We start from the raw sequence: 118,993 nt of genomic DNA, 5'->3' as shown, positions 1-118,993 counted from the left end.
CTGAGATTGCCCAGACCCTCTTTGTGTCAAACCACAACAAACCTTCAGTCCCATTATGTCCCAAATATTTAATCTTTGTCTCCATTATTTGCACTTCTTTTTTTTTTCAGATACTTAAAAGATGTTTTAGCCAAGAAATTCAGCCTTTTCACAGAGGCTTTGTCTAGCACTTTTTCTTGTCCTCCTCATTGGAGCCATCCGATTCCCTGACTGGCAGGATAGGAGTGCTGTAGGGAGACATCCCTGGCTCCAAAAGCCCTGCCTTTAGCAAGGACTCCATACCAGGCTGTGAGCCCTTCCTTCCCTCCCCTGGAACAGGGTGTTGCTTTTAGACACCACTTGTCCTGGTTGCTTCCGAGTAACTTGGAGAGGCTCCACATCAAATTTTCCTTTTGGGGCTGCCCACGCCTCTGAGTTCACTGAGCAGAGGCCTTGCCAGACATTTGACACAAAGGTACAGCAGCAATAGCCTCTGTACCACCTTTTACAATATTCCAATGCCACCATCAAATTCCTTCCTGGTTCATAAAAATGACAGTAGGAAGAAAAATAAAAAAGTTCATTTCAAACATATCCTCCACAGATCCTAATAGTGATTGAACAAATGATACCAGTTCAACTTTCCCATTTATTCCCTTAATAATTGAAACATTCCTTTACAATTTTCCCCCCTTAGGTGTAAAATTCCGAGTGGATGGAGAGGCCCCTGTGCCCATCAGGAGAGGCCTCCTCTGGATGCAGACCCAGCCTGAATGTTCTCCAGGGCTCCAGTGTGGTGGGTCCCCGGTGGGATGGGAGCTCAGAGAGCCCTGCCAATCCATGTCCATGCAGGGCTGGACTTGCTCCTGCTGAGGGTGCTGCTGTCTGTGCTTGCAGTGTCCTTGTGGGCTGCAGCTGGAGCCCTGACTCCTTCCCAGGGGCTGTTTGGGTGGGCTCTGCCCTGGCCAGGAGGGCAATGCCTCTGCCAGGTGCTTGTGGCCAACCCCGTCATGCCCTGGGTGCTGGGGCCCCCTTGGGCCCTGGGGTTGATCCCTCAGGGGCTGTGGGAACTCTGCCGTGGCCTTTGCCTTCAGCTTGGCCTTTTGCTCATCCCTTCTTGCCTTCAGCTGCTGTGCCTTTGTGCCCAAGTGCTGCAGGGCCTTCTTGTGCCACTCCTGCAGCCCCGGTCACTGCCTGTGGGTGCTCATCCTCTGAGAGCTGCTGAGCTTTCTGCAAAACCTTTCCTTTCTGCAGGGACCCAAAGCAAATCCTGAACAGCAAATCCTGCTCCTTCCATGTGCACTCTGCATTTCCCAGCTGTTCCTTTGTTTTCCCCGTTGTGCTCAGGGTCCCTGCCCAGCCCGTGTGGCAGAGCCGGTGCCTGTCCTGCCGCAGTGTCCAAAGGCGGCCCCCCCGGCGGGCAGGGCCGGCAGCTCCCCGGGGCCGGGCAGCGGCCGGGGCGTCCCGCAGCCTCCTGGGGGCCGGGGGCCACTGCCGGCCCTGCCCGGGGCTGGTGGGGTCAGGCAGCGCCCGGCGCTGAGCCCCGGCTGCCCCACAGCCCCGGCCCGGCCCCGCAGCTCCCCACAGGCCCCAGCCCGTGCTCCCGGTGCCGCACCTCTGCGCCCGGTGCTGCCGCTGCCACCGCAGAGAAACCCCTGCCATCCTGACCTCCTGCTTTTCCTCTCCTGGAAACCAGGGATGGAAAGGAGCCGGCAGTGGGTGCTGGGGCTGGGGGCAGGAGGAGAAGGGAAGGAGAAGCAGGCTTGAGGAACAAAATGGTCAAGTGATGCAGGTGGCGGGAGAAGATGGGATTGTGCAGGAGAAGGAGGAAGAGCAGTGTGAGGAAGAGTAGAGACACAAGAGGAGGAGGAGAAGGAGCAGAAAGAGGAAGCAGTACAAGTTTCCACCACTCATTATAGTTGCAGCCTCCCCCCAGCCCCAGGAGCGCTGCTCCCTCCACATGTAGCAGGTGACCGTGGAGGGGGATTCACGATTTTCACGGGGTGAATCTTGGTGTTTCTGAGATTTCTTGAGCTAAATGTTGGTGCTTTGGTTTTATTTGGCAGCTGAATATTTATCTTTTGGAGGAGGGTTTTGCTGGCTTTTGGTGTTTGGGGTGTTTTTGTTTTGTGTCTTGAAAGTTTACGGGATTTTTGGGCTGAATCTTGGTGTTTTGGAGGTTCTTACAGACACAAGATTCCCGATGACTTCCTGAGATGAACTTGGGCAAGGAGGAACCTCCAGTCCAAGGTGCTCTTCTCTTGTTTTTTCCCTCAAACCAGGATTTTTCATTTCCAGGGCGTGGCTGGATGGAGGAGGAGGGAAAGCCCCGGAGATGCTGCAGGAGGAGGAGCTGCAAACCCAGCCCAGGGAGCTGTGGGGAGGAAAGAGCCCCCCTGAGCCAGGAAGGCAGGCAGAGATCCAGGCGGAGCTCGGAGCTGGTGGAGAAGCCTCATGGCAGGGAGAAGCCCCACAAGTGCTTGGAATGTGGGAAGGGTTTCAGCCGGAGCTACCACCTGATCCGGCACGAGAGGATCCACACTGGGGAGAGACCCTACGAGTGTGGGGAGTGTGGGAAGAGGTTTCGGACCAGCTCCAATCTCCTCAGACATGAGCGGAGTCACTCAGGGGAGAGGCCCTTCCGCTGCCCCGACTGCGGGAAGGGCTTCAAGCACAACTCCAGCCTCACTGAGCACCGGCGCATCCACACTGGGGAGAGGCCCTACGAGTGTGGGAAGTGTGGGAAGAGCTTCATAGACAGGTCTTGCCTGATCAAGCACCAGGTGGTCCACACTGGGGAACGGCCCTATGAGTGCTTGGAATGTGGGAAGAGCTTTGGGTGGATCACCGCCCTGAGAAAACACCAGCGCATCCACACTGCGGAGAGGCCCTACGAGTGTCCCCAGTGTGGGAAGAGGTTTCAGACCAGCTCCAGTGTCCTCCTACATGAGCGGATTCACACAGAGAGGCCCTACCGCTGCCCCGACTGCGGGAAGGGCTTCAAGCACAACTCCCACCTCACTGAGCACCGGCGCATCCACACTGGAGAGAGGCCCTACGAGTGTGGGAAGTGTGGGAAGAGCTTCACACAGAGATCAACCTTGACCAAACACCAACGGACGCCCCACTAAGGGAAGCCCTGTGAGTGCCCCGAGTGAGGGAAGAAGTTTGGCGTGAGGGAAGAGAGTGAGGGAAGAGCTTGGTGTGCTGCTGCAGCTCCATCCCCCATGGGAGGATCCGGGCTGGATGATCCCCAGTGACCCCCGTGGGGCAGAGCCCTGGTGCCCCCGTATGGGGAATAAAACAGAGAGTAAAGCAATGGAGCTGATAAAGGGGCCCGACATCTGAGGCCTGACTGAGCAGAAACTGTGGGAGACACAGACACAGTTTGTCTCCCTGGGCAAGAAGAAGGGACAGTGGGGGGTGACAGGGGTGTGACAGAGGGGATGAGGGGGTGACAAAGGGACAGAGAGGACAACAGAGCCCTCCAGGGAGGGGACAAAGGGGACCCTGGGAGGACACAGGGGCCACCGCTGGAGGCCACAAGTGCCACCAGGTCCCTGACACCTCCCTTGTCCCCTCCCCAGGTGTCCCCGTACCAGCTGGAGTCACTGGTGAATGTGGTGGCTACCCTGAGTGAGGTAGCAGCCACCGTGACCAGGTTACAGAGGGACGAGCAGCAGCTCATGTCCCCAGAGTCCCTGCACGGGAACCTGAGGAACTTCACCTGGAGTCTTGGTGAGACCCTGGAGCAGGGCGATGTCACCTCCCTGGGCCACCGTGGTGTCCCCTCCCTGGGCCGGGCCCTGGCCGTGCTTGGGGCCACCCCAGGGGCCACCTGGGCCGATGTGAGAGCTGCGGGCTGGGCCTGGCAGGAGTTGGTGGTCAGGCTCGAGGACAGCCGGGCCCTGCTGGCCTGGGATGCCACCGAGCTCCACGACGCCCGCTGGGACGCGGCCATCGCTGCCATCCGGGCCGGGGATTCCTGGCACAATAAAATCTCAGAGTGTGCATGGACAAGTCCAAGGCAGTGTGAGCTTTCTGCCAGGATTTGGGAATCCTTTACGAATCCAATTCTCACATCCCTGGGCCCCCCCGGTCCCAGCGCTGTTCCCGGGGGTCCCGCGGCTCTGGGGGTTCAAAGGGGAGGGGGCGGAACCCCCGTGATGGGTGGGGGGCACAAAGGGGGGTCCGGGCCCGGTGCTCGGGAGGTCGGGGGCACTGAAGGGGTGCGGGTGCGGTTTTTGGGGGGTCCCGGTGCTCGGTGAGGGGGGGTCAGTGCTCAGCAGCGGGGGCTGTCCAGGGACCCCCCCGGCCCCCCCAAATCCCAGCCGGGTGTGAAAAACAAAGTTCACTAAGGGATTACTAAACAAAGTTAATCAGGGATAAAAAAGGGTTTTGGGGCTCGGCCAAAGAACTCCCCCTCAACTTGACCCTTCGTTCTCCGGATCCGGTTCCACTGCAAGGCCACGAACACACTCCTGAGTTTTGACATTATTCAAACACTCCCGGGAGGTTTGGGTGTCCCAGGAACTCGTGTTTGGGTCTCACCTCTGACTTGTCTGCAGAACATTCTGTAGATTAAGTCGATATATTTGATTTCTTCTCATGGTTCCACCCTGTTGTTTCAGGCCCCCTGATAAATTCATAAATTCTTCTGAGCTTTGTGTCACTGGTATCACCTGGTGAGGCTGGTCCGCAGATGTGGGAAACAACTGAATTGTTTTACACCTGAGTCAGTCACACAAAAGTATTTTAACACTGCATAGTCTCTATTTCAGTATTTGTTATTAATCTATTTAATGTTTATCTATTTTTAATTTATTAAGGCCTATGATACAATATCTGTTTATTACTCAAGCAGTAAATTTATTATACACTGCACACATAAACTGATCGATTTTATTTTACCAGCGAACAGCTGCAAGGAATTATCAGTAATCAATATCAATACCAAGTACCACAGCAAAATCCTCCTGCTCAATAACAACGTGCAGAAGGCAATACAGAATTTCAAAAGCTGATTATTCTATTGTCATTTATAACCCGGCTCTGCTGCAAGGCACCGAGGGGCTCATTCAGCCCCTGACCCACCGCCACCCCCATCAGTGTCCCCAGAGCGTCCTCAGAATGTCCCCAAGTGTCCCCAGTGACGTCACCCCAGGAATTCCCATCAGCATTTGGGACAATTGCAATGAAAATTCCCAGAAAATTCCCCGAATTCGTCTCAAATCCCGCGTGGGGAGGGGAGAGGGGAGAAGTGACAGCAGCGATGTCCCTGATGTCACCGTCCCCGACGATGTCACAGCGGTGACATCGCTGTCCCTGCAGCAGCCTCGGGATGTCCTCTGTGAAAAATGCGTATTTTATGGTTGGCTTTTGCAAGTATTAAATTGAATAGGATTTGCATTATATTACATTGATTAGTAGTGCTGTATTAACAATTTAATGGTAGGGTAAATGCAGATTTGTGGTTAAAACGGAGCTTTTGTGGTTAAAACAGAAACTCTGTGTGTGGGAAGAAAGGAATGAGGTACTTGCACCGGGACAGCAGCCGCAGGACACCGAAATCTTGCAGAGAAAAAGAATTTACAGCTTATTGTAAATGCAGGCGAGCCGGGGGGAAGAAATGACGATGCCTGACTCCAGCTCAGAAGGATGAATGGTTTCTTTATTAGAACTATACTAATATACATTAATATACTGTTTAAAGGAGACACTAAAACTACAAACCTGCTTTTTCTATTAATACTCTATTTAAAGGAGATACTAAAACTACAAACCCGCTTTTTTTATTAATATACTGTTTAAAGGAGATACTAAAATTACAAACCTGCTTTTTCTAACTCCCAAATCGAACTCCTCACAACTCGTGACCCTCTCTGAGATTCCAGCCCCAGGTGGGTTGGATTGGCCCCAGGCTCAAACGATCCTCACCAGAACCCAACCCAGCAACCACCCCACAACAATTTGGGTAACAAATCGTTAAACGATTCTCCAAACACGTTCCACATGCTAAAACAAGGAGCAGAAACAGAAATTGTTTTCTCTCTCGTTTCCCTCTGTGCTCCTCTGTGGAAAATGCTGGGAGGCAGAGCAATGTGCTGCCACAAGCGCTCCCTGATTAAAGGAAATTCACTCTCCGTGCCCCGCTCAGCCCTGCGGGCGCCGCGGGATTGAGCAGAGGCTGCCACTGCTCCGGGCTCTGTGGCTGGACAGGATTGATGCATCATGCATGAGATCGATGAATATGCAACAGGCTGCTGCTTTTAGGTTATTCCTTGTTCAAGGCGTGGCTTTGGCAGCTCAGTGCCCGAACCATCCGGACGTCCGTAATCCCTCGCTTTTTATTGTCTTGTCACTGTCCTGACCTCATTGTCCACATTGTTATTGCTCTGATTTTATCGCTGGTTTTTAGTAACTGTTTTATTACTAATAAACTTTTACAATTTTAAAAACCAACTGACCGGCGTTTTCCACAGTGCCCAAAACCATCCGGATGTCCGAAATTCTTCAATTTTATTGTCTTGTCATCATCCTGACCCTCATTGTCCAGATTCTTATTGCTCCGATTTCATAGCTATTTTTATAACTATTTTATTACTAATTAACTTTTAGAATCAGTAATTTTTTAACATTTTAAAAACCAGTGAGTGGCGTTTTTCACAGTGCCCAAGAACTTCTGGATGTCCCAAATTTTTCATTTTTTATCGTCTCGTGGTGTTCTGATCCTCATTGTCCACGTTTTTATTGCTCCGATTTTATCGTTATTATAATTATTAAGATATTAATAATTACCTTGTGTAATTATTAATTTATTAGTAATAAGGTTGTGTAATTAGTAATTAATTACTAATAACTTGTGTAATCAGTGATTGGTTTGTGATTTTACAGACCCGCGATCGGCACTTTCAGAGCTCGCAGCGAGCGGGAAACGTTACACGGGAACGAGCTTTGGATCGATTCCTGTGTGATACTGATCAATAATCAATAATCAATAACTAATGCTGGATCGATTCCTGTGCGACACTGATCAATAATAAATAATTAATAACTAATGCTGGATCGATTCCTGTGTGATATTGATTAATTAATAATAAATAATAATGAAGAGTGGATACAAGTTTCTGTAATATCAAGTAATTAATAATTAATAATATTTGTTAACAAAGTTTAATTCCTTTGTAATATTGAATCATATTAATTAATAATATATTTTGGATTATTTTATTTGTAACATTGATTAATAATTAATAGTTAATTAATATTAGATTGGTTTCTTTGTAATAATAATAATAATAATAAATAATTAATAATATAATATTGATTTCCTTGTAATATTGATTAATAGTCAATAGTGAATAATATATAATTAATTTATCTGTAATAAAGTTTATTAATAAAGATAAACAATAATAAATACTGGATAGATTTTTTTGTCATATTGATTAATTAATCCTTAATAATTAATAATAGATCAATTTTTAGTGTTGATTAATTAATAATCAATAATTGATATTGGGTCTATTTCTTTGTAATGCTGGTAATAATAAATAATAATGAATATTGGATTTATTTCTCTGTAATATAGATTAATTAATTATCAATTATTAATTGATATTGAATAAGTGTCTTTGTAATGGTTATTAATTAATAATCAATAATCTGTAACTAATATTGGATTGATTTCTTTGTATTATTGTGAAAAATGCATATTGAATGATGCGCTGCTATTGATTATTGATAACTCCCTGCTATGGATTATTGATAATCTGCTATTGATGATTGATATATCACTGCTATTGATTATTGATAACTCCTTGCTATTGATTATTGATAACTCAGTGCTATTGATTATTCATAAGTCCCTGCTATTGATAATTGATAATTCACTGCTATTGATTATTAATAACTCAGTGCTATTGAATTGGATGTGGGGGGATGAAGGGACAATGAGGGGGAAATCTCCTTTTTTTCCCTGTTTTGTTCCTTTTTTTCTCCTTTTTTTCCTTTCCCCCCCCTTTTTTTTCCCTTTTTATTTTTTTTCCTTTTTTTCATCCTTTTTTCCCCTTTTCCCCTCCTGTTTTTTCTTTTTTTTCCCTTTTTTTCTCCTTTCTTTTGATTTTTCCTCCTTCTTTCGCCCCTCTCTCTCCCGTGACAAAAGCGAAGATTTGATGAAAAATCGATAAAATGGGAAACGGAACTTTTCTGAAATTGTTTTTTTTTAAAAAAATCCAGTGAACAGTTGGAGCTGGGTAATTGGTTCTTTAATGACTTTAAATTCGTGCTTTGGGTTTTTTAATCAACGCTTTAAAAAAGAACCTTAAAATCCAAACCGGAACAAACTCCTCCAGTGCCACCAACCCCACCGGTGTCCCCAATGTCCCCAAATGTCCCCAAACCTCCCCAAATGTCCCCAAACTCCCCCAATGTCCCCAAATGTCCACAAACCTCCCCAAATGTCCCCAAAATCCCCAACATCCAAAAATCTCCCCAAATATCCCCGAACCTCCCCAAATGTCTCCAAACTCCCTAACATCCCAAAATCTCCCCAAATGTCCGCAGATGTCCCCAAATGTCCCTGATCCCCACTCAGGATGCATTGGTTTGGGGGGGATGTCACCCCCCTCGTTTATTCTGGAAATATTTGGGACATTTTGGGGACAATGGGGGGACTTTGGGACACTGGGGATATTTGGGGACATTAGGGAAGTTTGGGGAGCTTGGGGACATTTGTGGTTGGGGACATTTTTGGGGAGGGTTGGGGACATTTTTGGGGGTTTGGGGACATCGGAGCTGTCACATGAAAAGCCCCCCTGGAGTGAGAGAGAACAGGAGGGGACACATTGGGACATTGGGCACACCTGGGACATGGGGACACGGAGATGAAGGGGGACACTGGGGACATTGGGGACACCGGTGTCACCTCCCCACTAAGGGTCACAGGTACAGGCTGAGCCCCCCGATGACGAAGGCCACCAGGGCCATCCCCACCATGTCCTCCACGCTGGGCCCGGTGGCACCTGTGGGGACATTGGGGACGCGTCACCGACACCCCTGGGTGGCACCGACACCCCTGGGTGGCACCGAGCCCGTCCTGGTGGCACCGGCCACCCCCCGATGTCCCCAGCTCTGCTCCTGATGTCCCTTAGCAGATCCCAGTCCTGTCCCAAGTGTCCCCAACCCCATCCCCAGTGTCCCCAACTGCATCCCAGCTGTCCCCAGCCCTGTCCCCAGTGTCCCCAGGCATCCCTGGTGTCCCAAGACCCTCCAAACCCCGTTCCTGATGTCCCCAGCTGTCCCCAACCCCATTCCTGATGTCCCCAACTCCGTCCTGGTGTCCCCAACTCTATACTCAATGTCCCCAACCCCATCCCAGGTGTCCCCAGCTCCATTCCTGGTGTCGAAGACTCTCCAAAACCTGCTCCCGGTGTCCCCAGTGTCCCTGTTTCCCTGTTTCCCCAACCCCATCCCAGGTATCCCCAACCCCATCCCTAATGTTCTCAAGTGTCCCAAACTCTGTTCCCAATGTCCCCAGCTGTGCCCAAACCCCATCCCTGATGTCTCCAGGTGTCTCCAAACCTAGCAGATCTCCACGTCCAGCGGGAAGAAGCCGACGGCGTCGCAGCGCAGCTTGGCCGGGAGCCCCGGGGACAGCCGGGATGGCAGCAGGGACACCCGGGGAGGGGCTGGGAGATGGGACAGTGAGCTGGGGATACCGGGAGGGACTGGGAGGGAACTGGGAGGGAACTGGGACATACTGGGAGGGACTGGGGCATACTGGGAGCCCCGGCCCCGCCCATTCCCGGCACTGACCAATCAGGCGCAGCCGCAGCACCTGCTGCACCTGCCCTGGGCGCGCTCACGGAGCAGACGAAGGCGCCGTCGTCCGACCCCGAGAGCGGCGGCAGCTGCAGCGACACCTCCCTGGCGCCCCCCGGCGGCTGGGAGGACCGAGGAAACGTTGGGCCTCAGTGGCGCCCCCCGGCGGCTGGGAGGACCGTGGCTGTTCTGTGCCCAAAAACCCCCAGAACCCCCCCAAAAAAACCCTAAAAATGCTCCAAAAAACCCACAAAAATCACCTGCTAAACCCTCCCAAAACACTCAAAAAAAGCCTAAAAAAATCACCCCCAAAACTCCCCCAAAACCACCCACTGAACCCCCCAAACACCTCCCAAAAAAGCCACAAAAATGCTCCCAAAGCCTTCCAAATAACTGTTCAATGCCCACAGCGCCCCCTCGTGGCCAGGAGGACCACGGCTGTCCATTGGCGCCTCCCAGTGGCCCGGAGGACTGAGGCCGCCCACTCCCAGCAGCGCCCCCTGGAGGCCGGGAGGACCTGACCACCCCCCCCCCACTCGGTGGCGCCCCCCGCTGTCCCCACAGGGCTCTGCAGCCCCTCCCCTCCCCTCCCCTGCGCGGTGCCGGGGGGGCTCCCGTGGCCCCCCAGGAACAGCAGCACCCCCGGCGCGGCCTCGAAGGCCAGCAGGCGCCGCGTGGCGCCGTGGCGGTGCCGCAGCCGCTGCAGCGTGAAGGGCCCGGCCGGAGTCGCGAAGGCGCAGTGCAGCCGCCCCGGCGCCCCCAGCAGCGCCCGTGTCTGCGGCGTCCGCGTGGACACCAACAGGGACACTGCAGGGTGGGACAGGGCGTCATGGGTGTGGGGACATCAGGTACACTGGGGACATCGGGGATGTGGGGGGACGTCAGAGACATTGCGGGGCACGACAGGGCGTCATGGGGTGTGGAGACACTGGGGACATCAGGGGGACATTGGGGACAATGGGGATGTGGGGTGTCCTGGCTTGTAAGATCAGCATGTATTCTATTGCCATCTGTTGGAGGTTGGGCACTTTTCTTATCTCTTCCAAGAACAATGTCTCCCTCCGGGGAGAGATCTTCTGTTCATGGACCATTGAATGACTCACTGCATGACTGGTAAAGTTACATCATCCCATGGTGAGATGCTCCACCCAGAGGGAGGAGCCAAGCACCCCTACCTGCATAAAATCTGCACTTTTTGAGACACTGGCAGCCCTTTCACTGGATTCCCAGAGGAGCAGCTTCTTCTCTGCTGGTGTCCCAGAGGAAGACCAAGCCCAACTACTATTTTTCGTCCAGCGGGGGATGGCGTGAGGTGGGTCCTGTCTGCTGGGGATGGTGGGATCAGAGCTCTGGGGAGATGGCAGCGAGCACAGGAGCGTCCTGCTCTGGGCAGCTGCTGAGGGCTGGAGGTGCCGTGGCTGGCTGCAGGCTGGGCACATGTCCTGCCCTCCTGCTCTGCTCCCAAAGGCAGCAGTGATGGGCAGCTCTGGGCACAGCCCTGGCACGGCCAGCATGGCCTGGGCACCGCGGGCGGCTGGGACAAGGGGACAGGAGCCTTCAGCTGACGGGGCTTTCTGGTTTCTCTCCTTGCAGCCGGGCTCTGCGGGTGCTGAGGCTGCTCTGGGCTCTGCCAGGGCCCTGCTGGAGCTCAGCACCGGGCTGCAATCAGCCAAAGGAGAAATGGGGTGCCCTGCAGCACAGACTGGCTTGAGCATTTCAGCAACACAGCTCAAGTCTGCAGAGTGTACACCTCCAAAAGAAAACATGCCATCACCCAAAAATAAAATTGTTCAATAACTTCTGAAATGAAATCAATCTGGGATGACCCCAAAATGACTTTTTGCAGCTTTCTCAAACAGCAGCTCAGCCCTTCTCTGAACTGTTCTCTCCCCCACCTGCCTTTTACTTCCCAACTGCTCCCTCTTTTCCCCCAGTGAGTTCCCAGCCCATTCCAGTCTCCATCACACTGTTGCCTTCCTTGGTGCCCCTCACCATGAGGAAGGCTGAGCCCCAGGCTTAGGGACTCATCCTGTCACTGGCTGAGGAGCAGCAATGTCTCAGAGGTCTGGTGGGATTTTAGTGTCATTCAGAGCTGCTCTCCAGCCCCCAGCTCTCCTCACTGCTGAGTTCCCACTCCCTTTTCCTCGTCCTTGCAGCAGGATGAGCTCTGTGAATCCCCTGGAGCCTCCCCACTCTTCCCAGCCCACGCACCCACCTCAGCTAGGTTGAAGCTGCAGCTTCTGTGTCCCCTCTGGCACACCAGTGCAGTCTCCTGTGCAGGGAGCCCCAGCCCCAGAGCACAGCACTCAGCAGTGCAGTCGGGGCTGGAGCAGCTGCCCTGCAGCCCTGCCTTGGCTCTTTGTGGCAGGGAATGCTCCCTGTTTGCAGCTGTCCCTGCAGGATGGCCCCAGGGCAGAGCCCAGCCGGGCTCCCACTGCAGCCCCTGAAGCTTGGGGCAGACAGTGGTCCCAGAGCTGAGGTTCACAGGGAGCTCCCGGAGCTGTGCCTCGCACTCTGTTGCCGTGTCCCCGTGCAGGCTGGCTTGTACGGGGTGAATGTACCAGCCCTGCTTTGACTGACAGGGGCCGGGCCCATCACATCTCTCCCAAGGCTGCAGGCATTGCCCAGGCCAGAATCTGAAGGGGCACAGAGATCAGAGCAGTGAAATCATCCAGACTGGGTTTTGAAAGGCTTTAGAAGGAAGGGCTTGAGAATAAACGTGCTCTGTTTGCCTCACGAACATCGGGGTGAGTGGTCTCTTTGGCTCCAACCCACTTTCCTCCCTGAGCCAACGTTACCCACTCCCTCACACATCCCCCCCGTGCCTTCCCACTGCCTTGTCCTGTCAGGGCTCCCGCAGCCCCTCATCCCTTTGTGGCCCCGTCCCCTCAGGGTCTCCCCAGCCCGGCCAGCCTGCCCGGCAGCAGCGCCGCAGCCCCACAGGAGCTCCAGAGGAGCCCCACCAAGAGGCACCTGGGAGCCCTCAGCAATCCAGCCAGCAGCACACGGGCAGGAGGACACGGATGGCGCTTCCTGGCTGGGACAGGGCTTGTGGCCATCTCCAGGCACCGCTCTCACAGAGATCCCCACACCTCCAGCCCCTGCCCATCTGCTCTGTGGGCAGCACAAAGGCTTCAGCAGAGCCACCAAAGGCCAAGGGGCTTCTGGCCATTTTCCCTGCAACCCTGCAAGCCTGGGCAGCTTGCTGAGCCCAGGAACCCTTTTCTCCCTCTTCCCCTAGGCCCTGCAGAGCCTGGGCAGCCAAAGAAAGATCCTGGGAGTCTGTCTATTACAACACATCCTATATTTATATGCTAAAGAAAAACAAAAAGAAAGAAAAGAACAATCTTAAAGAAACTAAACATTCCTGCTGGCTCAGGTGGCCCCAGCAGACAGAGCCTCTGGGATCAGCTCTCTGCAGAGCTCCAGCAGCGCAGCCAGCCGAGCTCCGACAGACGAGGCCGTCTCCTCCATGCCCTGCAGAGCCGATCCTGCAGGTTGTCAAAGATGGAATAAGGAGCTCTCTCTGCTTCCTGGAGGATGTACAATGTTTGAAATGCCAGGCTTGCGACGGTGACACTGGTGTCATTTTCCAAGCCTTCAAGGGCTGAAAGAGAGAGGAACAGAGCCATGGTCAGTTCCCACATCTGAGGGGACCCGAGGGGACTCTGTGCCAGGGCCATCCCAGCCGGCTCTGGCCATGGCCAGCAGGGAGCAGGGACCAGCTGGATCAGCCCGAAGCTGCTGGCCACGAATCCCCCAGGTGCCCTGAAAGCTCTGTGTGCTCTGCCCACGCCGGCCCTGGTCCGCACAGGGAGCAGAGCCCTCCGCAGCCGGGGCAGGGCTCGCAGCTCCCCCGGCAGCCCCCGCTGGCAGCCCCCTGCCCTCACTCACCCTCAGAGAGGAGCTGCAGCTCTTCCATCCTCCCCCTCAGGTGCCGCCCGGCCGTCCCTGGGAACACAGAGCCTGTCAGGCCCAGGGCACAGCTCCCTGCCAGCGGCGCCGCCAGCCCTGTGCCCACTCGCCCTCCTGGCCCGGCTCGTGGCTCACCCATGAACCTGACGGCCGCCTCTCGCAGGGGCTCCTGTGGGCTCTGCAGGTAGGGCAGGGCCCGGCGCAGGTGCTCGGCCACGCTGCTGCTGTCCTCTGCCAGCTGGAGAGAGCGGCAGGAGGGAAGGGTTGGCCCCGCAGACCCCCGGGCCGGGGCTCCATGGGCACCCGGCTGGGGCCGCAGGAGCCTGGAGCAGAGCCCGCGCGGCCTCGGGCTGCAGCAGCGGGCAGGGGCACAGCTGCCAGCCCGCACACCGAGCACCGCGCTCAGGGGCTGCTCCAGGCTGGGGCTGCGGCTTCCCGGCCCTCCTTACCAGGCACTCGGGGAACTGCCACAGCTTCTGGTTCTGAACCAGCTGTACAAGATCCCTCCTCCTGAGGAACTCGGCCGCACAGAGCAGCGTTTCCTGAGAAGCCTGGAGAGCAGCAGAGACGCGGAGATGGCCCCACAGCCCAGGGCGCAGGACCCCGTCCCTGTGCCAAGGCCAGCAGGAGCTGCAGCCTGCGAGGTGCCAGGGCAGGGCCAGCCCAGCCCCTGCCAGGGGCCAGCGGCAGCTGCCGAGTCCTCACCTCTGCCACTCGCTGGTTCTCATCGTGGCAGTGCAAGGAGAGGGGCAGCAGGCTCTGGCGCATGTGTGCCTTCAGGACCTTTCTCTCCTCTTCCGGAAAAAAATCCAGCATCTCCCGGAAGATAAAGAGGGAGCACAACTGCACCTGGCTGTCCTCCTGTATAAAAGGAAGGAAGAAAGGCCTCAGCGTCAGCTGCTTCAGGCCCACCTGGGCACAGCCTGTGAGTGCACAGGGCACAAAGTGTGCGGGCAGCACCCGCTGGCCGTGGCTGGAGGCGCAGAGCCTTACGTTGTCAAAGAGTGGCAGGAGCGCCTCAGCCAGCTGCAGGGCGAGGGTGCTGGTTATTGGGGCACCATTGCACAGGAACAAACCCCTGAGGAGAACCGTGGTCATCCTGAGCATGGCGCTGTCATCTTCCTGCAGGAGCTCCACGAGCCTTTCATGCAGGCTCCACATCCTTATGGCCATCTACTTGTGGAACACAAGTGTGTGAAACACCATCCTGCTGCCACAGGGCCCAGGGGCCCAAGGCCTGTGCCAAAGCCCTGGGGCAGCTGCAGCAGGAGGCAGGAGAGCTGGCAGCAGCTGCCCCAGTGCCCCAAGGCCAGCCAAGCCCCAGGGACTGCCTTCCCCAGCCCCACGCTGGCAGCACGGCTTCAGCCCCTGCGCTCTTCTCACCGAGACACTGGTGGTGCCGAGCGCCACGAGGCCTCGGAGTGCCAAGCGACGCCTCCCCCTGCACTCGCTCTGCAGGTGCTTGGACAGGAACTGCAGGACGCTGTCACGGCACTCGCTCACGTTCAGGCGCTCCAGGATCTGAAAGGCACAGGCCGGTGACGGGGGAGCGGCCGGCGGGAGCCCAGAACCTCCCAGGGCTGGGCCCAGGCAGCAGCACAGGGCGCGGGCTCCGTCCCAGGCACTGCGGCCAAGAGAGGGCAGAGAGCCGGGAGGCAGCTCAGCGAGGCAGCGCCGGCCTTCAGGCTCACCTCCACCAGGAACGCCAGGGCAGCCAAATCCCGGCACGGCGTGTCCTTGCTGAGCAGCCCGAGCAGGTGGAATGCAATCCTGGAACACGCGGCTTCGGATGCGCGGTGCATTTCTCTGACAGGAGGAAACAGGAGCCAAAGCCCTGAGCCAGCGGGGCAAACCTCTCCCAGGACTGCCTCACAGAGGTCTGGCCTTTCTCCACCACCCTGCAAGGGGCAGCTCAGCCCTCTGGGAGGTTGCTGCTCTTGGGCACGCTCCTCTCCCAGCCTTTTGCAGCCTCCTTGGCCGTCCCTTGGTGACAAGGCCTTCTGGCCCACGGCCACAGGGACTGTGTGGGGCACCTCGGGCACAGGGCACACATGCCGGGGACAGCTGGGGAGCAGGGGGTCTCACCTGGCCAGCACACCCACAGCACAGTGGTGGGTGTCAGCACAGAGCAGTGTGTCCCAGCCATGCTTGTCTTCCACGGCCACCACCACATCCTCATAGTGAAGTTGGCAGAGCAGGGCCTTGAGGGTCTGCTCTGCAAAGCTGTGCACAGAGCAAAGCTGAGGTTACACTGGGAGCACTGGCCCCTGCCCTGGGCACATGGCAGGGACAGGAGGACTGGCATGGAGCACCTGCTGGAGCTGGTGGCAAGGCCGTGTTGCTGCTGGCATCCCTTCCAGAAGGTATCGACCTCCTCTGGCACATCCAGAGTGCTGAAGAGCACTTGGAAGAGCAGATGCACAAAGAGGCCGGGGAAATGCACGGTGACTACATGTGGCACACAGGGCAGCTGGAGGATCTTCCACATCACCACGGTTGCCTGCAAAGGACAGAGCAGCCCGAGACAGCGCTCAGTGCCGAGGTGTCCGTGTGGCAGGGCCCGAGCACGGGAGGGAGATGCCCAGAGAGACGCAGGGGGAGCACCGGGCCTGGTGACCCTGGAGCTGCCCCGAGGCCAGGTTTCAGCCCAGCGCCTGAGGCAGGGAGACGCCGTGGGGGAGGGAGGATGGAGAGCTGCTGGAGAGGTGGCCTTGGGGCCAGCAAAGGCAGAAACTCACAGCCAGGGCAAGGACAGCCGTGTGGTCCCCATCGGAGGTGCATGTGCTGTGCTCTGGCCAGCTCCCCAGCACATCGAGGAGCACGAGCATGGCCGGCTCTGCAGTCCTCAGCGAGCACATGATGTTCTTCCACATGGCCAGAGCAGCTCTGTGGGGTCAGAGCTCTGTCTCAGAGGAGTCTGGGACACAGCAGCGTGGCCTGGGCGGCAGCGGGGAGCTGAGCTGCTCTGCCAGCCCTGCCTCTGCCCACTGCCCCTCACCAGCAACATGCAGGCAGCCCAGCCCTGTGGGCACTGGCCCCTGAGGGGCAGGGGGGAAGCATGGCAGCACGCTGGGGGGCTGGCAGGGGCCAGGGCTGGCAAAGGGAGCAGCCAGAGGGCCCTGGAATTCTCTGTTTGTCAGACACCTGGCACAGGCTGCACAGGGGGAAGGGCTGCTGAGCCCTGAGCCCTCCGGGCAGGTGGGCCCCGTACCTGTCACACAGTGGGGCCACACGCAGGAGAGCCATCACCACGTCAGAGGGCTGTGCCTCTGTCAGATCCAGAAGGGGCCTGTACAGATTGTACTCAGGAAACTCATTGGCCATGAGCCACTGGTGGATGAACCTCACCATGGCGGGCACCTGGAGAAGGAAGGGGAGACTTGGAAAGCTGCAGGAGGAAGGAATGTGCCCAGCTGCCCCAGAGAAGTGCTTCCCTTGCCACCACACTGCCATGGCCTCAAAGGCTCCCAGGGAGCAGCAGGCATGGCTTGGGAGGCCAAGCAATTGCTGGGAGGAGAAAAGCCAGGCCACAGGCTGCTCACTTGCTCTGGGCTGGAAGGACCCTCCTCCACAAGCATATCCAGCAGGGCAGCGCTGCTCTTGGTTTTGAAGATGGGAGAGTAGACTCTGAACACGGTGCCCATGGCGCTGGTCTCTTCCTCCCGAATCCTCTTCATGAATTTGCAAACCATCTGCAGCAGAAGGGCAAGAAGCCCGGGATGCTGCATGGAGTGCTCCGAGCACAGCGCTGGGCTGAGCAGTGCCAGCAGGCCCAGCCCAGGTGGGGATGGCTGCAGGTACCTGCGCTGTTCTGCGGAAGCGGCCACGGCTGCGTTCCTGCTCTCGTGTGCGCTGCACGGCTGCACCTGGCAAAGAGCGAGCGCAGCCCGAGCTGAGGGGCTGCGGGAGAGGCCGGAGAACACAGCCCAGCCCTGCACAGCCCAGGCAGGGACAGCCCCGCGACGGCCCAGGGCACGGAGCACGGCTGTGGGGTGTCTGCCCGGCCCCTATTCCATCCTGTCCATGGGCATGGCCCCAGGGGATGGGATGGGATGGGATGGGATGGGATGGGATGGGATGGGATGGGATGGGATGGGATGGGATGGGATGGGATGGGATGGGATGGGGCCAAGCTGGCTGCAGGCACCAGACCTGCAGCCCAGCTCTGCCACTCACCCTTCTGCAGTGGCTGGAACTGCTCCAGCTCTTCAGGCTGCTGTGCTGGGGCAGCTCCAGGGCCTTCTTTCTCCTCCTTCCCCCAGGCCAGCTTGGGCACGCTCGCAGGTCTGTGCTCTACGTCACTGCCTGGATTCATGGCTACTTGCAGAAGGTGAAAAGGAAAAGGTTCGAGTCAGCAAGTGCTGCAGTCGTGCCTTGAGGGCACCTGCAAGAGTGAAGTCTTGGCAAGGCTACAGGACAGCAAGTCCTGCACTTTGCTCTTGGGGGCTCCAGCCACAAGGACAGGAGACTCCTGTCAAGTATGGTGCAAAGCAAATGCCATGGTCTGCCCTCGAGGGCAGCTGCGGAAGAGATGCCTCAGGAAGGCCAGGGGTCACCAAGTGCTCTGGTCTGGCCACGAGCTCACCTGCAGGAGTAATACCTCGGGAAAGCTCCGGGTCAGCAAGGAACAAGTGGCTGTGCGAGGGCTCCTCACAGCACCGCTCTCTCCCGTCCTGTCTCGTCGTGTGCACCAAGCACTCTGGCGTGGCCTTGTCACTGCCAACACCTCTGCCAGAGTGTGTCACAAAGGGCCCTTGGAATCCCTGTCCCGTTCCATTCCACGGTGACCATGCTGCACCGTGTCACCAAGGGCCCTTGGATCCCCTGTCCCGTTCCATTCCACGGTGACCATGCTGCACCGTGTCACCAAGGGCCCTTGGATCCCCTGTCCCATTCCATTCCACGGTGACCATGCTGCACCGTGTCACCAAGGGCCCTTGCATGCACTGCCACCTGCCCTGGGGCCACCCCCAGCCCCCCAGAGTGGCCCAGGTTGGAAGGAATGCCTTGCCCCAGGTGTGTCAGACAGCCCAACAGGATCTTTGGGAAGGGCTCAGCCCATCAGCAAACGCTGCCCTGCTCTGCGGGCTCAGAGCAGCAGGAGCCCCCGCAGCTGCCGACGCAGCCACGGTGGGAAGGGCACGGGGCCTCCACAGAAGCTGGCACGGCCTCCTCGGGACACGTCCCACATGGTGGCCATCCTGAGCACGGCCCTGGGACACAGACCAGGAACGTGTGGGCCAGGGCAGGAATGCTGCTCTGAGCCCTGGGGCCCGGGCAGCGCTGACAGCAGCAGGTGAGGCACAGTCCCCGCCCAAGCAGAGTTCCCCCTGTCAATCATGGTAACACCTCACCCTTCTTTTCTGTATAAAATTCTGTGTATTGTTCTCTGTCACCCATCTGCAAGGGCCCTTTGCAAACATGGTGACAGAGGACAGCGTGCATCGAATTTACACTGGAGCTGCAGCATTCCCCTCCAGGAACTGTTAGGGGAGAACTCAGGCCACAGGCATAATGCTTCTTGGTTACAAATTGACCTTATCTCTAAGAGCAGAAAGCTATTTAACCCTGAGCCCATTTAACCCTTAGAGAAAAACCCAGTTTTAAAAAACAACCTTTCAGCACTTGATCCCTTGGAGAAAAACCGAATTCCCAGAAAACAGTCTGTAAACAGAAAACCTGTTTGTAAACATGAGAAATAATTTGTAAACAAATCAAGTCCTTATATGAACTGTCCATGAGGCAGGTGATAATTTGTAATGCTGTTTGTGGTTTCCAGTGTCCATATTTTAGGCAGCTGTATTGTACTGTTGTAGGATTTATTGTAAAACATGAGAACAGACTCAGAGGGGAGGAGGGTGTACCCTCAATCCAACCCCTTTCCCCTTTTTTCTTTGTATAAGAAATAATAATAGGAACAGAACATGGATTTTGAATACTACTAACTTATGCAAACTTTCATACACGTTTACTGATAATATTTTTCTTTACCAGCCAGGTTCAGGGTGAAGAACTTGATTGGGAGATGTTTTGATCAGGGCAAGGAACTTGGTTGGGAGACATTTTCTGTATTTATATTTTATCTAGTGCAAACCATATACTTTTTTCCCTTTGTTAGAAATTTTGTTATTGACTTTAATACCTGACTTTTAACTTTTGAAATTATGACAAGTGGCAGAATTTCAGTGAAAAAACTTTGCAACTGCAATTTGCTTATGATAAATCCATGTTCTATGTGTACCTCAGTGGATATTCTTTGAATCATACCAGTTTATCTTGAAGCAATGCAAGAATAATTACTAGAATATTAAGAAAAGACATGTTAATACACATACTAGGACTTCTTTAAGACAATGATTTACTAAAATATGAATATAAATCTAATATCGATCTCCACCTGAGACAGACAAAAACTCTCTAAGATTTTAAAGTTAGAAAGTGTATGTTTATTGAGACAGCCGGGCAGTACGTGGGATAATTCCCTAATGCACACTGCAAAAATCACAGGTATTACAAAGCTTTTTTATTTACAGAAGTCTTGAATACACAAAATATGAATGCATATTCATATCCCTGTCACTTCCTCTGCTCCACTTCATATGCTAATTGGCAAAAAGGCAATTAAGCATGTGTGGTTCTGTTCCCTGAAATGACTCGGGGGTCCATTTTGGGGAAGGTTCTCCAAAATGAAGAAGTAAAATAAGTCTTCCTCGTTCTGACCTTTCTGCCTTTCCCATGCACACGTGACAAATGAATCCTTGCCGTTTCCCTGTGCTTAATGAATCCCTAAAGTATGGGAAGTCTGCAACTGTTTTTGTGTCCCTGAAATCTGTTGATCACATCCTGTTTCTCATGATAAGCACAGCTACCCAAACATAAAGCTGGCAAGCAATGAGTTAATAGATCCTGGATATCTTATCTAAGATCCAGCTACTGTTAACTATGAACAAAGCCGATTTATCTACTTCTGCTAAGTCAGCAACATCCAATTTAACTATCATCTTAACTTTCCTAAAATTCTTAATTCTTCAAAATTAATGTCTCACCGGGAATGGGGACAGGGAATGGGAATGGGGACAGGGAATGGGAATGGGGACAGGGACAGGGAATACAGTACAGGCATCAAGAAAGGGGTCTGGATTGGGATGGGAGCAGGACGGGAATGGGACAGGGGGGACACAGGAACAGGCAGGGGCCAGGGGAGTATGGAAGGGGAGTAAGGAATGGGGCAGCCGCTGCAAGGGGACGAGGCATTGGGATGGGGCACATGGGGACAGTTGCAGGGCAGGGGGTCCTTGACCAGCTGCCCAGAACCTCCACCAGGGTCTCCCAGGGCAACTGGAGCCGCTCAGCCTGGGGTGCCCAAAGCCCTGAGCAACCCCCAGGTCCCTCCCAGGAACCCTCAAGTCCCTCAAACCCAGCATCCCCCACATCCCCTGCAAGACCCCCCCCTCCATGTCCCCATCCTTGTCTTAGCTCAACATCTTTATTTTTACCTGCTTTTAAGAGTTTTGAAAGGGCAAAGAGAAATGAAAAGAAAATCCAGGCCACGGGGAGCCAGGAGGATGTGGAGCCCCCCAGCCGGGTGTCTTCCCAACATGGATCAGCAGCACCACGGGTCACCGGGGCTCTGCACACCGGGGCTCACTGGGGATCATCCAGGAACGATCCTCCTGTGGGGGATGGAGCTGGAGCAGCGCACGGAGCTCTTCCCACACTGGGGCACTCGCAGGGCTGCCCTTTGTGGTGCCTCTGCTGGTTTGGGGTCAAGGCTGAGCTGTGTGATGAGCTCTTCCCGCACCTGAGACACTCGTAGGGCATGAGACATCCCCAGGAACAGAGCTGGGATGTGCCCTGGTGCTTGGGACATCACCAGGAGCGGGGCTGGGATGTGCCCTGGTGCCTGGGACATCATCAGGAACGGGGCTGGGATGTGCCCGGGTGCCTGGGACATCACCAGGAGCGGGGCTGGGATGTGCCCTGGTGCCTGGGACATGACAAGGGGCGGTGCTGGCTGGGGTTTGTTTGGTGCCTGTGCAATCCCAAGGGCAGTGTCACAGCGGGGCAGCTCTCAGTGTCCCCAGCAGGTCACAGTGTCCAGGGCAGCCCGTGCCAGTGGTCACTGCGCACACGGGGCAGGCTGGGCTGGACAGGGGACGGGGCAGAAACGCTGCCCTGGGACTGGGGTCTCCCCCTGCCTCTGGGGCCCAGCCCCTGCTGGGAGCGCCTTGGGCAGGGCACGGGGCTGCTGCCGGGCCAGGGGGACAGGCCGTGCCCCCTATCCCCTGCTGCTGGGCCAGGGGGACAGGCCGTGCCCCCTGTCCCCTGCTGCTGGGCCAGGGGTGTTATGGACAAATTCAATTGGGGAGGCTAATTATAGATAAATCAATTAACAAGAATTTATTAAGCAAGCGGTATTAAGCAAAAGAACAGTGCTGGGTGGCCAGGGAGCCTCTGCTCTGCCACGGCGCACCTTCCCCCTTTGACCTTTTTGTTTTTATAGTCCCTTTTTTATTTCCAGTTGACGTATTTTCTCTCGATGCACTCTGCGCCGATGCAATTGGTTCCTGGGGGGGTCTTTTTTTCTGCCCTTGGTGGTCATAGGAATGAAGGCTCCTCATCTTCCTTGCAGATTGTCCTTGGCCTAAAAGTTATCTTGTATATAATTAGTTACAGAGTCTTCTATGCTAGTTGAATTCCCGATTCAGTTCAAATTCTTATCTCCTTTATCGCTCGTTTTGATGAACAAAGACCTTTTTATTTATTACAGTACCCCCTTTTTCTCTTTACCAATTTGTTCATTAAAATGCTTTAACTCTTGGTAGATTAAGACCAGGGTTTCATCTACTTCTAAGTCCCTGGGCAGTGTTTCCTACCTATCTCTAATAAGCATTAGATGAGCTGCCTCTAGTCTTCCTTTTACAATGTCTATGATTTTATTAAAAATGTAAGGTTTGAAAGTTAAACTTTGTAACAACAATATTACAGGACCTGCAATCCCCCTTATACAGAATTTCTCCTTGGGTGCCATACCCCGGAGTTTTGCACCCCTCAGGGTACCATGAGGTCTTTAAAAATTTATCTGGATGGGTGACAGCCAAGGCGGTTGCTATGGTTTCACAGCCCCAATACTCACACAGATATTCCCCAGGATAATGACAATATCCCCTCCCAGGATTGGAACCAGGACACCAATAGGTAGCCTGGAGTTCAGGTTTACTCCATCCCCACATAGAGTTTACCAAGTCTTTGTTAGTAACAAAAAAATGGGAGCTACAGTGGTGGCATTATGCTTAACAACTTTCCCTTGGTCTGTTTTGGTCAGAGTCCAATTAAATGGCTGGTGTGCATAGTCCCCTTGACCAGGCCAGGTACAACATATAACTAATATGCACAGGATTTGCCAGCAAGGGTGGAGTCCAAACCGCCCCAGGGTTTGATTATCATTATCTCCCCATTCCCAGTGTTTGTTTTGACATGTTATTGCCGGGCTCACCTTTACCCTTGGGAGATCAGTATCCTTGAGGCAGTTCTTGAAATACTTTGAATTGTCCCAGTCTGAGGGCTCTTTCCTCCACCGCTTCTCATCCCTCTGCCTCGCTCGCCAACTCGGTTACTCCGGGCCGCGAGGCGCACCATCTTCTCGGAGCAAGGATATTCTTCAGGAGGACCCAAACTCTGTTTTTGTTGCCTCTTTTTGAATGATTCCCAGCTTTTATCCTTCACTTGTGGTGAGTCACACTGAATCCCAGGTAAAGTTTTCCGGCAATTCCCTTTGATAATTTGAACAATTAGGGGAATTGGTTCATTGGAATGGAAACAGCAATTTTCAGGCCTAGCCCCCTTAGTAAACACCTCCCACCACTCTTGGGATTCCCTTGGTAGGGTCCCATTCTCTTCTCCAATCCTTAGGACTGACTCTGTCAGTTCTCTTTCTAACTGATAACACCTTTACAAATACCCCTAGGAGGAGTGCCTCTGTAACTATGGACCCACCACCGTTCCTGGCAAATTTTACAAATATAGCATACAAAAGGGTAACAATCACAATCCTTATTTGTACAATATACTCTAAAATCATTAGTTATAGGATATCCATAGTCCAATATCTCACTCTACCAGCTGGTTCGTACAATTCTTACTGAGTCCATTCAGTCCATTTAAATGTGACCTTAAGGTCCCCGGGCTGGCTGGTTATTCTCCAGGGCTCTTGGGCAGCAGCAGGAATCGCTCCCTTTATTCGGCTCGCATGGGTCCATCCCTTCTCGGCGGTTCTGACTGCAGTTTCTGTAGTGAGTAAAACAACATAGGGGGCTTCCCAGTTTGGGGGTAGTGAGGTTTCTTTCTAGGTTTTTTATTAACACCTTATCACCTGGATTTATAATATGGATTGCTAGGTCTAAAGGAGGTTGTTGCACTAGTAACTCGGCTCTTCTAAGCCCTTCCCGAGCCTTCACAAGTTGCATGACATATTGGCTAATTCACAAATTGTATGACATATTGGCTAATTTGTTGATTACTTATTTCAGGGTGATCTATAGGAGAATCCATGTCATAAGGCATCCCATAAAGCATTTCAAATGGAGAAATTCAAATATCGGTTCTGTGCTGAGTTCTTATATTTAACAAGGATAAAGGTAAACATTTTTACCCAAGATAACTGTGTTTTATACATCAATTTAGTTAGTTGCTTCTTAATTTTCCCATCTACCCTTTCCACTTTACCCAAGCTTTGTGGATGCCAGGGTGTATGATATTGCCACTTTGTTCCTAGAGCTGTAACTACTTCTTTAATTGTTTTAGAGGCAAAGTGTGGCCCTCTGTCTGAGTCTATTACTTCTGCTAGTCTGTAATGGGGGATTATCTCTTCTAATAGTATTTTTACTACTGTTTGTGTAGTTACCTTGGAGGTAGGGAATGTCTCTACAAAGTGAGTCAAGTGATCTATTATCACCAATAAGTGTTTATACCTTCCTACTTTAGGCAAATCAGTAAAATCTATTTGAATGTGGGAAAACGGTCTATGTGCCAATTCCCGCGCCCCCCATTTCCCACACCACTCAGGATTTCTCACACCTGGGTCTACTCCTGGGTCAGGGGTCTCTTCAGCCCCTCTAGAAATCTCAGCCCTCATTCTAGAGAGACTGCAGACTGTAGAGAGAAAGCTTACCAGATTAAACACCAGGAAGATGGTCTCTTTAACAGTCAGGGGAAATGGAACATTCTCTAATAGGGGGCTGAGAGATTCAGAGGAGAAGAAGGAAAGCAACGGCTGAAAAGCCTCATCCCCTGCTTCCCCTCTAACAAACTGGCTGCACAACCATGACCATGAGCCATGCATTCCTGGAACAGACTTCAGCACCTTCATAAACCCCTGAAAGCCATTACACCCAAGCCCAACCTGATGGATATTCTGGTCAGTGCCCTTCTACTGCAAAAGCTACGTATTAGGGACAATACCAGAGCTATTCCTGGATAAGAAAATAAACCTAGGGACCATAGAGGGATTAAGATCTCAAAAAACCCTAGGGACCAGAAACACATACAGGCCTCCACTCTAAAAGACACTATGAATTCAAACAACATAGCCAGTAACTGCTCCATACTAACAGAAAGTAATTGGAACCAAAATATGATTAGAACGGGGTTTGTTTTTTCACTCTCTCCAGCCATGAGATGGGCAGCAAAATATTTGTCCTAGTTTAGGGCAAATTTGGGAGAAAAACCTCTGGAAGGAGCCCCCAGAAAACAAATCCCCACGGCCCCTCCCCACCCACCTGATTCAGGAAGAATTTTGTCTGAGAGAAGTGGAAAAGAACCTGTTTACTTAACAAACAAAACCCTTCCCAGCACCAAAAAAATGAACAACACCAGATGTCAACAAAACTCCTTTACCACTCTGAAGAGATGACAAATCCAGAAAGTCTCTCCTGGGGGTGGTCGCCCGGGTCTGGGCGCTGGGGATTGCTCTGGGCACTGGGGATGGCTGCTGCAGATCACAGAGCGCAGGCTCCCGGTGCTCCTCGGGGTTCCCAGGTCCCAGACCAGAGCAGGCTGGATGGTATTCAGGAAAGGGAAAGGGAAAAGAAACAGTCCAGGGAAAGAACTGGACTGCTCAGCTAAACTAACTATGAAGAAAAGGCAAAAGCAGAAGCAAGGAAAAAAAGCAAAGCAAATCAAGGAAAAGCCAGCAAGCAAAGCAAAGCAAGCCAGCCAGCACTGGCCTCTTCTAGACAGCAGACCATGGGGGGAGGTGAGCCGGCTGATAACAAGGCAAAACAAACCTTCACTTTCTGAATCAGTTCTGGGAGCACAGAACAGAATATCAAACATAAACAGAACACACGATTGGAGATACAAACACCATAATGTCACCCTTGGACATTCCACCCCTTATCTCTGTATCTTCAACATCATGTATAAACTCCATCAAGTAAAAACTTCTTTCACTTACTCAAACCTTTGACACTTACACATTTCCTTCTATTTCACTTGCTCAAACCTTTGACACACATTTCCTTCTGTCTCATGTCTGTATGTTTTCATGTACAGACACTGGCAGCAACATCCAGCAAACAGTGATATTTGCCATGAGTCTCACCCCACAATCAGATCCCCCTGAGGTACACATCGTGTTGCTCCATCTCTCTGCATTATCCACCATGTACAACCTGGTCCCTGAGCAAAGACAATCCCACAAATGGGTTTGTCTGTACTTGAGGCAGAATTGCTCCACACTGATTTCCCTAACAAACCTCTGGCATGTGTCACTGGGACTTTATCTCCATCTACTATATTCAGGGGCTCAGACTGGGCAGGACCTGCTCGATTGGTGGAACCTCAGCTGTTAACTAACCAGGTGGCCTTTGCTAAATGTTGCTCCCAATTTTTGAAAGATCCCCCACCCAATGCTTTTAAGGTGGTTTTTAACAGTCCATTGTGCCTCTCCACTTTGCCTGCAGCTGGTGCATGGTTTGGGATGTGGTACACCCACTCAATGCCATGTTCCCTAGCCCAGGTGTTGATAAGGCTGTTCTTGAAATGAGTCCCATGGTCTGACTCAATCCTCTCAGGGGTACCATGCCTACAAAGGACCTGCTTTTCAAGGCCCAGGATGGTGTTACGGGCTGTAGCATGAGACACAGGGTAGCTTTCCAACCATCCTGTGGTGGCTTTTACCATGGTGAGCACGTAGCGCTTGCCTTGGCGTGTCTGGGGCAGTGTGATGTGGTCAATCTGCCAGGCCTCCCCATACTTGTACTTGGACCACCGCCCACCATACCACAGGGGCTTCACCTGCTTGGCCTGTTTGATGGCAGCACAGGTCTCACAGTCATGGATCACCTGAGAAATACTGTCCATGGTTAGATCCACCCCTTGGTCTCGTGCCCACTTGTAGGTGGCATCTCTGCCCTGATGGCCTGAGGTATCACTGGCCCATTGTGCTCGTAGCAACAGTTACTGGTTGAGGCTCACAATCTGGTTTAGCTGCTGGCTTAGGCTCACTGTCTGGTTTAGCTGCTGGCTTCCAGCCGGGGCTGTTGGCTGCAGCCTGAGTGACTGGGATAGCTGCTGATTTATCTCCCTGCCCCCCTTCCTCTGTCTGCTGCCCTACAGTATCTAGCAGGGTGTGATAAGCACATGCCAGGGCCCGGCTCACTGCAATGATCTTTTTCTCCTTAGACTTATCATGGCATTTCTCTTTCAGGTACTTTGCCACCTCAGCTGGATTCTGAATTTGTTCACATGGGAAGTCCCAGGCTATAGGGTCAGAAAATTCCTTTAAGATTTGGCCCATATGCTCCCATTTCTTTCTTGAACTCCCTCACATCTCCTGAGTTGAGAGGTACCTCCACATAACCTATTCCCAGAATTTGGGTTGGTTGTCCCTGCTGACCAGCACTGGGGTTAGGGATCATTCCCAAAGCTACTTCCCTTCATGGATATAGAGCTTGCCCTTCCCTTTCTCTTTCCCCCCTTGTTAGACTACGAGTAATGCAGCGATTTTCCTCAGGGACCGGCTCTGGAATTTCTACCTCTTGGTTATCAAAATCTCTCCCTTGATCTAAATTGGGGTAGACTGTGGGTGGTGCTGGTGGGGGTGGAGGAGGAGGAGGTATGTATGGTAGAGGGGGTGCAGTTGGAACTTCCTCAGGCTTTTTATTTTTCTTTTTCCCTCCCTGGGTGCTTCAGGCAAAAAGTTTTGCTCTTGTTTCCCCCACTATCCAGACAGCAGCATACTTGCTCTCTTCCATATCAAAAGGTTCTCTAGAGTTTACATAAATGTTTAATGCCTGGAAAATCCAGTCCTTGAAGTTTCCAAACACTGGCCAAAATAAATTATCACTACAGATTTGTTTTCCTCCCCATACTTTTATACAATAATGTATCATTTTTGCTCTATCCTTTCCTTTCCTCGAAGGATATTCATCCCAAGATTTTATCATTAGACCTAACGGACTGTCAGGGGGGATCTGGGGAAGCATTACCGGGGTCCCCGTCCCCATGGAAGCAGAGGGCTTGCTTTTCCTCTGTCCCATCTCCCAGGACACCTTCAGGCACACACACACTCGCGGCCCCTGTTGGTGCCCAGCCCCTCGCGGGCTCTGCAAACCGCACTACTCAGAGCTCTGCCCGTGCCTCGTCCTACAAGGACGTCTCACGCGTTATGTCCTGGGATCCCAGCCCAACCCAGCGGATCCCCACTTTTATACTCACGCTGTCCTGCGTCTTCGCCCGGCTTCGTGCACAAAGATTACGGGGTTACCGGTATCCCTTGTGCTCAATACCGAATTTGGGTTCGTCGGTAAGGGTCTGGGAAGGAAAAGCCTGCACCAGGGCCGCTGCAGAGGCAGCGGGGCGCCTCCCTGATTAGGAATTCCCACCCGGTCGCCCTTATCCGAGTCACGGCACCAAATTTGTTACGGACAAATTCAACTGGGGAGGCTAATTATAGATAAATCAATTAACAAGAATTTATTAAGCAAGCAGTATTAAGCAAAAGAACAGCGCTGGGCGGCCGGGGAGCCTCTGCTCTGCCACGGCGCACCTTCCCCCTTTGACCTTTTTGTTTTTATACGTCCCAGTTGACGTATTTTCTCTCGATGCACTCTGCGCCGGTGCAATTGGTCGCTGGGGGTCTTTTTTTCTGCCCTTGGTGGTCATAGGAATGAAGGCTCCTCATCTTCCTTGCAGATTGTCCTTGGCCTAAAAGTTAACTTGTATATAATTAGTTACACAGTCTTCTATGCTAATTGCATTACCTACTCAGTTCAAATTATCTCCTTTAACACTCATTTTGATGAACAAAGACCATTTTATTTATTACACCCACACTCTCCCAGTGCCCCCCAGCGTTTCCATCTCTCTGCTGGCCTCGAGCTCCCGGCCCAGCCCCAGCCGCCTGCTCCCATCCAGCTGAGGTGGTTCCAGGGCCAGCAGGAGCTCTCTGTGGTGGCCACTGATGTGGTCCCCAACGGGGACTGGACCCACCAGCTCCTGGTGCTGCTGGAAACCCCAACCCGGGCCAGGGTCACCTCCACCTGTCAGGTGGAGCACGTCAGCCTGGAGCACCCCCTGAGCTGGCACTTGGGTACAGGAGAGGAATTGGTGGTGCTGTGACAGCCACTGGGATGTGCTGGGAGCAACTGGGAGGGAGTTGGAGAGAGTCTGGTTTAAACTGGGAGAGGAGGTTAGGGGTTTGGAAGGGCTAAGAAGGTGTTTGAAGGATACTGGAGAGGGTGGGAGTGGGTTCTGGGGGTCCTGGTGGGCACTGGCAGGGATTTTGGGGGCGCTTGGTTTAAGTGGAAGGAAAAGAGTGAGCCTGAAGGAGTTGGATGGAGATTGGGGATGGAAAAGCAGAGATTGGGATGAGGTTGGTTGTGCTGGGAAGAGACTGGGAGGGGTCTGGGTGAATACTGGTGAGGCTGGGAAGGGACTGGGAGAGGTTTTCGGGGTCCTGGGGCAGAGGGGTCGGCTGGAAGGAGGCTGTGGGATCCTGAGAGGGACAGGAGGGGAGACTCCCAAGTTGGGCTTCGTCTTCCTGGCACTGGGAATCGGGTTCTACCTGTGCAAGAGAGTCTGGGGGGTCCCGGGGGGTCGTGTTCCCCCTCCCTCTGAATGTGAATGCTCCACCCGAGGCCCCCAGCCCGATGTCACCCCCCTTTCTCTGCCCACAGAGTTCCTGAGCCGCCGGCGGCCGCAGCCGTTCCCCATGGCCCCTGGCCCGGCCGGGACCCCCGCTCCATCCCCACGCTGATTTTGGGGGGGTCGAGTGTCCCCCAGCCCTGCTGTCACTCTGCCCCTGCCCCCTGCTCCCAGTGTTCCCAGTAAAGCTTCCCAGTTAAACCCAGCCCAGTTCATGGGGGCACTGGGGAGGGACTTGGGGGGACCCCACGGCGGGGCCGGCCCTGGGCAGGGAGGGCGGGTCCAGGTGGGGAACACTGCCTGCTGCGGGTCTGCCCGGCAACTGGTGAGTCATCAGCCCCGCTCGCTCTCATTGGCTGACTCTTCTCCACCGCGTTCTCTCATTGGCTGAGGAGAGGCCCGGCAGTGCGGAGAAGGAACGGGAGAGATCCCGCCCCGAGCACCGGCACGGGGACAACAGACCCAGCCTGGGCACAGGGAGGGAATTTATTACCAACCAAACCACGGCAGCACCAGGAGAAGGGAAAGAAATCCCTCCAGCACCTTCCCCCACCCAACGGGGATCACCCACAACAGGGTTATCCACCATGGAGAGACGGGGACATCCGAGTTTAGACCAAAACCAATTCTATTGACTGTACCAGGTGTTTATACAGGGATTGACTTGTATGGTGCTTATAGAGGGCTCTGTTTTTGGTAACAATTTCCCATTGGTTACACATTCTTCGTGACATCCAGTAACCTGGGAACATTTATTTTATCACAAAGACTCACACCATGTTGCCTGGTCACTTCTTGCCCAGGGAGACTTCAAATGTGTCTGTGTCTCCCACAGTTTCTGCTCAGTCAGGCCTCAGATATCAGGCCCCTTTATCAGCTCCATTGCTTTACTCTCTGTTTTATTCCCCATACAGGGGCACCAGGGCTCTGCCCAACGGGGGTCACTGGGGATCATCCAGCCCGGATCCTCCCATGGAGGATGGAGCTGCAGGAGCGCACCAAGCTCTTCCCTCACTCTCTTCCCTCACTTCAAGCTCTTCCCTCACTCAGGGCACTCACAGGGCTTCCTTTAGTGGTGCCTCCGTTGGTGTCGGGTCAAGGCTGAGCTCTGCATGAAGCCCTTCCCACACTCCCCACACTTGTAGGGCCTCTCCCCAGTGTGGAAGCGCCGGTGCACGGTGAGGTGGGAGTTTTGCTTGAAGCCCTTCCCACAGTCGGGGCAACGGTAGGGCCTCTCCTCTGTGTGAATCCGCTCATGACTTAGAACACTGGAGCTGGTCCGAAACCTCTTCCCACACTGGGGACACTCGTAGGGCCTCTCCCCAGTGTGGATGCGCTGGTGTTTTCTCAGGTATGAGCTCCACCCAAAGCTCTTCCCACATTCCAAGCACTCATAGGGCCGTTCCCCAGTGTGGATCACTTGGTGTTCGAGGAGGCTAGACCTGTCTTTGAAGTTCTTCCCACACTTCCCACACTCGTAGGGCCTCTCCCCAGTGTGGATTCGCCGGTGCACGGTGAGGGTGAAGTTGTGCTTGAAGGCCTTCCCACAGTCAGGGCAGCGGAAGGGCCTCTCCTCTGTGTGGATCATCTGGTGCTGGATCAGGTGGGATTTCTGTACGAAACCCTTCCCACACTCCCCACATTTGTAGGGCCTCTCCCCGGTGTGGATTCTCTGGTGCAGGATCATGGCTGAGCTGTTTCTGAAGCTTTTCCCACACTCCCCACACTCGTAGGGCCGTTCCCCAGTGTGGATCCTCTGGTGCTGGATCAGGCTGGATCTCCAGCTGAAACCCTTCCCACATTCCAAGCACTTGTGGGGCTTCTCCCTGCCATGAGGCTTCTGCACCAGCTCCGAGCTCTGGCTGGATCTCCGCCCACCTTCCTGGCTCAGGGTGGCTCTTTCCTCCCTGCAGCTCCCTGGGCTGGGTTTGCAGCTCCTCCTCCTGCAGCATCTCCGGGGCTTTCCCTCCTCCTCCATCCAGCCACGCCCTGGCAATGACAAATCCTGATTTGAGGGAAAAACAAGAGGAGAGCACCTTGGACTGGAGGTTCCTCCTTGCCCAAGTTCATCTCAGGAAGTCATTGGGAATCTTGTGTCTCTAACAACCTCCAAAACACCAAGATTTAGCCCAAAAATCCCACAAACTTCCAAGACACAGACCAAAATCTCCCCAAACATCACAGCTCAGCAAAAACCTCCTCCAAAACATAAAGATTTAGCTGCTACATAAAACCAAAGCACCAACATTTAGCCCAAGCAAGCTCAGAAACACCAAGATTCAACCCATGAAAATCGTGGATCCCCCTCCACAGTCACCTGCTGCATGTGGGGGCAGCAGCGCTCCTGGGGCTGGGGGGAGGGTGGAACCTTCTGCTGCTTCCTCTTTCTGCTCCTTCTCCTCCTGTGTCTCTCCTCTTCCTCACACTCCTCTTGCTCCTGCTATTCCTCCTTCTCCTGCACAATCCCACCCTCTCCTGCCACCTTCATCGTCTGACTATTTTGTTCCTCAAGGCTGCTTCTCCTTCCCTTCTCCTCCTGCCCCCAGGCCCAGCACCCACTGCCGGCTCCCTCTTCCCCCCACACCCACAGCATCCCAGCGCAGGGGCAGGGATGGAGCTGGGGCAGGTCGGGCTGGGGCAGCGCTGGGCTCTCGGCCGCTCCCGCCCGCACTCGGTCCCCACTGCAGCCGCTCCCGCCAGGACAGCGCGGGGGGGCCCGGCCTTGGCGCTGCCCCACTCCCACCTCCCCAAATTCCCCTCGCGGGGCCATGGGGCCGAGGGGGGGCGCAGGTGGGTCCCGGTGGGGAACGCGGGGAGCTGCGAGTCTGCCTGGCAACTGGTGAGTCATCAGCGCCGCGGGCTCTGATTGGCTGAGCTCTGCCCGAGCGCTGGGGCTGCAGCACAGAGGGGACACCCTGCTCCAGGGGGGATGTCCCACAAACGGGGGACCCATGAAAGGAACAACAGGAAAGTCTCTTTACAAACAGATGCTCTGAAGCTGCTCGGAGATACGGCCAGGAACCTGTACATAAGGAAGTGACAGGAGAAGCCATCTGTTTCAGAAAATGTTATCAGTTGATGACACAGACTGCTATTCAGACAAGGTCCTGCTCAATTCATGAACCTCCAGAAGAACAAGACTTAACAGAGCCATGAATATCGTTTCAAATAAAAAAGTGGGGCAAATATGAAGGGGGTATATAGAAGGTGGATTGGGAAGTCTGTACCTCTCAAGTGCTTCAGCCAATGAGGAAAGCAGAGGGAGATGTGGCCAGGAGAATTAGGATGAAGAGGAGGCTGTGTCCTCCAACAGTTGCAGAGATCCCATGGGGAATGTCCCATGGCCTCTCCCATTTTTAGGAAAGAAATTACTTTTACAGTACTCCTGTCTGCTCTGTGGACAGAATCCTCTGCTGATGTCAATTTTTCCACACATCCAGGGGTTCATTCCGAATTCCTTCCACCCTCCGGGGCAGTGGGCAGGAAGTGCAGCTGAAGGTGCCTCACCCACTTTGGGTGATCGGCTCCCTTGGCTGGCGGCGGCACCGGGGATTGATTGGGGACCCGGGAGTGACCAGGAGACAGACGAGTGACACATCAGGGGGTCTGTGAAGAGTCAGCAGGGAGAGAGCACTGAAAATCTCATCAGTGAGTGCCCTGGGATCCTCGGGGAGTGAACATGGCAGGGCACCCATGGAGGGGAGAAAAGGGAAAGCCAGGGAGGGGTCCTGGCCAAAGGGATGATGATCCCAAAATGTCTCTGAAGGGTCCCTTGGGAGAATGCTGAGGTAGTTTGCATATTCTCCCAGAGGTAATTAAGGACATGGACACCCAGGGGGGCAAGAAGGGAAGTGGAGAAGGGATTTGGACAGTAGTCTATGGATGGCGTTGGTGTGCTGGGAAGGGATCGGGTGAAGGGGAGTGGGCAGCAATATGGTTCAGACAAGAAGCAGCAGGAAGAATCTATAAGGTAAGAAAAAGGAGGATGAAAAAGAGGAGGAAGAGAAATATATTTGGGATGTTATCCAGCAGGGTCTTTTCCAGAATTTGCCAGCTGATCCAGATGCTTTCCATCCCCGGTTTCCAGGAGAGGAAAAGCAGGAGGTCAGGATGCCAGGGGTTTCTCTGCGGTGGCAGCGGCAGCACCGGGCGCAGAGGTGCGGCACCGGGAGCACGGGCTGGGGCCTGTGGGGAGCTGCGGGGCCGGGCCGGGGCTGTGGGGCAGCCGGGGCTCAGCGCCGGGCGCTGCCTGACCCCACCAGCCCCGGGCAGGGCCGGCAGTGGCCCCCGGCCCCCAGGAGGCTGCGGGACGCCCCGGCCGCTGCCCGGCCCCGGGGAGCTGCCGGCCCTGCCCGCCGGGGGGGCCGCCTTTGGACACTGCGGCAGGACAGGCACCGGCTCTGCCACACGGGCTGGGCAGGGACCCTGAGCACAACGGGGAAAACAAAGGAACAGCTGGGAAATGCAGAGTGCACATGGAAGGATCAGGATTTGCTGTTCAGGATTTGCTTTGGGTCCCTGCAGAAAGGAAAGGTTTTGCAGAAAGCTCAGCAGCTCTCAGAGGATGAGCACCCACAGACAGTGACCGGGGCTGCAGGAGTGGCACAAGAAGGCCCTGCAGCACTTGGGCACAAAGGCACAGCAGCTGAAGGCAAGAAGGGATGAGCAAAAGGCCAAGCTGAAGGCAAAGGCCACGGCAGAGTTCCCACAGCCCCTGAGGGATCAACCCCAGGGCCCAAGGGGGCCCCAGCACCCAGGGCATGACGGGGTCGGCCACAAGCACCTGGCAGAGGCATTGCCCTCCTGGCCAGGGCACAGCCCACCCAAACAGCCCCTGGGAAGGAGTCAGGGCTCCAGCTGCAGCCCACAAGGACACTGCAAGCACAGACAGCAGCACCCTCAGCAGGAGCAAGTCCACCCCTGCATGGACATGGATTGGCAGGGCTCTCTGAGCTCCCATCCCACCGGGGACCCACCACACTGGAGCCCTGGAGAACATTCAGGCTGGGTCTGCATCCAGAGGAGGCCTCTCCTGATGGACACAGGGGCCTCTCCATCCACTCGGAATCTTACACCTAAGGAGGGAAAATTGTAAAGGAGTGTTTTCATTATTAAGGGAATAAATGGGAAAGCCGAGCTGGTATCATTTGTTCAATTATTATTACAAGCTGTGGAGGATAGATTTGAAATAAACTAATTCATTTTTCTTCCTACTGTGATTGTAATTAACTAGGAAGGAATTTGATGGTGGCATTGTAATATTGTAAAATGTGACACAGAGGCTATTGCTGCTGTACCTTTGTGTCAAATGTCTGGCAAGGCCTGTGCTGAAGGGAACCCAGAGGTGTGGGCAGCCCCATGGAAAGAGGGAAAATTTGATATGGAGCCTCTCCAAATTACTTGGAAGCAACCAGGACAAGTGGTGTCTAAAAGCAACACCCTGTTCCAGGGCAGGGAAGGAAGGGCTCACAGCCTGGTATGGAGTCCCTGCGAAAGGCAGGGCTCTTGGAGCCAGGGATGTCTCCCTACAGCACTCCTATCCTGCCAGTCAGGGAATCAGATGGCTCCAATGAGGAGGACAAGAACAAGTGCTACACAAAGCCCCTGTGAAATGGCTGAATTTCCTGGCAAAAAACATCTTTTGAGTATCTGGAAAAATAAAAAAGAAAAAGGCAAATTGAGAAGAAAATGGTTAAATATTTTGGAAATATTTGGACTGAAGATTCCTGGTGGATTTACCTAGAGAGGGTCTGGGCAATCTAAGAAGTAACATATCCCAGCACCAAAAAGGACCTGAAACAATTTTGAGGATTAATACAGAATTACACAGCCTGGATTGAGGATTCTCTGTTCCAGCCAGAACATTGTAGGACTTTTTGACCCCAGACAGCCTCCATGCTGTGGTATGGACAGGAGAAAGAGAGCAAAACTTGAGAAAATGAAAACCCAAAAATATTGATGCCTCAGCTGGGGCTCTTCCAGACTCAGAAAAGAAATTGGAATTGTAGGTGAATGTTCAACAGGGCCATGCCAAAGGAATTCTTGGGCCAAAATGTTTCACCCAGTGGCCAGAGTGGCCTCATTGCCTGCAGAATTGTGCAGCCACAACTTCAACAGGAGCACAGGAGGATTCAGAACTGAGGACAGGGGAAGGGTTTAACCCAGCCTCCTGTTTGAACAGTCCACAGAGGGGCTGGGAAGAAACCCAGCACTGCATTCAAGTGACACAGCTCCAGACCCAGCCTGGGGGAGGTTCAGGAGACATTGCCTGGCCTGAGGCAGAAAATGTCTTTGTGGATGGCTCTTCAAGGGCAGCAGAAGGGAAAAGAGTTCCAAGACACGCTGTTATTGAGGAAAGGGAATCAGACAAAGTGCAGGTTACCCCCCATGGTCAGCTCAACCGGCACAGCTGTGTGTGCTTGTAAGAGCCTGGCACTGAAATGCCCTGAGCAGGAAGGCTTCAATATCTTCTGGTGACACCATCTCACCTAACAGGGGGGCAAAAGCAATTCTGATTGCTCAGCAACCACTGGATCACTTATTAAGGTATTTCTAAAAGACATAATTTCAAGAAAAGGGATTGTGGAAGAAACAGACTCAGAGAGCAGAACTCATTCTCCAGGAACGATCCTCCAGGGGGCTATGGGAGCTTTAGGAACACAATGGGACCTCCAGAACCCCTGGCACCCCCAGAGCTCAGGCTGGGTACAAAGAATGAATGGGGAAAGAAAGAAACACCTTTGGAAGCTGGGGATAGAAACCAAGATGCCATGGGGACGGCTTTTGCCATTGGCTTGGGCAAGAAGAAGAGTCAGACCTAGGGCAGATATTCAATTATTTCCCCTTGCAATTGATCTCAGGAATTCCTTACCCTGGGAATTCTCCACCTAGTGCAGGGTGGAGATAAGGGATGCACATTTAAAGCAGTCTGTGGCCAGAATCCTGTCTCTGGTGCAATCTCTCTCCCAGCAAGCTGGGCTGGCACAGAGCCTGCCTTGGCACTTTGCTGCTGCCAACATCCAAGCAGGACATGGGCTCTGCCTAAGGAGTGCAAAGCAGCACCACTGGTGGCCAAGTGGCGTGGCCCATGCCAAGGGGCCCCGAGGCCAGAAACAGCCGCCAGCACAGCTGAACACGGGGGGACCCCTCAGCCTGGGCTCCAGGTCTCTGCAGCCCCGGAGATTTGCACTTCCCGCCTGCAGCAGGAGGATGGGAGGCCCCCCCTGAGCCTGCACTGAAGGCAGCGCAGCAGCAGCCAGGGCTCCACAGCGGGGCAAGGCCCTGGGCCTGCCCACACATCCTCTGCTGAAATCCTCGGCCTGGCCACCCTCCTTGGGCAGCTCCAGCCACCGGGGCCAGCCCTTGCTGCCACTGCTGCAGCTTCAGTGCTCGCTGGGCCTGCACTGCCACAGCTGCTGGGGAGACACCGGGACAATTCCACTCTGGCTCTCACTCACACTCACACACTGCCCTGCCTGCCACTGCATCCATGGAAAATAGACCAGCTCATAGACTTGAACATTGTTAACCTTTGATTTCTCTACTCAGGCTTGCTTTGCCTTGGCCTTGGGGAAAGAAATGTTAAAGGTTTTGTTAAGGGATGTTACACCACTCCGTGGAGATGAGTTTAACACCTCAACACACTGGGAATGGCCCAAAAGACACCCACAAAGATAACGACCAGCAGCAAAACATCAACCCCAGCAGCAAACAGCAACCAACACCTACCCCAGACACTGCCCCCGGCAGGGCTGCAGACACCTGGTCTGCAAAAGGCTGAGAAGGAAATCCAGCACTTCCCACCTCATTAACAGCACAAGCAAAGGAATCCGGGTCCAACAGGAAACCAAATACTAAAAACTGCATGACTTGAAACTACAGAACATTAATCCAATCTATTTAGATTGCTTGAGACTGCACAACTTTGGGAAAAACCTAGTAAAACCCACATATAATGGAACGATTTTCTCTGCACACCCAGGTTATGTGAGGATGGAATGATTTCTGTTACACATCCTGGCCAGAATCAAGGAATGCCTTGATTCTAACACTAAAAAGAATAGTGAAGTTTTTCTTTTTCCTAAAGTTTCAGTGCAAAGTTTATAGCATTAGAGTATTTTTTTAATACTCATACTTCTACATAGCTGGTTATGTTTGGGTAAAGGAGGTAAGAATCAGTTTTTCTTCCGAGGGGAAGTAGAAAAAGCTGAATTACCTCGGGATTTTTTGTCTATGTTTGTGCGTAGCTGTAAAAGATACCAAAATTTTGATCTGGGTTTTTCGAAGTTCACCTTTAGGCTGCATCACTAGAAGAGATTTAAAAGTGACCCCTAAACTCTTAAGCAGGCAGCCAAGAGAGGAGCTTCAGAAATGCAAATTAACACTGCTGGGGAAAAGTGGGGACAATGTACCTGGCTCTTCTTGCCTGGGCAGGAATTGGCTGATTCCCTCTGCCCCTCACCCCAAGCTCTGCCTGCTTGCACAGATGGAATTTGCACAGCTGAAGGCAGAGCCCATGCTGAGGATCTCTGACTCTGAAACAGAAACGGCTGAAGCTGCAAAGGGAAACAGCAAATGGAGAATGTTGGGAAAACTTCACTAAAATAAGGGGGGGGTGATCATCCCTCTGCCCACTCCAACATCTGCTGTCACTGTCTGTGCTGTACAGGGTGTATCAGAGCACTGGGGTTTTTCCCATAACAAGTTCAGGGAGGTCAGCTGGAATTCAAGTATTTGAAGACGGAATAAGAAAAAAACACTCAGTTGATGCAACCTTAGCTTGCGGAAGCACCCAAAAATGGGGAAAAGTATTGAATGGCCACCAGAACAAATCCTACAACACCATGGACCAGCCACTGGGAACCCGAACCAATTCCTATCAGGAGACAGATAAACCATTTATCATTTTAATACCATCATTTGATTGCAAGCTGTCCTTGAAAGAAGAACCAACCAGACAGCTCCAGCTCCTGACCTTCCTGCCGACCAAGGCACTGAAATGAGGAACACAACATTTCACCAGGGGATGGGATAAGATTATCTGTTAGCAGAAAAAGGAGGAGTTTCTGGAAAGCTAAATTAATCAAACTATCGTTGGCAAAGAGATGACAAGGGAAAAGTGCTGAAAAAGATAAAAAAGGAAATAGGAGAGAAGTTTATTTATCAGTCCAAACATGGAAAGGATGGGAATGGGGCAGGCTTTTGTGGCTCCCAGGCACACCAAGGGTTAAAGGAATGCTGCTTCTCCTCTTCTGTGCTGCAGCAACTCTCATCTTTTTACCATGCTCCACACCTTGGCAGTGCAGCTCATCCAGCAGCTGAGCCAGGGCATGTAGGTGGCAGCCAGGCCTCCTGATCCACAAACGGCTACAAAAGGACAGGGAATGAGGGCACCGAGAATAATCCCAAAACCAAAGAGGACCCGGGAAGAACAAAACAGAGTCAAGGAGTGAATCTGCCTGGAGATAGGGCCGGGTACATGTAGATAAGGGGAGAAACCATCAGTCCCAATAAATGTTACAAGTTGACCCAGACGGCTGTTCAAAGTCCAGCTCCATTCCTAAACTTCGAGGAGTAGAACAAAGACTTAACAGAGCCATGAATATCGGCTGTTACACAAAAGGAGGGTGCACATTAACGAGGACAGGCTCCCGGCGCATCGGGAAGTCGGAACCTTCCAAGGAACTCAGCCGGTGGGCAAAGGCAGAGGGAAATGCGGCCGGGAAAATGAGGATAAAAAGGAGGCTGCGGACTACAAGCACGGCAGAGAGCGCACGGCAAATGCCCCACGGCCTCTGCCCCTGCTCGGCAATAAAGTCACTTTGACAGGACTCCTCGCTCTCCGCCGGGCACACGAACCTCCGGCGACGGGAATTTCCCCGCCCGCTGCCGGCCGCGGGGCAGCCCCTCTGTCCTACCCACAGCAGCCGGGCCGAGCCAGCGCTGCTCCGGCAGCGGCTCCTGCCCGGCCCCGGCGGGAAGGAGACCGCGGGCAGCCGCTCCCGCAGCGCCCTCAGCCCGGGGCCGGCACGGGCCGGACACGGCACCGGCGAGCCGCCGGAGCCCCCTGCCGCCCCCTCCGCCCGCAGCCGGCCCCGAGCCCCCGCAGAGCCCAGCGCGGCTCCCACCTGCGCCGGGGCCGCCTCCGAGCTCCGCCGCCGCCGCCTCACCGCGCTCCGGCCGCTGCCGCCGCTGCCGGGCCCGCACAGCCGCTCGGCCAATGGCGGCGCTGCGCGGCCACGGCCGCCCGCAGCCCGCCGCCGGGGCCGCGCCGCGCCCCGCTCCCACCAATCAGCGCGCCGCAACCGCGACTGACGGCACCGGCGGCCAATGGCAGCGAGCTCGGGGCGGGCTCTGCGCACGGCCCCGCCTCGCCCCGCGCTCTCGGCGCCCCCGGGCTGCGTGAGGGGAAAGCCGGAGATGAGGAACAGCCCCGGCACGGGCCCGGGCCCGAGCCGGGATTGAGCTGCCCACACAAACAAACTTCTCCGCGCCTCCCGCCACGGCTTTCCCGGCCCTGCGCCTCCCGTGCCTCCGCCTCTGCGGGAAGCCCAGGAGCCTCACTTCTCCTGCCCCTCGTTAGCGCATCAGTGCTTCGCTTTGATTTCCCCCAAAAAGGGAAACCTGCCCCAAGCCCTGTGGGTGGGTGGGGCAGGGGAGAGATTTCTGTCAGAAAACTCCAAAGACTCGGAGCAGGAGAAGGAGAAGTCAGTGCAGAGCCTTAAATGCCGCTTTCCCCACGCCTCCCTGCTCCCAGCTGCACCTCCTCCCCCGGCAGGGCAGGAGACAGGGAATGGGGCCATGCTCAGCTCATCCCCCGGGGCTTCTCCCTCTGCTCAGGGACAGGAGTCGTTCCCTGCTGCACCCTGCGCTCTCTCCCGGCCGAGACTTCTCCAGGAACTTCTCGGAGCGGAGTCCATCCCCTGGGCACAGCCCCCTCCGAGTGCTGCAGCGTGGGTCACTGTGCCACGGGCTCAGTCCTGCCAGGACAGGCTGCTCCAGCGGGGCCCCTCTGCCCGCGGGCTCACAGCCTCCTCTCGGGCATCGCCGAGCTCCAGCCCGGCTCCTGCAGGGGCTGCAGGGGATCTCTGCATCCCCATGGACCTGCAGGGGATCTCTGCATCCCCATAGACCTGCAGGGGGATCTCTGCATCCCCATGGACCTGCAGGGGATCTTTGCATCCCCATGGACCTGCAGGGGATCTCTGCACCCCCATGGACCTGCAGGGAGATTTCCGCAGCCCCATTGTAATATATGTTATGGAATAATTCGTGCTTATGTAAAATATGCATCAAGTCAGTTGTGCTTGTACAAAAAGATTCTTAAAGTTTTAAATGACCAGTGGCTGCAGCCGGGGCTGGAGAAACCAATGTTGGCAGAGAAAGAAAGACCTAATTTACAAATGAAAAAAGGTAGCTCGGTGCAGAGATGGGCCCTTTCCGGGGAGAATCCAGGAGACACCCAACGTTTAACGCCTGGTCTGCCGGGGAGCCAGAAAACCGTGTCTCATTCCCATCCTTTCCATGCTTGGACCCATACAGAAACTGCTTTTCTATTTCCTTTATTATCTTTTTCAACACTTTCCCCTTGTCATCTCTTTGCCAGCAGCAGTTTGAGTCATTTAGTTTTCCTCAAACTGCTTTTTTTCCTGCTAACAGATAATCTGATCCCATCCCCTGGTGAAATGTTGTGTTCCTCATTTCAGTGGCTTGGTCGGCAGGAAGGTCAGGAGCTGGAGCTGTCTGGTTGGTTCTTATTCCGAGGACAGCTTTTAATCTAATGATGCCATTGAAATGATGAATGGGTTCTCTGTCTCCTGATAGGAATTTGTGAAAAATGCCAATCACTTGGTTTTTAGAATTTTAAAAGTTTAATAATAATAAAATGGTGAAAAAATAGGAATAGAATTAGACTGATAAAAATTTAGAGTTAAGACAATTACAAGACAATAAATAAGAAAGAATATCTGAGGTCCAGATGCTCTCTGGTACTTAAGCCAAGAGGAATGTACCTTGTGAATAAAGGAATCACCCCTAAAACAATACACTGTTGCATATTCATATATCCTTCATGGTTATGCATACATTATATTTGAAACAAAAAACTCTGTCTGTTGTATGTCAACTGTTTTCTTTAATCCCCACGGGGTCTTCGAGTCTGAGCAAGGCGTGAAGAAATCAGCTTCTTCTAATAAGAAAACCATAAATTGCTCTTCTCTGGAGAATTTGCATGTTCCTTGAAGCGAGTATCTCATTCCTTAAACCCCCCGCCCCCCACACACATACATAGTTTCTTTTTTAACTACTAAAGCTTCATTTTATCTACAAAGCTACATTTACCATACTGTTATATGTAGCAGATATAATTGGCTCCATTTCTAATATGATATATGTGATATTGAATATTTGTTAGATTTGTTAGAACACTCTAACACTCTACACGTTTGTATTAGGATTCCCCCTGACCCTCGCAGGTGAGACCGGGTGTATATTGGAAACTGATTTACAAGTAAGAAGGTGCGGCTCCCCAGGAGATGGGCCATGGCTGGGGAGATACAGGAACCCCCGGTGCTGATCCTTGCCTGAAGGACCCGAGATGGATATCATGGAAATCCTTGGGCAGACACAGGTGAATGCAGCGTTCCCTCCCGTAAATTTCATCAAGGGATTCAACAAACTCCAGACACTGAATTGTTCTCCCTCATCACCAAAACAGAAAATCTCATTAACATATAGACTCTTAATGGAAGAAAAGACTGATTGTTGAAATCTTGGCCTCAGGCAGAATTTTCCCTATAAAAACCGCTTGTGCCAGGATGGAGGTGTGTGGGCATAGAGGAAAACCTCTGCTGAGGCTGACCTCTTTGTTGCACACCCAGGGCCGACCCCGGGCTCGGCTCTCTTCTTTCCTTGTGGCTGGCTAGGTAGAATTTGATTGCAAAAGAAATATTTTATTTTTTCATATTAATTTGTCTAGACAAACTTTCATTTATAACAGTTGTAATACATAAAAGGAAGAATCCCCATTTCTTCCACCATCCCATCCTCAATACATTACCCCACTAGTTAGTTTTTAACACTGTTTTCCCATTTTTGGACTGGTATCTGGGTTGTTTTTTTCTAGGATGACCTCCCCGTTGTCATCTATTTTCAACAATCTGATATATTAAACTTTCCACAAACGCCCCTTCATTAGCCAATAAATGGTCTAAAGCCAACCTATTCTGGTACATTGCAGTTTTTGTTTGGCCTTTATGATTTGATATTAATTCCAGTGCCTGAGCAGCTTTGTTTGTTATCTCCTCTATAACAGCGTGGAGGCCTATAATATGATGCAGTATATAATTTGGAGTCAATACAGAGCTAGATTGCTGTGCTGGTTTCACCTTTTTGTTTATTAATTGTCTTTATACCAAATCTTGGACTATATCTCTAAGATCAAATGTAAAGCAAACCCATCTCTTCTCCTTTCAGACATTCGATGCCCCATCTATTATCACATTTTCCTAATTTCCTTGTAATCCAATATTTTTCCCCATTTTGCCTGCAGGTACTCAATTTGGGTGAGTCTGTGGCTGTTGACATGGGTGTGTGTAACAAAAAGGAACTTTGGTTTCTTTCCATGTAACACTTTCTGTAACATTTGTGACACGATCTTGCTGCTATCTCAGAAGGGAAAAGACAACAAATGAGAGACAGAAACAGGAATGACAGAGGTCTGCCATGGCTTATACCCCCACCTCCCCTGCCTGTGGGTTTGCTGCCCACAGCAGGTACGTGTGATCTTCTCGCTGGTGAGTACAGTGCTCAATCCAGGCTTGCCCTCTGTTTCCCTTGTCACTCCTTTTTACTGATATTTTTAGGCAAGTCCTTTTTGACACTCCTTAACTGTGGTTTCACATTGTTCCTCAGGTATCTCTCAGTCAACAGGCACTAATAATTCCCATCCACAAAACAGAGTTATTACTTCAGTTGTTTTGAGTTCTATCTGTATTGGGAATTGATTCAGTACTGATACCTCTTGCAACAAGAACATAGATTTTGTGAGATACAACACCAATTATTCCCATAATTTGAACATTCACTTGTAACCCAGCTGGCGTGTCCAGTATTGGGATGAATCACATAAAGTATACAGTATAGCACTGATGGCAATTTCCTTTCTTCCCTGTACAAACCACAGGCTAAGGCCAGACTATAAGAACTCTTTGACTCAAACACTCCCGATCCTCCTGTTTGAAGTGGCAGTGTTCCTCTGCCAAGGAGGTGTCGGAGGCGTCTCAGGGCTTATTCAGGCAGGGCTTAGAACCAGTGATGCAAGCTTTGCCTTATTTCTCAGTTAGGTGTTATTCTTTGTACCTGCCTTGGATCATGTGGGTCTTCCCAAACCATTACCACCCAGTCCTGGTTGAAAGTCAATTTGGTGTCACCAGTTTAGATGTGATAGTCCATTCCTCACGTTTCTTCACAAGTCCTCTGCCTCTGTTTCCCACTTTCTCTAACAACCTGAATACCACCTTCTTTCAACTACTCAAAAAGTCCTTTCTCTCACAATACCATTCAACACAATCCACCTCCCTCCAAGGAGATAAAGTAAAACTCAAAATAAACAATCTACATTATATACACTTCCATTAATCTACATTTACTCACTTTTATTTTTCACTCACTCTCACATACAACAAGAAGATACCTTTCACTTTCAAACAGTCTACATTACATATCTACATCCTGAGTGCTCATGGAATGTTAATCCATCAACCCAGCATGTTTAATCCTGGATGTCTCTCAACCCAGCAGAATTTTAGGTGTTAATGTTACTGTTGTCCAACCCCAGATCCCCGTGGGCATATCCTCAATCTGGCAACCCTGGGTGCTCTTGGAATGCAAATCCCTTAACCCAGCAGGTTTAATCCTGGATGCTCTTGGGCACGCTTATCCTTCAATCCAGCAGAATTTTTTGGGGCCCCTTATTTTTTCTTTTTTTTTAAATTTTTTTTCCCCTGTTTTTCCACTGCCAGGAAAACTCTTGGCTTCTCTCCACGAGGTTCCACTTCTTCCCTAAGACCCAGTCCCAGTTTCCCCGGGGTGGGGGGGATTCTCTCTTTTTTATCACTCCCTTGGTCTCTTTACTGGCCGCTTTTCTCACGAAAAAGACAAAACACAGCATGAGAGACTGCAGCAATCACTCATTCCCCCCTTATCCACCCCATCCCAACAAATACTCACCTGTCCTTTGTCCTTGGGTCTTGGTTCTTCGTGTACACTTTAGTCTCAGGGGCTAATTACCAAGGTTTTAGGGAATCCTTTCCCTTTTTTTTGTTTTATTGTCTCCTTTTGCCCATGGATCATAACTTGTGTCTGTGGTCACACACCAGAGGAACAGAGCGAGGCTGCCTAAATAGGGCAGGACCCGTCTTCCTCACCCTGACTCTCCTCAGGCCCCGGCAGAGAGGTGTTAGAAACCATCTTTGCCACCATAGTTGTGAAAAATGCCAATCACTTGGCCTTGATAATTTTAATAATAATAACATAGTTATTAAAATACTAATACAATTAGAGTGATAAAAATTTAGAGTTAGGACAATTAAACACAATAAAAACCAAAGACTTAAGGATGTCTGGATGCTCTTGGGAACTTAAGCCACAACATGCATACTTTGTGAACAAAGGGATCACCCTTAAAATTACACTATTGCATATTCATATATCCTTCATGGTTATGCATACATTCTGTTTAAAACAAGACACTCTGACTGTTCTATGACAAGTGTTTCCTTTAATCTCCATGGCGTCTTTGAGTCTGAGCAAGGGGTGAAGAAATTTGCTTCTTCCGATAAGAAAGCCATAATTTCCTATTCACTGGAAGACTTAGGTGTTCTGTGATGGTTACCTCAAAGCGAGTATCTCATGCCTTAAAAGAAAAGCCACATAGATATTTTATGTTTTAACTACTAAAGCTTCATTTTAACTATGAAACTACATTTACCATGCTATTAAAATGTTAATACAGCACTACTAATTAAACTAACATATATGCATTCTTCATGTTGGGTGTCTGCTGGATTTTCCCCGGAAAGGACCCATCTCTGCACAAAGCCACCTTTTTTCATTTCTAAATTAAGTCTTTCTTTCTCTGCCAACTGTGGTTTCTCCACCCCGGCTGCAGCCACTGGTCATCTAAAACTTTAAGAATCTTTTTGTACAAGCACAACTGACTTGATGTATATTTTACATAAGAACGAATTATTCCACAACATATATTAGAATGGGGCTGCAGAGACCCACCTGCAGATCCATGGGGCTGCAGAGACCCACCTGCAGGTCCATGGGGATGCAGAGATCCCCTGCAGTTCCATGGGGATGCAGAGATCCCCTGCAGGTCCATGGGGGTGCAGAGATCCCCTGCAGCCCCTGCAGGAGCCGGGCTGGAGCTCGGCGATGCCTGAGAGGAGGCTGTGAGCCCGCGGGCAGAGGGGCCCCGCTGGAGCAGCCTGTCCTGGCAGGACTGAGCCCGTGGCACAGTGACCCACGCTGCAGCACTCGGAGGGGGCTGTGCCCAGGGGATGGACTCCGCTCCGAGAAGTTCCTGGAGAAGTCTCGGCCGGGAGAGAGCGCAGGGTGCAGCAGGGAACGACTCCTGTCCCTGAGCAGAGGGAGAAGCCCCGGGGGATGAGCTGAGCATGGCCCCATTCCCTGTCTCCTGCCCTGCCGGGGGAGGAGGTGCAGCTGGGAGCAGGGAGGCGTGGGGAAAGCTGCATTTAAGGCTCTGCACTGACTTCTCCTTCTCCTGCTCCGATGAAGTCTTTGGAGTTTTCCGCCAGAAATCTCTCCCCTGCCCCACCCACCCACAGGGCTTCGGGCAGGTTTCCCTTTTTGGGGGAAATCAAAGCGAAGCACTGATGCGCTAACGAGGGGCAGGAGAAGTGAGGCTCCTGGGCTTCCCGCAGAGGCGGAGGCACGGGAGGCGCAGGGCCGGGAAAGCCGTGGCGGGAGGCGCGGAGAAGTTTATTTGTGTGGGCAGCTCAATCCCGGCTCGGCCCGGGCCCGTGCCGGGGCTGTTCCTCATCTCCGGCTTTCCCCTCACGCAGCCCGGGGGCGCCGAGAGCGCGGGGCGAGGCGGGGCCGTGCGCAGAGCCCGCCCCGAGCTCGCTGCCATTGGCCGCCGGTGCCGTCAGTCGCGGTTGCGGCGCGCTGATTGGTGGGAGCGGGGCGCGGCGCGGCCCCGGCGGCGGGCTGAGGGCGGCCGTGGCCGCGCAGCGCCGCCATTGGCCGAGCGGCTGTGCGGGCCCGGCAGCGGCGGCAGCGGCCGGAGCGCGGTGAGGCGGCGGCGGCGGAGCTCGGAGGCGGCCCCGGCGCAGGTGGGAGCCGCGCTGGGCTCTGCGGGGGCTCGGGGCCGGCTGCGGGCGGAGGGGGCGGCAGGGGGCTCCGGCGGCTCGCCGGTGCCGTGTCCGGCCCGTGCCGGCCCCGGGCTGAGGGCGCTGCGGGAGCGGCTGCCCGCGGTCTCCTTCCCGCCGGGGCCGGGCAGGAGCCGCTGCCGGAGCAGCGCTGGCTCGGCCCGGCTGCTGTGGGTAGGACAGAGGGGCTGCCCCGCGGCCGGGAGCGGGCGGGGAAATTCCCGTCGCCGGAGGTTCGTGTGCCCGGGGGAGAGCGAGGAGTCCTGTCAAAGTGACTTTATTGCCGAGCAGGGGCAGAGGCCGTGGGGCATTTGCCGTGCGCTCTCTGCCGTGGCTGTAGCCCGCAGCCTCCTTTTTATCCTCATTTTCCCGGCCGCATCTCCCTCTGCCTTTGCCCACCGGCTGAGTTCCTTGGAAGGTTCCGACTTCCCGATGCGCCTGGAGCCTGTCCTCGTTAATGTGCACCCTCCTTTTGTAGAACAGCCGATATTCATGGCTCTGTTAAGTCTTTGTTCTTCTCCTCGAAGTTCGGGAATGTAGCGGGACTTTGAGCACTCTCTGGGTCAATTTGTAACATTCATTGGAACTGATGGTTTCTCCCGCCAACGAAAAAGATTAAGAAACAGTATTTCCGAGGGCCTGGAATTCCAGGATGGGGGGGAATGACTTCCCACTGCAAAAGGGTGGGATTAGATGGGATAATGAAAAGAAATTGTCTCTTGTGAGGGTGGTGAATCCGTGGCACAGGTCTGCCAGAGAATCTGTGGCTGCCCCTGGATCCCTGGAAGTGTTCCAGGCCAGGCTGGACAGGGCTTGGAGCAACCGGGGTTATGGGAAAGTGTTCCTGCCCACGGCATGGGGTGGAACAGGATCATCTTTATGGTACCCTTGAACCCAAATGATTCTGTTTGATCTTTGATCTCATAATTCTGTGATCTGTTTGAAATGGGTACAAAAAAGGCACAGCAGCTGGCAGGGACTGCAGGAGCCATTGTGGCCCCCAGCGATGGCCCATGTGACTGTGGTCGAAGTCATGTTGTTGTTCTCCATCTCAGAGATCAGTTCCAGCCTTCTTAGGGACTCAAGTTGAGTCCTCGTGGGTGAAATTAAAAGCCTAGTTTTACTTTAGGCCCGACTTTTCTGCAGCCTTTTTGTGAGAACCCCGGCCTTGCTCTGGGGTCTCATGTGGTGGTGAAATTCCTCCTCCAACCTGTGCTTCCAAATGAAAACTCCGCAGGCTTTAGCTGTTCGGTCTCAAGGCAGTTTATTGCTAGTTATCTAACAGATTATGTTCTTGGACTGTGTCTATTTGATCAGCGGCCTGGGTAGAGGCACACACACACCCTGACATCCTCTCTATCTGCTGTCTTCTTCGTCTCTTCCCCCACCCAGGGCTGCTGCTATATTTTATATGATATATTACGTATAACATGTTTACAATTATTCCCCAATACCTACTACCTACGTTGCCAAGTGTTTTTCTACTCTAAACCAATCTGTGAGTGCCAACATCACCAAGAACATGGAGGTAAGGAAGAAGAAGGAGGAAGAACAGGATCAGCCCACTTTCCTCCATGTTAGAACTTCTGACCCCCATGTACAAAGTGAAAACCCCCCTGTACAAGTGTTAAAACCCCCCTGTACGATACTAAAAAAATTTCCCCTCTACTTTGTAATTACTTATACTATACTATTTAACCTTTTGTGACTGCTTGTTCCATCTCCAAAGTTGGTCATTCATTCCATGGCTCAAACTCAAAATCACAGCTGTTTTTCAGCTGTCTGCCAGGGTCTAGAATGCTTCTGACCAGGGCCTGGAACCTCTAAAAATGTCTGAGAGACATTTTGAGTTCCCACACCTTTTTATTAGTCCGGCACCGGTGTGATTGTGAAATGTACTCCCTGAATCCTAAGCAAAGACAAACTTGCTGGCTTTAACCTGCCTGTGGTAGGGAATTCTGCAAAAGAAAGCCTGAAAATATTGCTTTGCCTGTTTTTTATAATGCAAAAAGGAATACTGCTGCTTCTGGTTGTGCTGGCTGAGCCCCGCTCTCTCGGCAGGCCAGGTCAGTGCTGAAGGTGTTGTGCCTTCTGGTGTTCCACAGCTGACTGACACACTTTGCCAAGTTACTTCCTTATCTACAAGTGCCCGGCCCTATCTCCAGGCAGATTCACTCCTTGACTCTGTTTTGTTCTTCCCGGGTCCTCTTTGGTTTTGGGATTATTCTCGGTGCCCTCATTCCCTGTCCTTTTGTAGCCGTTTGTGGATCAGGAGGCCTGGCTGCCACCTGCATGCCCTGGCTCAGCTGCTGGATGAGCTGCACTGCCAAGGTGTGGAGCATGGTAAAAAGATGAGAGTTGCTGCAGCACAGAAGTGGAGAAGGAGCATTTGTTTAACCCCTGGTCTGCTGGGGAGCCAGGAAACCGTGTCCCATTCCATCCTTTCCATGTTTGGACCAATACATAAACTACTCTCCCATTTCCTTTGTTATCTTTTTCAGCACTTTTCCTTTGTCTTCTCTTTGCCAACATCAGTTTGAGTCACTTAGTTTTCCACAAACTCCTGTTTTTTCTTCTAACAGATAACCTGGTCCCATCCCCTGGTGAAATGTTGTGTTCCTCATTTCAGTGGCTTGGTCAGCAGGAAGGTCAGGAGCTGGAGCTGTCTGGTTGGTTCTTATTCCGAGGACAGCTTGTAATCTAATTATGCCATTTAAATAATAAATGGGTTCTCTGCATTTTGATAGGAATTTGTGAAAAACTCAATCACTTGGTTTTTAAAATTTTAAAGGTTTAATAATAGTAAAAAGGTGAAAAAAGTAATAATACATTTAGAGTAATAAAAATTTAGAGTTAGGACATGTACATGACAATAAAAAACAAAGAATTACGGAGGTCCGGATGCTCAGGCACTTAAACCAAGACGAGCATACCTTGGGATCTAGAGGAATCACTCTTAAAACAATACACAATCAGCTTCTTATAGTAAGAAAACCATAACTTCCTCTTCTCTGGAAAATTTAGGTGTTCCTTGAGTGAGTGTCTCATTCCTTAAACCCCTCCTCCACATACTTAGTTTCTCTTTTAACTACTAAAGCTTCATTTTATCTGCAAAGCTACATTTATTATACTATTAATATGTTAATACAGCACAACTAATCAATATGACATAAGACATATAGTAACTATCTGCGTAGAGCCATATAATATGCATTTTTAACAAATTTGTTGGGGTTCCCAGTGGCTGGTCCATGGTGTTGTAGAATTTGTTCTGGTGGCTGTTAAACTTTTCCCAATTTTTGGGCTCTGCCTCAAGCTGGGGCTGCATCAATTGACCCCGTTTTTCTTATTCCATCATCATATACATGAATTCCAACTGATTTCCCTGAACTTGTTATAGCAAAACCCCCAGTGCTCTGATACACCCTGTACAGCACAGACAGGGACAGCAGATGTTGGAGTGGGCAGAGGGATGATCCCCCCCTTATTTTAGTGAAGTTTTCCCAACATTCTCCATTTGCTGTTTCCCTTTGCAGCTTCAGCCGTTTCTGTTGCAGAGTCAGAGATCCTCAGCATGGGCTCTGCCTTCAGCTGTGCAGATTCCATCTGTGCAAGCAGGCAGAGCTTGGGGTGAGGGGCAGAGGGAATCAGCCAATTCCTGCCCCAGGCAAGAAGAGCCAGGTACATTGTCCCCACTTTGCCTCAGCAGTGTTAATTTGCATTTCTGAAGCTCCTTCTGGGTGCCTGGAATGCAGCTTCTCTTCCAGCAGCCTCACATGTGCCACCTCCCCCACAACCTGCTGCTTTATTTTTTTTTCCTTCAAATAATCCATTTAGTATTTGTGACTTAAAGGGTCACCTTTAAATCTCTTCTAGTTTTGTGAAGTGCAGCCTAAAGGTGTGTGTTGAAAAACCCAGACCAAAATTTTGGTATCTCTTACAGAAACATACACAAAAAAATTCCAAGGCAATTCAGTTTTTTCTACTTCTCGGAGTAAAAATTCATTCTCACATCCCTAACCGAAACCTAACCAGAAATACAGAAGTAGGATTATTACAAAAAATACTCTAATGCTCTAAACTTTGCACTGGAACTGCAGGAAAAAGAAAAACTCCACCAATATGTTTATTGTTAGAGTCAAGGCATTCCTTGATTCTGGCCAGGATGTGCAACAGAAATCATTCCAGCCCCACATAGCCCGGGTGTGCAGAGAAAATAGTTCCATTACATGTGGGTTTTACTCGAGTTTTCCCAAAATTGATACAGTCTAAAGCAATCTAAATCCATTGGTTTAATGTTCTGTAGTTTCAAGTTGTGCAGTTTTGAGTGTTCCTTTGCTTGTGCTGTTAATGAGGTGGGAAGTGCTGGATTTCCTTCTCAGCCTTTTGCAGACCAGGTGTCTGCAGCCCTGCCGGGGGCAGTGTCTGGGGTAGGTGTTGGTCGCTGTTTGCTGCTGGGGTTGATGTTTTGCTGCTGGTCGTTATCTTTGTGGGTATCTTTCGGGCCATTCCCAGTGTGTTGAGATGTGAAACTCATCTCCACTGAGTGGTGTAACATCCCTTAACAAAACCTTTAACATTTGTTTCCCCAAGGCCAAGGGAAACCAAGCCTGAGTAGAGAAATCAAAGGTTAACAATGCTCAAGTCTATGAGCTGGTCTATTTTCCATGGATGCAGTGGCAGGCAGGGCAGTGTGTGAGTGTGAGTGAGAGCCAGAGTGGAATTGTCCCGGTGTGTCCCCAGCAGCTGTGGCAGTGCAGGCCCAGCGAGCACTTAAGCTGCAGCAGTGGCAGCAAGGGCTGGCCCCGGTGGCTGGAGCTGCCCAAGGAGGGTGGCCAGGCCGAGGATTTCAGCAGAGGATGTGTGGGCAGGCCCAGGGCCTTGCCCCGCTGTGGAGCCCTGGCTGCTGCTGCGCTGCCTTCAGTGCAGGCTCGGGGGGGCCTCCCATCCTCCTGCTGCAGGCGGGAAGTGCAAATCTCCGGGGCTGCAGAGACCTGGAGCCCAGGCTGAGGGGTCCCCCCGTGTTCAGCTGTGCTGGCGGCTGTTTCTGGCCTCGGTGAATCAAAGACGGAAGCAATCCGGGCAACAGATATTCTTTATTGCAGCGCTGGGCACATGGGGGATCTCTCCTCCTAACATGTGCATCGTGCAGCTAAGAAAGCTGTGATTTATCTTACTAAAACATGCATATTCATTACAAGTCTTGACAATTATTTACATATTCATGATTATTCCGAGATAAGGATGCGCAAGCGTAGTTGCATTTTTGGGTGGTCTTCGGTGGTCGTCAGGGGTCCTCTGGTGGTCGTCCATAGTCTTCATCACTCTGTCCGCTAGTTGAACTTTTATTTCGAGCATGCGTGGTAGTTTTTCTGTGCTCTGGGCTCCATCTTTTCCTCCTTTCATGATATATGGCCTATTCAACTGACCACAGTCCATCTGCTGAGTATGCATTCTTTACATATCATCAGGAAGCTTATCAGAGTAAAGGAAGCTTATCAGAGTAAAGTACATAGCCAAGGACAAAGTTTCTACATCTGTTTGCTAATGTCTAGAATAACAGGATACTGGTGCATATACATAGCACATAACGTTTTCTTCACTTAATTCTTTTCTAGTCATTTAACCCTTAAGTAGTTCTGAACAGGTCAGGTCCCTGTATCAAGTCCCCCCTTTTCTATAACCATTGCAAATTCTTTTGCAATCATATTATGCCTCCATATCTATATCTTTCAATATTAGTTGCTTTTTTGTTACAAAGTAAGACATACTTAATTAAAATTCAGACTATGATAATTAACAATATTATAAGTATTACGGAAATAAAAAGTTGTTTTAACCAATTCAAATTAGGTAACTAGGATGTTAGGACTTTTCACAATTCTTCAAATCCCCACGAGGTGTCATCTTTGGTTACCTCATGGAGTATCTTAGTCTGTTTCTAGATTTCACTTAAATCTGTAGCAATTCGATTATTCTGATCTACATATACACAGTAACTTGTATTTATAATGGTACAAACCCCCCCTCGTGAGGCCAATAATAAATCTAAAGCCATTCTATTTTGCTGTACTACTTGTGCAAGGCTATTTATCTCAATCTGCTGTGCTTGAATTGCATCTATTGTTTTATTTTCAATGTCTTCTACTACTGCTGAAATATTTATTATAGCTTTTTCTAATTCGCTTACTCCTAGCCAAGGGAGAAACCATCTAGCAAAGGAATGAAATGCATTCTGCCTTTTTATTAGGGGATTTTCTACTTCCCGTCTAATTCTTCGAATATGTGTTTGAAGCCAACTTTCGGATAAACGATTATGTATAGTTATGTTTGGGACTACGGCTCCCAGGGTGCATGTTCCCACCCAATTTTCAGGTAATACTTTTCATGCAGTATCATTGCACAGCCAATACCATCCTTTTCCTTCTGGAACTGGCCAGAGGGTACTATTAATAGAGGTGGGGGACCCGATATATTTTATTTTATTACAACCCGTTTGATTTCCTACATATTGGACGTTATTACAACTCCCAACTTTATCTAATCCTTTAGGTGGGTTACACCTCTGCACACATTTATAGTAAGATTTTTTAATTGGAGGGTTATGAATTTTTAATGGCTGGGCTCTATATGTATAATTTACCCAGGTGGTATTCTCCCAATATCTCGTCCACGGATTATTACCAGGTATGGGGATGCCTATTAACAAGATCTGTTTTCCACTGTATTCAGGCATATGTGTACATATCCAACAATTAGTTCTATTCAGAGTTCGAGATATACCTTCCGTCAGCGAAAGATGAAGATTCAAATCTCACCGTGCCCAGGCTCTTCCATAGGTCAAGATAATCTGGAAAATCGCAATCTGGTAGGTCCTACGGGAGTAGCAGTCTATGGTTTCGTAGGGGCCTTCTTTATTTTCGAGTAGTGAATCCAAGCTGGGTGTTCTTTAATCTTCACCGCAGTGAATGTTGTCAGCAGCACTTGATATGGACCTTTCTACTTTTCCTCCAAGGGTTGTCCTGAAAAATTCTTAACATATACATAATCACCAGGTTCAAAGGCATGGAGGGGGTGATCTAATCCCCTTACTCTAGTACCCAAAACATTTTTATGTATTTCTGATAATTGTTTCTGCAATGCTTTCATGTATTCCAGTAAATATCCTTCTTCAATTTGTGCCAATTCTTCACTCTTAAATTGAAGTTGATAGGGTCGCTCATATAATATCTCAAAAGGGCTTAAATTTTCCTTTGTCCGAGGTTTAACTCTTATTCTCAATAATGCCAATGGTAAAGCTTGGGGCCAAGTTAAATTTGTCTCCTGACTAATCTTTGCTATCTGTTGTTTGAGCATATGATTCATCTTTTCAACTTGGCCACTTGCTTGAGGTCTGTACGGGGTATGTAACTGCCAGTCTATTCTTAATGCTTTTCCCACTTGTTGAACAATTTTAGCATTAAAATGTGGTCCTCGATCGGAGGATATTGTCGATGGAACTCCGAAATGAGGAATTATTTCATTCAGTAGCGCTTTAGTCACTTCTCGCGCTTTGTTAGTCCTGCAGGGATATGCTTCTGGCCATCCTGTGAAAGTGTCTGTCAGGACTAAAAGATATCTATACCCCCCTTTTCTGGGGAGCTCAGAAAAATCAATTTGCCATTGTTGCCTAGGGCAGTTTCCTTTATCTATCATCTCCAATTTTATTTTGCTAGTTGTGTCTGGATTATTTCGTTGACATATTTCACATTGCTGCGTTACCTGTTTTACTGTGGTATACAAATTTCGCCCTACTATTCTTTTGGTCACTTCTTTGTATAATGCATCTGCTCCCCAGTGGGTTTTTCTATGTTCTGCTTGTATTAGGGGCCACAAAATATTAGAAGGAACTAATATGTGACCTTCTTTCAACTGTATCTAGCCCTTTGTTCCGGGCTCACCTCCTAGATCATTAGCCAATTTCAAGTCTTCTTTTGAGTATCTAGGTGACTGTTCTAAATCAATTGGTTTACTGTCTGGTATCAAAGCACATACCTTAACTTCTTCTGCCACTCGCTTGGCCTCACTATCAGCCAATCGATTTCCTATTTCTTGGTCAGAGTTACCTTTTTGGTGTCTTCGGCAATGCATTATAGCTACTTTTTCCGGTAGTTGAATCACTTCCAATAATTTCAATATTTCTTTTGCATGTTTGATCTGTTTCTTCTGGGTGTTCAACAGTCCTCGTTCTTTCCAAATTGCTCCATGCGCATGCACCACCCCGAAAGCATATTTTGAATCAGTCCAAATATTTATCTTCTTTTCTTTTGCAAGTTCTAGTGCCCTTATAAGGGCCACTATTTCTGCTTTCTGGGCCGAGGTTCCTGCAGGAAGAGGGTTGGCTTCGATTACCTTTTGAGTAGTGGTTATCGCATATCCCGCTCTCCGCTGTCCCAGTTTCACGAAGCTGCTTCCATCTGTGTACCAGGAGTCTTCAGCGTCTTCCAGAGGGGTGTCCTGGAGATCTGGACGGCTCGAATAGGTGGCTTCGATGGTCTCTATGCAGTCGTGGGACAGTGGTTCTCCTTGGGCACCGCTGAGAAAAGAAGCTGGATTTATAATGTTAGTAACAATTATTTCTATATCATCTTGTTCGACTATGATGGCTTGGTATTTCAGAAATCTCTGTGGGGAGAGCCAATGGTTCCCTTTTTGTTCTAACACAGCTGAGACAGTATGGGAAACCATTACCGTTATCTTCTGCCCTAATGTGAATTTGCGTGCTTCTTGAATGTTTATTACAACCGCCGCCACTGCACGTAGGCATCCTGGCCATCCTTTGCTTACCTCGTCCAGCTGCTTGGAGAAGTACGCCACTGCTCGCTTGTAAGGGCCAAGTTCTTGGGCTAATACTCCAAGTGCCATCCCCTGTCTTTCATGTGAGAATAATAAAAAGGGTTTAGAGACATCTGGTAAGCCGAGGGCCGGAGCCTTCATCAGTTCCTTTTTAAGTTTCTTGAAGGCGGCTCGAGCCTCTGCCGTCCATTCTATTTTAAGTCGGGTTTTCTTTAGCAGTTCATATAGAGGTTTAACTATTACACCATAGTTGTATATCCATAAGCGGCACCAACCTGCCATTCCCAAGAATGTCCGCAATTCCTTGGCTGTTTGAGGCTCCGGGGTGCGACAAATTGCCTCTTTTCGCTCAGTTCCCAATTCTCTTTGTCCTCTGGAAATTTCTAATCCTAAATAAGTTACTCGCTGTTGCACTATTTGAGCCTTTTGTTGGGATACTCTGTATCCATTCATTCCTAGGAAATTGAGAAGTTCTATAGTCCATGAGAGACACTCTTCCCTGTTCTCAGTGGCTATTAAAAGATCATCAACATATTGCACGAGGACTCCTTTACCATCTGGGGGAGTCCAATTTTCCAAATCTTTAGCTAACTGATTTCCAAAAATCGTGGGGCTGTTTTTAAATCCTTGTGGTAATACTGCCCAAGTTAATTGTGTTTTTCTTCCTGAATCCGGATTTTCCCATTCAAAAGCAAATAGCTTCTGACTTTCTGAGGCCAGCGGCAAACAGAAGAAGGCATCTTTGAGATCCAGTACAGTAAACCAATGTAAGGTATCTCTCAATTTAGTTAATAGTGTATATGGGTTGGCTACAACCGGGTGGATGTCTTCAACTATTTTATTAATTGCCCTTAGGTCTTGTACTAATCTATAACTTTTTCCATCTGCCTTTTTAACGGGTAAAATCGGAGTGTTGTATTCTGATTCGCATTCCGTTAGCAAATTGTATTGCAGAAATCGATTAATAATATTTTTGATTCCTTCTCTGTCTTCTAGCCTTAAGGGATATTGTTTAATTCTTACCGGCTTTACTCCTGGTTTCAACTTGATTACGACAGGGCTTGCATTTTTGGCTTTCTCCGGAACTTCACTAGCCCAAACCCCTGGATATACCGGGTCCAGAACCTCTCTAGGTATTTTAGAATGGCTTTGAGTTTGTATTAAGGCTAGACTCAAAACTTCCACTAATTGTTCTTCTTGAATTTGAAATTCAATTTTCCCTTTCTGAAAAACAATTTTCGCCTCAAGTTGTTCTAGCAAATCTCGCCCTAGCAAGGGCTTTGGGGAATTTGGTAAATATAGAAACCTGTGAATTCCAATTTGTTTTCCAAGTCGATAATTAAGTGGTTTAAGGAAATAAGCTTTTTCCCTTTGTCCTGTAGCTCCAATTACAGTGATAAAATCTTTGTCTTTCGGCATTAATTGTTGGTTCAATACCGAATAAGAAGCCCCGGTATCAACAAGGAAATCTATTTTTTTCTTCTCTTTTCCTAGCTCAATTTTAACCAGGGGATCCGCTAGGGTGGTTTCCCCCGGTCCCCTTCACTGGTCTGAGCCCATCTGGGCTAATAAAGGGGGCTTTCTTGCCAACTTAGGACATTCCCCCTTCCAGTGCCCTATCTCCTTACAGTATGCACACTGATTTGACTGTAAGGTTGGGCGCTGCCTCCCTTCTTTATTATTTTGAGTTCCACTTTTCTGCTTTTCCAATGCGGCCACCGTGGCTTCCGCAATTACCTGTCCCATTTTATACTTGCCCTGCTCCTCTCGGTTTCTATATATCCTCCAGGCTTCTTCTAGCAGCTTTTCTAAATCCCTAATATCAGGTTCTTTCAGCTTTTGGAGTTTTCTCCTTATGTCTTCTGATGACTGCCCCAAAAATAAGGAAACTAGCTGTTGTCTGCCTGTATCAGAAGCGGGATCTAGGGTGGTATATTTTCTCATAGCAGTCCGTAATTTGTCAAGAAACTCCGTAGGAGTTTCTGCCGAGTTTTGCTTGATTTCATATAAATTTGACCAATTTACTGCCTTCGGTACGGCCGTCCCGATACCAATTTTAATCCATTCTTGGTATCTTTTAAGTAGCCTGTAATCTTGGTCGTCATTTGGGTCCCAATTAGGGTCATCTCTAGGGACGTGGGTTTCGACCGTACCCTGAAGGGTTCCTGCCGTGATTTGAATTTGTACTTGTGTACGAGCACTTTTAATTATTAATTGTTTTTCTGTTTCAGTTAAGGCATCTAACATCAAATCTATATCTTTCCAATCTGGATCCTGATTTTTAACTATTAATTCAAATTGTTTTGCCACCCCTTCCGGATCATCCCGGCATCCCTTTACTACTTCTCGCCAAACATCTAAGTCATTCATAGAAAAGGGAATTTTAATTCTGGTGGGTCCTGTTGCTCCCATCGCTTGCCTTAACGGGGCTTGAATTATCGGCCCCATTTTACTCCGAGTTCGAGCTGTGATGGGAGAAAAGTTCATTTTTCCAGGGACAGCCTCACCAGATTTTTCTATGCGATTACTTTTATCTGATTCATCTGATGAGGTAGAAGGTCGGGATCTAGGGGGGGGAGGGGTTTCCGGGGGAGAAGGGGGTTGGGGTGGAGAACTATAATCTTCTATTCTTTCCTCTGTTTCTTTAAGTTTTACACACCTTTGCCCTATACTGCAAGCCGAACAACACCGTTTTAACCTAGTCCCATTCTTTCTCTGTTCCTTTTCCATAGCTAACACCAAAGGATCCTGGGGTGCTACGTTTATCCCACATTTCTTCTGCCATTCAGGGTGATTCCGCAAAGTGAAAAACATATCCGCATATCTCACTTCATCCCACTTTCCTTCTCGCCTTAAAAACAACATTAACTGCAACAAAGTATTATACTGCAAAGTTCCATTGAACGGCCACTTCTCACCATCTTCCAACTTATACAAAGGCCACCACTGGTTACAATATTTAATTAATGTTTTCTTATTCACTGTCTCTCCAGGAGTTCCACTTATTTCCTTCCAATGCATTAAAATACAACTCAAAGGGCTCTTCTTCACGATTCTCCCGCTCTGTCGTCCACTCATTATACTATGCACCAAACAGGACACTTTTTACAGCAACACAAAAGTCCAACAACAATCAGAATAATTTCAAAAATAAGCAACCAAACTCAGTACGTGTTAAACAGTTCCCAAACCATTAACTCAGAAGTGTATGTCTTAATATACCAAAGTACTAGACCAAAAACCAAATACGATCGTATAACAAACACAAACTCCGCGGGGAGCTTATTCAAAACCAAATACGATCGTATAACAAACGCTACCCCCTGCGGGGAGCTTATCCAAAACCAAATACGATCGTATAACAAACGCTACCCCCTGCGGGGAGCTTAACCAAATGACCGGTCCCAAACAAATAAAAATAAAGGATACCTGTGCCGCCGGGGCGAACGGAGTTCTTGTCTGCTCCCGCGGTGATCCGAATGAGGCGAGGAGCCCCTCCGGGAAGATCCCGGGGTACCTAGGGAGTCCTGTTCCCAGCGGGTCCCGCGGCCGAGCAGAGAGTCCTCCTGGCTGGCTCGCCAAATTGAATCAAAGACGGAAGCAATCCGGGCAACAGATATTCTTTATTGCAGCGCTGGGCACATGGGGGATCTCTCCTCCTAACATGTGCATCGTGCAGCTAAGAAAGCTGTGATTTATCTTACTAAAACATGCATATTCATTACAAGTCTTGACAATTATTTACATATTCATGATTATTCCGAGATAAGGATGCGCAAGCGTAGTTGCATTTTTGGGTGGTCTTCGGTGGTCGTCAGGGGTCCTCTGGTGGTCGTCCATAGTCTTCATCACTCTGTCCGCTAGTTGAACTTTTATTTCGAGCATGCGTGGTAGTTTTTCTGTGCTCTGGGCTCCATCTTTTCCTCCTTTCATGATATATGGCCTATTCAACTGACCACAGTCCATCTGCTGAGTATGCATTCTTTACATATCATCAGGAAGCTTATCAGAGTAAAGGAAGCTTATCAGAGTAAAGTACATAGCCAAGGACAAAGTTTCTACATCTGTTTGCTAATGTCTAGAATAACAGGATACTGGTGCATATACATAGCACATAACGTTTTCTTCACTTAATTCTTTTCTAGTCATTTAACCCTTAAGTAGTTCTGAACAGGTCAGGTCCCTGTATCATCGGGGCCCCTTGGCATGGGCCACGCCACTTGGCCACCAGTGGTGCTGCTTTGCACTCCTTAGGCAGAGCCCATGTCCTGCTTGGATGTTGGCAACAGCAAAGTGCCAAGGAAGGCTCTGTGCCAGCCCAGCTTCCTGGGGGAGAGATTGCACCAGAGACAGGATTCTGGCCACAGACTGCTTTAAATGTGCATCCCTTATCTCCACCCTGCACTAGGTGGAGAACTCCCAGGGTATGGAATTCCCGAGATCAATTCCAAGGGAAATAATTGAATATCTGCCCTGGGTCTGGCTCTTCTTCTTGCCCAAGCCAATGTCAAAAGCCGTACCCATGGCATCTTGGTTTCTATCCCCAGCTTCCACAGGTGTTTCTTTCCCCATTCATTCTTTGTACCCAGCCTGAGCTCTGGGGGTGCCAGGGGTTATGGAGGTCCCATTGTATTCCTAAAGCTGCCATAAGCCCCTGGAGGATATCTCCTGTAAAATGAGTTCTGCTCTCTGAGTCTGTTGCTTCCACAGTCCCTTTTCTTGAAATTATGTCTTTTAGACATACCCTAATAAGTGATCCAGTGGTTGCTGAGCAATCAGAATTGCTTTTGCCCCCCTGTTAGGTGAGATGGTGTCACCAGAAGATATTGAAGCCTTCCTGCTCAGGGCATTTCAGTGCCAGGCTCTTACAAGCACACACAGCTGTGCTGGTTGAGCTGACCATGGGGGTAACCTGCGCTTTGTCTGATTCCCTTTCCTCAATAACAGCGTGTCTTGGAACTCTTTTCCCTTCTGCTGCCTTTGAAGAGCCATCCACAAAGACATTTTCTGCCTCAGGCCAGGCAATGTCTCCTGAATCTCCCCCAGGCTGGGTCTGGAGCTGTGTCACTTGAATGCAGTGCTGGGTTTCTTCCCAGCCCCTCTGTGGGCTGTTCAAACAGGAGGCTGGGTTAAACCCTTCCTCTGTGCTCAGTTCTGAATCCTCCTGTGCCACTGCACAAGTTTCACACTGTAATAACCGAGCACTGCTCATCCATTGCGAGGCTCTTTTGGTGATCAAAGCTTGAACTTGATGGCAGACTGGAACAGTTGGAGATCCTGTTGTCATCAGGTTTTGGGCCTCAGTTCTGTTGAATCTGTGGCTGCACAATTCTGCAGACAATGAGGCCACTCTGGCCACTGGGTGAAACATTTTGGCGCAAGAGTTCCTTTGGCATGGCCCTGTTTAATATTCACCTACAATTCCAATTTCTTTTCTGAGTCTGGAAGAGCCCCAGCTGAGGCATCAATATTTTTGGGTTTTCATTTTCTCAAGTTTTGCTCACTTTTTCCTTTCCATACCACAGCATGGAGGCTGTCTGGGGTTACAAAGTCCTACAATGTTCTGTACGGAACAGAGAATCCTCAGTCCAGGCTGTGTAATTCCCTGTTAATCCTCAGAATTGTCGCAGCTCCTTTTTGGTGCTGGGAAATGTTACTTCTGAGATTGCCCAGACCCTCTTTGTGTCAAACCACAACAAATCTTCAGTCCCATTATGTCCCAAATATTTAATCTTTGTCTCCATTATTTGCACTTCTTTTTTTTTTCAGATACTTAAAAGATGTTTTAGCCAAGAAATTCAGCCTTTTCACAGAGGCTTTGTCTAGCACTTTTTCTTGTCCTCCTCATTGGAGCCATCTGATTCCCTGACTGGCAGGATAGGAGTGCTGTAGGGAGACATCCCTGGCTCCAAAAGCCCTGCCTTTAGCAAGGACTCCATACCAGGCTGTGAGCCCTTCCTTCCCTCCCCTGGAACAGGGTGTTGCTTTTAGACACCACTTGTCCTGGTTGCTTCCAAGTAATTTGGAGAGGCTCCACATCAAATTTTCCTTTTGGGGCTGCCCACGCGTCTGAGTTCACTGAGCAGAGGCCTTGCCAGACATTTGACACAAAGGTACAGCAGCAATAGCCTCTGTACCACCTTTTACAATATTCCAATGCCACCATCAAATTCCTTCCTGGTTCATAAAAATGACAGTAGGAAGAAAAATAAAAAAGTTCATTTCAAACATATCCTCCACAGATCCTAATAGTGATTGAACAAATGATACCAGTTCAACTTTCCCATTTATTCCCTTAATAATTGAAACATTCCTTTACAATTTTCCCCCCTTAGGTGTAAGATTCCGAGTGGATGGAGAGGCCCCTGTGTCCATCAGGAGAGGCCTCCTCTGGATGCAGACCCAGCCTGAATGTTCTCCAGGGCTCCAGTGTGGTGGGTCCCCGGTGGGATGGGAGCTCAGAGAGCCCTGCCAATCCATGTCCATGCAGGGGTGGACTTGCTCCTGCTGAGGGTGCTGCTGTCTGTGCTTGCAGTGTCCTTGTGGGCTGCAGCTGGAGCCCTGACTCCTTCCCAGGGGCTGTTTGGGTGGGCTCTGCCCTGGCCAGGAGGGCAATGCCTCTGCCAGGTGCTTGTGGCCAACCCCGTCATGCCCTGGGTGCTGGGGCCCCCTTGGGCCCTGGGGTTGATCCCTCAGGGGCTGTGGGAACTCTGCCATGGCCTTTGCCTTCAGCTTGGCCTTTTGCTCATCCCTTCTTGCCTTCAGCTGCTGTGCCTTTGTGCCCAAGTGCTGCAGGGCTTCTTGTGCCACTCCTGGAGCCCCGGTCACTGCCTGTGGGTGCTCATCCTGTGAGAGCTGCTGAGCTTTCTGCAAAACCTTTCCTTTCTGCAGGGACCCAAAGCAAATCCTGAACAGCAAATCCTGATCCTTCCATGTGCACTCTGCATTTCCCAGCTGCTCCTTTGTTTTCCCCATTGTGCTCAGGGTCCCTGCCCAGCCCGTGTGGCAGAGCCGGTGCCTGTCCTGCCGCAGTGTCCAAAGGCGGCCCCCCCGGCGGGCAGGGCCGGCAGCTCCCCGGGGCCGGGCAGCGGCCGGGGCGTCCCGCAGCCTCCTGGGGGCCAGGGGCCACTGCCGGCCCTGCCCGGGGCTGGTGGGGTCAGGCAGCGCCCGGCGCTGAGCCCCGGCTGCCCCACAGCCCCGGCCCGGCCCCGCAGCTCCCCACAGGCCCCAGCCCGTGCTCCCGGTGCCGCACCTCTGCGCCCGGTGCTGCCGCTGCCAGCGCAGAGAAACCCCTGGCATCCTGACCTCCTGCTTTTCCTCTCCTGGAAACCGGGGATGGAAAGGATCTGGATCAGCTGGCAAATTCTGAGGATAAGACCCTGCTGAAAATCATCCCAATCGTGACTAATTTTCTCTTTCTCCTCTTTTCCATCATACTTTTTCTTGCCACATAGATTCCTCCTGCTGCTTCTTGCCTGAACCATATTGCTGCACACTCCCCTTCACCTGATCCCTTCCCAGCACACCAACACCATCCATTCCCTGTTGTACAAATGCCTTCTCCACTTCACTTATTGCTCCCCTGGGTGTCCATACCTTAATTAGCTCTGGGGGAATGTGCAAACTATTTCAGCATTCTCCCAAGGGACCCTTCAGAGACATTTTGGGATCATCATCCCTTTGGCCAGGACCCCTCCCTGGCTTTCCCTTTTCTCCCCTCCATGGGAACCCTGCCATGTTCACTCCCCGAGGATCCCTGGGCACTCACTGATGAGATTTTCAGTGCTCTCTCCCTGCTGACCCTTCACAGACCCCCCTGATGTGTCACTCGTCTGTCTCCTGGTCACTCCCGGGTCCCCAATCAATGCCCGGTGCCGCTGCCAGCCAAGGGAGCCGATCACCCAAAGTGGGTGAGGCACCTTCAGCTGCACTCCCTGCCTCCCGCTCTGGATGGTGGAAGGAATTAGGGATGAGCCCCAGGGTGTGTGGAAAAATTGACATCAGCAGAGGATTCTGTCCACAAAGCAGACAGAGTTGTCTCTAAAAGTAATTTCATTCCTAAAACTGGGAGAGGCCATGGGACATTCCCCATGGGATCTTCCTAATTATTGGAGGACACAGCTTCGTTTTCATCCTAATTCTCCTGGCCACATCTCCCTCTGCTTTCCCCATTGGCTGAAGTGCTTGAGAGGTACAGACTTCCCAATCCACCTACTACATACCCACCGTAATATGCTCCCCACTTTTGTATAGCAAATGATATTCATGGCTCTGTTAAGGCTTTGTTGTTCGTCTGGAAGTTAATGAATTGAGCAGGACCTTGTCTGAGCAGCAGTCTGTGTCATCAACTGATGACATTTTCTGACACCGTTGGCTTCTCCTGTCACTCCCTTAAGTACAGGTATCTTGCCCTCTGAGCATTCCCTACCTGGACCAACCCCCCTCGACCCCATGGCCCCGCGAGGGGAATTTGGGGAGGTGGGAGTGGGGCAGCGCCAAGGCCGGGCCCCCCCGCGCTGTCCTGGCGGGAGCGGCTGCAGTGGGGACCGAGTGCGGGCGGGAGCGGCCGAGAGCCCAGCGCTGCCCCAGCCCGACCTGCCCCAGCTCCATCCCTGCCCTCCGCTGGGATGCTGTGGGGCTGGGGGGAAGAGGGAGCCGGCAGTGGGTGCTGGGCCTGGGGGCAGGAGGAGAAGGGAAGGAGAAGCAGCCTTGAGGAACAGAATGGTCAAACGATGCAGGTGGCAGGAGAGAGTGGGATTGTGCAGGAGAAGGAGGAATAGCAGGAGGAAGAGGAGTGTGAGGAAGAGCAGAGACACAGGAGGAGGAGGAGGAGCAGAAAGAGGAAGCAGCAGAAGGTTCCACCCCTCCCTGTGTCTGCAGCCTCCCCCCAGCCCCAGGAGCGCTGCTCCCCCCACATGCAGCAGGTGACTGTAGAGGGGGATCCAAGATTTTCAGGGGGTGAATCTTGTTGTTTCTGAGCTTTCTTGGGTTAAATGTTGGTGCTTTGGTTTTATGTGGCAGCTGAATCTTTATGTTTTGGAGAAGGATTTGCTGACTTGTGATGTTTGGGGAGTTTTTGATCTGTGTCTTGAAGTTTGTGGGATTTTTGGGCTGAATCTTGGTGTTATGGAGGTTCTTACAGACACAAGATTCCCAATGACTTCCTGAGATCAACTTGGGCAAGGAGGAACCTGCAGTCCAAGGTGCTCTTCTCTTGTTTTTCTGTCAAACCAGGATTTGTCATTCCCTGGGTGTGGCTGGATGGAGGAGGAGGAAAAGCCCCGGAGATGCTGCAGGAGGAGGAGCTGCAAACCCAGCCCAGGGAGCTGCAGGGAGGAAAGAGTCCCCCTGAGCCAGGAAGGCGGGCGGAGATGCAGGCAGAGCTCGGAGCTGGTGGAGAAGCCTCATGGCAGGGAGAAGCCCCACAAGTGCTTGGAATGTGGGAAGGGTTTCAGCTGGAGATCCAGCCTGATCCAGCACCAGAGGATCCACACTGGGGAACGGCCCTACGAGTGTGGGGAGTGTGGGAAGAGGTTTCGGACCAGCTCCCATCTCCTCAGACATGAGCGGAGTCACACAGAGGAGAGGCCCTTCCGCTGCCCCGACTGCGGGAAGGGCTTCAAGCACGACTCCAGCCTCACCGTGCACCGGCGCATCCACACCGGGGAGAGGCCCTACGAGTGTGGGAAGTGTGGGAAGAGCTTCATAGACAGGTCTTGCCTGATCAAGCACCAGGTGGTCCACAGAGGTGAACGGCCCTATGAGTGCTTGGAATGTGGGAAGAGCTTTGGGTGGATCACCGCCCTGAGAAAACACCAGCGCATCCACACTGCGGAGAGGCCCTATGAGTGTCCCCAGTGTGGGAAGAGGTTTCAGACCAGCTCCAGTGTCCTCCTACATGAGCGGATTCACACAGAGGAGAGGCCCTACCGCTGCCCCGACTGCGGGAAGGGCTTCAAGCACAACTCCCACCTCACTGAGCACCAGCGCATCCACACTGGAGAGAGGCCCTACGAGTGTGGGAAGTGTGGGAAGAGCTTCACAGAGAGATCAACCTTGACCAAACACCAACGGACGCCCCACTAAGGGAAGCCCTGTGAGTGCCCCGAGTGAGGGAAGAAGTTTGGAGTGTGGGAAGAGAGTGAGGGAAGAGCTTGGTGTGCTGCTGCAGCTCCATCCCCCATGGGAGGATCCGGGCTGGATGATCCCCAGTGACCCCCGTGGGGCAGAGCCCTGGTGTCCCCGTATGGGGAATAAAACAGAGAGTAAAGCAATGGAGCTGATAAAGGGGCCCGACATCTGAGGCCTGACTGAGCAGAAACTGTGGGAGACACAGACACAGTTTGTCTCCCTGGGCAAGAAGAAGGGACAGTGGGGGGTGACAGGGGTGTGACAGAGGGGATGAGGGGGTGACAAAGGGACAGAGAGGACAACAGAGCCCTCCAGGGAGGGGACAAAGGGGACCCTGGGAGGACACAGGGGCCACCGCTGGAGGCCACAAGTGCCACCAGGTCCCTGACACCTCCCTTGTCCCCTCCCCAGGTGTCCCTGTACCAGCTGGAGTCACTGGTGAATGTGGTGGCCACCCTGAGTGAGGTAGCAGCCACCGTGACCAGGTTACAGAGGGACGAGCAGCAGCTCATGTCCCCAGAGTCCCTGCACGGGAACCTGAGGAACTTCACCTGGAGTCTCGGTGAGACCCTCGAGCAGGGCGATGTCACCTCCCTGGGCCACCATGGTGTCCCCTCCCTGGCCCAGGCCCTGGCCGTGCTTGGGGCCACCCCAGGGGCACCTGGGCCGATGTGAGAGCTGCGGGCTGGGCCTGGCAGGAGTTGGTGGTCAGGCTCGAGGACAGCCGGGCCCTGCTGGCCTGGGATGCCACCGAGCTCCGCGACGCCCGCTGGGACGCGGCCATCGCTGCCATCCGGGCCGGGGATTCCTGGCACAATAAAATCTCAGAGTTTGCATGGACAAGTCCAAGGCAGTGTGAGCTTTCTGCCAGGATTTGGGAATCCTTTACGAATCCAATTCTCACATCCCTGGGCCCCCCCGGTCCCAGCGCTGTTCCCGGGGGTCCCGCGGCTCTGGGGGTTCAAAGGGGAGGGGGCGGAACCCCCGTGATGGGTGGGGGGCACAAAGGGGGGTCCGGGCCCGGTGCTCGGGGGGGGTCGGGGGCACTGAAGGGGTGCGGGTGCGGTTTTTGGGGGGTCCCGGTGCTCGGTGAGGGGGGGTCAGTGCTCAGCAGCGGGGGCTGTCCAAGGACCCCCCCGGCCCCCCCAAATCCCAGCCGGGTGTGAAAAACAAAGTTCACTAAGGGATTACTAAACAAAGTTTAATCAGGGATAAAAAAGGGTTTTGGGGCTGGCCAAAGAACTGGCCCTCAACTTAACCCTTCGTTCTCCGGATCCGGTTCCACTGCAGGGCCACGAACACACTCCTGAGTTTTGACATTATTCAAACACTCCCGGGAGGTTTGGGTGTCCCAGGAACTCGTGTTTGGGTCTCACCTCTGACTTGTCTGCAGGACATTCTGTAGATTAAGTCGATATTTTTGATTTCTTCTCATGGTTCCACCCCGTTGTTTCAGGCCCCCTGATAAATTCATAAATTCTTCTGAGCTTTGTGTCACTGGTATCACCTGGTGAGGCTGGTCCACAGATGTGGGAAACACTGGAATTGTTTTACACCTGAGTCAGTCACACAAAAGTATTTTAACATTTCATAGTCTCTATTTCAATATTTATTTTTGATCTATTTAATGTTTATCTTTTTTTAATATATTAAGGCCTATGATATAATATCTGTTTATTACTCTAGCAGTAAATTTGTTATTTGCTGCACACATAAGCGGATCGATTTTATTGTACCAGCAAGCAGCTGCAAGGAATTATCAGTAATCAATATCAATACCAAGTACCACAGCAAAATCCTCCTGCTCAATAACAACGTGCAGAAGGCAATACAGAATTTCAAAAGCTGATTATTCTATTGTCATTTATAACCCGGCTCTGCTGCAAGGCACCGAGGGGCTCATTCAGCCCCTGACCCACCGCCACCCCCATCAGTGTCCCCAGAGCGTCCTCAGAATGTCCCCAAGTGTCCCCAGTGACGTCACCCCAGGAATTCCCATCAGCATTTGGGACAATGGCAATGAAAATTCCCAGAAAATTCCCCGAATTTGTCTCAAATCCCGCGTGGGGAGGGGAGAGGGGAGAAGTGACAGCAGCGATGTCCCTGATGATGTCACCGTCCCCGACGACGTCACAGCGGTGACATCGCTGTCCCTGCAGCAGCCTCGGGATGTCCTCTGTGAAAAATGCATATTTTATGGTTGGCTTTTGCAAGTATTAAATTGAATAGGATTTGCATTATGTTACATTGATTAGTAGTGCTGTATTAACAATTTAATGGTAGGGTAAATGCAGATTTGTGGTTAAAACGGAGCTTTTGTGGTTAAAACAGAAACTCTGTGTGTGGGAAGAAAGGAATGAGGTACTTGCACCGGGACAGCAGCCGCAGGACACCGAAATCTTGCAGAGAAAAAGAATTTACAGCTTATTGTAAATGCAGGCGAGCCGGGGGGAAGAAATGACGATGCCTGACTCCAGCTCAGAAGGATGAATGGTTTCTTTATTAGAACTATACTAATATACATTAATATACTGTTTAAAGGAGACACTAAAACTACAAACCTGCTTTTTCTATTAATACTCTATTTAAAGGAGATACTAAAACTACAAACCCGCTTTTTCTATTAATATACTGTTTAAAGGAGATACTAAAATTACAAACCTGCTTTTTCTAACTCCCAAATCGAACTCCTCACAACTCGTGACCCTCTCTGAGATTCCAGCCCCAGGTGGGTTGGATTGGCCCCAGGCTCAAACGATCCTCACCAGAACCCAACCCAGCAACCACCCCACAACAATTTGGGTAACAAATTGTTAAACAATTCTCCAAACACGTTCCACATGCTAAAACAAGGAGCAGAAACAGAAATTGATTTCTCTTTCGTTTCCCTCTGTGCTCCTCTGTGGAAAATGCTGGGAGGCAGAGCAATGTGCTGCCACAAGCGCTCCCTGATTAAAGGAAATTCACTCTCCGTGCCCCGCTCAGCCCTGCGGGCGCCGCGGGATTGAGAAGAGGCTGCCACTGCTCCGGGCTCTGTGGCTGGACAGGATTGATGCATCATGCATGAGATCGATGAATATGCAACAGGCTGCTGCTTTTGGGTTATTCCTTGTTCAAGGCGTGGCTTTGGCAGCTCAGTGCCCGAACCATCCGGACGTCCGTAATCCCTCGCTTTTTATTGTCTTGTCACTGTCCTGACCTCATTGTCCACATTGTTATTGCTCTGATTTTATCGCTGGTTTTTAGTAACTGTTTTATTACTAATAAACTTTTACAATTTTAAAAACCAACTGATTGGCATTTTTTGCAGTGCCCAAAAACATCCGGATGTCCGAAATGCTTCACTTTTTATTGTCTTGTCATCGTCCTGACCCTCATTGTCCAGATTCTTATTGCTCCGATTTCATTGCTATTTTTATAACTATTTTATTACTAATTAACTTTTTGAATCAGTAATTTTTTAACATTTTCAAAACCAGCGAGTGGCATTTTTCACGGTGCCCAAGAACTCCTGGATGTCCAAAATTCTTCATTTTTTATCGTCTCATGGTGTCCTCGTCCTCATTGTCCACATTTTTATTACTCTGATATTATTAGTTTTTTTTTTTTGTTACTATTGTATTTTTATTTTTATTTTTAATAACTATTTTATTACTAATAAATTTTTAAAATTTAAAAAATAACTGATTGTTATTTTCCACAGTGCCCAAAAACTCGCAGATGTCTGAAATTCTTTGTTTTTCATCGGCTTGTGGTGCCTGACCCTCGCTGTCCACATTTTTATTACTCTGATTTTATTTTTAAATTTTATTTTATTTTTATTTTATTTTTTTCTTATTTTATTTTTATTGTTTATATTTTTAATAACTATTTTATTACTAATAAACTTTTAACATTTCAGAAACATCTGATCAGTGTTTTCACAGCGCCCAAAAACTGCTGGATATCTGAAATTCTTCATTTTTTATCGTCTCGTGGTGCTCTGACTCTCATTGTCCAAATTTTTATTAATCCTATTTTATTGCTATTTTTATACTTACTCTATTTATAATTAACTTGTTTGAATCAGTAATTTTTAAAAGATTTTAAAGAAGCAGAACTGGTATTTTTCATGGTGCCCAAAAACATCCGGGCATCCAAAATTTTTTTCTTTTTATCGCCTCGTGGTGGCCTAAATGTCATTGTCCAGATTTTGATTACTCTGATTTTATTTTTTATTTTAATTTTATTTTTTATTATTTTAATATTTTATTTTCTTTTTTTAATAACTATTTTATTTCTAATAATTTTTTAAAATTTCAAGAACAACTGACTGGTGTTTTCACAGTGCCCAAAACTCCCAGATGTCCAAAATTCTTCATTTTTTATCTTCTTGTGGTGTCCTGACCCTCATTGTCCACATTTTTATTGCTCCGATTTTATCGCTATTATAATTATTAATTTATTACTAATTAGCTTGTTTAGCTATTAATTTATTACTAACTTGTGTAATAATTAATTAATTACTAATTAACTTGTGTAATCAGTGATTGGTTTGTGATTTTACAGACCCACGATCGGCGCTTTCAGAGCTCGCGGCGAGCGGGAAACGTTACACGGGAACGAGCTTTGGATCTATTCCTGTGTGATACTGATCAATAATCAATAATCAATAACTAATGCTGGATCGATTCCTGTGTGACACTGATCAATAATCAATAACTAATGCTGGATCAATTAATTTGTGACATTGATCAATAATCAATAATCAATAACTAATGCTGGATCGATTCCTGTGTGACATTGATCAATAATCAATAACTAATGGTGGATCAATTAGTTTGTGACATTGATCAATAATCAATAATCAATAACTAATGCTGGATCGATTCCTGTGTGATACTGATCAATAATCAATAATCAATAACTAATGCTTGATCGATTCCTGTGTGACATTGTTCAATAATCAATAATTAATAACTAATACTGGAACTATTAATTTGTGATATTGATTAATTAATAATAAATAATTGACATAGGATTGATTTCTCTGTAGCATTGATTAATATTAAATAATAATGAGTGGATAAAAGTTTCTGTAATATCGAGTGATTAATAATTAATAATTACTAATATCTAATAACATAGATAGATTCCTTTGTGATATTGATTAATAATTTATAATTTATATTGGATTATTTTATTTTTAACATTGATTAACACTATTGGATTTGTTACTTTGTAATATTAATAATAATTAATAATATAGGATTGATTTCCTTGTAATATTGATTAATAATAAATAAATAATAACATAGGATTAATTTACGTTTAATATTGATTCTTAATAATCAATAATTAATAATTAATATTGGATAGATTTCTTTGTAATATTGATTAATTAATCCTTAATAATTGATAATAGATCAATTTCTTTTTAGTGTTGATTAATTAATAATCAATAGTTGATATTGGGTCTATTTCTTTGCAATGCTAGTAATAATAAAGAATTAATAATTAGTACTGAATTTATTTCTCTGCAGTATTGATTAATTAATAATCAATAGTTGATATCGGATAAATTTATTTGTAATGGTTAGTAATAATCAAGTATCAATAATCAATAATCAATAATTAATATTGGATTGATTTATTTGTAATATTGTTAAAAATGCCGATTGAATGATGCGCAGCTATTGATTATTGATAACTCACTGATACTGATTATTGATGATTCACTGCTATTGGTTATTGATAACTTGTTGCTATTGCTCATTGGTAACTCCCTGCTATTGATTATTGATAAGTCCCTGCTATTGATTATTGATAACTCCCTCCTATTGATTATTGATGACTCACTGCTTCGGATTATTGATAACTCTCTGCTATTGATTATTGATAATCTGCTATTGATTGTTGATAACTCTCTGCTATTGATTATTGATAACTCCCTGCTACTGATAATTGATAACTTACTATTATTGATAATCTGCTATTGATTATTGATAACTCACTATTGATTATTGATAATTTGCTATTGACTATTGATAACTCACTGCTATTTATTATTGATAATCTGCTATTGATTATTGATAATCTGCTATTGGTCATTGATAACTCACTGCTATTGATTATTGATAACTCACTGCTGTTGATTATTGATAAGTAACTGCTGTTGATTATTGATAACTCACTGTTATTTAATTGGAGGTGGGGAGATGAAGGAACCCGGGGGGAGGAAACTCCTTTTTTTTCCTTTCCTCCCCCATTTTTTTCCCCCTTTTTTTGTCACTTTTTTTCCCCCCATTTTTTCCTCCTTTTTTTGCCCCTCTCTCTCCCGTGACAAAAGTGAAGATTTGATGAGAAATCGATAAAATGGGAAACGAAACTTTTCTAAAATTGCTTTTTAAAAAAAAATCCAATGAACAATTGGAGCTGGGTAATTGGTTCTTTAATGACTTTAAATTTGTGCTTTGGGTTTTTTAATCAATGCTTTAAAAAAGAACCTTAAAATCCAAACTGGAACAAACTCCTCCAGTGCCACCAACCCCACCAGTGTCCCCAATGTCCCCAAATGTCTCCAAATGTTCCAAATCCACACTCAGGACACTTCGGTTTGGGGGGTGGATGTCAACCCCCGTTTATTTTGGAAATATTTGGTGACACTGGGGACATTTGGGGACACTGGGGAAATTTGTGGTTGGGGACATTTTGGGTGGGGGGGTGGTTGGGGACATTTTTGGGGGTTTGGGGACATCAGAGCTGTCACATGAAGAGCCCCACTGGAGTGAGAGAGGAGGGGACACATTGGGACACTGGGGACACGGAGATGAAGTGGGACACTGGGGACATTGGGGACACCAGTGTCACCTCCCCGCCGAGGGCCACAGGCGCAGGCTGAGCGCCCCGATGACGAAGGCCACCAGGGCCATCCCCACCATGTCCTCCACGCTGGGCCCAGTGGCACCTGTGGGGACATTGGGGACGCGTCACCGACACCCCCCGGGTGGCACCGAGCCCGTCCTGGTGGCACCGGCCACACCCCAATGTCCCCAGCTCTGCTCCTGATGTCCCTTAGGAGATCCCAGTCCTGTCCCAAGTGTTCCCAACCCTGTCCCAGCTGTCCCCATCTCCATCCCTGTGTCCCCAACCCTGTCCCCAGTATCCCCAACCCCTTCCCAGGTGTCTCCAACCCTGTCCCCAATTCCAACCCAGGTGTCTCCAACCCTGTCCCCAGTGTCCCCAGGCATCCCTGGTGTCCCAAGACCCTCCAAACCCCGTTCCCAATGTCCCCAAGTGTCCCCAACCCCACTCCTGATGTCCCCAACCCCATCCTGGTGTTCCCAACTCTATCCTCAGTGTCCCCAACACCATTCCTGATGTCCCCAACCCCATCCCAGGTGTCCCCAGCCCCAGTCCTGGTATCCAAGACCCTCCAAACCCAGCTGCAGGTGTCCCCAGCCTTGCTCCTGTGTCCCCAACTCCACCCCAGGTGTCCCCAGCTCCAGTCCTGGTGTCCCAAGACCCTCCACACCCCATCCCTGATGTCCCCAGTTGTCCCCAACCGCATCCCTGATGTTTTCAAGTCTCCCAAACTCCATCCCTGATGTCCTCAGGTGTCCACAAACCCTGTCCTTGATGTCCCCAGATGTCCCCAATATCCCCAGCTGTGCCCAAACCCTGTCCTAGATGTCCCCAGGCATCCCCAGACCCCATCCCTGATGTCTCCAGGTGTGTCCCCAGGTGTCCCTCACCTGCCACCACCACGGTGACCCGGTGTGGGGTGTCCCATGCCGCGTGTGTCACCAGGCAGCTGTAGCTGTCCCCTGGCACCGCTGCAGCCACGCGCAGCCCCGCGCTGCGGCTGAAGGTGCCGTCGGCCGCGCGCTGGTGCCCGGAGCTCCAGCTGGGCCCCAGGGTGGTCACCGGGGTGTCCCCCAAAGTGTCCCCCAAAGTGTCCCCCAAGGTGTCCTCCAGGCGTGGCCGGGCGTGGCCGCGGGCGCGGCGCTCCCAGCGGATCTCCACGTTCAGCAGGAAGAAGCCGACGGCGTCGCAGCGCAGCTCGGCCGGGAGCCCCGGGGACAGCCGGGACGGCAGCAGGGACACCCGGGGAGGGGCTGGGACACGGGACAGTGAGCTGGGAATACTGGGAGGAACTGGGAGGGACTGGGAGGGAACTGGGACATACTGGGAGGGACTGGGACATACTGGGAGCCCCTGGGAGCCCCGGCCCCGCCCATTCCCGGCACTGACCAATCAGGCGCAGCCGCAGCACCTGCTGCACCTGCCCTGGGGCGCGCTCACGGAGCAGACGAAGGCGCCGTCGTCCGACCCCGAGAGCGGCGGCAGCTGCAGCGACACCTCCCTGGCGCCCCCCGGCGGCTGGGAGGACCGAGGAAACGTTCGGCCTCAGTGGCGCCCCCCGGCGGCTGGGAGGACCGTGGCTGTTCTGTGCCCAAAATCACACCAGAACCCCCCCAAAAAAACCCCAAAAAATACTCCCAAAACCCCACAAAAATCGCCCCCTAAACCCTTCCAAAAACACACAAAAAAAGTCCCCAGAAATCACCCCCAAAACTCCCCCAAAAGAACGCAAAAAATGCCCTTAAAACCCCCAAAAATCACCCACCAAACCCCTCCAGAACCTCCCAAAAAGCCCCAAAAATGCTCCCAAAAACCTTCAAAAAACCGTTCAATACCCACAGCACTGCCTAGTGGCCAGGAGGTCCAAGGCTGTCCCGTGCCAGTGGCGCCCCCTGGTGGCCGGGAGGGCCAAAACCATCCACTGCCAGTGGCGTCCCCTAGCGGCTGCCCTTGTTTGCTTTGGGATCACCATGGGGGCCGTGCAGGGGAAGGGAGAAAGCCTGGGATTCCCTCACCCATGGTGGGTTTTTCCCTGGCATGCAGGGGTTGGGCCTTCCTTAAGCCCCTGACAGTGATAAGATTTTTGACATTTTTCTTGTTTCCCTTTTTGACTGTAATCTATTTTCCATAATTTGATGTTTGTTTTTCTAGAGGAAGCGTTCCAGGTGGGGTCCAGTCTGGATCAGGAAGTGCTTGGGAGCAGCTGCGGCGTGGATGGGCCGTGCCCTTGGAGAAGGCTGAGGGCATCGTTTGGGAGCAGCTTTTCTTCCAGCGGGGGATGGCGTGAGGTGGGTCCTGTCTGCTGGGGATGGTGGGATCAGAGCTCTGGGGAGATGGCAGCGAGCACAGGAGCGTCCTGCTCTGGGCAGCTGCTGAGGGCTGGAGGTGCCGTGCTGGCTGCAGGCTGGGCACATGTCCTGCCCTCCTGCTCTGCTCCCAAAGGCAGCAGTGATGGGCAGCTCTGGGCACAGCTCTGGCACGGCCAGCATGGCCTGGGCACCGCGGGCGGCTGGGACAAGGGGACAGGAGCCTTCAGCTGATGGGGCTTTCTGGTTTCTCTCCTTGCAGCCGGGCTCTGCGGGTGCTGAGGCTGCTCTGGGCTCTGCCAGGGCCCTGCTGGAGCTCAGCACCGGGCTGCAATCAGCCAAAGGAGAAATGGAGTGCCCTGCAGCACAGACTGGCTTGAGCATTTCAGCAAAACAGCTCAAGTCTGCAGAGTGTACACCTCCAAGGAAAAACAGGCAGCCACCCAAAAATAAACTTGTTCAATAACTTCTGAAATTAAATCAATCTGGGATGACCCCAAATGACTTTTTGCAGCTTTCTCAAACAGCAGCTCAGCCCTTCTCTGAACTGTTCTCTCCCCCACCTGCCTTTTACTTCCCAACTGCTCCCTCTTTTCCCCCAGTGAGTTCCCAGCCCATTCCAGTCTCCATTACACTGTTGCCTTCCTTGGTGCCCCTCACCATGAGGAAGGCCAAGCCCCAGGCTAAGGGACTCATCCTGTCACTGGCTGAGGAGCAGCAATGTCTCAAGAGGCCTGGTGGGATTTTAGAGTCATTCAGAGCTGCTCTCCAGCCCCCAGCTCTCCTCACTGCTGAGTTCCTGCTCCCTTTTCCTCGTCCTTGCAGCAGGATGAGCTCTGTGAATCCCCTGGAGACTCCCCACTCTTCCCAGCCCACACACCCACCTCAGTTAGGCTGAAGCTACAGCTTCTGTGTCTCCTCTGGCACACCAGTGCAGTCCCCTGTGCGGGGAGCCCCAGCCCCAGTGCCCAGCACTCAGCAGTGCAGTCGGGGCTGGAGCAGCTGCCCTGCAGCCCTGCCTTGGCTCTTTGTGGCAGGGAATGCTCCCTGTTTGCAGCTGTCCCTGCAGGATGGCCCCAGGGCAGAGCCCAGCCAGGCTCCCACTGCAGCCCCTGAAGCTTGGGGCAGACAGTGGTCCCAGAGCTGAGGTTCACGGGGAGCACCCGGAGCTGTGCCTCGCACTCTGTTGCCGTGTGTCCCCGTGCAGGCTGGCTTGTACGGGGTGAATGTACCAGCCCTGCTTTGACTGACAGGGGCCGGGCCCATCACATCTCTCCCAAGGCTGCAGGCATTGCCCAGGCCAGAATCTGAAGGGGCACAGAGATCAGAGCAGTGAAATCATCCAGACTGGGTTTTCAAAGGCCCTTTAGAAGGAAGGGCTTGAGAATAAACGTGCTCTGTTTGCCACACGAACATCGGGGTGAGTGGTCTCTTTGGCTCCAACCCACTTTCCTCCCCGAGCCAACGTTACCCACTCCCTCACACGTCCCCCCCGTGCCTTCCCACTGCCTTGTCCTGTCAGGGCTCCCACAGCCCCTCATCCCTTCGTGGCCCCGTCCCCTCAGGGTCTCCCCAGCCCGGCCAACCTGCCCGGCAGCAGCGCCGCAGCCCCACAGGAGCTCCAGAGGAGCCCCACCAAGAGGCACCTGGGAGCCCTCAGCAATCCAGCCAGGAACACACGGGCAGGAGGACATGGATGGCGCTTCCTGCCTGGGACAGGGCTTGTGGCCATCTCCAGGCACCGCTCTCACAGAGATCCCCACAGCTCCAGCCCCTGCCCATCTGCTCTGTGGGCAGCACAAAGGCTTCGGCAGAACCACCAAAGGCCAAGGGGCTTCTGGCCATTTTCCCTGCAACCCTGCATGCCTGGGCAGCTTGCTGAGCGCAGGAACCCTTTTCTCCCTCTTCCCCTCGGCCCTGCAGAGCCTGGGCAGCAAAATAAAGATCCTGGGAGTCTGTCTATAGCAACACATCCTATATTTAAAGCTAAAGAAAAACAAAAAGAAAGAAAAGAACAATCTTAAAGAAACTAAACATTCCTGTGGCTCAGGTGGCCCCAGCAGACAGAGCCTCTGGAATCAGCTCTCTGCAGAGCTCCAGCAGCGCAGCCAGCCGAGCCCCGACAGACGAGGCCGTCTCCTCCATGCCCTGCAGAGCCGATCATGCAGGTTGTCAAAGAGGGAATATGGAGCTCTCTCTGCTTCCTGGAGGATGCACGGTGTTTGTACTGCCAGGCTTGCGACGGCGACGCTGGTGTCATTTTCCATGCCTTCAAGATCCAGCTACTGTTAACTATGAACAAAGCCGATTTATCTACTTCCGATAAGTCAGCAACATCTAATTTAACTATCATCTTAACTTTCCTGAAATTCTTAATTCTTCAAAATTACTGTGTCAACGGGAATGGGGACAGGGAATGGGAATGGGGACAGGGAATGGGAATGGGAATGGAGACAGGGACTGGGAGTGGTGACAGAGAATGGGAATGGGGACAGGGACCAGGAATGGGGATAGGGAATAGGACTGGGAATGGGGACAGGGACAGGGAATACGGTGCAGGGATCAAGAATGGGGTCTGGATTGTGATGGGAGCAGGACGGGAACGGGACAGGGGGACACGGGAACAGGCAGGGCCAGGGGAGTATGGAAGGGGAGTAAGGGATGGGGCAGCCGCTGCAGGTGGACGAGGTGTTGGGATGGGGCACATGGGGACAGTTCCAGGGCAGGAGGTCCTTGACCAGCTGCCCAGAACCTCCACCAGGGTCTCCCAGGGCAACTGGAGCCGCTCAGCCTGGGGTGCACAAAGCCCTAAGCAACCCCCAGGTCCCTCCCAGGAACCCTCAAGTCCCTCAAACCCAGCATCCCCCACACCCCCTGCAAGACCCTCCCCATGTCCCCATCCTTGTCTTAGCTCAACATCTTTATTTTTACCTGCTTTTAAGAGTTATGAAAGGGCAAAGAGAAATGAAAAGAAAATCCAGGCCACGGGGAACCAGGAGGATGTGGAGCCCCCCAGCCAGGTGTCTTCCCAACATGGATCAGCAGCACCACAGGTCACCAGGGCTCTGCCCACCGGGGCTCACTGGGGATCATCCAGCACGGATCCTCCCATGAGGGATGGAGCTGGAGCAGCGCACGGAGCTCTTCCCACACTGGGGCACTTGCAGGGCTGCCCTTTGTGGTGCCTCTGCTGGTTTGGGGTCAAGGCTGAGCTGTGTGATGAGCTCTTCCCGCACCTGAGACACTCGTAGGGCCTGGGACATCACCAGGAGTGGGGCTGGGATGTGTCCTGGTGCCTGGGACATCATCAGGAGCGGGGCTGGGATGTGCCCTGGTGCCTGGGACATCACCAGGAGCGGGGCTGGGAAGTTCCCTGGTGTCTGGGACATCACCAGGAGCGGGGCTGGGATGTGCCCTGGTGCCTGGGACATCACCAGGAGCGGGGCTGGGATGTGCCTTGGTGCCTGGGACATCATCAGGAGCGGGGCTGGGATGTGCCCTGGTGCCTGGGACATCACCACAAGCGGGGCTGGCTCTGATGCTCTCCGGTGCCTGGGACATGACACGGGGCGGTGCTGGCTGGGGTTTGTTTGGTGCCTGTGCAATCCCAAGGGCAGTGTCACAGCGGGGCAGCTCTCAGTGTCCCCAGCAGGTCACAGTGTCCAGGGCAGCCCGTGCCAGCGGTCACTGCACACACGGGGCAGGCTGGGCTGGACAGGGGACGGGGCAGAAATGCTGCCCCGGGACTGGGGTCTCCCCCTGCCTCTGGGGCCCAGCCCCTGCTGGGAGCACCTTGGGCAGGGCACGGGGCTGCTCTGGGCCAGGGGGACAGGCCGTGCCCCCTGTCCCCTGCTGCTGGGCCAGGGGGACAGGCTGTGCCCCCTGTCCCCTGCTCCTGGGCCAGGGGTGTTATGGAAAAATTCAACTGGGGAGGCTAATTATAGATAAATCAATTAACAAGAATTTATGAAGCAAGCAGTATTAAGCAAAAGAACAGCGCTGGTTGGCCAGGAAGCCTCTGCTCTGCCACGGAGCACCTTCCCCCTTTGACCTTTTTGTTTTTATAGTCCCTTTTTTATTTCCAGTTGACGTATTTTCTCTCGATGCACTCTGCGCCGATGCAATTGGTTGCTGGGGGTCTTTTTTTCTGCCCTTGGTGGTCATAGGAATGAAGGCTCCTCATCTTCCTTGCAGATTGTCCTTGGCCTAAAAGTTATCTTGTATATAATTAGTTACACAGTCTTCTATGCTAGTTGCATTCCCGATTTCAGTTCAAATTCTTATCTCCTTTATCGCTCGTTTTGATGAACAAAGACCTTTTTATTTATTATAGTACCCCCTTTTTCTCTTTACCAATTTGTTCATTAAAATGCTTTAACTCTTGGTAGATTAAGACCAGGGTTTCATCTACTTCTAAGTCCCTGGGCAATGTTTCCTACCTATCTCTAATAAGCATTAGATGAGCTGCCTCTAGTCTTCCCTTTACAATGTCTATGATTTTATTAAAAATGTAAGGTCTGAAAGTTAAACTTAGTAACAACAATATTACAGGACCTGCAATCTCCCTTATACAGAATTTCTCCTTGAGTGCCATACCCCGGAGTTTTGCACCCCTCAGGGTACCATGAGGTCTTTAAAAATTTATCTGGATGGGTGACAGCCAAGGCAGTTGCTATGGCTTTACAGCCCCAATACCCACACAGATATTCCCCAGGATAATGACAATATCGCCTCCCAGGATTGGAACCAGGACACCAATAGGTAGCCTGGAGTTCAGGTTTACTCCATCCCCACATAGAGTTTACCAAGTCTTTCTTAGTAACAAAAAAATGGGAGCTACAGTGGTGGCATTATGCTTAACAACTTTCCCTTGGTCTGTTTTGGTCAGAGTCCAATTAAATGGCTGGTGTGCATAGTCCCCTTGTACAGGCCAGGTACAACATATAACTAATATGCACAGGATTTGCCAGCAAGGGTGGAGTCCAAACCGCCCCAGGGTTTGATTATCATTATCTCCCCATTCCCAGTGTTTGTTTTGACATGTTATTGCCAGGCTCACCTTTACGCTTGGGAGATCAGTATCCTTGAGGCAGTTCTTGAAATACTTTGAATTGTCCCATTTGAGGGCTCTTTCCTCCACCGCTTCTCATCCCTCTGCCTCGCTCGCCGACTCGGTTGCTCCGGGCCGTGAGGCGCACCATCTTCTCGGAGCAAGGATATTCTTCAGGAGGACCCAAACTCTGTTTTTGTTGCCTCTTTTTGAATGATTCCCAGCTTTTATCCTTCACTTGTGGTGAGTCACACTGAATCCCAGGTAAAGTTTTCCGGCAATTCCCTTTGATAATTTGAACAATTAGGGGAATTGGTTCATTGGAATGGAAACAGCAATTTTCAGGCCTAGCCCCCTTAGTAAACACCTCCCACCACTCTTGGGATTCCCTTGGTAGGGTCCCGTTCTCTTCTCCAATCCTTAGGCCTGACTCTGTCAGTTCTCTTTCTAACTGATAACACCTTTACAAATACCCCTAGGAGGAGTGCCTCTGTAACTATGGACCCACCACCGTTCCTGGCAAATTTTACAAATATAGCATACAAAAGGGTAACAATCACAATCCTTATTTGTACAATATACTCTAAAATCATTAGTTATAGGATATCCATAGTCCAATATCTCACTCTACCAGCTGGTTTGTACAATTCTTACTGAGTCCATTCAGTCCATTTAAATGTGACCTTGAGGTCCCCGGGCTGGCTGGTTATTCTCCAGGGCTCTTGGGCAGCAGCAGGAATCGCTCCCTTTATTCGGCTCGCATGGGTCCACCCCTTCTCGGCGGTTCTGACTACAGTTTCTGTAGTGAGTAAAACAACACAGGGGGCTTCCCAGTGTGGGGTTAGTGAGGTTTCTTTCTAGGTTTCTTATTAACACCTTATCACCTGGATTTATATTGTGGATTGCTAGGTCTAAAGGAGGTTGTTGCATTAGTAACACAGCTCTTCTAAGCCCTTCCTGAGCCTTCACAAGTTGCATGACAAATTGGTTAATTTGTTGATTACTTATTTCAGGGTGATCTAGAGGAGAATCCATGTCATAAGGCATCCCATAAAGCATTTCAAATGGAGAAATTCCAATATCGGTTCTGGGCTGAGTTCTTATATTTAACAAGGCTAAAGGTAAACATTTTACCCAAGATGACTGTGTTTTATACATCAATTTATTTAGTTGTTTCTTAATTTTCCCATTTACCCTTTCCACTTTACCTGAGCTTTGTGGATGTCAGGGAGTACGATATTGCCACTTTGTTCCTAGAGCTGTAACTACTTCTTTAATTATTTTGGAGGCAAAGTGTGGCCCTCTGTCTGAGTCTATTACTTCTGCTAGTTCATAGCGGGGGATTATCTCTTCTAATAGTATTTTTACTACTGTTTGTGTAGTTGCCCTGGAGGTAGGGAATGCCTCTACAAAGTGAGTCAAGTGATCTATTATCACCAATAAGTGTTCATACCTTCTTACTTTAGGCAAATCAGTAAAATCTATTTGAATGTGGGGAAACGGTCTATGTGCCAATTCCCGTCTCCCCCATTTCCCACACCACTCAGGATTTCTCACACCTGGGTCTACTCCTGGGTCAGGGGTCTCTTCAGCCCCTCTAGAAATCTCAGCCCTCGTTCTAGAGAGACTGCAGACTGTGTAGAGAAAGCTTACCAGATTAAACACATTAAAGATGGTCTCTTTAACAGTCAGGGGAAACGGAACATTCTCTAATAGGGAGCTGAGAGATTCAGAGGAGAAGAAGGAAAGCAACGGCTGAAAAGCCTCATCCCCTGCTTCCCCTCTAACAAACTGGCTGCACAACCATGACCATGAGCCATGCATTCCTGGAACAGACTTCAGCACCTTCATAAACCCCTGAAAGCCATTACACCCAAGCCCAGCCCGATGGATATTCTGGTCAGTGCCCTTCTACTGCAAAAGCTACGTATTAGGGACAGTACCAGAGCTATTCCTGGATAAGAAAATAAACCTAGGGACCATAGAGGGATTAAGATCTCAAAAAAATTTAGGGACCAGAAACACATACAGGCCTCCACTCTAAAAGACACTATGAATTCAAACAACATAGCCAGTAACTGCTCCATACTAACACAAAGTAATTGGAACCAAAATATGATTAGAACAGGGTTTTTCTTTTCACTCTCTCCAGACACGAAATGGGCAGCAAAATATTTGTCCTAGTCTAGGGCAAATTTGGGAGAAAAACCTCTGGAAGGAGCCCCCAGAAAACAATCCCCCACGGTCCCTCCCCACCCACCTGATTCGGGAAGAATTCTCTCTGAGAGAAGTGGAAAAGAACCTGTTTATTTAACAAACAAAACCCTTCCCAGCACTAAAAAAATGAACAACACCAGATGACAACAAAACTCTTTCACCACTCCGCAGAGATGACAAATCCAGAAAGTCTCTCCTGGGGGTGGTCACCCGGGTCTGGGCACTGGGGATTGTTCTGGGCACTGGGGATGGCTGCTGCAGATCACAGAGCGCAGGCTCCCGGTGCTCCTCGGGGTTCCCAGGTCCCAGTCCAGAGCAGGTTGGATGGTATTCAGGAAAGGGAAAGGGAAAGGGAAAGAAACAGTCCACGGAAAGAATTGGACTGCTTAGCTAAATTAATTTAAAAAGCAAAGGCAAAAGAAGAAGCACGCAAAAAAAGCAAAGCAAAGCAAGCAAAAGCAGAAGCAAGCAAAGCAAAGCAAGCCAGCCAGCACTGGCCTCTTCTAGACAGCAGAGCATGGGGGGAGGTGAGCCGGCTGATAACAAGGCAAAACAAACCTTCACTTTCTGAGTCAGTTCTGAAAGCACAGAACAGAATATCAAACATAAACAGAACACACAATTGGAGATACAAACACCATAACTTCAGCCTCGGACATTCCACCCCTTATCTCCATATCTTCAACATCATGTAAAAACTTCATCAAGTAAAAACTTCTTTCACTTACTCATACACATTTCTTTCTATTTCACTTGCTCAAACCTTTGACACTTATACATTTCTTTCTGTCTCATGTCAGTGTGTTTTCGTGTACAGACACTGGCAGCAACATCCAGCAAACAGTGATATTTGCATTTGAGTCTCACCCCACAATCAGATCCCCCTGAGGTACACATCATGTTGCTCCATCTCTCTGCATTATCCACCATGTACAACCTGGTCCCTGAGCAAAGACAATCCCACAAATGTGTTTGTCTGTACTCAAGGCAGAATTGATCCACACTGATTTCCTAACAAACCTCTGGCATGTGCCACTGGGACTTTATCTCCATCTACTATATTCAGGGGCTCAGACTGGGCAGGACCTGCTCGACTGGTGGAACCTCGGCTGTTAACTAACCAGGTGGCCTTTGCTAAATGTTGCTCCCAATTTTTGAAAGATCCCCCACCCAATGCTTTTAAGGTGGTTTTTAACAGTCCATTGTGCCTCTCCACTCTGCCTGCAGCTGGGGCATGGTTTGGGATGTGGTACACCCACTCAATGCCATGTTCCCTAGCCCAGGTGTTGATAAGGCTGTTCTTGAAATGAGTCCCATGGTCTGACTCAATCCTCTCAGAGGTACCATGCCTCCAAAGGACCTGCTTTTCAAGGCCCAGGATGGTGTTACGGGCTGTAGCATGAGACACAGGGTAGCTTTCCAACCATCCAGTGGTGGCTTCCACCATGGTCAGCACGTAGCGCTTGCCTTGGCGTGTCTGGGGCAGTGTGATGTGGTCAATCTGCCAGGCCTCCCCATACTTGTACTTGGACCACCGCCCACCATACCACAGGGGCTTCACCTGCTTGGCCTGTTTGATGGCAGCACAGGTCTCACAGTCATGGATCACCTGAGAAATACTGTCCATGGTTAGATCCACCCCTTGGTCTCGTGCCCACTTGTAGGTGGCATCTCTGCCCTGATGGCCTGAGGTATCACTGGCCCATTGTGCTCGTAGCAACAGTTACTGGTTGAGGCTCACAGTCTGGTTTAGCTGCTGGCTTAGGCTCACTGTCTGGTTTAGCTGCTGGCTTAGGCTCACTGTCTGGTTTAGCTGATGGCTTAGGCTCACAGTCTGGTTTAGCTGCTGGCTCAGGCTCACAGTCTGGTTTAGCTGCTGTCTTCGAGCCGGGGCTGTTGGCTGCAGCCTGAGTGACTGGGATCGCTGCTGATTTATCTCCCTGCCCCCCTTCCTCTGTCTGCTGCCCTACAGTATCTAGCAGGGTGTGATAAGCACATGCCAGGGCCCAGCTTGCTGCAATGATCTTTTTCTCCTTAGACATATCATGGCATTTACCTTTCAGGTACCTTGCCACCTCAGCTGGATTCTGAATTTGTTCACATGTTCTTGAGTTCCCTCACATCTCCTGAGTTGAGAGGTACCTCCACATAACCTAGTCCCAGAATTTGGGTTGGTTGTCCCTGCTGACCAGCACTGGGGTTAGGGATCATTCCCAAAGCTACTTATCTTCATGGATATAGAGCTTGCCCTTCCCTTTCTCTTTCCCCCCTTGTTAGACTACGAGTAATGCAGTGATTTTCCTCAGGGACCGGCTCTGGGATTTCTACCTCTTGGTTATCAAAATCTCCCCCTTGATCAAAATCGGGGTAGACTGAGGGTGGTGCTGGTGGGGGTGGAGGTGGGGGAGGTATGTATGGTAGAGGGGGTGCAGTTGGAACTTCCTCAGGCTTTTTATTTTTCTTTTTCCCTCCCTGGGTGCTTAAGGCAAAAAGTTTTGCTCTTGTTTCCCCCACTATCCAGAGAGCAGCATACTTGCTCTCTTCCATATCAAAAGGTTCTTTGGAGTTTACATAAATGTTTAATGCCTGGAAAATCCACTCCTTGAAGTTTCCAAACACTGGCCAAAATAAATTATCACTACAGATTTGTTTTCCTCCCCATTCTTTTATACAATAATGTATCATTTTTGCCCTATCCTTCCCTTTCCTTGAAGGATATTCATCCCAAAATTTTATCATTAGACCTAACGGACTGTCAGGGGGGATCTGGGGAAGCGTTACCGGGGTCCCCGTCCCCATGGAAGCAGAGGCCTTGCTTTTCCTCTGTCCCATCTCCCAGGACACCTTCAGGCACACACACACTCGCGGCCCCTGTTGGTGCCCAGCCCCTCGCGGGCTCTGCAAACCGCACTACTCAGAGCTCTGCCCGTGCCTCGTCCTACAAGGACGTCTCACGCGTTATGTCCTGGGATCCCAGCCCAACCCAGCGGATCCCCACTTTTATACTCACGCTGTCCTGCGTCTTCGCCCGGCTTCGTGCACAAAGATTACGGGGTTACCGGTGTCCCTTGTGCTCAATACCGAATTTGGGTTCGTCGGTAAGGGTCTGGGAAGGAAAAGCCTGCACCAGGGCCGCTGCAGAGGCAGCGGGGCACCTCCCTGATTAGGAATTCCCACCCGGTGACCCTTATCCGAGTCACGGCACCAAATTTGTTATGGACAAATTCAATTGGGGAGGCTAATTATAGATAAATCAATTAACAAGAATTTATTAAGCAAGCGGTATTAAGCAAAAGAACAGCGCTGGGCTGCCAGGGAGCCTCTGCTCTGCCACGGAGCACCTTCCCCCTTTGACCTTTTTGTTTTTATAGTCCCTTTTTTATTTCCGGTTGACGTATTTTCTCTCGATGCACTCTGTGCCGGTGCAATTGGTTGCTGGGGGTCTTTTTTTCTGCCTTGGTGGTCATAGGAATGAAGGCTCCTCATCTTCCTTGCAGATTGTCCTTGGCCTAAAAGTTAACTTGTATATAATTAGTTACACAGTCTTCTATGCTAGTTGCATTCCCTACTCAGTTCAAATTCTTGTCTCCTTTAACACTCATTTTGATGAACAACGACCTTTTTATTTATTACACCCACCCTCTCCCAATGCCCCCCAGCATGTCCATCTCTCTGCTGCCCTCGAGCTCCTGGCCCAGCCCCGGCCACCTGCTCCCATCCAGCTGAGGTGGTTCCAGGGTCAGCAGGAGCTCTCTGTGGTGGCGACCAACGTGGTCCCCAACGGGGACTGGACCCACCAGCTCCTGGTGCTGCTGGAAACCCCAGCCCAGGGCGGGCTCACCTCAGTCTGGAACACCCTGTGAGCCAGAACTGGGGTACGGGGGAGGAACTGGGGGTGCTGGGAGAGCCACTGGGATGTGCTGGGAGCACCTGGGAGGGAGTTGGAGAGAGCCTGGTTTCAACTGGGAGAGGAGGTTGGGGGTTTGGAAGGGCTAAGAAGGGGTTTGAAGGATACTGGGGAGGGTGGGATGGGGTTCTGAGGGTCCTGGTGGGCATTGGGAAGAGACTGGGAGAGGATTTGGGGGTCCTGGGGCAGTGGGGGTGACTGTAAGGAGGCTGTGGGATCCTGTGAGTGACAGGAGGGGCTTTGGTGGGTCCAGGGGAGGTCAGGAAGGGATCAAGAGGGAGGTTTCAGGGGATCCTAAGTGGGCTGGGAGTGACCTGGAGGGTGCTTGGAGGGGCCTGGGTGTCTGTGAGAGTTTTTGGGAGATCCTGACCCCTGTGGACCCCCCAGAGATGCTGCTGGATGCTGCCGCAGCAAGATGCTGACAGGAACTGGAGACTCCCGAGTTGGGTTTTGTCTTCCTGGCACTGGGGATCGGGTTCTACCTGTGCAAGAGAGTCTGGGGGGTCCCGTGAGTCGTGTCCCCCCTCCTCTGGAATGTGTGCTCCCCTGGGGCCCCCAGCCCGGTGTCACCCCCTTTTCTCTGCCCACAGAGCTCCTGAGCCGCCGGCGGCCGCAGCCCCTCCCCGTGGCCTCGGGCCTTGCCGGGACGCCCCGCTCTATCCCCACGCTGATTTTGGGGGATCCTGTGCCCCCAGCCCTGCTGTCACTCTGCCCCTGCCCCCTGCTCCCAGTGTTCCCAGTAAAGCTTCCCAGTTAAACCCAGCCCAGTTCCTGGGGGCACTGGGGAGGGACTTGGGGGGACCCCACGGCGGGGCCGGCCCTGGGCAGGGAGGGCGGGTCCAGGTGGGGAACACTGCCTGCTGCGGGTCTGCCCGGCAACTGGTGAGTCATCAGCCCCGCTCTCGCTGATTGGCTGACTCTTCTCCACCGCGTTCTCTCATTGGCTGAGGAGAGGCCCGGCAGTGCAGAGAAGGAACGGGAGAGATCCCGCCCCGAGCACCGGCACGGGGACAACAGACCCGGCCTGGGCACAGGGAGGGAATTTATTACCAACCAAACCACGGCAGCACCAGGAGAAGGGAAAGAAATCCCTCCAGCACCTTCCCCCACCCAACGGGGATCACCCACAACAGGGTTATCCACCATGGAGAGACGGGGACATCCGAGTTTAGAACAAAGCCAATTTTATTGAGTGTACCAGGTGTTTATACAGGGATTTACTTGTATGGTGCTTATAGAGGGATCTGTTTTTGGTAACAATTTCCCATTGGTTACACATTCTTCATGACATCACATCACCTGGTAACATTACCTTATCAAAAAGTCTCATACCATATTGCCTGGTCAGTCTTCTTGCCAAGGGAGACTTAAAACTGTGTCTGTGTCTCCCACAGTTTCTGCTCAGTCAGGCCTCAGATATCGGGCCCCTTTATCAGCTCCATTACTTTACTCTCTGTTTTATTCCCCATACGGGGGCACCAGGGCTCTGCCCAACGGGGGTCACTGGGGATCATCCAGCCCGGATCCTCCCATGGGGGATGGAGCTGCAGCAGCACACCAAACTCTTCCCTCACACTCTTCCCTCACTCCAAGCTCTTCCCTCACTCTCTTCCCTCACTCCAAGCTCTTCCCTCACTCGGGGCACTCACAGGGCTTCCCCTCAGTGGTGCCTCCGTTGGTGCTGGGTCAAGTCTGAGCTCCTGGAGAAGCTCTTCCCACACTTCCCACACTCGTAGGGCCTCTCCCCAGTGTGGATGCGCCGGTGCATGGTGAGGCTGGAGTTGTGCTTGAAGCCCTTCCCGCAGTCGGGGCAGCGGTAGGGCCTCTCCTCTGTGTGAATCCGCTCATGTAGGAGGAGATTGGAGCTGGTCCGAAACCTCTTCCCACACTGGGGACACTTGTAGGGCCTCTCCCCAGTGTGGATGCGCTGGTGTGCTTTCAGTTGGGATCTCCACCCAAAGCTCTTCCCACATTCCAAGCACTCATAGGGCCGTTCCCCAGTGTGGATCACCTGGTGTTCGAACAGGCTAGACCTCTGTATGAAGCTCTTCCCACACTTCCCACACTCGTAGGGCCTCTCCCCAGTGTGGATGCGCCGGTGCACCGTGAGGTCAGAGCCTTGCTTGAAGCCCTTCCCGCAGTCGGGGCAGCGGTAGGGCCTCTCCCCTGTGTGACTCCGCTCGTGTCTGAGGAGATAGGAGCTGCTCTGAAACCTCTTCCCACACTCCCCACACTCGTAGGGCCGTTCCCCAGTGTGGATCCTCTGGTGCCGGATGAGGCTGGAGCTCCACCTGAAACCCTTCCCACATTCCAAGCACTTGTGGGGCTTCTCCCTGCCATGAGGCTTCTCCACCAGCTCCGAGCTCCGCCTGGATCTCCGCCTGCCTTCCTGGCTCAGGGGGGCTCTTTCCTCCCCGCAGCTCCCTGGGCTGGGTTTGCAGCTCCTCCTCCTGCAGCATCTCCGGGGCTTTTCCTCCTCCTCCATTCAGCCACACCCTGGAAATGATAAATCCTGGTTAGAGGGAAAAACAAGAGAAGAGCTGCTTGGACTGGAGGATCCGCCTTGCCCAAGTCCATCCCTGGAAGTCATTGGGAATCTTGTATCTGTAAGAACCTCCAAAACACCAAGATTCAGCCCAAAAGTCCCACGAACTTCAAGACACAAATCAAAAACTCCCTGAACATCACAAGTCAGCAAAAACCTCCTCTACAAGATAAAGATTCAGCTGCCACATAAAACCAAAGCACCAACATTTAGCCCAAGAAAGCTCAGAAACACCAAGATTCACCCCGTGAAAATTGTGGATCCCCCTCCACAGTCACCTGCTGCATGTGGGGGGAGCAGCGCTCCTGGGGCTGGGGGGAGGCTGCAGACACAGGGAGGGGTGGAACCTTCTGCTGCTTCCTCTTTCTGCTCCTCCTCCTCCTCCTGTGTCTCTACTCTTCCTCACACTCCTCTTCCTCCTGCTATTCCTCTTTCTCCTGCACAATCCCACCTTCTCCTGCCACCTACATCATTTGACCATTTTGTTCCTCAAGCCTGCTTCTCCTTCCCTTCTCCTCCTGCCCCCAGGCCCAGCACCCACTGCCGGCTCCCTCTTGCCCCCACACCCACAGCATCCCAGCGCAGGGGCAGGGATGGAGCTGGGGCAGGTCGGGCTGGGGCAGCGCTGGGCTCTCGGCCGCTCCCGCCCGCACTCGGTCCCCACTGCAGCCGCTCCCGCCAGGACAGCGCGGGGGGGCCCGGCCTTGGCGCTGCCCCACTCCCACCTCCCCAAATTCCCCTCGCGGGGCCATGGGGCCGAGGGGGGGCGCAGGTGGGGTCCAGGTGGGGAAAGCTGAGATAACTTTAAGAGTGGGTCCCCAAGAAGAAGAATTGGAATTTGTGGTAGACACAGGGGCAAAAAGAACCTTTATGTTAAATATTCCAAAAGGTTATAGTGTAAGCAAAGATACTGTAAAAGTAACAGGACCAAAAGGAGAGAGTTTCACAGTACCCATTATTAAAAATATGGCAATAGAGGGAGAAACTAGATTTTGGATGAGGGATGTTTTCTTGGTCCCAGGAGCAGGTAGCAATTTATTGGGACGAGATTTACAAGTGAAATTAGGAATAGGGGTTGATCCAAAAGATGGGAAGATGACAGCTAGACTTTTAAAACTAGGCCAGGAGGATGGAAGAAGAATTAACAAGGAAGTTTGGGCTGGGGAGGGAAATAGGGGAAGATTAAATATTGACCCCATAAAGATTACAATTGAGGAAAAAAAATTGTCCCATACGTGTACGGCAGTATCCTGTATCTTTAGAAGGACGGGAATGTTTAAAGCCAGTAATAGAAGGACTAATAAAGGATGGGACATTAGAACCTTGTATGTCTCCCCATAATACCCCAATACTCCCAGTAAAGAAGCCTGATGGGAGCTATAGACTGGTACAAGCCTTAAGGGAGGTTAACAAAAGAACTCAGACCCGCTATCCAGTGGTACCAAATCCTTATACTCTTTTCAGTAAAGTTCCTCCCTAGCATCAGTGGTTTAGTGTAGTGGACCTTAAAGATGCCTTTTGGGCTTGCCCATTAGCCCAGGAGAGCAAGTTATCTTTGCTTTTGAATGGAAGGACCCACTAACTGGGAGAAAACAGCAATTAAGATGGACAAAACTACCACAGGGGTTTACAGAATCCTCAAACTTATTTGGACAAGCTTTAGAAACAATACTACAAACTTTCCCCACTCCCCCTGGAATACAAGTTATCTAATGCATTGATGATCTTTTACTTTCTGGGAAAGCTGAAGCTGAAGTTAGAGAGGCTACTATAAAGCTTTTGAATTTTCTTGGGGAAAAAGGATTAAAGGTATCAAAAGGAAAGCTGCAATTTGTAGAATCAGAGGTAAAATATCTTGGACACTTGATTAGGAAGGGTAGTTGAAATCTCAACCCAGAATGAAACACAGGGATTCTATCCCTTCCCCCTCCCTCTTCAAAGGGGGAAATCAGAAAGATACTCAGATTATTTGGATATTATAAATTGTGGATTGAAGGATATACACAGGCAGTAAAATCTTTGAATAAAAAAATTGACAGAGGGAAATGATATAAAATGGACCAAAAAGGATAATGAAAAACTGAAGAGAGCCTGACAGAGGAATGGTTGAACGACAAGGGACATGACACTGTAAAATTAATCCAAATAGGGAGGGCTACGTGACTGCTGCAAAGTTCGCATGGCCCTGAAGAGTAGATGGTGTGCAGAAAGCAGGATATTGAAACTGCTTGGTATGTAGAAGTAGATAGAGAAGAACAAAGAAGTACTAAGCTGTTCTAACTGCAAGGCCAGCTGGACAGGCATGTATCGATAATAAAGATACTTTTAAGATAATAGTACAAGTCACATAGCAACCAATCATGAGCTCGGCTTTTGCAATATGTATGAGCTAATTAACGAACATATATAAACTGTGTAAGCTGTCACAATAAACTGAGACTTGATGATCATGATATCATGAGTCTTGTCTCCCGCGGCATTCCCTCTAACAAAAAACTAAGAAAAATGAAGTTAAAACTAGCCCCAATATCAACTTTAAGCTTACCTGCACTAGCAAAACCCTTTCATCTGTATGTAAATGAAGAAAAGGGGGTAGCTCATAGGGTTTTGTTTCCAGAGTGGGGAGGAGTAAAGAGACCCGTGGCTTATTTATCAAAGATGTGGGATCCAGTAAATCAAGGCTGGCCAGTGTGTATTCAAGCTATAGCAGCTTCTGCAATCCTGGTAGAGGAAAGTCGTAAACTGACTTTTGGAGGTAAATTAATTGTGTACTAAATTTCTTCCAATTTGCATTGTGATTTTTATCTTGAAATACATAATTTACTGTACTCTAGGATTGAAAAACTAGTTTACAGCTGTGACATAGCAAAACCTGCTATTAATTTGAGTCAATGCAGGCTGTTCAATCAAGTGTTCTCAGTGTGTAAAGTTAAACTAAAGGTAACACCAGCTGCTTGGTAGGTCAATGAGAAACATTTTTCCTTCCAACCAGTCCTTTTTCAAGTACCCAAATGTATTTTGCTTTCTTAGTTTTTTTGTTTTCTTTGTTTGTTAGTTTTTCTGGAAGTGCTAACTACTTGCAGTGCATCTAGAACAGCAATTCAAGTTGTGCATACAAAACACTTGTAAAAAAATAGGGCTCATTTTTTCCCACAATGGGAGGTGGCTACATATAGAAAAAGGAAACCTACAAAGCTAGATGAAGAAAAATTTCAGTATCTTCTACTGTAAACTGTTAATTTGTTACTTTCAGCATCACAGTGGGTATGTGACACACACATATGAAAAAGATGGTGAGGGAGAGCTCTGTTTACTACAGTTTCCTATTTCTTGAATGAGTTAAAGAGCTATGAAGCAACTGTGATTCCTTGTGTGGATTACCCAGGCCTGCAGGGAGGGCTTGGCCATGATTCCCTCTGTGCTGCAGGCAGCCCTGCAGCGTGGCAGCAGTGGCTTGCCTCTGGTGAGTTTGCAGGCAGGGTGCTCCAGCACTGCAGTGCTCAGGGGCAGTTTCCTACTTTGACATCAAAGCTTAAATTCAGGAGTGCCTCTTCCCATCCAATTATTGTTTGTACCGTAAGAATCTCTTTAGAGAGTGTTTCCTGGCAGTCAAAAAGAAAGTATTGCAGAGATAAATTCCTTACTTGCTGTCTCCCCCACTGTATCCACATTTTGTCTATTCCCTCTTCAAATTATAGATTGGTAAAACTCATGCTCTGTGTCCTCAGATGCCCTTCCCAAATCAAACCTTGGCTTCTTTGCAAATCATATTGCATGAACAAGGATTGCCTTAAATTTTTTAGTGCAGGCAAGGTCACTTTGGAAGTAAGTTGTGGTTTACCTTGTTCCTACAACCCTTCCAAGCTTGTGAATGGAAAATTGTGACAGCAAAATAAGTCTTTAGTTTTAGCACTGTCAGCTGTGGGTAGCTGGTAGCCCTTGGTGGAGGGTGCCGTGAATTACAGGCCTGCAGAATACATTAAACAAAAGTAATTAAATTTGTAAGGAAGTTGGAAAAGGAGGGAGAGGTGATTGGCAGACTCACCTCTCCAGGATGTAGGACTAATGTTAGAAAGTGGTCTGATGTTGGAATGTGGATGTTGAAATATGAAGAGAGAAAAAGAGAGCGAAAGAGAGAGAAAGGAAAAGAGAAAGCGAGAGAGAGAGGGAGAGCGAAATACACCCCAAAGTCCCCATACTGTCGCTATTTGTAAATTCTCCCCCATTCCTGCTAGACAGAGTGACAACAAGGGGAGGGGAGTGATGAAGGACAGAGTCAAAACCAAAGCTGTGAAAAACAGGGAGAGCTGGACCACCAATAGAGATAAGATCAAAGCAGAGATAGCTGACTCTCACAATATGGTTTATTTTTTTAAACAAGACTTCTTTTTTTTCCTTCTGATTTTTGTTGTTAAGGAAAGGAGGTTTTTGTTCTGAAGAATGAGTCTGTAAGACTAAAACAGTTAGATGTTGCCTAAAAAGCAAAAACCCAAGAGATGTGATACATCTTGTGTTAAATTTGGGCTAGTCTTTTTTTAACTACTTATAGCTCACAGGAAGAAGAATTGGCCTCTGCAGGAATTAGCACAGCTGGATACAAGAAGAAGAAGCAGCTATAGAAAAAGTTTGTAGTTAAACCCAGAAAGTTTTGAAGAAAACTAATGGTAAAAGTTAATGCAGTATTGTTTTTCTTTTAACACTGTGCTATTAAGAAGTCCTTTCCAGATACCAATGAAGCAGCAATCCCAACCATGGAAAAGAGGGTGAATTCATGACAGGAAAATAAAAGAATTTGTGAAGAAACGTGAGGAATGGACTATCACATCTAAACTGGGTGATACCAAACTGACTTTCAACCAGGACTGGGTGGTAATGGTTTGGGAAGACCCACATGATCCAAGGCAGGTACAAAGAACAACACCTAACTGAGAAATAAGGCAAAGCTTGCATCACTGGTTCTAAGCCCTGAGACGCCTCCGACACCTCCTTGGCAGAGGAACACTGCCACTTCAAACAGGAGGATCGGGAGTGTTTGAGTCAAAGAGTTCTTATAGTCTGGCCTTAGCCTGTGACTTGTACAGGCAAGAAAGGAAATTGCCATCAGTGCTATGCTGTATACTTTATTTGATTCATCCCAATACTGGACACGCTAGCTGGGTTACAAGTGAATGTTCAAATTATGGGAATAATTGGTGTTATAGTTCACAAAATCTATGTTCTCGTTGCAAGAGGTATCAGTACTGAATCAATCCCCTAGACACAGAGAACCCAAACCAACTGAAGTAATAACTCTGTTTTGTAGATGGGAATTATCAGTGCCTGTGGACTGAGAGATACCTGAGGAATGGTGGGAAACCACAGTTAAAAGGTGTCAAAAACAATTTGCCTGGAAATGAGTAAAAAAGGAGTGACAAGGGAAACAGAGGGCAAGCCTGGATTGAGCACTGTACTCACCAGCGAGAAGATCACACGTACCTGCTGTGGGCAGCAACCCCACAGGCAGGGGAGGTGGGGGTATAAGCCATGCCAGACCTCTGTCATTCCTGTTTCTGTCTCTCATTTGTTGTCTTTTCCCTTCTGAGATAGCAGCAAGATCGTGTCACAAATGCTACAGAAAGTGTTACATGAAAAGAAACCAAAGTTCCTTTTTGTTACACACCCCCATGTCAACAGCCACTGTTATAACCCATCCAAATTAAGTACCTGCAGGAAAAAGGGGGAAAATTATCACATTACAAAGAACTTAGGGAAAAGTAGTAATACTTGGGGCATGGAATGTCCAAAAGGAGAGAGATGGATTTGTTTTACATTTGATCTTAGAAATATAGTCCAAGATTCGGTAAAGAGACAATTAGTAAACAAAAGGTAAAACAAGCACAGCAGTCTAGCTCTGTGTTAACCCCAAATTATATCCTGAGTCATATTAAATGACTCCAAGCAGTTATAGAGAAGATAATAAACAAAGCTGCTCAGGCATTGGAATTAATATTGAGTCTGCAAAGCCAAACATCACCTGCAGTGTGTTAAAATATGTTGGCTTTATGCTATTTATTGGCTAAAGAATGGGGTGTACAGATTGTTAAAAATAGATGGCAATGAGGATGTCATCCTGGAAAAAAAAAAGGATATCAGAAAAAAATTATGACCCAGGTATCAGTCCAAAAATGAGAAAATAATGTTAAAAACTAAGAAGTGGGGTAATGTATTGAGAATGGGATGCTGGAAGAAATTAGGATTCTTCCTTTTATGTGTTACAAGTGTTTTGATATTTCTTCTTTGTTTAATCCCATGTTTTATTTGATTACCAACAGAGTCCAAAGAATGCAAGAGGATAAGAAATATTGCTCAAACCAAATGAATTATAATGATTAAGAGGTGGGATTGTGAAAAATGCATATTTAAGATTGGCTTTTCGCAAATGTTACAATGAATAATATATATGTAATGTTAGAAAGTTATGCTGTATTAATTCCTGTACGTATTAAGTGTAGTTTTATGTTACAACATAATGTTAAAATAGAGATTATGTATGTGGGGGGAGTTTTCTTTTTTGGAATGAGATGCTCCCTTCCAAGAACACCTAAATCTTCCAAAGGAGAGGAATTTATGGCTTCTTATCAGAAGAAAATAATTTCTTCAGGCCTTGCTCAGACTTGAAGACACCAGGGGATTAAAGGGAACAGTTGACATACAACAGAGTTTCTTGTTTAGAATAGAATGTGTGCATAACCATGAAGGATGTATGAAGATGCAACAAGTGTATTGGTTTAAGGGTGATTCCTTTGTTCACAAGTCATGCTTTTCTTGGGATGTCTGTAATTCTTTGCTTTTTATTGTCTTGTAATTGTCCTAACTCCAAAATGTATTACTCTAATTGTATTATTATTTTTATAACCATTTTATTATTATGATACTTATAAAATTTTAAAAACAAAATGATTGAAATTTTTCAAAATTTACAAAACTAGATGAGATTTAAAAGTGACCCTTTAACTCATAAACAATAAATAGATGATTTGAAGGGGGAAAAAAAAGAAGCAGGTTGTGGGGGGGGGCACAAGTGAGGCTGCTGAAGGCTGCTGTGGAAGAGAAACTGCATTCCAGGCACCCGGGAGGAGCTTTAGAAATGCAAATTAACACTGCTGGGGCAAAGTGGGACAATGTACCTGGCTCTTCTTGCCTGGGGCAGGAATTGGCTGATTCCCTCTGCCCCTCACCCCAAGCTCTGCCTGCTTGCACAGATGGAATCTGCACAGCTGAAGGCAGAGCCCGTGCTGAGGATCTCTGACTCTGCAACAGAAATGGCTGAAGCTGCAAAGGGAAACAGCAAATGGAGAATGTTGGGAAAACTGCACTAAAATAAGGGGGGGATCATCCCTCTGCCCACTCCAACATCTGCTGTCACTGTCTGTGCTGTACAGGGTGTATCACAGCACTGGGCTTTTGCTATAACAAGTTCAGGAGTAAGAAAAAAAATGATCAATTGATGCAGCCCCAGTTTGAGGGAGTGCCCAAACATGGGAAAAAGATGAAGGGGCACCAGAACAAATCCTACAACACCATGGACCAGCCCCTGGGAACCAAAATTATTTTGTGGAAAATGCATGTTATATGGCTCTGTGCAGACAGTTACTATATGTATTATGTTATATTGATTAGTTGTGCTGTATTAACATTTTAACAGTATGGTAAATGTAGCTTTAAGGAATGAGAACAACTAAATTCACTCTAGGAACACATAAATTGTCCAGACAAGAGGAATTTATGGTTTTCTTACTAGAAGTTAATTTCTTGTTAATTTCTGGAGGATGCCGTGGGGATTAAAAAAAACAGCTGACATACAACAGACAGAGTTTCTTGTTTGAAATAGAATGTATGCATAACCATGAAGGATATATGAATATGCAATAGTTTATTTTTTTAGGGGTGATTCCTTTATTCACAAGGTATGCTTGTTGTGGTTTAAGTGCCCAAGAGAGCATCCAGACATCTGTAAGTCTTTGTTTTTATTGTCTTGCAATTGTCCTAACTCTAAATTTTTATTAGTCTAATTGTATTCCTTTTTTTTTTAACCATTTTATTACTATTATACTTCTAATATTTTAAAAACCAAGTGATTGGCTTTTCTCACAAATTCATATCAGGAGACAGAGAACCAATTTATCATTTCAATGGCATCATTAGATTAAAAGCTGTCCTCGGAATAAGAACCAACCAGACAGCTCCAACTCCTGACCTTCCTGCCGACCAAGCCATGAAATGAGGAACACAACATTTCACCAGGGGATGGGATCAGATTATCTGTGTGCAGAAAAACAGGAGTTTGTGGAAAACTAAATGACTCAAACTTATATTGGCAAAGAGATGACAAGAGAAAACTGCTAAAAAAGCTAACAAAGGAAATAGGAGAGCAGTTTATGTACTGGTCCAAACATGGAAAGGATGGAAATGAAAGACGGTTCCCCGGCTCCCCAGCAGACCAGGGGTTAAAGGAATGCTGCTTCTCCTCTTCTGTGCTGCAGCAACTCTCATCTTTTTACCATGCTCCCCACCTTGGCAGTGCAGCTCATCCAGCAGCTGAGCCAGGGCATGCAGGTGGCAGCCAGGCCTCCTGATCCACAAAGGGCTACAAAAGGACAGGGAATGAGGGCACCGAGAATAATCCCAAAACCAAAGAGGACCCGGGAAGGACAAAACAGAGTCAAGGAGTGAATCTGCCTGGAGATAGGGCCGGGCACATGTAGATAAGGAAGTAACGGGAGAAACCATCAGTTCCAATAAATGTTCCAAATTGACCCAGACAGCTGCTCAAAGTCCCGCTACATTCCCGAACTTCGAGGAGAAGAACAAAGACTTAACAGAGCCATGAATATCGGCTGTTCTACAAAAGGAGGGTGCACATTAACGAGGACAGGCTCCAGGCGCATCGGGAAGTCGGAACCTTCCAAGGAACTCAGCCGGTGGGCAAAGGCAGAGGGAGATGCGGCCGGGAAACTGAGGATAAAAAGGAGGCTGCGGACTACAGCCACGGCAGAGAGCGCACGGCAAATGCCCCACGGCCTCTGCCCCTGCTCGGCAATAAAGTCACTTTGACAGGACTCCTCGCTCTCCGCCGGGCACACGAACCTCCGGCGACGGGAATTTCCCCGCCCGCTCCCGGCCGCGGGGCAGCCCCTCTGTCCTACCCACAGCAGCCGGGCCGAGCCAGCGCTGCTCCGGCAGCGGCTCCTGCCCGGCCCCGGCGGGAAGGAGACCGCGGGCAGCCGCTCCCGCAGCGCCCTCAGCCCGGGGCCGGCACGGGCCGGACACGGCACCGGCGAGCCGCCGGAGCCCCCTGCCGCCCCCTCCGCCCGCAGCCAGCCCCGAGCCCCCGCAGAGCCCAGCGCGGCTCCCACCTGCGCCGGGGCCGCCTCCGAGCTCCGCCGCCGCCGCCTCACCGCGCTCCGGCCGCTGCCGCCGCTGCCGGGCCCGCACAGCCGCTCGGCCAATGGCGGCGCTGCGCGGCCACGGCCGCCCTCAGCCCGCCGCCGGGGCCGCGCCGCGCCCCGCTCCCACCAATCAGCGCGCCGCAACCGCGACTGACGGCACCGGCGGCCAATGGCAGCGAGCTCGGGGCGGGCTCTGCGCACGGCCCCGCCTCGCCCCGCGCTCTCGGCGCCCCCGGGCTGCGTGAGGGGAAAGCCGGAGATGAGGAACAGCCCCGGCACGGGCCCGGGCCCGAGCCGGGATTGAGCTGCCCACACAAACAAACTTCTCCGCGCCTCCCGCCACGGCTTTCCCGGCCCTGCGCCTCCCGTGCCTCCGCCTCTGCGGGAAGCCCAGGAGCCTCACTTCTCCTGCCCCTCGTTAGCGCATCAGAGCTTCGCTTTGATTTCCCCCAAAAAGGGAAACCTGCCCGAAGCCCTGTGGGTGGGTGGGGCAGGGGAGAGATTTCTGGCGGAAAACTCCAAAGACTTCATCGGAGCAGGAGAAGGAGAAGTCAGTGCAGAGCCTTAAATGCAGCTTTCCCCACGCCTCCCTGCTCCCAGCTGCACCTCCTCCCCCGGCAGGGCAGGAGACAGGGAATGGGGCCATGCTCAGCTCATCCCCCGGGGCTTCTCCCTCTGCTCAGGGACAGGAGTCGTTCCCTGCTGCACCCTGCGCTCTCTCCCGGCCGAGACTTCTCCAGGAACTTCTCGGAGCGGAGTCCATCCCCTGGGCACAGCCCCCTCCGAGTGCTGCAGCGTGGGTCACTGTGCCACGGGCTCAGTCCTGCCAGGACAGGCTGCTCCAGCGGGGCCCCTCTGCCCGCGGGCTCACAGCCTCCTCTCAGGCATCGCCGAGCTCCAGCCCGGCTCCTCCAGGGGCTGCAGGGGATCTCTGCATCCCCATGGACCTGCAGGGGATCTCTGCATCCCCATGGACCTGCAGGGGATCTCTGCATCCCCAGGGACCTGCAGGGAGATTTCCGCAGCCCCATTGTAATATATGTTATGGAATAATTCGTGCTTATGTAAAATATGCATCAAGTCAGTTGTGCTTGTAGAAAGAGATTCTTAAAGTTTTAAATGACCAGTGGCTGCAGCCGGGGCTAGAGAAACCACTGTTGGCAGAGAAAGAAAGACCTAATTTACAAATGAAAAAAGGTGTCTCTGTGCAGAGATGGGCCCTTTCCGGGGACAATCCAGGAGACACCCAACGTTTAACCCCTTGTCTGCCGGGGAGCCAGAAAACCGTGTCTCATTCCCATCCTTTCCATGCTTGGACCAATACAGAGACTGCTTTCCTATTTCCTTTATTATCTTTTTCAACACTTTCCCCTTGTCATCTCTTTGCCAGCAGCAGTTTGAGTCATTTAATTTTCCTCAAACTGCTTTTTTTCCTGCTAACAGATAATCTGATCCCATCCCCTGGTGAAATGTTGTGTTCCTCATTTCAGTGGCTTGGTCGGCAGAAAGGTCAGGAGCTGGAGCTGTCTGGTTGGTTCTTATTCCGAGGACAGCTTTTAATCTAATGATGCCATTGAAATGATAAATTGTTTCTCTGTCTCCTGATAGGAATTTGTGAAAAATGCCAATCACTTGGTTTTTAGAATTTTAAAAGTTTAATAATAAAAAAATGGTGAAAAAATAGGAATAGAATTAGACTGATAAAAATTTATAGTTAAGACAATTACAAGACAATAAAAAAGAAAGAATATCTGAGGTCCAGATGCTCTCAGGCACTTAAGCCAAGATGAATGTACCTTGTGAACAATTGAATCACCCCTAAAACAATACACTGTTGCATATTCATATATCCTTCATGGTTATGCATACATTCTATTTGAAACAAAAAACTCTGCCTGTTGTATGTCAACTGTTTTCTTTAATCCCCACGGGGTCTTCGAGTCTGAGCAAGGCGTGAAGAAATCAGCTTCTTCTAATAAGAAAACCATAAATTGCTCTTCTCTGGAGAATTTGCGTGTTCATTGAAGCGAGTATCTAATCCCTTAAACACCCCGCCCCCCACACACATACATAGTTTCTTTTTTAACTACTAATGCTTCATTTTATCTACAAAGCTACATTTACCATACTGTTATATGTAGCAGATATAATTGGCGCCATTTCTAATATGATATATGTGACACTGAATATTTGTTAGTTTTGTTAGAACACTCTAACACTCTACACGTTTGTATTAGGATTCCCCCCCACCCTCGCAGGTGAGACCGGGTGTATATTGGAAACTGATTTACAAGTAAGAAGGTGCGGCTCCCCAGGAGATGGGCCATGGCTGGGGAGATACAGGAACCCCCGGTGCTGATCCTTGCCTGAAGGACCCGAGATGGATATCATGGAAATCCTTGGGCAGACACAGGTGAATGCAGCGTTCCCTCCCGTAAATTTCATCAAGGGATTCAACAAACTCCAGACACTGAATTGTTCTCCCTCATCACCAAAAAAGAAAATCTCATTAACATATAGACTCTTAATGGAAGAAAAGACTGATTGCTGAAATCTTGGCCTCAGGCAGAATTTTCCCTATAAAAACCGCTTGTGCCAGGATGGAGGTGTGTGGGCATAGAGGAAAACCTCTGCTGAGGCTGACCTCTTTGTTGCACACCCAGGGCCGACCCCGGGCTCGGCTCTGTTCTTTCCTTGTGGCTGGCCAGGTAGAATTTGATTGCAAAATAAATATTTTATTTTTTCATATTAATTTGTCTAGACAAACTTTCATTTATAACAGTTGTAATACATAAAAGGAAGAATCTCCATTTCTTCCACCATCCCATGCTCAATTACCCCACTAGTTAGTTTTTAACACTGTTTTCCCATTTTTGGATTGGTGTCTGGGTTGTTTTTTTTCTAGGATGACCTCCCCGTTGTCATCTATTTTCAACAGTTTGATATATTAAACTTTCCACAAACACCCCTTCATTAGCCAATAAATGGTCTAAAGCCAAACTATTCTGGTACACCGCAGTTTTTGTTTGGCCTTTATGATTTGATATTAATTCCAGTGCCTGAGCAGCTTTGTTTGTTATCTCCTCTATAACAGCGTGGAGGCCTATAATATGATGCAGTATATAATTTGAAGTCAATACAGAGCTAGATTGCTGTGCTGGTTTCACCTTTTTGTTTATTAATTGTCTTTATACCAAATCTTGGACTATATCTCTAAGATCAAATGTAAAACAAATCCATCTCTCTCCTTTCAGACATTCGATGCCCCATCTATTATCACATTTTCCTAATTTCCTTGTAATCCAATATTTTTCCCCATTTTGCCTGCAGGTACTCAATTTGGGTGAGTCTGTCGCTGTTGACATGGGTGTGTGTAATAAAAAGGAACTTTGGTTTCTTTCCATGTAACACTTTCTGTAGCATTTGTGACACGATCTTGCTGCTATCTCAGAAGGGAAAAGACAACAAATGAGAGACAGAAACAGGAATGACAGAGGTCTGGCATGGCTTATACCCCCACCTCCCCTGCCTGTGGGGCTGCTGCCCACAGCAGGTACGTGTGATCTTCTCCCTGGTGAGTACAGTGCTCAATCCAGGCTTGCCCTCTGTTTCCCTTGTCACTCCTTTTTGCTGATATTTTTAGGCAAGTCCTTTTTGACACTCCTTAACTGTGGTTTCACATTGTTCCTCAGGTATCTCTCAGTCAACAGGCACTGATAATTCCCATCTACAAAACAGAGTTATTACTTCAGTTGTTTTGAGTTCTATCTGTATTGGGAATTGATTCAGTACTGATACCTCTTGCAACAAGAACATAGATTTTGTGAGATACAACACCAATTATTCCCATAATTTTAATATTCACTTGTAACCCTGCTAGCGTGTCCAGTATTGGGATGAATCACATAAAGTATACAGTATAGCACTGATGGCAATTTCCTTTCTTCCCTGTACAAACCACAGGCTAAGGCCAGACTATAAGAACTCTTTGACTCAAACACTCCCGATCCTCCTGTTTGAAGTGGCAGTGTTCCTCTGCCAAGGAGGTGTCGGAGGCGTCTCAGGGCTTATTCAGGCAGGGCTTAGAACCAGTGATGCAAGCTTTGCCTTATTTCTCAGTTAGGTGTTGTTCTTTGTACCTGCCTTGGATCATGTGGGTCTTCCCAAACCATTTGTTCACGGTCCTGGTTGAAAGTCAATTTGGTGTCACCAGTTTAGATGTGATAGTCCATTCCTCACGTTTCTTCACAAGTCCTTTGCCTCTGTTTCCCACTTTCTCTAACAACCTGAATACCACCTTCTTTCAACTACTCAAAAAGTCCTTTCTCTCACAATACCATTCAACACAATCCACCTCCCTCCAAGGAGATAAAGTAAAACTCAAAATAAACAATCTACATTATATACACTTCCATTAATCTACATTTACTCACTTTTATTTTTCACTCACTCTCACATACAACAAGAAGATACCTTTCACTTTCAAACAGTCTACATTACATATCTACATCCTGAGTGCTCATGGAATGTTAATCCATCAACCCAGCATGTTTAATCCTGGATGTCTCTCAACCCAGCAGAATTTTAGGTGTTAATGTAACTGTTGTCCAACCCCAGATCCCCGTGGGCATATCCTCAATCTGGCAACCCTGGGTGCTCTTGGAATGCAAATCCCTCAACCCAGCAGGTTTAATCCTGGATGCTCTTGGGCACGCTTATCCCTCAATCCAGCAGAATTTTTTGGGGCCCCTTATTTTTTGTTTTTTTTTTTTAAATTTTTTTTCCCCTGTTTTTCCACTGCCAGGAAAACTCTTGGCTTCTCTCCACGAGGTTCCACTTCTTCCCTAAGACCCAGTCCCAGTTTCCCCGGTGGGGGGATTCTCTCTTTTTTATCACTCCCTTGGTCTCTTTACTGGCCGCTTTTCTCACGAAAAAGACAAAACACAGCATGAGAGATTGCAGCAATCACTCATTCCCCCCTTATCCACCCCATCCCAACAAATACTCACCTGTCCTTTGTCCTTGGGTCTTGGTTCTTCGTGTACACTTTAGTCTCAGGGGCTAATTACCAAGGGTTTAGGGAATCCTTTCCCTTTTCTTTGTTTTATTGTCTCCTTTTGCCCATGGATCATAACCTGTGTCTGTGGTCACACACCAGGGGAACAGAGCGAGGCTGCCTAAATAGGGCAGGACCCGTCTTCCTCACCCTGACTCTCCTCAGGCCCCAGCAGAGAGGTGTTAGAAACCATCTTTGCCACCATAGTTGTGAAAAACGCCAATCACTTGGCCTTGAAAATTTTAATAATAATAACATAGTTATTAAAATACTAATACAATTAGAGTGATAAAAATTTAGAGTTAGGACAATTAAACACAATAAAAAACAAAGACTTAAGGATGTCTGGATGCTCTTGGGAACTTAAGCCACAACATGCATACTTTGTGAACAAAGGGATCACCCTTAAAATTACACTATTGCATATTCATATATCCTTCATGGTTATGCATACATTCTGTTTAAAACAAGACACTCTGACTGTTCTATGACAAGTGTTTCCTTTAATCTCCATGGCGTCTTTGAGTCTGAGCAAGGGGTGAAGAAATTTGCTTCTTCTGATAAGAAAGCCATAATTTCCTATTCACTGGAAGACTTAGGTGTTCTGTGATGGTTACCTCAAAGCGAGTATCTCATGCCTTAAAAGAAAAGCCACATAAATATTTTATGTTTTAACTACTAAAGCTTCATTTTAACTATGAAACTACATTTACCATGCTATTAAAATGTTAATACAGCACTACTAATTAAACTAACATATATGCATTCTTCATGTTGGGTGTCTGCTGGATTTTCCCCGGAAAGGACCCATCTCTGCACAAAGCCACCTTTTTTCATTTCTAAATTAAGTCTTTCTTTCTCTGCCAACTGTGGTTTCTCCACACCGGCTGCAGCCACTGGTCATTTAAAACTTTAAGAATCTTTTTGTACAAGCACAACTGACTTGATGTATATTTTACATAAGAACGAATTATTCCACAACATATATTAGAATGGGGCTGCAGAGACCCACCTGCAGATCCATGGGGCTGCAGAGACCCACCTGCAGGTCCATGGGGATGCAGAGATCCCCTGCAGTTCCATGGGGATGCAGAGATCCCCTGCAGGTCCATGGGGGTGCAGAGATCCCCTGCAGCCCCTGCAGGAGCCGGGCTGGAGCTCGGCGATGCCTGAGAGGAGGCTGTGAGCCCGCGGGCAGAGGGGCCCCGCTGGAGCAGCCTGTCCTGGCAGGACTGAGCCCGTGGCACAGTGACCCACGCTGCAGCACTCGGAGGGGGCTGTGCCCAGGGGATGGACTCCGCTCCGAGAAGTTCCTGGAGAAGTCTCGGCCGGGAGAGAGCGCAGGGTGCAGCAGGGAACGACTCCTGTCCCTGAGCAGAGGGAGAAGCCCCGGGGGATGAGCTGAGCATGGCCCCATTCCCTGTCTCCTGCCCTGCCGGGGGAGGAGGTGCAGCTGGGAGCAGGGAGGCGTGGGGAAAGCTGCATTTAAGGCTCTGCACTGACTTCTCCTTCTCCTGCTCTGAGTCTTTGGAGTTTTCTGACAGAAATCTCTCCCCTGCCCCACCTACCCACAGGGCTTCGGGCAGGTTTCCCTTTTGGGGGAAATCAAAGCGAAGCACTGATGCGCTAACGAGGGGCAGGAGAAGTGAGGCTCCTGGGCTTCCCGCAGAGGCGGAGGCACGGGAGGCGCAGGGCCGGGAAAGCCGTGGCGGGAGGCGCGGAGAAGTTTGTTTGTGTGGGCAGCTCAATCCCGGCTCGGGCCCGGGCCCGTGCCGGGGCTGTTCCTCATCTCCGGCTTTCCCCTCACGCAGCCCGGGGGCGCCGAGAGCGCGGGGCGAGGCGGGGCCGTGCGCAGAGCCCGCCCCGAGCTCGCTGCCATTGGCCGCCGGTGCCGTCAGTCGCGGTTGCGGCGCGCTGATTGGTGGGAGCGGGGCGCGGCGCGGCCCCGGCGGCGGGCTGAGGGCGGCCGTGGCCGCGCAGCGCCGCCATTGGCCGAGCGGCTGTGCGGGCCCGGCAGCGGCGGCAGCGGCCGGAGCGCGGTGAGGCGGCGGCGGCGGAGCTCGGAGGCGGCCCCGGCGCAGGTGGGAGCCGCGCTGGGCTCTGCGGGGGCTCGGGGCTGGCTGCGGGCGGAGGGGGCGGCAGGGGGCTCCGGCGGCTCGCCGGTGCCGTGTCCGGCCCGTGCCGGCCCCGGGCCGAGGGCGCTGCGGGAGCGGCTGCCCGCGGTCTCCTTCCCGCCGGGGCCGGGCAGGAGCCGCTGCCGGAGCAGCGCTGGCTCGGCCCGGCTGCTGTGGGTAGGACAGAGGGGCTGCCCCGCGGCCGGGAGCGGGCGGGGAAATTCCCGTCGCCGGAGGTTTGTGTGCCCGGAGGAGAGCGAGGAGTCCTGTCAAAGTGACTTTATTGCCGAGCAGGGGCAGAGGCCGTGGGGCATTTGCCGTGCGCTCTCTGCCGTGCTCGTAGTCCGCAGCCTCCTTTTTATCCTCATTTTCCCGGCCGCATCTCCCTCTGCCTCTGCCCACCGGCTGAGTTCCTTGGAAGGTTCCGACTTCCCGATGCGCCTGGAGCCTGTCCTCGTTAATGTGCACCCTCCTTTTGTAGAACAGCCGATATTCATGGCTCTGTTAGGTCTTTGTTCTTCTCCTCGAAGTTCGGGAATGTAGCGGGACTTTGAGCAGCTGTCTGGGTCAATTTGAAACATTTATTGGACCTGGTGGTTTCTCCCGTTACTTCCTTATCTACAAGTGCCCGGCCCTATCTCCAGGCAGATTCACTCCTTGACTCTGTTTTGTTCTTCCCGGGTCCTCTTTGGTTTTGGGATTATTCTCGGTGCCCTCATTCCCTGTCTTTTTGTCGCCGTTTGTGGATCAGGAGGCCTGGCTGCCACCTGCATGCCCTGGCTCAGCTGCTGGATGAGCTGCACTGCCAAGGTGTGGAGCATGGTAAAAAGATGAGAGTTGCTGCAGCACAGAAGAGGAGAAGTAGCATTCGTTTAACCCCTGGTCTGCTGGGGAGCCGGGGAACCGTGTCCCATTCCCATCCTTTCCATGTTTGGACCAATACATAAACTGCTCTCCTATTTCCTTTGTTATCTTTTTTAGCAGTTTTCTCTTGTCATGTCTTTGCCAACAGCAGTTTGAGCCACTTTGTTTCCCCCAGACTCCTGTTTTTTCTGCTCACAGATAATCTGATCCCATCCCCTGGTGAAATGTGTTTCTCATTTCAGTGGCTTGGTCGGCAGGAAGGTCAGGAGCTGGAGCTGTCTGGTTGGTTCTTATTCCGCGGACAGCTTGTAATCTAATGATGCCATTGAAATAATAAATGGGTTCTCTGTGTCCTGATATGAATTGATTCGGGTCCCAGGGGCTGGTCCATGGTGTTGTAGGATTTGTTCTGGTGGCCCTTCAATTCTTTTGCCCATTTTTGTGTGTTCCCTCCATCCGGGGCTGCGTCAATTGACTGCTTTTTTCTAATTACATCATCAAATACTTGAATTCCAGCTGATTTCCCTGAACTTGCTATAGCAACAACCCCAGTGCTCTGATACACCCTGTACAGCACAGACAGGGACAGCAGGTGTTGGAGTGGGCAGAGGGATGATCCCCCCCTTATTTTAGTGCAGTTTTCCCAACATTCTCTATTTGCTGTTTCCCTTTGCAGCTTCAGCCATTTCTGTTGCAGAGTCAGAGATCCTCAGCATGGGCTCTGCCTTCAGCTGTGCAGATTCCATCTGTGCAAGAAGGCAGAGCTTGGGGTGAGGGGCAGAGGGAATCAGCCAATTCCTGCCTCAGGCAAGAAGAGCCAGGTACATTGTCCCCACTTTGCCCCAGCAGTGTTAATTTGCATTTCTAAAGCTCCTTCTGGGTGCCTGGAATGCAGCTTCTCTTCCAGAGGAGCTTCAGCAGCCTCACATGTGCCCCCCCACAACCTGCTGCTTTTTTTTTTTTTTTCCTTCAAATAATCCATTTAATATTTGTTGCTTAAAGGGTCACCTTTAAATCTCTTCTAGTTTTGCAAAATGCCGCCTAACAGTGAACGTTGAAAAACCCAGACCAAAATTTTGGTATCTCTTACAGAAACATACACAAAAAAATTCCAAGGCAATTCAGTTCTTTTCTACTTCTCCTTGGAGTTAAAATTCATTCTCACATCCCTGACCCAAACATAACTGGCAATATAGAAGTGGGATTATTACAAAAAAATACTCTAATTCTCTAAACTTTGCATTGGAACTGCAGGAAAAAGAAAAACTCCCCCAATATGTTTAGTGTTAGAGTCAAGGCATTCCTTGATTCTGGCCAGGATGTGCAACAGAAATCATTCCATCCCCACATAGCCCGGGTGTGCAAAGAAAATTGTTCCATTACATGTGGGTTTTACTAGGTTTTTCCCAAACTTGATACAGTCTAAATGCATTGGTTTAATGTTCTGTAGTTTCAAGTTGTGCAGTTTTTAGTATTTGGTTTCCTATTGGACCCGGATTTCTTTGCTTGTGCTGTTAATGAGGTGGGAAGTGCTGGATTTCCTTCTCAGCCTTTTGCAGACCAGGTGTCTGCAGCCCTGCCGGGGGCAGTGTCTGGGGTAGGTGTTGGTTGCTGTTTGCTGCTGGGGTTGATGTTTTGCTGCTGGTCGTTATCTTTGTGGGTATCTTTCGGGCCATTCCCAGTGTGTTGAGGTGTTAAACTCATCTCCACTGAGTGGTGTAACATCCCTTAACAAAACCTTTAACATTTGTTTCCCCAAGGCCAAGGGAAACCAAGCCTGAGTAGAGAAATCAAAGGTTAACCATCCTCAAGTCTGTGAGCTTGTCTATTTTCCATGGATGCACTGGCAGGCAGGGCAGTGTGTGAGTGTGAGTGAGAGCCAGAGTGGAATTGTCCCGGTGTGTCCCCAGCAGCTGTGGCAGTGCAGGCCCAGCGAGCACTGAAGCTGCAGCAGTGGCAGCAAGGGCTGGCCCCGGTGGCTGGAGCTGCCCAGGGAGGGTGGCCAGGCCGAGGATTTCAGCAGAGGAGGTGTGGGCAGGCCCAGGGCCTTGCCCCGCTGTGGAGCCCTGGCTGCTGCTGCGCTGCCTTCAGTGCAGGCTCAGGGGGGCCTCCCATCCTCCTGCTGCAGGCGGGAAGTGCAAATCTCCGGGGCTGCAGAGACCTGGAGCCCAGGCTGAGGGGTCCCCCCGTGTTCAGCTGTGCTGGCGGCTGTTTCTGGCCTCGGGGCCCCTTGGCATGGCCCACGCCACTTGGCCACCAGTGGTGCTGCTTTGCACTCCTTAGGCAGAGCCCATGTCCTGCTTGGATGTTGGCAGCAGCAAAGTGCCAAGGCAGGCTCTGTGCCAGCCCAGCTTCCTGGGGGAGAGATTGCACCAGAGACAGGATTCTGGCCACAGACTGCTTTAAATGTGCATCCCTTATCTCCACCCTGCACTAGGTGGAGAATTCCCAGGGTAAGGAATTCCAGAGATCCATTGCAAGGGGAAATAATTGAATATCTGCCCTGGGTCTGGCTCTTCTTCTTGCCCAAGCCAATGGCAAAAGCCGTACCCATGGCATCTTGGTTTCTATCCCCAGCTTCCAGAGGTGTTTCTTTCTTTCCCCATTCATTCTTTGTACCCAGCCTGAGCTCTGGGGTTGCCAGGGGTTATGGAGGTCCCATTGTATCCCTAAAGCTGCCATAACCCCCTGGAGGATCTTTACTGGAAAATGAGTTCTGCTCTCTGTTGATTCCACAATCCCTTTTATCTGAATTACTTATTTTACAGTTACCTTAATAAGTGATCCAGTGGTTGTTGAGCAATCAGAATTGCTTTTGCCCCCCTGTTAGGTGAGATGGTGTCACCAGAAGATATTGAAGCCTTCCTGCTCAGGGCATTTCAGTGCCAGGCTCTTACAAGCACACACAGCTGTGCTGGTTGAGCTGACCATGGGGGTAACCTGCGCTTTGTCTGATTCCCTTTCCTCAATAACAGCGTGTCTTGGAACTCTTTTCCCTTCTGCTGCCCCTGAAGAGCCATCCACAAAGACATTTTCTGCCTCAGGCCAGGCAATGTCTCCTGAATCTCCCCCAGGCTGGGTCTGGAGCTGTGTCACTTGAATGCAGTGCTGGGTTTCTTCCCAGCCCCTCTGTGGGCTGTTCAAACAGGAGGCTGGGTTAAACCCTTCCCCTGTGCTCAGTTCTGAATCCTCCTGTGCCAATGCACAAGTTTCACACTGTAATAACCGAGCACTGCTCATCCATTGCGAGGCTCTTCTGGTGATCAAAGCTTGACCTTGATGGCAGACTGGAACAGTTTGAGATCCTGTTGTCATCAGGTTTTGGGCCTCGGTTCCCGTTGAAGCTGTGGCTGCACAATTCTGCAGACAATGAGGCCACTCTGGCCACTGGGTGAAACATTTTGGCCCAAGGATTCCTTTGGCATGGCCCTGTTTAACATCCACGTACAATTCCAATTTCTTTTCTGAGTCTAGAAGAGCCCCAGCTGAGGCATCAATATTTTTGGTTCTTCATTTTCTCAAGTTTTGCTCTCTTTCTCCTGTCCATACCACAGCATGGAGGCTGTCTGAGGTTAAAATATTCTACAATGTTCTGGCTGGAAAGAGAATCCTCAATCCAGGCTGTGTAATTCCCTATTAATCCTTCAAATTGTCTCAGCTTGTTTTTGGTGCTGGGAAATGTTACTTCTGAGATTCCCCGGACCCTCTCTGGGTCAATCCACCAGGAATCTTCAGTCCCACTATTTCCCAAATATTTAACCTTTTTCTCCATCATTGGCACTTCTTTTTCAGATACTCAAAAGATATTTTTTAGATAGCAATTTGAGCTATTTCACAGGGGCTTTGTCTGCCACTTCTCCTTGTCCTCCTCATTGGAGCCATCTGATTCCCTGACTGGCAGGATAGGAGTGCTGTAGGGAGACATCCCTGGCTCCAAGAGCCCTGCCTTTAGCAGGGACTCCATACCAGGCTGTGAGCCCTTCCTTCCCTCCCCTGGAACAGGGTGTTGCTTTTAGACACCACTTGTCCTGGTTGCTTCCGAGTAAATTGGAGATGCTCCACATCAAATTTTCCCTCTTTCCCTGGGGCTGCCCACACCTCTGGGTTCCCTTCAGCACAGGCCTTGCCAGACATTTGACACAAAGGTACAGCAGCAATAGCCTCTGTATCACCTTTTACAATATTAAAATGCCACCATCAAATTCCTTCCTAGTTCATAAAAATGACAGTGGGAAGAGAAATAAATTAGTTTATTTCAAACCTATCCCTCACAGCTCCTAATAGTGATTAAACAAATGATACCAGCTCAGCTTTCCCATCTATTCCCTTAATAATGAAAACACTCCTTTACAATTTTCCGCCCTTAGGTGTAAAATTCAGAGTGGATGGAGAGGCCCCTGTGTCCATCAGGAGAGGCCTCCTCTGGATGCAGACCCAGCCTGAATGTTCTGCAGGGCTCCAGTGTGGTGGGTCCCCGGTGGGATGGGAGCTCAGAGAGCCCTGCCAATCCATGTCCATGCAGGGCTGGAGTTGCTCCTGCTGAGGGTGCTGCTGTCTGTGCTTGCAGTGTCCTTGTGGGCTGCAGCTGGAGCCCTGACTCCTTCCCAGGGGCTGTTTGGGTGGGCTCTGCCCTGGCCAGGAGGGCAATGCCTCTGCCAGGTGCTTGTGGCCGACCCCGTCATGCCCTGGGTGCTGGGGCCCCCTTGGGCCCTGGGGTTGATCCCTCAGGGGCTGTGGGAACTCTGCCATGGCCTTTGCCTTCAGCTTGGCCTTTTGCTCATCCCTTCTTGCCTTCAGCTGCTGTGCCTTTGTGCCCAAGTGCTGCAGGGCCTTCTTGTGCCACTCCTGCAGCCCCGGTCACTGCCTGTGGGTGCTCATCCTCTGAGAGCTGCTGAGCTTTCTGCAAAACCTTTCCTTTCTGCAGGGACCCAAAGCAAATCCTGAACAGCAAATCCTGATCCTTCCATGTGCACTCTGCATTTCCCAGCTGTTCCTTTGTTTTCCCCGTTGTGCTCAGGGTCCCTGCCCAGCCCGTGTGGCAGAGCCGGTGCCTGTCCTGCCGCAGTGTCCAAAGGCGGCCCCCCCGGCGGGCAGGGCCGGCAGCTCCCCGGGGCCGGGCAGCGGCCGGGGCGTCCCGCAGCCTCCTGGGGGCCGGGGGCCACTGCCGGCCCTGCCCGGGGCTGGTGGGGTCAGGCAGCGCCCGGCGCTGAGCCCCGGCTGCCCCACAGCCCCGGCCCGGCCCCGCAGCTCCCCACAGGCCCCAGCCCGTGCTCCCGGTGCCGCACCTCTGCGCCCGGTGCTGCCGCTGCCACCGCAGAGAAACCCCTGGCATCCTGACCTCCTGCTTTTCCTGTCTGGGCAACTGGGAATTCAAAATATTAGCTGGCAAATTGTGAAGTTAAGACTCTGTGGAAAAACATCCCAATCCAGAGTATTTTTCTCTTCCTCCTTTTTTCCCTCATCCTTTTTCTTACCACACAGATTCCTCCTGCTGCTTCTTGCCTGAACCATATTGCTGCACACTCCCCTTCACCTGATTCCTTCCCAGGACACGAACACCATCCATCCCCTGTTGTCTAAATGCCTTCTCCACTTTCCTTGTTGCCTCCCTGGGTGTCCATGTCCTTAATTACCTCTGGGGGAATGTGCAAACTACCTCAACATTCTCCCAAGGGACCCTTCAGAGACATTTTGGGATCATCACCCCTTTGGCCAGGACCCCTCCCTGGCTTTCCCTTTTCTCCCCTCCATGGGTGCCCTGCTATGTTCACTCCCCGAGGATCCCAGGGCACTCACTGATGAGATTTTCAGTGCTCTCTCCCTGCTGACTCTTCACAGACCCCCCTGATGTGTCACTCGTCTGTCTCCTGGTCACTCCCGGGTCCCCAATCATTCCCCGGTGCCGCTGCCAGCCAAGGGAGCCGATCACCCAAAGTGGGTGAGGCACCTTCAGCTGCACTCCCTGCCCGCCGCCCCAGATGGTGGAAGGAATTCGGGATGAGCCCCAGGGTGTGTGGAAAAATTGACATCAGCAGAGAATTCTGTCCATAGAGCAGACAGAAGAGTCCTGTAAATGGAATTTCATTCCTAAAAATGGGAGAGGCCATGGGACATTCCCCATGGGATATCTCCAATTGTTGGAGGACACAGTCTCTTTTTCATCTGAACTTTCTTGGCCACATCTCCCTCTGCTCTCCCCACTGGCTGAAGCACTTGACAGGTACAGACTTCCCAATCCACCTACTACATACCCACCTTGATATGTTCCCTGCTGTTATATAGCAAACGATATTCATGGCTCTGTTAAGTCTTTGTTGTTCTTCTGGAAGTTCATGAATAGGGAAGGACCTTGGCTGAGCAGCAGTTTGTGTCATCAATTGATAACATTTTCTGAAACTGATGGTGTCTCCTGTAATTTCCTTTTTTACAGCTCCCTGGCCCTATGTCCGAGCAGATTCAGAGCATCTGTTTGTAAAGACACTTTCCTGTTGTTCCTTTCATGGGTCCCCCGTTTGTGGGACATCCCCCCTGGAGCAGGGTGTCCCCTCTGTGCTGCAGCCCCAGGGCTCGGGCAGAGCTCAGCCAATCAGAGCCCGCGGCGCTGATGACTCACCAGTTGCCAGGCAGACTCGCAGCTCCCCGCGTTCCCCACCTGGACCCACCTGCGCCCCCCCTCGGCCCCATGGCCCCGCGAGGGGAATTTGGGGAGGTGGGAGTGGGGCAGCGCCAAGGCCGGGCCCCCCCGCGCTGTCCTGGCGGGAGCGGCTGCAGTGGGGACCGAGTGCGGGCGGGAGCGGCCGAGAGCCCAGCGCTGCCCCAGCCCGACCTGCCCCAGCTCCATCCCTGCCCCTGCGCTGGGATGCTGTGGGTGTGGGGGGAAGAGGGAGCCGGCAGTGGGTGCTGGGCCTGGGGGCAGGAGGAGAAGGGAAGGAGAAGCAGGCTTGAGGAACAGAATGGTCAAACGATGGATGTGGCAGGAGAAGATGGGATTGTGGAGGAGAAGGAAGCATTGTAGGAGGAAGAGGAGTGTGAGGAAGAGCAGAGACACAAGAGGAGGAGCAGAAAGAGGAAGCAGCAGAAGGTTCCACCCCTCCCTGTGTCTGCAGCCTCCCCCCAGCCCCAGGAGCGCTGCTCCCTCCACATGCAGCAGGTGACTGTGGAGATGGATCCACGATCTTCACGGGGTGAATCTTGGTGTTTCTGAGCTTGCTTGGGCTAAATGTTGGTGCTTTGGTTTTATGTGGCAGCTGAATATTTATATCCTGGAGGAGGTTTTTCCTGAGTTGTGATGTTTAGGGAGTTTTTGATTTGTGTCTTGGAAGTTTGCGATATTTTTGGGCTGAATCTTGGTGTTTTGGAGGTTCTTACAGACACAAGATTCCAAATGACTTCCTGAGATTAACTTGGGCAAGGTGGAACCTCCAGTCCAAGGTGCTCTCCTCTTGTTTTTTCCCCAAACCAGGATTTGTCATACCCAGGGTGTGCCTGGATGGAGGAGGAAAAGCCCCAGAGATGCTGCAGGAGGAGGAGCTGCAAACCCAGCCCAGGGAGCTGCGGGGAGGAAAGAGCCCCCCTTAGCCAGGAAGGTGGGCGGAGATCCAGGCGGAGCTCGGAGCTGGTGGAGAAGCCTCATGGCAGGGAGAAGCCCCACAAGTGCTTGGAATGTGGGAAGGGTTTCAGGTGGAGCTCCAGCCTCATCCGGCACCAGAGGATCCACACTGGGGAGAGGCCCTACGAGTGTCCCCAGTGTGGGAAGAGGTTTCAGACCAGCTCCAATCTCCTTCTACATGAGCGGATTCACACAGAGGAGAGGCCCTACCACTGCCCTGACTGCGGGAAGGGCTTCAAGCACAACTCCCACCTCATCAGGCACCGGCGCATCCACACCGGGGAGAGGCCGTACGAGTGTGGGAAGTGTGGGAAGGGCTTCATAGACAGGTCTGGCCTGATCTGGCACCAGGTGATCCACACTGGGGAACGGCCCTATGAGTGCTTGGAATGTGGGAAGAGCTTTGGGTGGAGCTCAGGCCTGAGAAGGCACCAGCGCATCCACACTGGGGAGAGGCCCTACGAGTGTCCCCAGTGTGGGAAGAGGTTTCAGACCAGCTCCAATCTCCTTCTACATGAGCGAATTCACACAGAGGAGAGGCCCTACCGCTGCCCTGACTGCGGGAAGGGCTTCAAGCACAACTCCACCCTCATCATGCACCAGCGCATCCACACTGGGGAGAGGCCCTACATGTGCCCCACTTGTGGGAAGAGGTTTCAGAGTAGCTCAAATCTCCTCCTGCATGAGCGGATTCACACGGAGGAGAGGCGTTTCCTCTGCCCCAACTGTGGCAAGGGCTTCAAGAAGAAGTGCAACCTTGTCAGGCACCGGCACATCCACACTGGGGAGAGGCCATACTTGTGTCCCCAGTGTGGGAAGAGCTTCACCCGGAGCACTCACTTGACCAAACACCAACAGAGACACTGATAAGGGGAGCCCTGAAAGTTCCCCAGCTGCAGGAAGAGCTTTGTGCACTGCTCCAGCTTCATCCCCCATTGGAGGACCATGTTGGGAAGAGCCCTGGTGATCCATGTTCCCTGTGATCTGTGCTGGGAAGACACCTGACCCTTTTCCCGCCCCTGCCAATGGCCTGATATGGGATTGAAGGGCATGAGGGTCTGGCCATGGCCCTGTCACTACATTCACTCCCACCTCAGGTCATTGCCAGGGGCAGGAAAGGGACTCTCTCTCTCTCTTTCCCTGAGGAGAAGGGTGTCCTTTCCATGCAGGAGGAAACATGTGGCCAGGAAGATACAATTGATGGTGATGTAGTTTTCCCTGTAACTAGTTTTTCTTATCCCTTCTGTTGTCAATATTTTTTCTGTTTCTGTTTGTTCCTTATCTCGTTGCTGTTCCCAGTAAATTGTTCTTATTCCAGCCTGGAATCTTTGCATTTTGTGCTTTCCATGGTAAGTGGGAGGGCAACAAATGGCAGGGCGGTTTTAGCGGGAGCAGGAAATTGAGAAATGCCATTCCTGAACCCCGGCCTGTGGAAACTGAGCATCCCAGCTGGTGCCAGCCCTGGTGGCCATGGCAGCAGCCTTGGGAGCGGGTCCCTGGCTGGGGCTGAGGGAACCTCTTCACTCTGGTGCCCAGGGACAGGAGTGGAGGGAGCGGCTGCAGCTGAGTTGGGGCAGGCTTAGGTTGGATCTCAGGAAAAGGTTTTTGCCCAGAGGCTGCTGGGGCACTGCCCAGGCTCCCCAGGGAAGGGTCACAGCTCCAGGGCTCTCTGAGCTCCAGCAGCGTTTGGACAGCGCTGCCAGGCCCAGGCTGGCAGTGTTGGGGTGTCCTGTGCAGGGCCAGCAGTTGGACTCGAGGATCCTGATGGGTCCCTCCCAGCTCAGCCAATTCTGTGGTTCTGGGATCCATGAGCCTGGGAATGGGAGTGCCAATGGTTGCCATGGCAACGGGCTCCAGGCCTGAGCTGGTGTCCATGGCAACCACCCCTGGCATGGGGTCTCCATGGAGCTGCCCAGGGACTGACCATAGCAACAGGGGCTGGGGATGGTTGCCATGGAAACTGACCATAGCAACAGGGTTTCCTGGTGATGGTTGCCTCCTTAGAATGAGATTTGTCACAGGCCCTCAGAGGGGTTCCATGGGGACTTTCCAAGAGTCTCCAGGCTGTTCAAGAGCTGGAATGTCACACACAAAGACAGGGGCTCCATGGAGCCATCCCAACCACTTCTGGGGATGGCAAAGAGCCGTGTGGTCAGAGGCAGTCACAGCCATTCCATGGTGACATCCCAGGGCACCTTGGGCTGCAGAGGCACTGATCTGTCACAGGCACTCATGGGGGCTCCACGGTGACATCCCAGGCATCCTCAGGCTGCCAAAGAGCCGGGATGTCACACACACTCCTGCCATGGGCAGAGTGGGAGCTTCAGGCAAAAGCTTGATTTCTTTATTGGAGAAACTCCTGCTGAGTCATGAGATGGAGACACCCAGCAGCCACCATGGGTTCTAAAAGCCCTGCAGAGCCTCCAGACTTCTAAAATTCCTTTTAAGAGAGGAGACTGGGAGTGACTGGATCCAATCCTGGCCCCAGAATTTGTCAAAGGTTTATGTATAAACGATTGGACAGGTAGAATTGAACAATCTGTCAATGCAATTTGTCCCACAGGATTAATGATGGAATGCCAGATATATTTACATAAATACAATCTGATAATGACTGGACAGTAAGCTCTTAACCAGAGTTATTTACTCCACAGTCCAGAATCTATAACACCTATAGGATATTCTGCTCTAGGAAGCAATTTTGAAGTCAGCAGGGCCTTGCTGGAGTGGTTTGAGCCCATTGCAGGCAGAGCCTCCTGCTCCAGCAGGAACTGCCTTTCCTGTGCCAGGAGCAGGGCAGGTCCCGCTGCAGGAACAGCCCCAGGCCAGCCCCAGCTCAGGGAAGGCCTCGGGCACAAGGGCAGATTGCCGTGCTGGGAGCTGTGCCAGGGACAGCCCGAGGCACCAAAGGCACCTTGGCAGCAGCAGCTGCTTGCAGGGCATGGCCAGAAGCCTCCCTTGCAACCCGGCCTGGTGGCCAGCGCTGCAGAGCTGCTGCCTCAGGGCTCATTTCTGGCTGGGCTCTGAAAAGCCACTTCTGCTCCAGGAGCCTGACTGGGAAGCCATTGGCCCAGCACCCTGGGGACAAGATATTAACAACAAAACTCTTCATTCCAGCAGAGACAAGGCAGGGGCAGAGGAAAGGGGAGAGCCAGGCCCAGGGGACAGGGCTGCCATGGTGATGGCTGTGAGGTCACTGCCCCTGCAGCAGCCTGGCTGCCCTCAGCAGACATTCTGGCCAGAATTGTTGTGAGGGCACCCAGCACATCTGGGAACCCACAAACAGGAATTCCATCCTTGGGGAGGGGAGGGGATTTCACTGGGTCAGGTTGCACACACTCCCTGATATTTGAGCATTCCTGGGATGGGGAATCCACTTCTCTGGAAAAACTGTTGCTGTTTCTTGCCACTCTCATCACTGTAAAATATTTCCTCCCTCTAACAAATTTAAATCCACCCTCATTCAGTTTAAACATCTTGATCCTTGTTCTGTCACTGCTAGACTTGGGACAAAATAACTTTGATAATTATTTTTCCATTTTCACAGATCTTGGGGAGGACCCAAATATCTCCCAAGATGGGGTTTGAAGGCTTCATCACATAACCAGCAGGTAGAGGCTGCAGGCTCTGGGCTCAGTTGTGTGCAGACTGAGGACAGAACAGGAGTAGCCTGGGAAGGATTGAAGGGTGGTTCCACAGATGCTGGAGTTTCATTTCATTGTATAAAACAGCCAGAGAAAGAAATAATGGCACCAAAGGTGTAGAGTGCCCCTGCCCAATGAGGTGGGGATTCTACCCAGACACAGCATCCGGTGAGAGCGTGACTTAAAGAAGATTCCACCCCTCCACGCTGTGGGGTGTGCCCCTGAAAGCCTGGGAAAAGACACTCCACCCTATCTGATCAAATAAGGAATGGCCCCAGAATGTTCTTTTTCTGTACCGTTATTGGTTTCAATTGTGCTGCAATGTCCCCACTGTATTTTTTTCCAATGATTGTCCTCCTCGATCCACCCCTTTGCAGTCTCCTGCTCCTCTTAATATTGGACCTTGATCCAAACTCCACCCCTACCCTGTAATATAAAAGTGTTGACCCTACCACCTTGTTTCTTGTGTTGGACCCTGGGAAAATGAAAAATCCTTGGTTTTCTAAACCAACACCTGTCCTGTTGCCTTCCTTACGCTGTTGGTTATTGGTGTCTGCCTGATGTCTGAGACTCTGGGTCCTGGGGCAGTTGTTGTGCCCTTTGCTGTGGCGGAACATAACAGTGCTTTCCTCCATATGGAAAAGAACCGTCCTTACCTATGCAGAAATGGCTGAAATTTGGCTTCCACCTCCCAAATTCCCTACATCCAAGGGTTGCTTTCAGACAAAAGCTACCAGGAAAGAGAGGTCTGGCTGCCCTTGGCCCCTGGTGGCTGCCTTTCATCTGCTCCACAAACACTGCTGTTCCGTCTTTTCCTTCCTATGGAAAGAACCATCCTACTTCAACTGTCCATGTCTGAAATTGGGATTCCACCTCTAAAATTCCCTATATCCAAGGGCTGCTCCCAGCCAAAATCTGCCAGTACCATCAAGTTTGGCTGGCCTTGGCCTCTGGTGGCTGCCCCTGCCACACTGGGGCTCGGTTCTTTCCTTCCCATGGAGATCACTGTGACACTGTGGGCACCTCATGGAACCAAGGGGATCATTGTGGCACCACTGGAACCCATGGAACCAAGGGGCCATGATGACACCGCGGGGCTTCATGGACCCAGAGACCATTATGACTCTGTGGGGCCTGATGGAACCATGGAGACCATTCTGACCCTTCAGGGCCTGGTGTCACCAAG

The 118,993-nt window shown here is 50.7% G+C and overlaps 2 protein-coding genes across 2 annotated transcripts; one reads left to right on the top strand and one right to left on the bottom strand.

Annotated features, from left to right (window-relative positions):
- Positions 1 to 1,539: 1,539 nt before the first annotated feature.
- On the top strand, positions 1,540 to 115,480 carry LOC146764149 (uncharacterized). Its single transcript, XM_085565505.1, has 4 exons — positions 1,540 to 3,100; positions 26,340 to 26,348; positions 65,507 to 66,118; positions 114,193 to 115,480. The coding sequence occupies exons 1-4, from the start codon at positions 2,196 to 2,198 to the stop codon at positions 115,028 to 115,030; spliced, it is 2,364 nt and encodes a 787-aa protein (XP_085421631.1). The 5' UTR covers positions 1,540 to 2,195; the 3' UTR covers positions 115,031 to 115,480.
- LOC146764150 (uncharacterized) lies at positions 30,385 to 32,408 on the bottom strand. The gene has a single exon (XM_085565609.1). The coding sequence runs from the start codon at positions 31,838 to 31,840 to the stop codon at positions 30,932 to 30,934; it is 909 nt and encodes a 302-aa protein (XP_085421735.1). The 5' UTR covers positions 31,841 to 32,408; the 3' UTR covers positions 30,385 to 30,931.
- Positions 115,481 to 118,993: the final 3,513 nt, after the last annotated feature.

The sequence above is a fragment of the Lonchura striata genome, chromosome 36 (genome assembly GCF_050655825.1).
Source record: "Lonchura striata isolate lonStrDom1 chromosome 36, ASM5065582v1, whole genome shotgun sequence".
NCBI lineage: Eukaryota > Metazoa > Chordata > Aves > Passeriformes > Estrildidae > Lonchura > Lonchura striata.
Note: the sequence above shows the minus strand (reverse complement) of the source record. Positions and strands in the feature narration are given on the sequence as shown.

Coding starts and splice junctions, on each gene's coding strand:
- LOC146764150 (XM_085565609.1), bottom strand. CDS start 31,840: ATGGAGGAGGAGGGAAAGCCCCGGAGATGCTGCAGGAGGAGGAGCTGC.
- LOC146764149 (XM_085565505.1), top strand. CDS start 2,196: ATGAACTTGGGCAAGGAGGAACCTCCAGTCCAAGGTGCTCTTCTCTTG. Junction 66,119..114,192: donor AGGCCCTACGAGTGTGGGAA/GTGTGGGAAGAG, acceptor GCCTCATGGCAG/GGAGAAGCCCCACAAGTGCT.